General features: G+C 40.5%; 3 protein-coding genes, 1 long non-coding RNA gene and 4 pseudogenes across 5 annotated transcripts; 6 read left to right on the top strand and 2 right to left on the bottom strand.

Moving 5' to 3' along the window:
- The first annotated feature begins 6886 nt into the window (after positions 1 to 6886).
- On the top strand, positions 6887 to 7792 carry ORYCUNV1R1546 (vomeronasal 1 receptor oryCunV1R1546). Its single transcript, NM_001167345.1, has one exon. The coding sequence runs from the start codon at positions 6887 to 6889 to the stop codon at positions 7790 to 7792; it is 906 nt and encodes a 301-aa protein (NP_001160817.1).
- A 1052-nt stretch (positions 7793 to 8844) lies between these two features.
- Positions 8845 to 113086, bottom strand: LOC138846662 (uncharacterized). Of its 2 annotated transcripts, none has more exons than XR_011384198.1 (3): positions 112862 to 113086; positions 111052 to 111158; positions 8845 to 13506 (listed from the first exon to the last, which is right to left on the bottom strand). It is a non-coding gene; the product is annotated as an uncharacterized lncRNA (long non-coding RNA). The 2 variants fall into 2 exon arrangements; XR_011384197.1 differs by lacking the exon at positions 8845 to 13506 and adding an exon at positions 32892 to 33579.
- On the top strand, positions 31685 to 32603 carry ORYCUNV1R-PS1602 (vomeronasal 1 receptor oryCunV1R-ps1602 pseudogene; annotated as a pseudogene).
- ORYCUNV1R-PS1554 (vomeronasal 1 receptor oryCunV1R-ps1554 pseudogene) lies at positions 42298 to 43212 on the top strand (annotated as a pseudogene).
- ORYCUNV1R1620 (vomeronasal 1 receptor oryCunV1R1620) lies at positions 61298 to 62266 on the top strand. The gene is given in 1 exon segment (NM_001167307.1): positions 61298 to 62266. A coding segment is annotated over 1 exon segment (969 nt).
- Positions 69495 to 70424, top strand: ORYCUNV1R1627 (vomeronasal 1 receptor oryCunV1R1627). The gene is given in 1 exon segment (NM_001167313.1): positions 69495 to 70424. A coding segment is annotated over 1 exon segment (930 nt).
- ORYCUNV1R-PS1573 (vomeronasal 1 receptor oryCunV1R-ps1573 pseudogene) lies at positions 72246 to 102241 on the top strand (annotated as a pseudogene).
- On the bottom strand, positions 104613 to 106284 carry ORYCUNV1R-PS1577 (vomeronasal 1 receptor oryCunV1R-ps1577 pseudogene; annotated as a pseudogene).
- Positions 113087 to 126592: the final 13506 nt, after the last annotated feature.

Below are 126592 nucleotides of genomic sequence, written 5' to 3'. Positions count from 1 at the left end.
TATTAATATTATTTTTTTTATTTTTTGACAGGCAGAGTGGACAGTGAGAGAGAGAGACAGAGAGAAAGGTCTTCCTTTGCCGTTGGTTCACCCTCCAATGGCTGCCGCGGCCGGCAAGCTGCGGCCAGCACACCGCGCTGATCCAATGGCAGGAGCCCATGGGGTGCAGGGACCAAGCACTTGGGCCATCCACCACTGCACTCCCTGGCCACAGCAGAGAGCTGGCCTGGAAGAGGGGCAAGCGGGACAGAATCCAGCACCCCGACCGGGACTAGAACCCAGGGTGCCAGCGCCACAAGGTGAAGGATTAGCCTAGTGAGCCCTGGTGCCAGCCCCCTCATATTTTAACTATGCAAAAGATCATCAAAATTCTTGGAAAAACGAACTAAGTGAAAATGTTATTTTAGTGCAGAACATATTTAAAAGCCAAGAATGGTATTGTTATTCCATGTATTTTCCCTGACCTTTGTGAAAGTTTCTCATTGATTTCAAAGTTTCATCTTGGCAGTTGTATCTACAGAATCTTATTAGTTTGAAACCTGGAAAATTCAATGTTCTTTTCAAAGCTCATCACAGTGTAGTTATTTAATATATTTAACTCCTCCTGGGCAATAGGATGGTACTCCACCAATAATATACCAACATTCAATCAACTTTTTTATTTATTTATTTTTTAACTTTTATTTAATAAATATAAATTTCCAAAGTACAACTTTTGGATTACAGTGGCTTTTCCCCCATCATAACTTCACTCCCAGACACAATATCCCATCTCCTGCTCCCTCTCCCGTTCCATCCACATCAAGATTGATTTTCAATTATATTTATATACAGAAGATCGATTTAGTATATATATATTTTGCATATTTTTTATTTTTTATTTTTTTAACTTTTATTTAATGAATATAAATTTCCAAAGTACGATTTATGGATTACAATGGCTTCCCCCCCATACCGTCCCTCCCACCCACAACCCTCCCCTTTCCCACTCCCTCTCCCCTTCCATTCACATCAAGATTCATTTTCAATTATCTTAATATACAGAAGATCAGCTTAGTATACATTAAGTAAGGATTTCAACAGTTTGCTCCCACACAGAAACATAAAGTGAAAAATAATAGATGATTTTTTTTAAATGATGATGAAATCAGATCAGACCTATTGTCATGTTTAATCCCAGTGAGAGTCAAGTTGGGAATTGATAATTTCTTTTTTTTTTTACAGAAGATCAGTTTAGTATGCATTAAGTAAAGATTTCAACAGTTTGCACCCCCATAGAAACACAAAGTGAAATATATTGTTTGAGTACTCGTTATAGCATTAAATCTCAATGCACAGCACATTAAGGACAGAGATGCTACATGAGGAGTAAGTGCACAGTGACTCCTGTTGTAGACTTTACCAATTGACACTCCTGTCTATGGCATCAGTAATCTCCCTATGCTCCAGTCATGAGTTTCCAAGGCTATGGAAGCCCTCTGAGTTCTCTGACTCTTATCTTGTTTAGACAAGGTCATAGTCAAAATGGAGGTTCTCTCCTCCCTTCAGAGCAAGGTACCTCCTTCTTTGAAGACCTGTTCTTTCCACTGGGATCTCACTCACAGAGATCTTTTGCCAGAGTGTCTTGGCTTTCCATGCCTGAAATACTCTCATGAGCTTTTCAGCCAGATCCGAATGCCTTTAGGGCTGATTCTGAGGCCAGAGTGCTATTTAGGACATCTGCCATTCTATGAGTCTGCTGAGTATCTCACTTACCATGTTGGATCACTCTCCCCTTTATTTATTCTATCGGTTAGTGTTAGCAGGTACTAGACTTGTTTATGTGCTCCCTTTGACTCTTAGTCCTTTCATTATGATCACTTGTGAACTGAAATTGATCACTTGGAATAGTGAGATGGCATTGGTACATGCCACCTTGATGGGATTGAATTGGAATCCCCTGGTATGTTTCTAACTGTACCATTTGGGGCAAGTCAGCTTGAGCATGTCCCAAATTATACATCTCTTCACTCTCTTATTCCCACTCTTATGTTTTAGTATATATTAAGTAAAGCTTTTAACAGTTTGCTCCCACACAGAAACACAAAGTGTAAAGTACTGTTTGAGTACTAGTTATATAATAATTCAATTGTACAACACATTAAGGACAGAGGTCCTAAATGGGGAGTAAGTGCACAATGATTCCTGTTGTTGACTTTACAATTGACACTCTTGTTTATGGCATCAGCAATCACCCTAGGCTTTTGTCATGAGTTGCCAAGGCTATGGAAGCCTTTTGAGTTCACCAACTCCAATCTTATTTAGACTAGGTCGTAGTCAAAGTGGAAGTTCTCTCCTCCCTTCAGAGAAAGGCACCTCCTTTTTTGATGGCCCATTCTTTCTGCTGGAATCTCACTTGCAGAGATCTTTCATTTAGGTCTTTTTTTTTGCCAGAGTGTCTTGCCTTTCCATGCTTAAAATACTCTCATGGGCTCTTCAGCCTGATCTACATGCCTTAAGGGCTGATTCTGAGGCCAGAGTGCTGTTTAGGACATCTGCCATTCTATGAATCTGCTGTGTATCCCACTTCCCATGTTGGATAGTTCTCTCCTTTTTAATTCTATCAGTTAGTATTAGCAGACACTAGTCTTGTTTATGTGATCCCTTTGACTCTTAATCCTATCATTATGATCAATTGTGAACTGAAACTGATCACTTGGACTAGTAAGATGGCATTGGGACATGCTACCTTGATGGGATTGAATTGGAATCCTCTGGCACATTTTTAATTCTACCATTTGGGGCAAGTCAGGTTGAGCCTGTCCCAAACTGTACATCTCCTCCCTGTCTTATTCTCACTCTTATATTTAACAGAGATCACTTTTCAGTTAAATTTATACACCTAAGAATAATTGTGTGTTAAATACAGAGTTCAACCAATAGTATTAAGTAGTACAAAAAAGTACTAAAAGGGATAAATTATTAAGTTGGTCATAACAGTCAGTACAAGCACTGGTCAAGTCAATGCTTCTCATAGTGTCCATTTCACTTCAACAGGCTTCCTTTTTGGTACTCAGTTAGATGTCACCGATCAGGGAGAACATATGGTATTTGTCCCTTTGGGACTGGCTTATTTCACTCAGCATGAAGTTTTCCATGTTCCACCATTTTGTTGCAAATAACCAGATTTCATTGTTTTTCACTGCTGTATAGTACTCTATAGAGTACATATCCCATAATTTCTTTATCCATTCAACTGTTGATGGGCATTTAGGTTGATTCCAGGTCTTAGCTATTGTGAATTGAGCTGCAATAAACATTAAGCTGCAGACCGCTTTTTTGTTTGCCAATTTAATTTCCTTTGGGTAAATTCCAAAGAGTGGGGTGGCTGGGTTGTATGGTAGGGTTATATTCAGGTTTTTGAGGAATCTTTAGACTGACTTCCATAGTGGCTTTACCAGTTTGTCATGAGCTGCCAAGTCTATGGAAGCTTCTTGAGTTCACCAACTCAGATCTTATTTAGACAAAGCCATAGTCAAAGTGGAAGTTCTCTCTTCCCTTCAGAGAAAGGTACCTCCTTCTTTCAGATATCACATATTTCCTTGGATACACTTTCTTATATATTGTTGGTAGAAATGTATATTAATGCAACCACTGTGGGCAACAACACAGTTCAGAGATTTTTTAGAATATAGAAAGAGACTTGCCATATGATCCAGTGACTCAGCTTCTCAGCATGTACCTATTAGACAGGATTCACTGTACCAAAAAGACATTGGCACTACCATCATTATAGCAGCACTGTTCACAACAGCCAAAATATGTAATTGCCCAAGGAGTCCATCATAACATAAATGGATAAAGAGAATGTGGCAATGGAATACACAATTGAATATTATTCAGCTATAAAAAAGAACAAACTTCTACCATTTGCAACAAAATGCATGCAATTGCTGAACAGAATGCTGAGTAAATAAGGCAGACAGAGAATCACAGATACTGCCTGTTCTCCCTTGTATGTGGGAGATAAAGTTAAGACAACATTTTAACAGGAAATATCACAAAAAACAATTATCATGTCACATTTGGGGCATAAAATGTCTGAAGCTATGAAAAATCAAGCAGGGACTCAGAGCACCTTGTCCATCACTGAGCACATGGAGGAAGCACACCGTGCACTGTCCAGGGTCACGAATCTAAAGTCTCAGGAATTGATAGCTGTTAGATAACCACATAGGAAAAAGCAGTGGGTATTTTCTTCTAAAAACAAATGCATAATTTTGAACTTAAATGTTACCTTTTGTCATTAACCACACAATCAACCAAGACTGCCAACCGTTGAGCATAAAGAAAATCATGGGGAGAGAAAGCCATGATACACATTCCAATGTGCTGAATTGAGGAGGTAACATGGCTGATGTGGTAGTTAAGGTTATATTGAAACATGACTGCTACATCACAGCTTCTCTGATGAGCGCTCAAATACTTGCAAAGTCTATAGATGTTTTTTCCGTTAGCTTCCTGTATTCACTGGGGATTAGAAAGAAAGGAAAATACTGGTAAAGCATTTTTGCTATAAAACCCCCATGTTCTCTGTGATTTCAAACAGACTGTTTTGAGTGTCAAATCCAGTAGCTTCTCATGTAAGCTATGCCCATCACATTCTCCACTGCACCTGTGTCTCTGAAAAACTTTTTCAGGAGCATTCTCCCCATTGCTCTGCTCAGCACATAAATGATGTGCTTAGGGGTCTGAAGTTTGGGGAAGAACTCACCCTGCGATAGACAGAAATCTTCTGTGAATGCTGGGAGACACAGGAGCTTCCCTGTCAGTTCCTCTCATGTCAGATTCAGGGTTCCTGCTCCCTCCAGGTCAGCCCTTGTCTGCTCCAGGGAGCTGGGATCAGGAAGAGCCATTTTAAAAGACTTTCACAGCCTCTTTGGAGATTGTAACTACAGGTTGTAATTGTTTTAATTAATCAGCAAGAGGAAGAGTTTCTACAAATATCTTTAATATCCAACTTTTCTTTCATTGCAATTGCAAGGTGAAAAGATAATTGCAGTCCTGCAGGGAGGTGAGATCACAGGTACACTCCATTTCTAGTGCTCCAGCTGCCTCCAGCCCACCCAGTGCTAACTGTGGTGACCTTAACACCAGGCTTGTCCAGACAGCCAAGAGAAATTGGAGATTTTCTGTCAATGAGAAAGAGGGAGGCTTTAGGCAAGCAGGTGTACTTGGAGTCTGCGTGAGTGATCAGGTGAGAATGAGGATTCCTCTGTATTTGCACCTAGCTCTGTGACCCGGCCTCACAGGAAGCAGGAAGGATTCTGAGCAGGTACTGAACTAGGACAGGGATGTGGCTCCTACACCCTGCTCCAATCTCTGATGGCTCTTAAAGTAATTTGGTGACATCCACAATGATACTGATTTTTGCTGTTTAATCAAAAGTCATGAAATCTGCTGTCCATACTTAGGGACCGCAGTTCCAAAATAAATCTGGTGTTTAGCGCACCATGGGTGTCACAGACAAAAAATTTCATAATTTTTAGAAATGTATCTGTAGAACTGAATGTACTTGAGACCTAGACAAGTCAAGCCTACAAGATTATTCTTTCAATACTGGGCTGACACAGTGGGCCTAATTGGCAGCTGCTAGAATAGAAATGCTTTTTCTCACTCTGTTGTATGATCTGCTCAATGGAGACAGTTATTATTTCTTATAGAAAACATCCATGTTCCTAGACTATGGTAAGATAATTTTTTATCTTCAAGTAAGGAGAGCCTATTTAAGGAAAAAGCAGAGTTATGCTGTAATGTTGAGTTTCAAATGGCAACTTTGAGGTTCAAATGTACCTACTGGCATTTGCTATGGATTGAAATATTTTCATCTCATCAGCTAGTTCTACAATTTCAAGTGATAAAATACACAAGATTTCGTACTAGAGGCTGCTTGTGGCATATATGACCTATGCTTCCTTACCTTTCAATTATCTTGACCTATGGAAAATACCTTTATTTATTCATAGTAGACACAAGTATATTACAAGAAAAAAGTATGTTAGTTTCTATCTTACTTGATTTCACCACAGACTGGTGTCAATATTCCATCTTATAGGGCACACATGTTTTCACTAGTTGAGTGTCATTTTTCTTGGTACAAATACCAAATAATGTTTCTATTGTCTTCCCAATATACAGCCAATTTTGAGTTATCTAAGTAGAATTTTCAAGGAGAAAGGTTCCAGAAAATTATACTACAGTCATGTTCTCTTCATCTTAATATGATACCTAAATGCAAGTTATTATTGATGTGGGCTTATGGACCAACCCTTCATGCACAAAGGTAAGCTAATACACACCTAATGAAGAAACAAATACCAGCAGTATAAGATGGACAGACCAGGCATGAGAATAGCAAAGTATACATATGTCTCATTTGAAGAACACAGCTAAGCAGCTCTGTTAGAAGAACAAAGTGTTTAATGTGAAAGTGTTAGTACAAGCCCAGCCAGGTTCAACAGTCCATCAGCATATTAAAAAAAGTCAATTTAGACAAATCAGCAACATGAAGCTGCCTGCATGAACATTTTATTTCCAATGAAATGAAGCCTGCTGCCTTCTCATGTAGTTATCAAGAATACAGGAATTACTGCATGTGTCTCTCATGCCTGTAATTAGCATGGTACAAATAGCCTTAAAGATTATTTGGTAATGTGTTCAAAAAGTAATAACCAGTTATCACTAAGTATGAGCTGATGTAAATAAAGATTCATGTGAATAGAGAAAACTGAATTTTAGTTGATATTAATACATGGAGCTCATGCCCCACATTCCATAGAGGAATCTCAAGATGAGAGACAATAATCAGACACTGGGGGATGATGGGTCAGCCACTGGATACTTGATAATGGGGACAATCTTCTTATCACAAACTATTACAGGAATCCTGGGGAATTTCTCTCTTCTTTCCCATTATCTCTATCTCTACTTCACAGGATATAAGTTTAGACCCACAGATTTGATCATCAAACACCTGACTGTAGCCAACAGCTTAGCCATTCTCTTGAAAGCAGTCCCCCAAACCAAGACAGCTTTGGGTATGAAGCATTTTCTCAGTGATATTGGGTGCAAGCTTGTGTTCTATGTGCACAGAGTGAGCAAGGATGTGTCCACTGGCATCACCTGCCTCCTGAGTGTCTCACAGGCCATCACCATCAGTCCTAGTAAAAGTAGATGTGCCAAGTTCAAAGCAAAAGCTCCCAAGTACATTGGGTCCTGCAATATCCTCTGCTGGATGCTGAACCTGATACTAAATGTCATGGTGCCTGTGTATATGACTGGGAAACAGAAGGATAATAATATCACAGAGAATGTTGATCATGGATACTGTTATTCTGCAAATCCTGGAAAATCCACAGCATCCCTCTATGCAGCCCTGGTATGTTTTCAAAATATTTTCTTTGTGAGTCTCATGCTGTGGACTAGCAGCTACATGGTTTTCATTCTGTACAGACACAGGCAGCAGGTCCAATACATCCATGGGACCAATGTCAACTCCAGGTCCTCCCCAGAGTCCAGAGCCACCTACAGCATCCTTGTCCTGGTGAGCACATATGTGTCCTTGAGCACTCTCTCCTCCATCTTTCACATTTGCTTGACTGTTTTAAAGAATCCCAGTGTGTGGCTGGTGAACACTTCTGTACTAATCGCTGGGAGTTTCCCAGCTGTGAGCCCCTACATTCTCATGAGCCATGACTCCAGAGTACCCAATCTCTGCTGTGCCTGCACCAGGAATAACAAGTGCCCTACTTAGCATGAGCATGTAACCTGTATGCATGATCATATTTGGTATTCTTTAATACTTAAAAAATTTTATTTATTCCTTTATTTACTTGAGGGACAGAGATGGAGCTTGTTGTACTGTGATGCACCTCCCAAATGTGTATCCTGGACCTGGGTGGGGGTCAAAGATGGGAGCCATGAGCTCAATTGCTGGAGATATCTCCACTGCCTCCTTGGGTGAGTGTCAGCAGAACCTGCAGCTGGGGTCAGAGCTGGGTGTCAAACCCAGGCCCCCTGCTCCTGGAGAAAGTCATGGCATCTGCATGCTAACTGCTGGGCCCTACACCAGCCTCCACCTGTGAATTCTGGACTCCTTAATTCTTCTCAAAGTTTAAGTGTGTCTCTTAAAACAGTCCCCATACCACAGTGTGCTGGACAAACAGCTAGAATTTCTGTTCTAAAAAAAAAAAATGAAAGATCTCTGTGAGTGAGATCCCAGTGGAAAGAACGGCTCATCAAAGAAGGAGGTAACTTTCTCTGAAGGGAGGAGACAACTTCCACTTTGACCATGGCCTTGTCTAAATATGATCAAGGCTTCCATAGCCTTGGCATATCATAACAAGAGCCTAGGGTGATTACTGATGCCATAAACAAGAGTGTCAATTTGTTAAGTCAACAACAGGAGTCACTGTGCACTTACTCCTCATGTAGGATCTCTGTCCTTAGTGTGCTGTACATTGTGATTTAATGCTATAACTAGTACTCAAACAGTATTTTTCACTTTATGTTTCTGTGTGGGAGCAAACAGTTGAAATCTTTACTTAATGTATGCTAAATTGATCTTCTGTATATAAAGAGAATCGAAAATGAATCTTGATGTGAATGGAAGGAGAGAGGGAGTGGGAGAGGGGAGGGTTGCGAGTGGGAGGGACGTTATGGTGGGGGAAGCCATTGTAATCCATAAGCTGTACTTTGGAAATTTATATTCATTAAATAAAAGTTAAAAAAATAAAAAATAAATAAAAAAAGTAGACTACTTCAAATTTTTCTTGGAAAATGGGGTAAAAAGAACTTCCTTTTTTTTTTTTTTGACAGGCAGAGTGGACAGTGAGAGAGAGACACAGAGAGAAAGGTCTTCCTTTGCCATTGGTTCACCCTCCAGTGGCCACCGCGGCTGGCGCGCTGCGGCCGGCACACCGCGCTGATCCGATGGCAGGAGACAGGTACTTCTCCTGGTCTCCCATGGGGTGCAGGGCCCAAGCACTTGGGCCATCCTCCACTGCACTCCCAGGCCACAGCAGAGAGCTGGCCTGGAAGAGGGGCAACCTGGACAGAATCCAGCGCCCCGACCGGGACTAGAACCCGGTGTGCCGGCGGTGCAAGGCAGAGGATTAGCCTAGTGAGCCACAGCGCCGGCCCATTCCTTTTGATGCTAAACTTTTCTTAAATTCATGCCCCAAATTTTCTTGACACACATCCTTCTCAATCTTTCTGAAGCCCCTGTCGGCATGGTTTTGACAATTCTAAACTTGGTGGGAGGATCTTTACTATCTATCAATTTTTAATCTTGAAATTACAGGAGAATTTTCAAAGTTAATCATAGAGCAGTGACATAAAGTCTGCGACACCACCTGGACTGTAAGATGGCACTCCAACAAGACTGTTGTCATCTTATCAATGTTTTCTTGATCTGTATTAAATATTGTTAAAGTCAAGTGCATAGTTCTTACTCTGTACACAACAGTGGTTACTAAACCTGAATATCCCCAGCCTTCTCTCATGCCAGAAGTCACATTTCACACCCTACCCATTACCACCTCTGCTAGGTGACCATGACTCACATGAAAGGGAAGGCAGCTTGCAGCCCTCTATGTCATAATTGAAAAAACTTATCAAAAATCCATTAGGACTGGCCAGCACTGTGGCTCAATAGGCTAATCCTCTGCCTGCGGTGCTGGCACCTGGGTTCTAGTCCATGTCGGGGTGCTGGATTCTGTCCCGGTTGCTCCTCTTTCAGTCCAGCTCTCTGCTGTGGCCTGGGAGTGCAGTGGAGGATGGCCCAAGTGCTTGGGCCCTGCACCCGCATGGGAGACTAGGAGAAGCACCTGGCTCCTGGCTTCTGGTCAGTGCGGTGCACCGGCCACAGTGCACCAGATACAACAGCCCTTGTGTGGTGAACCAATGGAAAAGGAAGATCTTTCTCTCTCTCTCTCACTGTCCACTCTGCCTGTCAAAAAATACATTAGGACTGTGTTCATTCCTTATTTTATTTGTGAATTTATATATACCATTTCAGTTGTTGTAGAATATTAATTAGCATTGCTGTATAAGATTCCACTGTTGAAAGTTGACTTCTGTTCAATGTTTTTAAGTCAGATTCCATGAAACATTTCCAAAACAGTTTTCTTTCCTTTTCTATAGTTTTTTTTTAAACTTTTTGACAGGCAGAGTGGAAAATGAGAGAGACAGAAAGAAAGGTCTTCCTTTACCGTTGGTTCATCCTCCAATGGCTGCTGCAGTCGGCTATAAATCCCATACCTCCTATTTAAGATTTTTCAACCATTCATATAGAATCAACTGGCTGTGTCTTGGATAACATGTGATAATTTTATTTACTGAATAGTTTCAGTTATATGGAAAATGTCAGATTATGTTTTGTTATTTCTTACCTATGATTACGTTCCCAGGAGCATCACATCACCCTCAGAGCTGACTGTTCTTTGAAGACTTGTCACTCTCTACAGCTCTTCCTGATTCCTGAAGACTGCAGCAATACCTTGGGAATGGAACTCAGGGTCCAGGTATCTACAGTGGGTCTTTCAGCTCAGTCCTCTGTTGCTCTTGTGTTTTTAGGTCAGAAATCCACTCTGGTGGAGCTCATTTCCACATTAATCTCTCATCTTTCCCACTTCATTTATCAGCTTCTGTGTCATGGATCAAGGATTTTTGTGTAAAAAATGAACTAGAAAGATGTCAATAGTATCAAAATAGGAAAGAAAGGTCGATGTTTATGAACAACATATATAACAAAGCAAATGCATCCCACTTCATGGCACTACATTTCTCAGAAGGGAAAGGCAGACAAAGAGTTGGTAGGCACAAAATAGGGGGCCCTGAGAGAAATCTATCATACTTGATCCGTTAATTTGCAACAAAGTTAGCAAAAATACAATGTAGTAAGGAGAGTCCCTTCAATAAATGGTGCTGAGAAAACTGTACATCCCCATGTAAAATAATGCAGCTGTACCCATAAGACACACTACTGAAAAAATGTAAAATTATAAATATAAAACCTAAAAACCCATACAGGCAGGGAGGCAGCAAGCGAGGAGTAGCTGAGGTCATCAGGCCCTCCCTGCAGTCCTGCATGCACTGCCCAGCTCCTTCCCAGCCCATGCAGTAGAAAAGTATATCTCCTGCTAAATCAACTCTGACACCAGCATGGCTGCAGCCTCCAACCTGTGATCACTCTTAGCTCTCTATACAGTTGTTATAATAAATAACTGTAGATAGCAATGCAATCCAATCTTGCACTGAGCCGGGGCAAGGAACTGGGGAGTATTGTAGCCCTGCCCTGAGATTCCAGCCCAAGTGACTATTCAGTTAAACATGGCCACAGACACTGCCACCTATGATTCTAGGTCACATCAAGAAATGTAGAGTGCAGGCCACTCTAAAGTGTGCTGGAGTGTGTACTCTCACTTTCCATGCATAGCAATCTTCCTTTTCTACTACCTCTACCTATGTGTCATCCTCAAATTCATTCCTGTTAGAGATAAGAATCTGGATAAAGCTACCACATTGAAAAACCCAGGGGCAAAGGTCCCTGACCCTGGTCTTGGCAATGACTTTTGTTTTCTTGTTGAATATGACACCAAAAACACAGGAAACTAATACAAAATATGTGAGTAAGCACCAAAGTACAAAGGTGGGAATGTATATTAATGCAGCCACTGTGGAAAACAGTACAGTACACAGATTTCTTAGAATATAAAAAGATTTGCCATATGATCCAGCTAGCCCACTTCTCAGCATGTACCCAATAGACAGGATTCACTGTATCAAAAAGACAGTGGTGCTACCATCATTATAGCAGCACTGTTCACAACAGCCAAAATATGAAATTGCCCAAGGCATCCATCATAACATAAATGGATAAAGGGAATGTGGCAATGGAATACACAATTGAATATTATTCAGTTATAAAAAAGAACAAACTTCTACCATTTGCAACAAAATGCATGCAATTGCTGAACAGAATGCTAAGTAAATAAGGCAGACAGAGAATCACAGATACTGCCTGTTCTCCCTTGTATGTGGGAGATAAAGTTAAGACAACATTTTAACAGGAACTATCACAAAAAAAACTATCATGTCACATTTGGGGCATAAAATGTCTGAAGCTATGAAAAATCAAGCAGGGACTCAGAGCACCATGTCCATCACTGAGCACATGGAGGAAGCACACCGTGCACTGTCCAGGGTCACGGATCTAAAGTCTCACTCAGGAATTGGCAGCTAATAGTTAACAAGTTAGGAAAAAACAGTGGGTATTTTCTTCTAAAGACAAACACATAATTTTTTTTATTTTTGACAGGCAGAGTGGACAGTGAGAGAGAGAGAGGCAGAGAGAAAGGTTTTCCTTTGCCGTTGGTTCACCCTCCAATGGCCGCCACGGCCAGCGCGCTGCGGTAGGTGCACCACGCTGATCTGATGGCAGGAGCCACGTGCTTCTCCTGGTCTCCCATGGGGTGCAGGGCCCAAGCACTTGGGCCATCCTCCACTGCACTCCCTGGCCACAGCAGAGAGCTTGCCTGGAAGAGGGGCAACCGGGACAGAATCTGGCACCCTAACCGGGACTAGAACCCGGTGTGCCGGCACCGCAAGGCGGAGGATTAGCCTAGTGAGCCGCTGCGCCAGCGATGAACACATAAATTTGAACTCATATGATATCTCATTAACCATGTAATCAACCAAGACTGCTAAAAATCAAGCATAAAGAAAAACATGGGGAGATAAAATCATGATACACATTCAAATGGACTGAATTGGGGAGGTAACATATCTGATGTGGTAGTTAAGGGAAACATGAAACATGCCTGCTACATCACAGCTTCTCTGGGGAGGCTCATATATTTGTGAATGTCTATGGATGTTATTCTCTTTAGCTTCCTGTATTTACTGGAGAATAGAAAGAAAGGAAAATACTGGCAAAGCATTTTTGCTATAAAACCCCGATGTTCTCTGTGATTTCAAACAGACTGTTTTGAGTGTCAGACAAACCCAGTGGATTCTCATGTAAGCTATGCTCATCACTGCACCTGTATTCTTCACTGCACCTGTATCTCTGAAAACCTTTCTGAGGAGCATTCTCCCCATCACTCTGCTCATTACATGAATGATGCTGCACTTAGAAGTCTGAAGTTTGGGGAAGAACTCACCCTGCAGTAGAAAGACATCTTCCATGAATCCAGGGAGACACAGGAGCTTCCCTGTCAGTCCCTCTCATGTCAGACTCAGGATCTCTTGCTCCCTCCTCATCAGACCACCTACTCTACCTGAGAACAGGTAGAGCCACTTTAAGAAGAGACTTTTGGGGCCAGCGCCATGCCTCACTTGGTTAATCCTCTGCACACTGGCATCCCATACAGGCACCGGGTTCTTGTTCTGGTTGCTCCTCTTCCAGTCCAGCTCTCTGCTGTGTCCCAGAAAGGCAGTGGAGGATGGTGTTAAGTGCTTGGGCCCCTGCAACGGCATAGGAGACCAGTAAGAAGCACCTGACTTCTGGCTTCAGATCAGCGTAGCTCTGGCCATAGTGGCCATTTGGGGAGTGAACCAATGGAAAAGTCCTTTCCCTCTGTGTCTCTCTCACTGTCTATAACTCTACCTGTCCAAAAAAAAAGACTTTCACAGCCTTTCTGGAGATTGTTAACTACAGCTTGTAACATTATTTGATAATTAGCAAGAGGGAAATTTTTACAAATATCTTTAATATCCAACTTTTCTTTCAGTGCAGCTTAGGTGAAAAGATAATTGCAGATCTGCAGGGAGGGGAGGTCACAGGCACACTCCATTTCTAGTGCTCCAGCTGCCTCCAGCCCACCCAGTGCTGACTCTGGTGACCTTCCACCAAGGACTGTCTTGGCATTGGAGAGAAATTGGGGATTTTCTATGTCAGTGAGAAAGAGCGAGGCCTCAGGCAAGGAGGTGTGTCAGAAGTCTGGGTGAGTGATCAGGTGTGAAAGGGTATTGTCCTGTATTTGCTTCTGGGCCTGTGCCCCTGCCTCACAGGAAGCAGAAAGGATTTTAGTATGTATGGTGAGCTAGGACAGGGATATGGGGTCCTACACCCTGCTCCAGTTCCTTGTGGATCCTGATGTACTCTGGTGTCATGCATATTGATATTGATTCCTGGTGTTTAATGAAAATTATCATGCCATCTGGTAGTAATGTACTTAAGGACTATAGGTCTAATATATTCTCTGTTCAGTTTTCTGTACAGGACTCATAGACTCTACTTTCAGAATTAGAAAGGCTGTTGTGTAACCCAAGATGCTTATAATATAGACAAGGACAAACCTCAGAATCTTATAATCCTGGGATGAAAGAGTGGCTTTCAGTGGCAACTGCTGAAATAAAAGCATTTTCTCCAACCCTGTTATATGAATTGCTCAATGGAGATGACGATTATTTCCTGTTGAAAATCCCCATGATTCCCTGATTATGGTAAGATTATGTTTCTTGTTTAAGGGGAGCCTAAGAATATAGTAGTGTCATCCTGTAGTAATGAGTTCAGATAGCAGCTTTCAAGCACAAATGTTGTTTGCTCTGGGCTGAAATATTTTCATTTCAACCTTGAGCTCCACATTGTCATGTGATAAAATATATAAGATTTGACAATAGAGATTGTGTGTGTTATACAAAGCTTACACTTCAATACTTTTCAAAAACATGACTTGCAGGAAAATAGTTATACTTAACTATTAGTAAAGACATAAGTATATTATATGAACATGGTAATACATAGTTTCTACCATATTTGATTTCACCAGAATGGTGTTAATGTCACTTCATACAGGGCTCAATATATTTTCAGTACCTGAGTGTTAGTACCTGAAGTAAGATATAAGTAAAGAGATACGATGGTGTATCTAGGCATAAAAGGAATTTTAGAATCTGCCAGCTAAATCATGGTTTCACTTCTGAGGGCTCACAACCCTCCATATACCATTGATATTATTCTCTTTAGCTTCTGAGTCCACCTGAGATGAGAAAGAAGGATTCATACTCGTAGAGAATGCTTTTGCATACAATCCCCACATCCTCTGTAATTCCAAAGAAACTTCCATGGAGTAACAGAGAAATCCAGTGTTTGCTTTTGTTAGTGCCTATTAAGTGATTTATTTTTTCCAAGGGGCTGTACCAATTCTTTGTTTATAATTTTTTTTCATAGATGCAATTCCTTCCATCTTTCTTCCTTCCTTTATTTCTGCTTATCACTTTTTTATTTTTATTTATTTTTTATTTTTGACAGAGTGGACAGTGAGACAGAGAAAGGTCTTCCTTTTGCCGTTGGTTCACCCTCCAATGGCCTCTGCCGCCAGCGTGCTGTGGCTGGTGCACCACATTGATCCAAAGGCAGGAGCCAGGTACTTATCCTGGTCTTCCATGGGGTGCAGGGCCCAAGCACTTGGGTCATCCTCCACTGAACTCCCTGACCATAGCAGAGAGCTGGCCTGGAAGAGGGGCAACCGGGACAGAATCTGGCACCCCAACCAGGACTAGAACCCGGTGTGCCGACACCGCAAGGCAGAGGATTAGCCTGTTGAGCCACGGTGCCAGCCTGTTTATCACTTTTTCTATTAATATGAAAATAGCAATGTTTTCTTCCTCTTCTTTAAACATTATTTACTTATTTGAAAGGCAGGGCTACAGATAGAGGGAGAAATCACCTATCAGCATGTTCACACCCCCAAATAACCCCAATGGTGGGGGCTGTGCCAGGCCAAAGCCAGGAGCTACATGGGGGTTGCCCATGTGGGGTGGCAGGGGCCCAACCACTTGAGCCATCTTGTTACTATTCTCAGGCCATTAACAGGGAGCTGCATCTGAAGGGGAGCAGTAAAAGACAAAAACAGGCATCCATATAGGATGCAGCCACTGCAGGCAGTGGCCTTTTGCCAGCTATCCACAACACCAACCCAAAAGCAGTGTTTTTATGTAAACTATGGTTCTCACAATCTCAATTGCACCTGTGTCTCTGAAACCCTTTCTGAGGAGCAGGTTCCCCACTGCTCTGCTCATTACATAAATGATGCTGAGCTTAATGGTCTGAAGTTTGGGGAAGAACTCACTCTGGGGTAGACAGAAATCTTTTGTGAATCCTGGGAGAGGGAGACACAGGAACTTCACTGCCTGTACCTCCCATGTCAGACTCAAAATCCCCTGCTCCCTTCAGGTCAGACCCTGTCTGTTCAGGGGAGCTGAGAAAAGGAAGAGTCACTGTGAGAGTCTAACAGTCTCCTTTGTGGTAATAACTACAATGATGCACTGGTTCCTGATAGCAAGAGTGGAAAAATTTCACTGTATTCTCAGATACCTAATTTTACTGTCACTGCAGCTACAGATGAAAAGATAATTGCATTCTTCAGGGAGGTGAGATCACACACAAAAATGCATTTCTAGTGCTCCATCTGCCTCCAACCCACTCCACACAACTCTGGTGACCTTTGTGCCAACGCTTGTCCTGGAGGCTGAAAGAAACTGGGGATTTTCTATGTCATTGTGCATGAGAGAGCAGCTTTCAGCAAGGAGGAGTATCTGGAGTCTGGGTGAGTGATCAGCTGAAAAAGGGGATTCTCCTGTGCTTGCTGCTGTTTCTGTGCCCCAGCCTCATAGGCTCATAGGAAGCAGGAAGGATTCTGGGATGTGTGCTGAGCTAGGACAGGGAGATTGGATCCTGCACCCTACTCCAATCCTGGGGGCTCCTAATGTAATTCAGTGTCATCCACACATGACACTGGTTCCTGGTTTAAAAGAAATAACCCTTGGGGTAGGCACTGTAGCTCAGTAGGCTGACCCTCTGCCTGCACTGCCAGCATCCCATATGGACACTGGTTCTAGTCCTGGCTGCTCCACTTCCAATCCAGCTCTCTGCTAGGGCTGAGAAGGAGTGGAAGATGGCCCAAATCCTCGGGTCCCTGCACCCAGATGTGAAACCAGGAAGAAGCTCTTGGCTTCAGATTAGCCCAGCTCAAGTCATTGTGGCCACCTGGAAAATAATCCGGCAAATGGAAGACCTTTTTCTCTGCCTCTCCCTCTCAGTCTGGAACTCTACTTCTTAAGTAAAAAAAAAAAAAATCTAAAAAAAAGAAAACCCAAAATAATCCTGAGATCTGGTCCTAATGTATTTAAAGACTGTGGTTCCTGTAAATCGTCTGTTCCATCTACTGGATGAGAGTCATAGACTGAACTTTCAGAATTATCAGAGATGTACATCTATCTGTCATGTGCTTATGATAAAGACTTGGAAAACCTACAGGAATCTTCTAATACAAGGAAGTAACTGTTGATTCCAGGGGGCAGTGGCTGGAATAGCAAGGTTCTCCCTAACTCTGTTGTCTGAATCCTCAATGCAGTCAGTGACAGTTTCCTACTGAAAACATCCTTGGTACCATGGACATGGTAAGATTTTTTCCCATGTTTATGTAAGGGAAGACTGTTAAGCCACATGAAGGCATGTCCTGTAGAGATGGATGTCACTTGGCAACTGCCAAGTTCAAATGTGTCATCCAGCATTTGTTCTGAATTGGAAATATTTTCATGTCAATAACAAGCTCCACAGTTTCAAGTGACCAACTACACAGGATCAGACACCCTAGATATTCCAAGTGGTCTTCATTCCCTAGTACTGAGTAACCTTTAGAAATCCTTAACTATCGTTCACAATTTAAGTGCAGGATAGTAAAGCGGTAATACTCAGTTTCCACCATACATGACTTCATCACAGACAGTGTCTCCTGTCCCATAGTCTACAGCAGAACCTGTTACAAGCACTGAGGTATCAGTTTCCAGTACTAAAAGGCCAAGTACTATTTGTATTGCCTTCCTAATATATAACCAATTTGACTTATTAAATACAATTTGTCATGGAGAAGGGCATCAGAAAAAATATTACATATGTATATATGTATAAATATATATGTATAGATGTATATGTACTACACATCTTCAAAAGAAACTAAATCCTTAATCAATGCTTATGTTGGCTTCTGCTGCAATCTTTATGTATAGAGTAAAAGTTCCACTAAAAACTGAAAAAAATTACCACTAGCTTGCAACAAATTGACAGCATGATAAAATATGTATGAATCTGTGTTATTTGAAGAATGCAGCTAACTAGTTTTGTAAGAATAGCAAGATGGTTAACTAACCTACTCTCTTATGAGAGCATCCAGGTTCATTTCACCACATTACACATTAAGAAGTTTAAATTCAGACAAATAGCTGGCCTATAGCCCCCTAAAGGATAATTTTATTTCAAATGAAAGGAATACTGCTGCCTTTCATGGAGTTAGGAATACAAGGATTACTCTCAAGTCACCTCATATTTGTAAGTAGCCTTAGTGACATATTCAACTCTTTTGAAACATGATGTAAATAAACACTTAAAGCATCTATGGCTAAGTATCACACATTAGAGAGCCTTACAAACAGAATCAGTGAAACAGAAGAGTGAACATCAGACTTAGAAGACAGAGCACAGGAAAATATACAATCAAACCAAAGAAAAGAAGAGGACATTAGAAATCTAAAATGTATTGTTGGGAATCTACAGGATACTATTAAAAAACCCAACATTCGGGTTCTAGGAGTTCCTGAAGGCATGGAGAGGGAGAAAGGATTAGAAGGCCTTTTTAGTGAGATACTTGCAGAGAACATTCTGGGTTTGGAGAAGGACAGAGACATCCTAGCACAGGAAACTCATAGAACCCCTAATAAACATGACCAAAGGAGATTCTCACCACGACACGTTCCAATCACACTCACCACAGAAAACACCAAGAAAAGATTCTAAAATGTGCAAGAGAGAAATGTCAGATTACTCTCAGAGGATCTCCAATTAGACTCACAGCAGACTTCTCATCAGAAACCCTACAGGCTAGGAGGGAATGGCAAGACATAGGCCTAGAACTAAGAGACAAAAACTGCCAGCCCAGAATATTATAACCTGCAAAGCTCTCATTTGCGAATGAAGGTGAAATAAAGACCTTTCATAGCAAACAGAAATTGAAAGAATTTGTCGCCATTCGTCCAGCCCTGCAAAAGATGCTTAAAGATGTATTACACACAGAAACACAGAAACACGGTCATCAATATGAAAGAAGGTAAAGGAAGGAAACCGCACAGCAAAAGATCACAGGAAGTTCAAAGAATATATTAGAAAATATCTTTGGGAAATGGCTGGGCAAAGTTACCACTTATCAATAGTCACATTGAATGTTAATGGCCTGAACTGTCCAGTTAAAAGACACAGATTGGCTGATTGGGTTGAGGAACAAAACCCATCTACTTGCTGCTTACAAGAAACACATCTTTCAAACAAAGATGCATACAGACTGAAAGTGAAAGGCTGGAAAAAGATATACCATGCCAACAGAAATGAAAAAAGAGCGGGCGTAGCCATCTTAATATCAGACAACATAAAGTTTAACACAAAAAAGAATGGCTCACATTCAGAAATCTACCAACAATAGATACTGGAGAGGAAGTGAGGAAAAAGGGACACCAACCCACTGTTGGTGGGAATGCAAACTGGTTAAGCCACTATGGAAGTTAGTCTGGAGTTTCCTCAGAAACCTGAAGATAACCCTACCATACAACCTAGCCATCCCACTCCTTGGAATTTACCCAAAGGAAATTTAATTGGCAAACAAAAAAGTGGTCTGCAGCTTAATGTTTATTGCAGCTCAATTCACAATAGCTAAGACCTGGAACCAACCCAAATGCCCATCAACAGTAGACTGGATAAAGAAATTATGGGACATGTACTCTATAGAGTACTATACAGCAGTGAAAAACAATGAAATCTGGTTATTTGCAACAAGATGGAGGAATCTGGAAAACATTATGCCGAGTGAATTAAGCCAGTCCCAAAGGGACAAATATCATATGTTCTCCCTGATCGGCGACAACTAACTGAGCACCACAGGGGAAATCTGTTGAAGTGAAATGGACACTATGAGAAACAGTGCCTTGATCAGCCCTTGTCCTGACTATTGATGTGTAATGTGATACTTTATCCCTTTTTTTTGTTTGTTTGTTCTAGTACTATTGGTTGAACTGTGTAATTAACACACAATTATTCTTAGGGGTTTATTTTAACTGAAAAGTGTTCCCTGTTAAATATAAGAGTGGTAATTAGAGAGGGAGGAGATGTACAATTTGGGACATGCTCAATCGGACGTGCCCCAAATGGTGGAGTTAGAAATGTGCCAGGGGATTCCAATACAATCCCATCAAGGTGGCATGTACCAATGCCATCTCACTAGTCCAAGTGATCAATTTCAGTTCACAATTGATCACACTGATAGGTCTAAGAGTCATAGGGATCACAAAAACAAGACTAGTGTCTGTGAATACTAACTGATAGAATCAAAAAGGGAGAGAATGATCCAACATGGGAAGCGGGATACACAGCAGACTCACAGAATGGCAGATGTCCTAAATAGCACTCTGGCCTCAGAATCAGCCCTTAAGGCATTCGTATATGGCTGAAGAGCCCATGAGAGTATTTTAGACATGGAAAGCCAAGACACTCTGGAAAAAAAAAAGACCTAAATGAAAGATCTCTGCAAGTGAAATCCCAGTTGAAAGAATGGGGCCATCAAAGAAGGAGGTACCTTTCTCTGAAGGGAGGAGAGAACTTCCACTTTTACTATGACCCTGTCTGAATAAGATTGAAGTTGGCAAACTCAAAAGGATTCCATAGCCATTGGAACTCATGACTAGAGCCTAGGGAGATTACTGATGCCATAAACAAGAGTGTCACATTGTTAAGTCAACAACAGGAGTCACTGTGTACTTACTTCTCATGTGGGATTTGTCTTTCATGTGTTGTCCAATGTGAAGTAATGCTATAACTAGTACTGAAACAGTGAAACAGTTTGCACTTTGTGTTTCTATGTGGGTGCAAACTGATGAAATCTTTACTTAATATATACTAAATTGATCTTCTGTATATAAAAGATAATTGAGGCCAGCGCTGCAGCTGAATAGGCTAATCTTCCACATTGCAGCGGCAGCACACCGGGTTCTAGTCCTGGTCAGGGCGCCAGATTCTGTCATGGTTGCCCCTCTTCCAGGCCAGCTCTCTGCTATGGCCTGGGAAGTGCAGTGGAGGATGGCCCAGGTGCCTGGGACCTGTACCAGCAGGGGAGACCAGGATAAGCACCTGGCTCCTGCCTTCGGATCAGCGGGATGCGCTGGCCGCAGCGCGCTGTCCACGGCGGCCACTGGAGGGTGAACCAATGGCAAAAGGAAGACCTTTCTCTCTGTCTTTCTCTCCCACTGTCCACTCTGCCTTTTAAAATAAAGATAATTGAAAATTAATCTTGATGTGAATGGAATGGGAGAGGGAGCAGGAGATGGGAGGGGTGCAGGTGGGAGGGAAGTTATGGGGGGTAGCCATTGTAATCCATAAAGTGTACTTTGGAAAATTATATTTACTAAATAAAAGTTTAAAAAAAAAACAAAATAAAACAAGACAAAAAAGTGAATATTTTCCTTATTTTCATAAGATTTTCCTAAATCAGCAGATGAAAAGTTCATGGAATGTTTTTGCTCTTTTAGTCCACATATTTTAACTATCATAATGGTACCTCAAAAAGGTTTTTGGGAAGATGGAATTAAGTAATAAGTTTATTTTGGTGCAAAAGATTTTTGAAAGCCAAGGATGGTTGTTGTTACATGCATTTTCCAAAAAACTTTTGAAAACACTTCATCTGCATGCATTTCAGTTTTCACTTTGACAGTTCTATCTTCAGAATCTACCAGTTTGTATCCTGGAAAATACAAGAGTTAGTCACAGTGTAGCTACCTAATACCTTTAAGTGCCCCCATGGACTTCCTTATGACACTCCAGCAGTAATCAATCAACATCCTACCAATTTTTAATATCTTTTGTAGACAATTTAGTGTCACACACACAGGTCTGGAACTGACATCTCATTGAAATTCCACAGCTACATTTTTCTGGATCAAGAACTAGAAAGTGGCTGACCTCCACCACCCCAGGCACTGCATTTCTTTTTTTTTTTTTTTGAAGGTTTTCATTTAATGAATACAAATTTCATATGTATAGCTTTTAAGGGTATGGTGAGTCTTCTTCCCATTCCCACGCTCCCACCCTACTCCCATCCCACCTCCTACTCCCTCTACCATTCTTCATTAAGATTCATTTCTAATTGACATTATATACAGAAGACCAACACTATACTAAGAATTCTTTTTTTTAAACACTGAGGTCTTTTATTTAATAAATATAAATTTTGAAAGTACAAATTTTGGATTATAGCAGTTTTTACCCCATAACCACACTCCATCCACAAAAAAATCTCATCTCCCACTCCTTCTCCCATCCCATTCTTCATTGATTCATTTTTAATCATCTTTATATACAGAAGATCAATTTAGTATATACTAAGTAAAGGTTTCAACAGTTTGTACCCACACAGATACACAAAGTATAAAGTATTGTTTGAATACTAGTTTTACCATTAATTCGCATAGTACAACACATTAAGGACAGAGATTCTACATGGGGAGTAAGTGTACAGTGAATCCCATTGTTGATTTAACAACTGACACTCTTATTTATGACGTCAGTAATCACCCGAGGCTCTTGTCATGAGTTGCCAAGGTTATGGAAGCTTCTTGAGTTCACAAACTCTGACCTTATTTAAGCAAGGCCATAATCAAAGTGGAAGTTCTCTCCTCCCTTCAGAGAAAGCTACCTCCTTCTTTGATGGGCTGTTCTTCCTGCTGGGATCTCACTAACAGCGATCTTTCATTTAGGTCATTTTTTTGGCACAGTGTCTTGGCTTTCCATGTTGATCCTTTTTTTTTAAGATTTTATGTATGTGTTTGAAAGATTCAGCAATACAAGGGAAACACAGAGAGCAAGAGAAAGAGAAGGAGAGAGAGACTGGGATCAAGAAAAAAGTATACGGGGGTTGGTGTTGTGCTGAAGCGGGTTAATGTCCTGGCCTGAAGTGTTGGCATTGCATATGGGTGCCGGTTTGAGACATGACTGCTCCACTTCCAATTCAGCTCTCCGCTATGGCCTGGGAAAGCAGTAGAGGATACTGAAATCCTTGGGCCCCTGAACCCAGGTGGGAGACCCAGAAGAAGCACCTGGCTCCTGGCTCTGGATTGGCACAGCCGATGTTCTTCTTAAAAAAAATAAACAGGAAAAAATGTAACAAATCATCTCAAAATATATTAGTAGTTTAATAACCTGTAGTAAAGACAGACTGTACACAAGACCAATATAACAAACATAACACATCCCCCTTTGAGACCCAATAAGTTTCTAACAGTTTTGATAAAGTTAGGATACTGATAAGGATATGATGTTCTGCAAATGGGAATTATAAGGGCCCCTCATGGGACGGGTTAGGGAATGAAAGAATACTCCATGGCACACAGAGTAAATTTGTTTACCATGTGGGGGACAAGGAGGAATAACTTTACATTCCACTCTCCTATTCTTAAGGTATGAGAAATAGGATTGAAATAAGCAACCTGAAAATGCTTTGCTTGGTGTTCATTCTCTTCCTGGAGCAGAATGTTCACAAGCTGAGACCTTGAGAGATCTGAAAATGTGGCACCATTCTTTGATTGAGTTGAAAGCAGCCAGCAACCTGCTGGACACTAACCAAATGGGCCTGGCTTGTGCCATCCTTCCTAGCACAGAGTTGAACTCACACACTGTGTTCCCTGGTCACTTCCCTCTCTTCTCAGACTTTGGCAGCATTAAAGATTCATGGGAGTTTTCAGAAGGAGAAGAACTGACTTTTATAGCTCTCTTGGACACAAGTGACTCTCCTTCCTATCCTCTGTGGTTCAGTGGAAGAGGAGGTGATAGGTGAAAAACAGACTGAAAGTGCCCAGGTCTATGTGGCTTCCCATGGGTGCCTGCATGGGCAGCAAGAACATGAAGCTTAGGACTTGGCTGTCCCCACATTCTAGACAGTGCAAGAAAAGGGAGGCGCAGACTTAGGGGGGAAGAGATGAATGATAAAACCTCCCCACGGTCCTTGCTAGCCTCCAGCTCACTTCATCTGCAGAACTGAATTCTCCACACCCATGCCCAGGGGACAGTGTAACCTTGCTGCCACCTCCATATGGGAAAGGATTCGAAATGGCCTTGTGCCACTGAATATTCTAAGTGCAAATGCACCCCCCTTCAATCAGCTGTCACACAGCACATTCTCCTGCTCACTGAACTGAGTTCATGTTAAGTTGGCTTCATTGAAGATAATAATTACAGAATTCTTATTAGAAATGACATTTTAAACTTTATTGACATTTAAAAAATTAATATATAGAGAATAGATTAATGTAGTTCATGGGTAACAATTCCAAGAATATAATATGGCCTTCCTCCTCTATTCCTGCTTTCCTCCCTCTCTACCTCCTTCCCACCCACTTCCTTTTTTTTTTCTTTTGAATTTTTGTGATAACATACTTTTAAATCTTTTGCTCCCCCACTCACGGAGAAACAACACCGAACCCTGCGCTTTTCTTTTTCCTGGCCCTTCCCGGGTTTGCTGCTGGCCCCCCCACCTCTGTGGAGGGGCGTCACCCCCGCCGCTTTACCCGCTTCCACAGAGGAGCGGCACACCGCCAGCCGGCTCTCTCAGGGGTTGCTCAGATGTTCCTCAGATGTTCCTGGTGCATGTTGTCTCTCTCCTCCTTTATAGTCCTCTTCCACCAATCCCAACTCTGCTGCCCACACGCGAAGCCTGCTGCTCTTCTGCAATCAGGAGTAGGATCAGCACCTGCAGCTTATTAGTTGAATTGGTGAGGCAGCTGTGTAGAAGTTGTTTACTTTCTCTCAGCACCATATGATGGGAGAGCAGATGCATAGAATTAGTCTTAGCAGTTTCAGTAATTTAGTCTAGTCTTGGTTGCTCCCCACATAACTCCCTTTATATTCACTGGCCTAGTGCTTCACTGAATGAAGAGTTCGTCAAGTAAAAAGTTGAGTGACCATTTTTCAGCATGAATACAGACAAGGACTATAAAAAGAAATCAAATCTAAAAGATTCAATTTCACTCATAGACTTTAAAGAATTTTATGCGCTCTCTATATTAATTACCACAAATCAGAAAATGCATCTTATACTTGTCTCTTGGCTCTGGCTTATTTCACTAAGCCTAATGATTCTCAGTTGGGAAATTCAAGATTCCAAGGAATGAAAATTTGAAAACAGCCTATTTATCACCAACAGGAGACTTCTTTCTTCACTTCTGTGAACTTGCAATTTTTAAATTTTAAAGGAGAGAACAAATTACATGTATTTCATGAATACAGATTTAGGAGCACAGTGATACTTCCTACCCTACTTTCCCACCGACCTCCCTCCTCTCCTTTCTTATTCTGCCTTTAAATTTTTTCAAACATCTTTCAGTTTATGTGTTTTATGTTAAGGTCAAAATTTTCTTGAATATATGGTTTATGTGGGAAAACTCACAGGCTATACTTAAAATACAACAGCAATGCAAAATGAAATGCCTGATTTTAACTATGTATGTATAACTGTATTTCTGAATAACTGGAAGGTTATTATTAGGATCATTATGAGCACTAGTTCCTAGATAGGGGGATTGGTATTATGGGTTAGGAGTTGTAGGAGTTATGTTAGTTCTTATTCAGCAATATAATGGGTATTTTAAACTCTGTTATATAATTTGGAAAATGCTGTACTTCATAACAATCAGATAGAACCAGTACTTGGAATGTGCTAGTCTTCGACATAAGACAAAAGATCTCTCTTGCTTTCTCTATTATACTGGGAGGATTCCTGCTCTACCGAGAACTAGAGGAGAAACCTTTTAATATGTTACAGCCATTCAACTGGGTTGATAAGGTCACATTACACCATGAAACTCCTATCATTAGACATCTAGCTTGATGAAGTTATGATTCTTGCTAGGTGAAGTAGATGTGCTATCTGATTGGAAAGGTAAGCTCTCACATTAAAGGATCCACTTCAAAGCCTTGTTGTTCTGGTCCAGATAACTCTATCACATGGTTTCTCATAATGCATCTGTAGATGTCTGAAACATTCAGAAGGGAACTTTTTTTTTGTCAAAGAGAGTTTACAACTCTTCTTTTTCAGAACATTCAGGCTGCTCATGTGCATTGAACAGTATCATTTAGAAGTGCATTTTCTTCATCCTTACCAACATAAAGGCTGTTGTGTATCCAATAAGCCCTAAAAACAGCCCTGCTGTCCCTCCTCTCAACCTCTCAGGACATGACCCCAGCTCAGTGTCACAGACAACACCTCCTTCCTGGCTTTCACTTGCCTTTCCAGTGGTGGTCAAGAATCAGGCTGTAGTCATGAAAATATGGGCTGGACTGACCCACCCCAGTCAGTGCACACACAGCAGGCCATGTACTGCCTCAGTGGAACACAACCTGGTTCCAGTCCCCAGAAATGGGTCAGGAAATCACAATACTGAACACTGGAGGTTCTGTTCCACATTAGGTTCTCCTGGCCACTTTCTTAACGTTCCACCCTAGCTCCAGCCTCACAGGAGTTGACTGTCCCTCTGCAAAAACAGAAACCACCTGAACCAGCACAAAGGAAAGTGTGGGTCGAGACCGAGTTAGCTAAGCACTGCTGCCCAAAGATGTGGGGATCCCATTAAACACATCTGGTGTCCCCCAATGAGAAACTACCATATGGCCAAGCCAGGCTGGGATTTATCCACCTTGACCCTTTCCCAATGTCAGTGGTGATGAAGGTGTTGCAGCCTCCAGCCCACTTCCATGTGCTTCAAGCTAAAGAATGGCAGCCCCACCCCTCACACACCCATCAATCTCACAGCACTGCTTGTGCCCACTGAAGACTGTCCATCCCTCCCTCCTGGGAAGGCTGCACTCTTGTCTGGACTTCTGTAGGATGAGAGTTGGCTACAGAAGGCAGCTGTTTCAGAACCAATCTATAATTCATAAGCAACACACATCCTTTCATGAAAGTGAGTCTTTTTTTTGTAAAGATTTATTTGAAAGGCAGAGCGGCATACAAAAAGGTCTTCCAACTCCAGACTCATTCTCAAGAAGGCCAAAAGATTCTGGGCTGGGCTAGGCCAAACCAAGAGCCTGGAACTCCATCCAGGTCTTCCTCATAGGTGGCAGGGGTCCAAGGCCTTGGGCCATGTTCTGCAGTTCTCCCAGTGAGTCATGGATTAGAGAGAGGGATTAGAAGCAGAGCAGCTAAGACTCAAACCATTGCTCCAAGTGGGATGCTGGCCTCACAGTGAGGGGCTTAACTCACTCTATCATCATGCCAGCCTTTACAAAAGTGGCTCTGAGATTGTCCTCTATGCTTCCATATGCATGGATCTGTGTTTGCAACTCACAGGCATTATGTGGTCAAATCATTATGTGGTCACATGAATTATTGTGGTCAAATCCTGGATTGGGTGTGATGAGTCCCATCTTATATGTAGATGGTGGAATGGTGCATACCTTTTTTTAAAAGGCAGAATTTTGCTTCTGTAATGTATTTGATCACTTGGATTTTACTTATTCTGAACATGAGAAGATATCAAGTGATCTATAAAGATACAGGCCTTAATGGAGACCATGTTTTATTGAAAATTTCACCCAGGAAATTTTAAGTCCTTTCATGCCCTTTATTTATTACTGTGACTGGGTGTCAAGAAATAGTGATTCCCCAGGAGCAGGAGGAGCAGCCACCTTGATCTCTGTCATCCTCTGAGCTCCTCTGAGAAACAAAGATGGAGTTGAGGATGGAGACTGAGAGGAGGCAATTCCTAACTGATCAGTTACATTAGCGAGTACCTGCACTGGTCAAAATTGGTACCAACACTCAGAATAGAGGGAACAACTACAGTGAAGACTCAGGAAAAACTGGACTCTGGAGATAAAGGATGTAGGGCCAGCAGCACAAGGGAGGTCTCTAAGGACATTCTTCAAGGCCCATGAGGGAGCTGGGCTCTTTCGGCACCCTGTGCATTTCCAGTTTGCACAGTGGTTCTTGATGTCCAGTCCTAGGGCCTTGGTGCTGCCCAGAGGGCAACTTGGCAGAGGGGACTCTGGGTGCAGGTCACTGCATGTGCTTCTGCAATGAATTGGGAGAGAAGGGAGAGGATGAAAGGGAGGAGAGATGACCAAGGGTGCAAGGCAGCGACGGCTGGGCTTGGTTGAGTCATAGATTCTGCTCCTGTTACCCTACCATCTCCACCACCCTACCTGCATATCTCACAGCCTGATCCCATTTTGCCTCCCTGTGCTTGTGATCCCTGCTCAGCACCTGGGTTCCTAGCCGCCCCAACCTCTACCTCTGCCTTGGGCCACAGGTTGCCCCTAGGACCCACATGTGACACCTGTCAGTCTCTCTGTCATTATCCTTTTGCCTCTCATAGACAATAAGTCTCATGTGCCATTTACCTACTCTGAGATTGAGCTGGGGGCAAAAGTCCAATGCTTTTTAAGTGAAATCTCATCTTCTTCTTTTGCTTGTATCCCATTGAATATCCTCCTCAGAGGATGTGCTGTTATAATTGTCTGCTAACTGAAATGTTTCATCAGCTCAGTGGCATATGATTTGTGGAAAATGTACTTTGCAGTAGGAAAGATTCTCAGGTATCGCAAAACCCAGGACACATGAGCATGAGGAAGTCCATCTTGTCGCAGATCCCAGCAGGAGCTGCTCCCTCCCTGTGTGACCCGGTCTGTCTCCAGGCATGAGGGAAATGAAGGAGACTCTCAGAGACTGCCATTGTCTCTTGGCAGATGGTAACTAAAACCTCTGATTGGTTTTTGGTCACAAGGAACTGGGGAACATTTTTCACAAATATTCTCACTGTCCCAGGCCTGTCCTATGCTTGTAGGGACAGGTGATAAGATAATGGCTGCTCTGAGGGGAGGCAACATCACACATCATATCACACCATTTCCCAAGGTCTCCATCCCAACACAAGCACTGGTGCTGCGAACATCAGCCTGAGGCCTCAGTCTCCTTATCAGAGGAGACAGGTGAGTGTTTGCATTGTATCCTGAGACAGAGAGTCTAAAGCCAAGGTTTGCTAATCTGCAGCCAGGTAAGAGCTCCTATTAGAAGGGGGTTTGCATTTGGAACCCAGCCTGCTGCTACAGCCCCTCCAGGAAGCAGAGATCATTCTGAGGCCTGAGCAGAGCTTGTAGAGAGATGAGGGCCTAACCTGACAGCAGCCCTCAAAGGCAGTTGTGTCATTTACTATAAACCAAAACAACCTGTGTTGTGCTGCATATTTTCATGTATAAATCTTAATTTTTACATGTTTAACACTGAAAACATAAATAAATTTTGTTCTATGGTAAAATGAGGTCATAGGGATAGAGCCTTGCTCCTGTAACAACATGTTTCTATAACAGGCTTATAAAATTTTTTTCAAGTTAATGTTTTCTTCATTGTTTTTGAGATTACATTTTTAACTTACATTATAGTACAAGGCATAAAGTTCCACCACACAGAGTGTTCAGCAAATGAAAAATGCAAAGACCACAGTCCAGCAGGAATGTAGGCAAGGGCTGTGTCCAGTCATCCAGTGAGAAGATGCTCCTAATTTTCCATGAAACCCATCTCTGCTAAAATATAGGAGATGTTGAGGCTTTCTTTCTGTTCAATAATGCTTTTTACCATCAATGAAATTGAGTAACGTAACCATTTGAGGAAATTTATATTTTTTTAAATAAAATGGGTTGTAACAATAACATTGGGCTCTGACTACCAAAAAAGCTATCAAAATTGTCCTTATGGGTGGAATTTAATCAAATTAATAGTGAAACTTGCTTTGTAATATGCTTAAGGATTTCAGTTCCATATTAAATTGCTGTTCTGTCATCCCTATCATATTCACATAGTGTTTTCAGGATGACTGAATGTGAACTATCTTTTCTTTAATGATTTATTTGAAAGAGAGAGAGAGAGTAAGCAAGAGAGAGTGTGCACGCCAGTAGCCTGGAACTGCTTCCAAGTCTCCCATGTGGGTGGAAGGAGCTTAAGTACTTGGGCAGCTTTCATCTGCTTTCCAGGCAGAGTAGCAAAGAGCTGAATCAGAGGTGGAGCGGCCAGGACTTGAACCGGTGCTCAAATGAGAAGCTGACATCGTAGGAGGTGGTTAATGTGCTGCACCACAAAACCAGCCCCTCAAAAGTACACTCACAGTCCCAAGCTGGCAGCAGAGATGTGAACCCACAGGAACCATATATTGCTGTGCAGATCTGGTGTGTCCAGATGGCACCTGCTGGAGGAGACTCACCCTGCGATTCTGGGTGCTAGAATTATTTAAAGAGACAGTGGTTGTTTCCTTCTGAGAACATCCATGGTCTCCTGATATTGGGGAGAGTGTTCTCCATTCTTGGCTTAGGCAGGGAGCACGTGAGGAAGTGGTAACACTACACACGGGATTCCAGATAGCAGCTCTCAGGCACAAAAGTTTCCTGTGAAGTCTCTGATCTTAATATATTTCACATCAATTCCCAAATCTACAATTTCAACTTATAAAATATACAAAGCTTAACAGCTTTCATTTTGTCTTTACTGGATAGCTTATAATTTAGTATGTTTTAGAAATCTTACCTCATTTCTACTGATTTTACCCGTGTCAAGTATTTATCCATGTAATATATGATCTGAAATTAGTAACATTTAGTTTCTACTCTACAGTCTTTTATCATATTTATCATACTGTATATGGTATTTCATGTCACATAGTTTAGGGTGCAGCACAGTGTTCAGTTATTCCTGTGACAGGTGCCAATTCTATTTGGGCATAAAAGAAATCCTTGTCACTGGCACTGTGGAGTAGTGGGTTAAGCTGCCCTCTGCTGCACTGCCAACTCATTTGGACACGTTTGAGTATGTTTGCTCCACTTCCAGTCCATCCTGTTATTAATGTGCTTGGGAACGCGGCAGAGGAGAGCCAGAGTGCTTGGGCCCCTGAAACCTTTGTGGCAGATGGAAAAAATTCCTGGCTCCTGGCTTTGCCCTGGACCAGCCTCAGCCATTACAGCCAGAAAGTGAACCAGTGGATGGAATCAATCAATCAATCAATCTCTCTCTCTCTCTCTCTCTCATTGTTTCAAATAAGAAAGTAAACAAATCATTAAAAAAAAGAAATCCTAGTTGAAGGCCATCTCAATAAACAGGCAAGTATGTATTTTTAAACAGAATATTATATGGAATTGGTCCCTACAGAATTATTTCATAATTTTAAATCTGAATGTTAAGATATATAAATATTATCTATAGCTGGTATTAACATACAGCTTCAGTCCTTATACAGTCATGTAGGCATATAGACAAAGTAATGAAATCAGCTATCTAAGATAAAATCACCAGGTATGAGAATAACTGAATAGACATTGCATTATGTGAGGAACACAGCAAACAGGTCTGTAGTATCACCTTCAATTGCACTGCTTTGAACAGCCAGCCAATTCCAAGCCCCGTCTTGAGCCACAAATGTTGTTCAGATTAGACACATCATTAACTCTCCCTACTTAGCTTCTCCATATCTTTTCAATGAAACAAGAATACTGTGTGGTCACTGCCTCATATTCACTTGCAGGATTCTCTCTCACTCAGAAGATGAGCAGCAGAGGCTGGGAACTGACAGCATGGCCTTGAGGGACCTGGCCCTAGGAATGGTCTTTCTACTACAGACGCTGGCTGGGATTCTGGGGAATTCCTCTCTTCTCCATTATCTGATCCTTTATTTCACAGGATGCAAGTTTAGGCTCACGGATCTGATTCTCAAACACTTGACTGTAGCCAATGCCTTGGTCATTCTCTCGAAAGGAGTCCCCCAAACCATGGCAGCTTTGGGGATGATGCAATTCCTTGATGATACTGGATACAAACTTGTGTTCTATGTGCACAGAGTGAGCAGGGATGTGTCCATTGGCAGCACCTGCCTCCTGAGTGTCTTCCAGGCCATCACCATCAGTCCTACCTGCTCCAGGTGCATGACGCTTAAAGTAAAAGCTCCCAAGTATGTTAGCCCCTCCACTATTCTCTGCTGGATTCTGAACTTGATGTTTGATATTGTGGTATTTCTGCATATCACTGGCAAATGGCAAAACAGTAATATCACAAGTAAAATGGATTATATCTACTGTTCTGTTATGCCTCATGAGGAAATCACAGTCTCACTGCATATGGCACTGATGTTATTCCGTGATGTTGTGTTTGTAGGGCTCATGCTCTGGACCAGCAGCTTCATGGTTTTCATCCTGTACAGGCACAAGCAGCAGGTCCAATACATACACACTCTCTCCCACAGATCTTCCCCAGGGTCCAGGGCCACACAAAGCATCCTTGTCCTGGTGAGCACCTTCGTACTGCTGTGCAGTCTGTCCTCCATTTTTCACATTTGTTTAGTCTTTTTCAGTATTCACAAAATGTGGCTGGTGAAACTCCACACTGATTGCCGGGTGTTTCCCTGCCATCAGCCCCTACATTCTCATGAGTTATGACACCAGGGTACCCACACACTGCCTTCCCTGGATCATAGCAGCAAAGTCCTCTGTGCTCTGAGAAGTAAACTCTATGGGTATTCACAGTGGCTGACTGCATACTTTTTAATCCTCCTCAGATGGAAAGCCCATTTCAAGAAGCAGGCATTTTACAAGAACCTGGCCTATGAGACAGTTGAGCTCTGCTTGAAAATAAATTTAATTGAATAATAATTTTATTTTTGGAAGTTGTATTTATTTCTACAATTTAAGTTATACAAGCTGTATGCATTTCGTAAATACAGATATGGGAATACAGTGATTCTTCCCACCCTACCCTCCCTCCCACCAATCTTCCTCCTTCCTCTTCCACTGAATAGTATTTTTAAAGGAAAATGTGAGATATTATCACAGTAATACCTACCTACCTAACTGAAATTTTATTAATGGTTACAATGGAGGAACTAAGAGGTTATGTAGGGCTAAAACAACAGATTCCTCAGCGACACGGAGAAGTCCCTTGGAGTGTAACTTTCATCTGGCACAGTAAAATGTCCTGACATTAAGTGGCTGCAGAATGGCGAGAATGTTTCCATCAAATATGGACACAATTTCAGACATCATTCAGGATATTTAAGAAACAAAAACTCTCCCATGGAATCATGAATAGCATGGACTTTAACTGGAGGATAGTTCAGTTTCAGAGTATTAGTGTGTTGATATTCCTAGAGAAATAGCAGTCATTTGCATGTAAATGAATACAAACTGAACTGGATTTGCTCATTTATGTGGATGTTTTCAGAGTTTCCAGAGTTCAAGGGAATGTTGCCTCTTGAAAACACATATGGTCCAGAATGTAAATGGCACGGGCAGGGGTTCTGTACGTCCATTGTTTCTGTGATGTGAAGATGCCAGTTGGGCAGAGTGGCAGGAAGCAGGTCCCACGGTGCCCTCTCCTGTCTCTCAAGTCAGGAAATAATCCTGTGGTAAAGTAAGAGAGGGAGGAGCTTCTGGAAGGTGTAAGACATGAATCCATTGGTTCCTGTAGCATTTTTGGCCTGAACAGTTTCAAAAAATAAGGTGAATAGTTCTTCAATATGTGAGATATTTCATTAACACTTTCTCTGTCTTTATAGCATAAAGTTTTTAAAAGATATTAAAGATTCAAATATTTGAAAAGTAAAATCAATCTGGCCTAATGCATGTGTGTATAATCTTGTGCAACAAAAATAAAAACCACATGGTGTTAGCTCACATGAGAAACTTAGAAACAGCTGACACAGATATACAAGCAGTATATTTGTGTGTATATGTGTACATATTTGCATATACATATATTACTTCCAATTCACATATGTGTATACATGTATAATCACTTTATATTTGTTTTCCAATTAATGGTATTAGAAAATTATAAATGAAAACAAGAAATGAAAGATAATATGAATTAAAATAATAACAAATTGCTTTAACCTTAATGTCTATTTTATCTTTTATGTACCTCATCATGAAAAGTACTTAATTGGTTTAATTTACATGTGATGCATTTTCCCTGTTTATTACTTGTATTTAATCCACATACCTTGAAAACATTTACCTGACAGACTATTAGGATTATTTCTTCATGGTTGATATAAAATATATACATTTTAGATTGGAGTCATCCATTCCTTATAGACTGGATTGCACATGGTCAATTTCCTAACTCTACCTTAACTTATTCCAAGTTCATTTCTTAAACGCTTTTAGTATCTTATGCTTTTTGTTCATAGATTATATAATATGTTATATTATATGGTATATGTTTTTCTTTTTTCTGCCTTAACCCTTATTTTAAAAATTATTTATTTATATGAAAGTCAGAGTTAACCAGCTAAAGAAGGAGAGACAGAGTGAGAACTTTTGCTGATTCACTCCACAGATGGCTATGATGTCTGGTACTGGACCAGGATTTTCAACTATATATTTTGAAATTATTCCCATTAAATATAATTTAAAAAGTCTGACTTTCACAGGAGTAATTAATTTATTTACACTATCATCATGTCTATATTGATTATTAGATTTAGCAATTTATAGTGTTCTCTGCATGATACCTGCTGTAAGTTCTTGAGTTTTATACTTCAACTTCATCTGTATTAATACTTAAATAATTCTATAATTTATTCCTTTTATTTGGAGGTTATATATTTACTGCCTCTTAGTTTTAACACAGAATTACAGCATATTTTTAAACGAATCATAATATGGTTACTTAATAATTTTAATTTCAACCTGAATGATACAATTCCAATCCAATATTTACCTATTAACATTCTGCCAACTTATTTTTAATGTTGGCCTTTTTTTTCAAAATTTAATATCATAAATGCAGGGTGCCTAAAAGTTCACATGCAGAGCACACCTCTATAACAACATGTGGATCCTAAAAATCAAAATAATATCTGCTGCCTCTCTAGAGAAGCAAATTTCTCCTCCATTAGTGACTACCGCCACCAGGTAACCACTGTTCTGATATCTAACAAGATAGGTAACCTTCATCATATTTTAAAATTTTATATAGATAAAATTACATAGCATACTCTTATTTATCTTTCATTCCTTATGTTTTGCTACCTGTATTGTTTCTTTTCTTTCTTTCTTTTTTTTTTTTTTTTGGAAAGGCAGAGTGGACAGTGAGAGAGAGAGAGAGAGAAAGGTCTTCCTTTGCCATTGGTTCACCCTCCAATGGCCGCAGCAGCCAGTGCGCTGAGGCCAGCACACCGCGCTGATCCGACGTCAGGAGCCAGGTACTTCTCCTGGTCTCCCATGGGGTGCAGGGCCCAAGCACTTGGGCCATCCTCCACTGCACTCCCTGGCCACAGCAGAGAGCTGGCCTGGAAGAGGGGCAACCGGGACAGAATCCAGCACCCCGACCAGGACTAGAACCTGGTGTGCTGGCACCGCAAGGCAGAGGATTAGCCTAGAGAGCCGCAGTGCTGGCATCCTATATTGTTTCATGTGTTGTGGATCATTCAAGATCATTGCTGTAGGAGATTCCATTGTGTGAGCATCAAACAATTTCATCATAACACAACTGAAATTCGTGTAACATTTTCAAATAGGGGCTACTAGGAAATAACACTGGGATGCAAATATGGAACTCTTCTTTAGGTAAGCATGTATGAATATCTGACAGGTATACACATATATGTCCTGAGGAAATTGCAGGATCATACGTCTACATTGCTTCTACCTTGTAAGTTACTGCAAAATACTTCACAAAACCTGTTCTTACCAGCCCCTTCCTCCAGACGTCTGTAGGTTTTCTGGTTTATCCACATGTTGCCAACACTTGATAATTTCTGTAATTTTTACTTGTATATGTTAGTATGTGTTGGTTTCATGTACTGGTTTTATTTGCATTTGCTTGATTACTAAGGGAGTTCAGCATGTTTCACATGTCTAATAAATGTTAGATGGCCTTTCCTTCAAGAAATTAATATTGATTAATATTGATTAATTTCTCAAATTTTTATTCCATTCTCTTTTTAAATGTTATTTGTAAGAATATTATGTATTTGTTTTTAAATGATTTATTTATATTTGAGAGGCAGAGATGTGGACGTCCAAGTGGTGGCTGAATTTTACATGATAATTTATCATTTATTCTTTTAGATTTAACAATTTTTGTTCTCTTCCAGAGAACTCTTCCTATTATAAGACTACAGATATGTTCTCCTTTAATTTACATTAATCCATTAATCATCTTTAAATTTAAAAGTGATCTACTCAGAATCAATCTGTAGTCATATGAGTAGCAGCTCATATTATTTACCAATAAGATGAATAAATTTCCAGTTATTTAGAAAATGGCATATTATGGTTTCCTTTCTTTTGCTCTCAGGATTGCCTCAGCATGGTGATTTCACAGTCCTTGATCTGACCTTTCTGTGAAGTCTGTGGTCATCCTTTCCATGCGTAAGTATTTGCCAAGGATGTCAGTGATTCCACATCACAGAGAAAGATCTTGCTATGTAGAATCTTTCATAGAACCTTCTTCTCAGAGGGTCAGTTAGTTCCGTGCTCCAAAATAATATGACATTCATAGAATTTTTATACTCTTTAAAATAACTTCCACATATAAGAGGAAATGCAGTATTTTTCTTTCTGTGTCTTATTAATTTTGATGAGAATGTTTTTCATCATCAAGTTAGAAAAACAGCATTCAAAAAATAACATTTTGATAGTGAGTTTCAGATAGCAATGTTGAGCACAAATAAATTTCTTGATATATTCTCCAATTTTAAAGCATTCTCTTATCAATCCCAAATTCTGTAAATCCATTTATTGAATATACAATGTGTCACACTTTACAGATGCTCGTTTTCATAGGTGTTACATTTTAATGTGACGCTAATCTTACCTCATTTGCTAACATTGTTCTTAAGACAGGTATTGATGAATAGATAAGCACATGGCTTGAAATCAATAACACTGAATCATTACCCTATACCATTTCATCACATATTGGTGTCTCTACTCCCAAACCTCAGGGCAAGACCTAGTTAGTGTTCAATGATTCCCAGCATAGGCAACATTTTATTGCTGGCATAGAAGTAAATTTGAGTTCCTGTTGTTATCCAAATGTAGAGGCAATGGTGCATTTTATAATACAATTTGCTGTGGAGCGCATCCATATAGAATTTTGTATACTACCATCAGGACATTTCTGCTTTTTAAGATATACAAAACTGTACTCATTGATACTGACTTACGCAATACATCCTGACACATAGATGTCAACTTGCTGCAGCCAGAATTATACATTGCCATCAATCTAAGGTAAAACAAGGTATGCAAGTTACTAAATATGCATCAGTATAATTAGAAAAGCACGGGTACTCACACTGCTCAGTTAGCATAGGGTTTGCATGCCCTGCATTTTTAACACCCCTGCCAGGCTCTGGTTTTTGTTTTCCCATTAAAAACATTTGAATTCAGGCAAATCATTCACCTTAGCCTCCTTAATTTTTCCTCATGTTTCCAATGAAAAAAATAGTACTTACCAGCTAATAGAATTGTAACACTGTAAGATCGTCTTCATGTACAGCCTTCACACCCTTGGTCCTTACTTTGTGGTTAGTGCTTAAAGATACTTCATGATTTCTCAGTGGGAACTAATGATAAGTGGACAATATGGAATTGTAGTTGATGTGACACATTTGGCTCCTATCTCATGTTCTCATGCAGGAATCTCTGGCTCAAAAGACAGACAGCAGGCACTGGGAACTGTCAGAATGGCCATCCAGGATTTGGCAATAAGGTTAATCTCATTACAGACTATTGCTGGAATCCTGGGGTATTTCTGTCTTCTTGCTCATTATCTCTCTGTACTTCACAGGATGCAAGTTTATGCCCACAGATTTGATCAAACACTTGATTGTGGCCAACTGATTAGTCTTTCTTCTAAAGGAGTCCCCAAATCAAGGCATCTTTGAAGATGAAACATTCCTCAGCGATACAGGGTGCAAACTTGTGCTCTATGTGTGCTCAGTGAGCATGCATGTGTCCACACAGCACTTGCCTCCCAATGTTCATTTCCTTATTTCTGTGTAATGGTTGCAGTTAGTGTTTTTAGTTCTGTTTTTTGATGACTATGAAAGTCCAATACCTTTGACCATTGTCAGCCTTTTTCTTGAGATATATTTTAGGCTGTATTTTCCTTTCAACTGTGTTGTTATTACAGATTTGTTGGAGGACTATCCACGACCTGGATGCAGGGACATTCCTGGTTGTTTCCTCCACCCCTTTTACCACTCTGTTTTTTAACAAGGTTCTCTATTGATTTTCACAGAATCTATGCAGTGCAGAATCATGTGCATATAAAATGCTGGACTTCAGGTAATATTAATACACATGGTTTGTGTATCATGTTCCCATATAGGAATCTCTGGCTCAGAGACTTAATATTCCGTCATTGGGAGCTGACGCAATGGTCACCAGAGATTTGACAATGGGGATGATCTACTTAGCACAAACCACTGCAGTACCAGCAACAGTACCAAGCATGCACAACGGGGTAAGGAGAGTCCCTTCAGTAAAGGGTGCTGAGAAAACTAGAGATGTGCATGTAAAATGATGAACTGTACCCATAACATGCCATAACCATACCAGCTCAAAGTGAATTAGAAACTTAAGTTTAACACCTCAAATTAATGTTGGCAGAGAGGCAGCTAACGAGGAGGAGCTGAGGTCACCAGCCCCTCCCTGCAGCCTCTCATGTACTGTCCAGCTCCCCACCCCTTTCCATGTAGTGGCAAAGTGAAACCCCTGCAGAATCACTGTGGAGAACAGGTGGTAGCTAAAACTAATGAACATGACTGCAGGCTGCAGCCTGTGGTGCCCCCAGCTCTTTGCATGCTCACTGTAATACAATTCCCATGGCTGACCCTCCTACTCCCATTTATGTACCTGATGCATGACTTCTCCAAAATTCAAACAAAATCTTGCTTCTCTGATGATACACACTTAAGTTTTATGTTAGAATTCCTTCTACTGTCAGAGACAAAACCTAAAATTCCTAGATGAAAACTTGAGAAAAGCAATGGACAGAGGCACCAGGGTTCCCTGCCTGTTTTATATCTTGAGAGTGTTTAATGCCCAAATCTGGCATGATAACAAACCCTCATTATCTTAAACATTATTTCCGGAATATTGTATAAGTATTTATCTTAAATATCTACTATTTTATAAATATTAAATAACAGTAAACATTCAATATTTTATAAAAAGCATAATATTTTATATAAATATATTTACTCATCTGTTAATACACTAATATGTACTAGAGTATATATTATTTCTTAGGTATCATACTTGTCTTATTAGGAAAGAATTAAAAATAGCATTATGGAATTTAAAATTTCAGTCTTTGGCTTTCCCTTATCAACCTGAACAGAAATTAATGATGGCAACATTTTATGGGTATATCAACAATTTCATTTAAAACTTTTAATTTTCACTTATACTTCAGCAGTGTATATGGATTTCGTTCATCGGACATGTGGTTACACTACATTTTCACTTAGCCAGAGGGACATTCCAGCTGTAACTAGGCTGGCATCTATTTTTTATATAGCACTTTTCTGAGGTATGTTTATCATGAAGAATGCTTTTTAAACTTGATGCTTTTGAAAGTTTAAAATGGATTCATTGCAAAGTTTACATACCACTAGAATGCTGCACATATATAGTATATAGCTTGGACATAGATGTGTACCTGTGAAGCCATCAACCTATCCTTCACCCCCAGAGTTCCTTCCAGTCTCTTTAATTGTTGTTATTATTATAGAAGTTTATATTTTTTCTTGCAAATTATGAATTACATTCATAGTACCTGCCACCATCCTAGCCCTCAATGAATCTTAATACAGGAGCAGCATTCTACTTCATTACAGAGTTCCCTGACACCAGCATTCAGCTCATTCCAAAAAGCTCCCATCTTCACTAGTCTTACAGCACATTACATTGCCTCTGGCTTACACCTCTGTTTCCACCTGTGTATTTTCACAGAGGCCCAACACAGATTAGTTGAAATATCCACAAAACTGCTTTTTCAAAACAATTTATTGCATCATATTTGGTACCTTATGTTTCACAACAAAAAAGAAATAGCATCTGTAACTGCAGGAAAAAGAAGCTAGTCTGTTATTGGAAAAAAATCTTTGGCCCTTTAAAAAAAGTCTTGGGCTTGCTTGAAACAACTGAGCAAGAAATATATTCTTAGAAATATAGGGCTTCAAGTATTACAAACCTGTAACATTGCAGAAAAATTTCAGAGGTATCTAAACTGCAGCACTTTTTTTCCGCATATTGTGAACAAGGCCTGCTGAGATTTTTAACTATTAATCCTCTGGATTAGTCATAGAATGATAAGGATTTCTGCTCTTTAACTTCAAGTCATGATACATTTTCTTTTTTTCACTCTTGGGTGAAAAATTCATGCTTGCTAATTGGTTGGTGCCACATCACATTGCAATAAAATACAATTTTCAAGGAGTACATTAGAAAAATACTATAATCAGTTGATTTACATCTTCAAAAGACACAAAAATGCTTAATCAATACTTAGGTTGGCTTATGCTGTAAATTATTATGTATAGAGTTAAACTTGCATTGATTGATAAAGTAAATTAGTTCTAGTCCACAATAAATTGACAATGCAATGAAATATGCATGAGTATGTGTTATTTGAAGAACACAGCTAACTATTTTCATAAGAATAGGAAGATGGTTAAAGCACCTACATTTTTTACAAATCAACCATCATTAACTAACCACATTACACATTAGAATGTTAAAATTTAGAAAAATGGCTTCTACCTAAGTGATAATCTTATTTCAAATGAAATGGAGACTGCTGCCTCTCATGGAGTTATTAATACACCAATTACTGAAAATCCCATTTAATATAGCACATTTTGTAAGTAGCCCTAACAGTTACATACTTAATTCTTTTGAAACATGATACAAAGAAACATATTAAGTAGCTATTTCTAAGTGTGAAGTGATGTAATGGAGAATACTGTGAATAGAGACTGCTGAATTTGGTGGATATTTTTTTTAATTTTTTTAGCTTTTATTTAATGAATATAAATTTCCAAAGTACAGCTTATGGATTACAATGGCTTCCCACCCATAACGTCCCTCCCACCCGCATCCCTCCCCTTTCCCACTACCTCTCCCCTTCCATTCACATGAGGATTCATTTTCAATTCTCTTTATATACAGAAGATTAGTTTAGCATACATTAAGTAAAGATTTCAACAGTTTGCTCCCACACAAACATAAAGTGAAAAATAATAGATGATTTTTTTTAAATGATGATGAAATCAGATCAGACCTATTGTCATGTTTAATCCCAGTGAGAGTCAAGTTGGGAATTGATAATTTCTTCTTTTTTTTAACAGAAGATCATTTTTGTATACATTAAGTAAAGATTTCAACAGTTTGCACCCCCATAGAAACACAAAGTGAAATATACTGTTTGAGTACTCGTTATAGTATTAAGTCTCAATGTACAGCACATTAAGGACAGAGATCCTACATGAGGAGTAAGTGCACAGTGACTCCTGTTGTTGACTTTACAAATTGACACTCCTGTTTATGGCATCAGTAATCTCCCTATGCACCAGTCATGAGTTTCCAAGGCTATGGAAGCCCCTTGAGTTCTCTGACTCTTATCTTGTTTAGACAAGGTCATAGTCAAAGTGGAGGTGCTCTCCTCCCTTCAGAGAAAGGTACCTCCTTCTTTGAAGACCTGTTCTTTCCACTGGGATCTCACTCACAGAGATTTTTCATTTAGGGTTTGTTTGTTTGTTTGTTTGTTTTGCCAGAGTGTCTTGGCTTTCCATGCCTGAAATACTCTCATGGGCTTTTCAGCCAGATCCGAATGCCTTTAGGGCTGATTCTGAGGCCAGAGTGCTGTTTAGGACATCCGCCATTCTATGAGTCTGCTGAGTATCTCGCTTCCCATGTTGGATCACTCTCCCCTTTATTTATTCTATCGGTTAGTATTAGCAGGTACTAGACTTGTTTATGTGCTTCCTTTGACTCTTAGTCCTTTCATTATGATCAATTGTGAACTGAAATTGATCACTTGGACTAGTGAGATGGCATTGGTACATGCCACCTTGATGGGTGAATTTGGTGGATATTAATACATGTAACTCTTCCTTCATTTCCCATACAGGGATCTCATGCTTCGAGACAATTGGGCACTGGGAGCTGATGGGATGGCCACCAGAGACTGGACAACAGGGACGATCTACTTATCACAGACCATTCTGGGAATCCTGGGGAATTTCTCTCTTCTTTCCCATTATCCCTATCTCTACTTCACAGGATGCAAGTTTAGGTCCACGGATTTGATTATCAAACACCTGAATGTATCCAACTGCTTGGTCATTCTCTGTAGAGGAGTTCCCCAAACCATGGCAGCTTTGGGGATGAAGCATTTCCTCAGTGATATTGGGTGCAAAATTGTGTTCTGTGGGCAGGGATGTGTCCATTAGCATCGCCTGACTCCTGAGTATCTCCCAGGCTATCACCATCAATCCCAGGAACACAGGGTGGGCTGAGCTCAAAGCAAAGGTTCAAAAGTACATTGGCTCTTCCATTAAACTCTTTTAAATGGTCAACCTGATACTAAATGTCATGATGCCCATGTTTGTGACTTCCAGGAACAGGAGTGACAAAAACATCACAAAGAACACTGATTATGGATACTGTTATTCTTTCAAAAGAGACAGATCCTCAGGGTCCCTGTATGTTGCACTGCTGTTATTCCAAGATATTTTGTTTGTTGCACTCATGGTATGGTCAAGTAGCTCCATGGTTTTCACTCTGTACAGGCAGAAGCAGCAGGTCCAATACATCCATGCGACCAATGTCATCTCCAGATCCTCCCCAGAGTCCAGAGCCACTCACAGCCTCCTCGTCCTGGTGAGCACCTTTGTGTCTTTGAGCACTCTCTCTTCTTTCACATTTGATTGACTGTTTTAAGCAATCCCATTGTGAGGGTGGTAAACGCCTCTGCACTAATTGCTGGCAGTTTCCCCGCTGTGAGCCCCTATGTTCTCATGAGCCATGACTCCAGGGTACACAGGCTCTGCTATGTCCAAACAAGGAATATAGAATGCCCTACTTAGCAAAAGAGCACATTAATGAATATTCACAGTAGATTGTTCTAAGTAAGATTTTCATTTCATTAATTCACTAATTAATTTACTTTGTACACAATGGAATGGGAGACAGAGATAGAGCTCAATATCCCATGATTTACACCCAAATGCCTGTATTAGCTGATCTCAGGCACAAACACTGGGAGCAAGAAACTCTATTGGGGCTACTGAAATTAGTGTGCTGTTGTCCCTGCCTCCCATGTCTCTATCAGTAGCAAGGCTAAGTCAGAAGCAGAGGTAGGTATTATGCCCTGGTAACTCTGATGTTTGATGTGGCAATTTTATCTGGGATCTGAACCAACAGGCCAAATACCTGCCATTGCAAGGATAAGTGCTCCATGCACTATTCCATCCAGGAGTGTAAACACATTTCTGAAGTCATCCCAATACCATAGTGTGGGTAACAAGACAGCATTGTGGCATGGTGGTAACTTTCATATTGGTGCCAGTTCATATACAGACAGCTGTACTTCTGACCCAGCTCCCTGCTAATGGGCTGGGAAGCAGAGGTTGATGGCCAGAGCGCTTGTGTCCCTGTCACCCATATAGGAGACCTGGATGAAGAGCTGGCTCCTGGCTTCACCTAGTCTTAGCCCTGGACATGGAATCTTTTGGGAAGTAAACCAGCAGATGGAATCAATCAATCAATCAATCTCTCTCTCTCTCTCTCCTCTCAATTTTACACCTTACCCCTAATAACTCTGCCTTTCAAATAAATACATGTTTTAATTTTAAAATAAAGAATTTTCTTTTAAGTAATAAATGTGAATTACTATGCAATTGTCACATTAATTCCTATATTATGGAAATGTTATTAATGTTCCTTGCTCCAAAGAAATGTGGAGATTATGGAGAGCCATTGGTGTCCCCTAAATCTGATGTAATGAATTTGGCCGAAATGAGCAAGTTATGAGAACATAATAAAAACTCCTTAAATAAAGAAATGGTAACAAGCATTGGCAGAATTTGGAGAAAAGTGAATATAAATTGGATGGAACCATTTGGAAAACAGCATGTCAGCAGATCAGTAATTAAAAATGGGACTATCATATGACCCTGTGACCCCCACTTGTGCCTATGTAGCCAGCGGATTTGAAATGAAATATTTAATACATCATCTAACTCGTGTTTGTTACTGCATTGTTCATGATATCCATTATATGTACTGACAAGTGAGTGGATAAAGATACTGTGCTATATAATAGTGGAATATTATCTAGGCTTAAAAAAGAGGAAATGTTAGCATTGCACCAATGTGGATGGACATGAAGGGCACTGTGTAAGTGAAGTGAATCAGACACAAGAAGATAGTCACTACATGATCTCACTTATATAGAACACAGAAAATAGTAGATTCAGCAGCTGCATGTGGCACAACGGGCGAAGCTGCTACCCATGATGCTGTCACCTTATCTTAGAGCTCTTGTTCAAGTCCCAGCTGGCCTGTTTCCAATCCAGCACCCAGCTAAAGCACCTGGTAAAGCAGGGGAAGATGGCCCTAGTACTATGTCCCTGCACCCAGGTATGAGATCCAGATGGACTTCCTGGAACCTGGCATCATCCTGGCCTAGCACTTGCCATTGTGGCCTTTGTGGGGAGTCAATCAGTGGATTCTCTCTTTCTCTATCTAACTCTACCTTTCAAAAAATTTAAAAAATAATAAATTCAAAGAAGCGGAGAGTACAATGGTGGTTGCAGGGCTCCAGAGAGAAGACGTTGGAAGCATGATTCACAACATGAGAAGTTATAAGTTTGCAAACCAAAGAAGGCCCAGAACTCTGTCATGCAGCACAATGACTGTGGCTGACAGTGCTGCTCAGTGTAGTGAAAATCCTCTACAAGGATGACCCTAATATTAAGTGTCTTTTTTATAGACAGCGATAATAACAAAATGACAATAATAAATCACAAAGAGGGAATGTAGTTTAGGAAATGATGAACATATTTTTCAATGCTATTTTCATGGGTGTGTGTTTCTCTCGAAGTCTGTCAGGCTGTATCTGCTTTATGTGAACAGCAATCTGTATGTTTGTTCAATTTTAATGTGTCAACTTAAGAAGTTGTGAACTGAAATTGATCACAGGGACTAGTGAAATGGCATTGGTACATGCCACTCAACATGGATTAAAGACTTAAATCTACAACCTGACACCATCAAATTATTAGAGAGCATTGGAAAAACCTTGCAAGATATAGGTACCGGCAATGACTTCTTGGAAAACACCCCAGAAGCACAGGCAGGGAAAGCCAAAATTAACATTTGGGATTGCATCAAATTGAGAAGTTTCTGTACTGCAAAAGAAACAGTCAGGAAAGTGAAGAGGCAACTGACAGAATGGGAAAATATATTTGCAAACTATGCAACAGATAAAAGGGTTGATAACCAGAATCTACAAAGAAATCAAGAAACTCCACAACATCAAAACAAACAACACACTTAAGAGATGGGCCAAGGACCTCAATAGACATTTTTCAAAAGAGGAAATCCAAATGGCCAACAGACACATGAAAAAATGTTCAAGATCACTAGCAATCAGGGAAATGCAAATCAAAACCACAATGAGTTTCCACCTCACCCCAGTTAGAATTGCTCACATTCAGAAATCGACCAACAACAGAGGCTGGAGAGGATGTGGGGAAAAAGGCACACTAACCCACTGTTGGTGGGAATGCAAATTGTTTAAGCCACTGTGGAAGTCAGTCTGGAGATTCCTCAGAAACCTGAATAAAACCCTACCATTCAACCCAGCCATCCCACTCTTTGGAATTTACCCAAAGGAAATGAAATTGGCAAACAAACAATCTGTCTGCACATTAATGTTTATTACAGCTCAATTCACAATAGCTAAGACCTGGAACCAACCCAAATGTCCATCAACAGTAGACTGGATAAAGAAATTATGGGACATGTACTCTATAGAATACTATACAGCAGTCAAAAACAACGAAACCCGATCATTTGCAACAAGATTGAGGAATTTGGAAAACATCATGCTGAGTGAATTAAGCCAGTCCCAAAGGGACAAATATCATATGTTCTCCCTGATCGGCGATAACTAACTGAGCACCAAAGGGGAAACTTGTTGAAATGAAATAGACACTGTTGAAATGAAATGGACACTATGAGAAACAGTGACTTGATCAGCTCTTGTACTAACGGTTGATGTACAATGCAATACTTTATCCATTTTAGTATTTTTCTTGTTCTAGTACCATTGGTTGAACTCTGTAATTAATACACAATTATTCTTAGGTGTTTAAATTTTAACTGAAAAGTGATCCCTGTTAGGAATTTGCAAAACATTATGCTGAGTGAATTAAGCCAATCCCAAAGGGACAAATACTATATGTTCTCCTTGATAGGTGACAACTAACTGAGCACCAAAAAGGAAACCTGTTAAAGTGAAATGAACACTATGAGAAACGGTGACTTGATCAGCCCTCACCCTGACTGTTGATGAGCAACTTGATATGTTATCCCTCTTAGTATTTTTTTTTGTTTGTTCTACTTTATACTTTTGGTTGAATACAGTAATCAATACACAATTCTTCTTACGTGCTGAAACTTAACTGAAAAGTGATCGCTGTTAAATGTAAGAGTGGGAATAAGAGAGGGAAGAGATGTGCAATTCAGGACATGCTCAAGCTGACTTACCTCAAATGGTAGAGATAGAAACATACCAGAGGATTCCAATTCAATCCCATCAAGGTGGCATGTACCAATGCCATCTCACTACCTTTCTCTGAAGGGAGAGAACTTCCACTCTGATTATGACCTTGTCTAAATATGATCAGAGTCGGTGAACTCAAAAGGCTGCCATAGCCTTGGCAGCTCATGACAAGAGCCTAGGGAGATTACTGATGCCATAAACAATAATGTCAATTTGTTAAGTCAACAACAGGAGTCAATGTGTATTTACTCCTCATGTAGGAACTCTCCTTAATGTGCTGTACATTGTGATTTAATGCTAAAACTAGTATTCAAACAGTATTTTTCACTTTGTGTTTCTATGTGGGTGCAAACTGTTGGAATCTTTACTTAATATATACTAAACTGATCTTCTGTATATAAAGAGAATTGAAAATGAATCTTGATGTGAATGGGAGAGGGAGCGGGAAAGGGGAGGGTAGCGGGTTGGAGGGAAGTTATGGGGGGAAAGCCATTGTAATCCATAAGCTGTACTTTGGAAATTTATATTCATTAAATAAAAGTTAAAAAAAAAAAGAAAAGAGTATTAAAATTTTAACATCTACAATTCTATGCTTGATTCTCTTCAAAGAAATTATTGTTTACTTAATATAAAAATCTGCTATTTTTATCATGTCAGATTTGGGGTAGAAAAAGGTCCCAGACATATGAGAAATCTAGCAGAGAATCCCGGCAGCTCTGTCCATCACTGAGCACATAGTATCAACCAACAGTCTGTGGGCTGTCCAATACCACAACTCTAAAGTCTGACTAAATTAGATAGTGGACTTGGGAAAATAGTGCATTTCTTTGTACTAAATTTCTTTTTTTATTTTTAATTTTTCTTTTTTTAATCTTTTATTTATTGAAAGCATTTTTCATAGGTTCAACTATAGTGGTTCTTTCCCCCATATCCACCTTCCTACCCTGATTTCCTCATTAATCACAAAGTCAATCAATATTAGAAGCAATAAACAAATATTGGAAAGCAGAAAATAATGGTTACTCTTCAGGTCTCCAGTTCAGTTCTCATCTCAGAAGATGACTTATGTAGTAATTAAGGGAATATTAGATGCTGTCTGCTAAATCAGGGTTTCACTTCTGAGGATCATAACCTTCTGTGTATCCACTGATGTGATTCTCTTTAGCTTCTGAGTCCACTGGAGATGAGAAACAAGGGTGCAAACTCGTAAGGAATGCTTTCGTATAAAATCCCCACATCCTCTGTAATTCCAAAGAAATTTTCATGGAGCACCAGACAAACCCAGTGTTTGCTTTCTTTAGGGGCTATTACATTATTTATTTCATTGCAGGTGCTGTACCATTTCGTGATTTTTAAAAATAATTTTTGTCATAAACTTGCCTGCATCTTCCTTCCTTCTTTTCCTTTTTATCACTTTTTTATCAGTATAAACAGAATATTGGTTTCTTCATTTCTTAAACATTTATTTATTTATTTGAAAGGAAGAGTTGAAGAGAATGAGAGAGATCTCCCATCAGCATGTTCACTCTACAAACAACCACAATGGCTGGGGCTGGGCCAGGCAAAAGCCAGGGCATCACTGGGGTCTCCCATGTGGAAGGAGGGGGTTAACACATGAGCCATCTTCTGTTACTATTCCCAGGCTGTAAGGACAGTGCTGGATCAGAAGTGGAAAAACAGGGAAATGAACAGGTGTCCATATAAGATGCTGGAGTTGCAGGCAATGGCTTTTACCAGATAGCCACAATGCTGTTCCCCCAAAAGGGGTTTCTAATGTAAACAATGACTATTGTGTATTCCACTGGACCTGTGTCTCTGAAAACCTTTCTCAGGAGCATTCTCCCCACTGCTCTGCTCATTACTTGAATGATGCTGAGCTTAGTGGTCTAAAGTTTGGGAAGGAACTCACTGTGGAGTAGATAGAAATCTTCTGTGCATCCAGAGGACACAAGAGCTTCACTGCCCATCCTGCCAACGTCAGACTCAGGATCTCCTGCTCCCTCCTAGTCTGACCCCATCTGCTCTGGGGAGTTAACAAAAGACAGAATCAGTGTGAGAGTCTAACAGTCTCATTTGAGATCATAACTACAATGCTGTAATGATTCCTGGTAAGTAGCAAGGATGTCTCTGTCCTTCTCCAAACCCGGGAAGTTCTCTGCAAGTATCTCATTAAAAAGCCTTCTAATCCTTTCTCTCTCCCCATGCCTTCAGGAACTCCTAGAACCCTAAAGTTGGTTTTTATAATAGTATCCTGTAGATTCCCAACAATATTTTTTAGATTTCTAATGTCCTCTTTTCTTTGGTTTGACTGTATTCTTCCCTGTGCTCTGTATTCTATCTCCGATATTCTCTCTTCTGCTTCACTGACTCTGTTTTTAAGGCTCTCTAATGTGTTTGTCATTTGATCTATTGAGTTCTTCATTTCATAACAAAAACTCCTTAAATAAAGGGATGGTAACAGGTATTAGGAAGAATGTGGAGAAAGTGAATTCTTGTATGCTGCTAATAGGAATGCAAATTGGATGGAGCCATTAAGGAAAATGGAATGGCAGTGTCTCAAAAATTAAAAATGGGACTTCATATTACCCCATGACCCCACTTGTGCCTATGGAACCAGAGGACAGTAAATGAGATCTTTACTATATCTTGAACTCATGTTTGTCTCTACAATGCTCATGATATCTATGGCATGAAAGCAACCAAAGTATGTATCAAAGGTAAGTGATTAAAGATATTGTGCTATGTAGAAATGGAATATTATCTAGTCTTAAGAAGGAAATGTAAGCAATGCACCAACATGGATGGACATGAAGGACAATGTAAGTATGTAACTGAAATGAGTCAGACACAAAAAGACAATCTCTACATGAACTCACTTATATGAGGAATCAAAAATAGTAAATTCAGGTGTGTGCTGTGGCACAATAGGTGAAGCTGCTGCCTATGATGTCATCACATCAGAGCTCTTGTTCAAGTTCTAGCTGTCCTGCTTCCAATCCAGCTCCTTGCTGAAGTGCTGGGAAAGCAGCACACATTCGCCCTAACACTTGGGTCCTAACACCCACATGATAAACCCAGGTGCAGCTAGAAGAATTCCCAAGAGACAAAGAGCAGGCCTGCTCTCTGGATTTACATATCAATGGGGGAGAGCTAAGGAACTGAGTCACTACAATTCAGTAGCCTAGGCAACCCAGTGGGAGTCCAGAGGAGCCAAAGACTGGAAGCTAAATACCATCAATTCTGCACAGCCGTGCCCTGCGGTGTTACTTACCCCCTGAATAAATAAAATAAATAAATAAATAAAAAGAGAGAGATTTACCACGCATAACCTGAGGGTGTCACCTTTGCACACCCTTAACCTGGAAGAACCAGGCAGAGCTCTCAGGCCGCACGCATCTCAAGCCTCCAAGGCTCCTCCAACAGCAGGCAGTCCACTTAACACGGACACAGTCTAAAAAAAAAAAAAAAAAAGAAAAAAAAAAACGCACAGTGACGCAAGAAGAATTAACTATGCCGAGTAACAAACACAGAAATAGAGGGAGCAAGATCAACGATGACACTATGATGCCTCCAAACAAGCAAAATACCCCAAGCCAAGAGTATGAAGATGATGAGATAGAAGAAATGCAAGATACGGATTTCAAAAAATTTATGATAAGAACATTTAGAAGTTTTCAAAAGCAAATCCTTGAACTACAGAAATCCTTAATGGACAAGATTGAAAATCTCTCTCGTGAAAACGAAATTTTAAGGAAGAGTCAAAATGAAACTCAGAAACTAGTAGAACAGGAAAGTGTTATAGTGAAGAGAAATCAAAATGAAATGAAGAGCTCAATAGATCAAATGACAAACACATTAGAAAGCCTTAAAAACAGAATGGGTGAAGCAGAAGAGAGAATATCGGACTTAGAAGATAGAGCACAGGAAAACATACAGTCAAACCAAAGAAAAGAAGAGGAAATTAGAAACCTAAAAAATATTGTTGGGAATCTACAGGATACTATTAAAAAAAACCAACATTCGAGTTCTAGGAGTTCCTGAAAGCATGGAGAGAGAGAAAGGATTGGAAGGCCTTTTTAGTGAGATACTAGCAGAGAACTTTCCAGGTTTGGAGAAGGACAGAGATATCCTAGTACAGGAAGCTCATAGAACCCCCAATAAACATGACCAAAAGAGATCCTCACCACGACACGTGGTAATTAAACTTACCACAGTGAAACATAAAGAAAATATCCTAAAATGTGCAAGAGAGAAACGTCAGATTACTCTCAGAGGATCTCCAATCAGACTCACAGCTGACTTCTCATCAGAAACCCTACAAGCTAGGAGGGAATGGCGAGACATAGCACAGGTGCTAAGAGAGAAAAATTGCCAGCCCAGAATATTATATCCTGCCAAGCTCTCATTTGTGAATGAAGGTGAAATAAAGACCTTTCATAGCAAACAGAAATTGAAAGACTTTGTGGCCACTCGTCCGGCCCTGCAAAAGATACTTAAAGATGTGCTACACTCAGAAACACAGAAACACGGCCATCAATATGAAAGAAGGGAAAGGAAGAACACCTACCAGTAAAAGAGCATGGGAAGCTCAAAGCATATACTAGAAAATATTTCCGGGAAAATGGCAGGGCAAAGTCACTACGTATCAATAGTCAAATTGAACATTAATGGTCTGAATTCTTCAGTTAAAAGACACCATTTAGCTGACTGGCTCACAGAACACAACCCAACTATTTGTTGCCTACAAGAAACACATCTCTCTAACAAAGAGGCATGCAGACTGAAAGTGAAAGGTTGGAAAAAGATATTCCATGCCAACAGAAACCAAAAAGAAGCAGGTGTAGCCATATTAATATCAGACAAAATAAACTTTAATACAAAAACTGTTAAGAGAGACAAAGAGGGACACTATATAATGATTAAGGGTTCAATTCAACAGGAAGATGTAACTATTATAAATGTATATGCACCTAATTACAGGGCACCGGTCTATTTAAAAGATATGTTAAGGGACTTAAAGGGAGATTTAGATTCCAATACAATAGTACTGGGGGACTTCAATACTCCACTCTCAGAAATAGATCATCCGGACAGAAGATCAACAAGGAAACAGCAGATTTAATTGACACTATTGCCCAAATGGATCTAACAGATATCTACAGAACTTTCAACCCTACATCTACAGACTTCACATTCTTCTCAGCAGCGCATGGAACCTTCTCTAGGATTGACCACATACTAGGCCATAAAGCAAGTCTCAGCAAATTTAAAAGAATTAGAATCATACCATGCAGCTTCTCAGACCACAGCGGGATGAAGTTGGAAATTAGCAACTCAGGAAACCCCAGAAAGTATGCAAACACATGGAGACTGAACAACATGCTCCTGAATGAACACTGGGTCATTCAAGAAATCAAAAGAGAAATCAAAAACTTTCTGGAAGTAAATGAAGACAACAACACAACATATCAAAACTTATGGGATACAGCAAAAGCAGTATTGAGAGGCAAATTTATAGCAATAGGTGCCTATACCAAGAAATTGGAAAGGTACCAAATAAATGAGCTTTCAGCGCACCTCAAGGACCTAGAAAAACTGCAGAAAACCAGACCCAAATCTAGTGGGAAAAGAGAAATAATTAAAATCAGAGAAGAAATTAACAGGATTGAATCCAAAAAAAAGACTACAAAAAATCAGCCAAGAGAGAAGCTGGTTTTTTGAAAAAATAAACAAAATTGACACCCCATTGGCCCAACTAACTAAAAAAAGAAGAGAAAAGACCCAAATCAATAAAATCAGAGATGAAAAAGGAAACGTAAGAACAGACACCACAGAAATAAAAAGAATCATCAGAAATTACTACAAGGACCTGTATGCCAGCAAACAGGAAAACCTATCAGAAATGGATAGATTCCTGGACACATGCAATCTACCAAAATTGAACCATGAAGACATCGAAAACCTAAATAGACCCATAACTGAAACAGAAATTGAAACAGTAATAAAGGCCCTCCCAACAAAGAAAAGCCCAGGACCAGATGGATTCACTGCTGAATTCTACCAGACATTTAAAGAAGAACTAATCCCATTTCTTCTCAAACTATTCAGAACAACTGAAAAAGAGGGAATCCTCCCAAATTCTTTCTATGAAGCCAGCATCACCTTAATCCCTAAGCCAGAGAAAGATGCAGCACTGAAAGAAAATTACAGACCAATATCCCTGATGAACATAGACGCAAAAATCCTCAATAAAATTCTGGCCAATAGAATACAACAACACATCAGGAAAATCATCCACCAAGTGGGATTCATCCCTGGTATGCAGGGATGGTTCAACATTCGCAAATCAATCAATGTGATTCACCACATTAACAGACTGCAGAAGAAAAACCATATGATTATCTCAATTGATGCAGAGAAAGCATTTGATAAAATTCAACACCCTTTCATGATGAAAACTCTAAGCAAATTGGGTATAGAAGGAACATTCCTCAATATAATCAAAGCAATTTATAAAAAACCCACAGCCAGCATCCTATTGAATGGGGAAAAGTTGGAAGCATTTCCACTCAAATCTGGCACCAGGCAGGGATGCCCACTCTCACCACTGCTATTTAACATAGTTCTGGAAGTTTTAGCCAGAGCCATCAGACAAGAAAAAGAAATCAAAGGAATACAAATCAAGAAGGAAGAAGTCAAACTATCCCTCTTTGCAGACGATATGATTATGTACTTAGAGGATCCAAAGAACTCTACTAAGAGACTATTGGAACTCATAGAGGAGTTTGGCAAAGTGGCAGGATATAAAATCAATGCACAAAAATCAACAGCCTTTGTATACACAAGCAATGCCATGACTGAGAAAGAGCTGCTAAGATCAATCCCATTCACAATAGCTACAAAAACAATCAGATACCTTGGAATAAACTTAACCAAGGACGTTAAAGATCTCTACGATGAAAACTACAAAACCTTAAAGAAAGAAATAGAAGAGGATACCAAAAAATGGAAAAATCTTCCATGCTCATGGATTGGAAGAATCAACATCATCAAAATGTCCATTCTCCCAAAAGCAATTTATAGATTCAATGCAATCCCAATCAAGATACCAAAGACATTCTTCGCAGATCTAGAAAAAATGATGCTGAAATTCATATGGAGGCACAAGAGACCTCGAATAGCTAAAGCAATCTTGTACAACAAAAACAAAGCCGGAGGCATCACAATACCAGACTTCAGGACATACTACAGGGCAGTTGTAATCAAAACAACATGGTACTGGTACAGAAACAGATGGATAGACCAATGGAACAGAATTGAAACACCAGAAATCAACCCAAACATCTACAGCCAACTTATATTTGATCAAGGAGCTAAAACTAATTCCTGGAGCAAGGACAGTCTATTCAATAAATGGTGCTGGGAAAACTGGATTTCCACGTGCAGAAGCATGAAGCAAGACCCCTACCTTACACCTTACACAAAAATCCACTCAACGTGGATTAAAGACCTAAATCTACGTCCTGACACCATTAAGTTATTAGAGAACATTGGAGAAACCCTTCAAGATATTGGCACAGGCAAAGAATTTCTGGAAAAGACCGGGAGGCACAGACAGTCAAAGCCAAAATCAACTATTGGGATTGCATCAAATTGAGAAGTTTCTGTACTGCAAAAGAAACAGTCAGGAGAGTGAAGAGACAACCGACAGAATGGGAAAAAATATTTGCAAACTATGCAACAGATAAAGGGTTAATAACCAGAATCTACAAAGAGATCAAGAAACTCCACAAAAACAAAACCAACAACCCACTTAAGAGATGGGCCAAGGACATCAATAGACATTTTTCAAAAGAGGAAATCCAAATGGCCAACAGGCACATGAAAAAATGTTCAAGGTCACTAGCAATCAGGGAAATGCAAATCAAAAGCACAATGAGGTTTCACCTCACCCCGGTTAGAATGGCTCACATTCAGAAATCTACCAACAACAGATGCTGGCGAGGATGTGGGGAAAAAGGGACACTAACCCACTGTTGGTGGGAATGCAAACTGGTCAAGCCACTATGGAAATCAGAATGGAGATTCCTCAGAAACCTGAATATAACCCTACCGTTCGACCCAGCCATCCCACTCCTTGGAATTTACCCAAAGGAGTTTAAATTGATAAACAAAAAAGCGGTCTGCACCCTAATGTTTATTGCAGCACAATTCACAATAGCCAAGACCTGGAACCAACCTAAATGCCCATCAACGGTAGACTGGATAAAGAAATTATGGGATATGTATTCTTTAGAGTACTATACCGCAGTAAGAAACAACGAAATCCAGTCATTTGCAACAAAATGGAGGAATCTGGAACACATCATGCTGAGTGAAGTAAGCCAGTCCCAAAGGGACAAATACCATATGTTCTCCCTGATCGGTGACAACTGACTGAACACCAAAAAGGAAACCTCCTGAAGTGAAATGGACACTATGAGAAATGGTGACTTGATCAGCATAGCCCTGACTGCTAATGGACAACTTAATACATTATCCCTCATAGTATTTTTTTTTTGTCTGTTCTACTTAATATGACTGGTTTAATTCTGTAATTATCACACAGTTATTCTTAAGTGTTGAAAATTAACTGAAATGTGATCCCTGTTAAACATAAGAGTGGGAATAAGAGAGGGAAGAGATGTATAATTTGGGACATGCTCGGGCTGACTTGCCCCAATTGGTAGAGTTGGAAACATACCAGGGAATTCCAATTCAATCCCATCAAGGTGGCATGTGCCAATGCCATCTCACTACTCCAAGTGATCAATTTCAGTTCACAATTGATCATAATGAAAGGACTAAGAGTCAAAGGGAGCACATAAACAAGTCTAGTATCTGCTAACACCAACCGATAGAATAAATAAAGGGGAGAGTGATCCAACATGGGAAGTGAGATACTCAGCAGACTCATAGAATGGCGGATGTCCTAAATAGCACTCTGGCCTCAGAATCAGCCCTAAAGGCACTCGGATCTGGCTGAAAAGCCCATGAGAGTATTTCAGGCATGGAAAGCCAAGACACTCTGGCAAAAAGATCTCTGTGAGTGAGATCCCAGTGGAAAGAACAGGTCTTCAAAGAGGGAGGTGCCTTTCTCTGAAGGGAGGAGAGAACCTCCACTTTGACTATGACCGTGTCTAAACAAGATAAGAGTCGGAGAACTCAAGGGGCTTCCATAGCCTTGGAAACTCATAACTGGTGCATAGGGAGATTACTGATGCCATAAACAGGAGTGTCAATTGGTAAAGTCAACAACAGGAGTCACTGTGCACTTACTCCTCATGTAGGATCTCTGTCCTTAACGTGCTGTACACTGAGGCTTAATGCTATAATGAGTACTCAAACAGTATATTTCACTTTGTGTTTCTATGGGGGTGCAAACGACTGAAATCTTTGCTTAATGTACACTAAACTGATCTTCTGTAAAAAAAAAAAATAGAAAGAAATTATCAATTCCCAACTTGACTCTCACTGGGATTAAACATGACAATAGGTCTGATCTGATTTCATCATCATTTAAAAAAAATCATCTATTACTTCTCACTTTATGTTTCTGTGTGGGAGCAAACTGTTGAAATACTTACTTAAGGTATACTAAGCTGATCTTCTGTATATTAAGATAATCGAAAATGAATCTTGATGTGAATGGAAGGAGAGAGGGAGTGGGAAAGGGGAGGGTTGTGGGTGGGAGGGACGGTATGGGGGGGGAAGCCATTGTAACACATGAGTCGTACTTTGGAAATTTATATTCATTAAATAAAAGATAAAAAAAAAAAACACCCAGGTGCAGTTCCTGGCTCCTGGCTTCAACCTGACCCAGTCCAGACATTTGTGGCCTTTTGTGGAGTGAGGCAGTGAGTGGAAGATTCATTCTCTCTCTCTCCCTCCCTCCCTTTCTGCCTCTCCATTTAAGTCTGCTTTTCAAATATCTAATAGAAATCTTAAAAAATAAAAAAAATAGTAAACCCAAAGCAGAGAATATAAAGGTGGTTACAGGGATGGAGAGATAAGAAATTGGAGACACGAATCAGAACATGAGAAGTTTAATCTTATAAAGCAAAGAAGGCCTAGAATTCTGCCATGCAGCACAGTTACTGTGGCTAACTGTGCTAGAACATGTAGTAAAAATCCTCTAAGAGTATAGATCCCATGACAAGTGTCCTTTTTAGAGATAGCAATAATAACAATAAATCACAAAGGTGGACTGAGCTCTTGGAGATGATGGACATGTCAATGACTGTTGTGGTGTGTTCATGGGTGTGGTTTTCTCTCCAGGTTTGTCAAGTTGTAATCCCCCTGTGTGTACAGCTTTCCTGTGTATGTTTCATTTTAATGTATCAATTGAAGAAATTTAGAAGATTTAAAATTACAATGCTCTCTTCATGTCACACATTCCTTTAGTTGGATATGTGGCAGAGCAAGTACAGCTGTCTGTGATGCTGGCATCACTTATGGGGCCAGCTCATGTCCCAGCTGCTCTAATTATGACGTAGTTTTTCACTAATAGCCCAGGAACAACACCATCCCATACTGAAAAGCTTAGGTCTCTGCATCCATGTGGAGCTCCTGGAATGGGCTCCTAGCTCCTGTCTTCTGTCTTGCGCAGCCCTAGATGTTATGGCCATTTGGGAAGTGAAACAGCAGATGGAAGATGTGTCTGTCTCTGTGTCTTCCTTTCTCTCTGTTACTCTGCCTTTCATACAGATAAAATATCTTTTACAAAATTCTAGAACTGATTCTTTGTTAAGGAAATAGGTGTAACAATCATTACATCAGCAATGTTCCTTTTGCTAAGGAATGTTATATACGGATGAAATAATACTCAAGGGAAAATAATATGCATACTGTCATAAAACTAGTGAACTATTTCAATGAAACAAATTTGTATTTAAAATCCTCAAAATATCCATAAAATAATACCATCTTTATTTTTATAACATTGCTGATAAAGAAAAAGAAAATATCTATACCTTAAATTCTGCAATGCTGTGTTCAATTCTCTTGATAAAGCAGGTTACTATTTATTAAATAACAAAATCTGGCATTTTATCATGTCATATTTGGGGCAACAAAAGTCCTCAGGCATATATGAAATCAAGTAGGGAATCTTGGCAGCTTTGTCCATCACTGAGCACAGGGCACCAACCAACAGTCTGTGGGCTGTCCAATACCACAACTCTAAAGTCTGACTTGGAAGTTGAGGTACATTAGGTTAAGAACGTGGGAAAAATAGTGCATTTCCTTGAATTAAATTTCAAAGAATGAATTTCAACTCATGTTATATTTCCTCCTTAATTACACAATCAAGACTACAATCAATAAGCAAAAAAGGGGTGGGGACAAAAATCATGGTAACCATTCAATTCACTTGCATTCAGGAAGTAATACAGCTTATCTACTAATTAAGGGAAATTTAGAATCTGCCTGTTACACCATGGTTTCACTTCTGAGGGTTCACAACCTTCTGTGTATCCACTTATACTATTCTCTTCAAGTTCTTGTGTCCACCTGAGATGAGAAAGGCAGGTAAAAACTGGAAAAGAATGCTTTGGTGTAAAATCCTCACATCCTCAATCTTCTAAAAAATGTTTCATGGAGTATCTGAGCACTCTAGTGCTTTCTTTCCTTAGTGGATACTAAGAGATTTATTTCCTCCAAGAAGCTGTATCAATTCTTTTTTAAATTTTTTTTTCATAGATACAATTCAATTCTCTCCATCTTCCTTCCTTCCTCCAGTTTTATTTTTCTTTTAATTATTTTTATTAATATAAAGAGAACAATGGCTTCTTCTTCTTTTTTAAACATCAATTATTTAAAAGGTAGAGTTGCATTGAGACGGAGAGCTCACATCATCAGGTTCACTCCCCAAATGAACACAATGGCTGGGGTTGGACTATGCCAAAGCCAGGAATTCATTGTGGCCTCCATTATGGGTACCAGGGGCCCAAAACTGGGCCATCTTCTGATGCATTTCTAGTCCATAAGCAGAGAAATAGACAGGAAATTGAACAGCCAGGAAAATAGCAGGTGTTCCTACAGGATGCTGACTTCACAGGCAGTGGCTTTTACCAGCTAGCACAATGCAGAACCAAAGAGCACTGGTTTCTAATGTAAACTATGGTCATCATGTTCTTCATTGCACCTGTTGTCTTTGAAAACTTTTCTCAGGAGCATTGTTCAAAGAGCTGTGCTCATTACATAAATGATGTTGAGCTTACTGGTCTGAAGTTTGGGAAAGAATTCTCTCAGGGGTAGACAAGGATTCTGTGCAGCCAAGGATATTCAAGAGCTTCACTGCTTGTCCCTACCATGTCAGGCTCAGGATCTCCTGCTCCCTCTAGGGCAGACTATGTCTGCTCCAGGGAATTGAGAAAGGAAGAGTCACTGTGAGAGATGAACAGTCTCCTTTGAGATATTAACTACTATGATTCAATGGATCCTGGCAGTTACCAAGAGTGAAAAAAGTTTCACAGTATTCTCAGATCCCCAATTTTCAATTCACTGCAGCTACAGATGAAAAGATAATTGCAGTTCAGCAGGGAGGTGAGGTCACAGACACAAATGTATTTCTAGTGCTCCAGCTGCCTCCATCCCTCTCAATACAACTGTGGTGACCTTTATGCCAACGCTTGTCCTGGAGGCGAAAGAAAGGGTATTTTCCATGTCAGTGGGAAAGAAAGAAGCTTTCAGCAAGGAGGCATCTCTGGAGTCTGGGTGAGTGATCAGGTGAGAAAGGGGATTCTCCTGTGCTTGCTCCTGGTCCTGTGACCCAGCCTCACAGGAAGGAGGAAGGATTCTGAGATGTGTGCTGATATAGGACAGGGAAATGGGGTCCTGTACCCTACTCCAATCCTGGGGGCTCCTAATGTAATTCAGTGTCATGTACAATGACACTGGTTCTTGGTCTTAATGAAATTAACCCTGATATATGATGCTGATGTATTTAAGGTAGTTCTTACAAATCTATTGTTCCATCTACTGGATGGGAGTCACAGACTCCACTTTCAGAATTACCAGAGATACACATCTATCTATCACATGCTTATGATAAAGTCTTGGAAAACCCTACAAGAATCTTCTGTTCCTGAAAGAAACTCTGGATTCCAGGAGCAGATGTTGGAATAGCAAGTTTTTCTCTAACCCTGTTGTTTGAATCCTCAATTCAGTCAGTGATTGTTTCCTACTAAAAACATCCTTGGTAACTTGGAGATGGTAAGATTATTTTGGTCTTTAAATAAGGAAAGGCTTTTTAAGCCACATAAGGCTTGTCCAGTAGAGATGCATGTCACCTGACAACTGCCATGTACAAATGTATCTTCCAGCATTTGTTCTGAATGGAAAATATTTTCATGTAAATCACATATGCCACAGTTTCAAATGATAAACTACCCAGGATTGAACACCATAGATATTCCATGGGGTTTAAATACTTTACTACTCAGTAACCTTTAAAAATATTTATTAAAATTATTAAGTGTTAGACACAATTTAATCTTATAATATTACAGTGGAAATATTTAGTTTCCACGATACATGATTTCATCATGGATGGTCTCTCCTGTCATATGGTCTATAGCAGACCCTATGACCAGCACTTATTTCCAGTAGTAAAACAGAAATATATTGTTTGTATTACCTTCCTAACCAATAACCAATTTGATATAATAAAATACTGTATTTCAAAGAGAAGGACATTAGAAAAAATACTATAACCACAGGATTTACATCTTAAAAATTTACCTAAATGCTTAGTCAATAATTATGTAGGCTTATGTGGTGAAAATTTATATGCTTAGAATTAAACTTTCATTAAAAATTGATAAAGTAAATTCCCATTAGTCTAATAAATTGACATCATAAGAAAATAAATATGCACATATGTAATTTGAAGTACACATCTAACCAGTTTTTAGATTAGCAAGATGATTAAGTTACCTGCTTCCAGTTAAATTCCAGGTTCAAATCACCACTTTATGCATTAAAAAATTTTAAATTTAGAAAATTTAGAAAATGGCTGCCCAAGTGATAATTTCATTTCAAATGAAATGGATACTTCTGCCTTTCAAGGAGTTATGCATACATGAATTACTCAAAAGTCTCCACATGTTTGTAAATCAAATTTTGTAGGTAGCCTTAAGACTTAAATATGCATATTACACAGCTTTCTCTAAGTTGTTAACTGATGTAAGTGGACAATACTGTGTATTGAGAGATTTAAATCTGGTTGATATTGACACATGTAACTCTTGCCTCATTTTCCATACAGGAATCTCAGGATCAGAGAAAATAATCAGGCATTGGGAGATGACGGATTGGTCACTAGAGACTGGAAAACTGGGATGATCTACTTGTTACAAACTATTATAGGAATCCTAGGGAATTTCTCTCTTATTTCCTGTTATCTCTATCTCTACTTCACAGGATGCAAGTTTAGGCCCACAGATTTGATCATCAAACACCTGACTGTAGCCAACTGCTTAGTCATTCTCTCTAGAGGAGTTCCCCAAACCACAAATGCTTTGGGGATGAGGCATTTCCTCAGTGACATAGGGTGCAAGCTCATGTTCTATGTGCACAGAGTGGGCAGGGATGTGTCCATTAGCAGCACCTGCATTTTGAGTATCTCCCAGGTCATTATCATCAGTCCTAGGAACACTATGTGGGCCAGGCTCAAAGCAAAAGCTACCAAGCACATTGGCCACTACATTTTACTCTTCTGGATGGTGAACTTGATACTAAATGCCATAGTACCAGCACGTGTGACTTGGAACAGGAGTGACAAAAACATCACAAGTAAAACTGACCTTAGCTACTGCTATTCAATCAATAGTGACAGAATCACAAAGTACGCAGCACTGTATGCAGCACTCGTGTTATCGCGAGATATTTTCTTTGTTGGGCTCATGTTGTGGGCCAGCAGCTCCATGATTGTCACTCTGTGCAGTCACAAGCAGCAGGTCCAATACATCCATGGGAACAGTGTTTCTTCCAAGTCCTCCCCAGAATCCAGAGCCACCCAAAGCATCCTTGTCCTTGTGAGCACCTTTGTGACTTTGTTCACTCTCTCCTCCTTCTTTCATATTAGAGTAACTGTATTAAGCAACCCCAGTTTGTGGCTGGTGAACACCTCTGCAGTACTTGCTTCGAGTTTTCCTGCTGTGAGCCCCTACATTCTCATGAGCCAGGACTCCAGAGTCCATAGGCTCTGCTGTGCCTGCACCAGGAATACACAAAACCCTACACAGCAAGACCATGCAAAGTATAGAAATATTCACAGAGTTTTTTCTCAATGTATCAAAACACATTAATTTACTAATTAATTTATTTTCTACATGAGAAGGGGGGGGAAACATAGAGCTAACCACCCATGATTCACACCCAAATGCCTGTAATAGCTTGTCCCAAACACAAATCCTGCAAGCAAGGGACTCTATTTGAGTTCCCCACAATTACTTGACCCATTATCCCTGCCTCCCAGGTCTGCATCAGCAGCAAGACTGGGAAGGGAGTAGAGCTGGGGATCAAACCCTGGTAACTCTGATGTTTGATGTGGCAATTTGATCTGGGATCTGAACCAACTGGCCAAACACCTGCCATTACAATGGTAAGCTCTTCATGCACTAATCCATCTGGAAGTGTAAGCATATTTCTGGATCTGTTCTAACCAGAGTGTGGTTAATAAGACAGCATGAATTTCTGCTTTAAAAAAAGAACATTGGGATGGCACTGTGGCATAGGGGGTTAATCTGAAATTGCACCAATTCATATATAGGCTGCTGCACTTCTGATCCACCTCCCTATATTGGCCTGAGACAACAGAGGAAAATGATCTGAAGCTGGGTCCCTATCATCCATATGAGAGACCTGGATGAAGATCCTGGCTCATTGCTTCAGTTTGGCTCTACTCTGTGCACTGAAGCCATTCAGGTAGTAAACCAGAGGATGGAACATCTCTCTCTGTCTCTCTTCTTCTCTCCCTCTCTCTCAATACCTCTTCCATTCAAATAAATAAATGTCTTAATTTTTAAAATAAAGAATATGATTTAAAGAAATAAAAGTGAATTACTATGTAATTGTCACGTTAATTCCTATGGAAATGTTATTAATGTTCCTTGCTCCAAAGAAATGGAGAACCACGTGTTACCCCTGAATCTGATGTAATGAATTTGGCTGAAAGGAGCTGGTTATGGAAACCTAGCAAAGTCCTTAAATACAGAAAATGTAACAAATGTTGGGAGAATGTGCAAAAAAGTAAATTCTTGTGTATTTTGATAGGAATATAAATTTCCATTATGGAAAATGGCATGGTAGGGCCTCAATAATTAAAAATGAGTCTATCATATGACCCTGTGACCCCACTTGTGCATATGTAATCAGAGGAAATGAAATGAGATCGTGAATACATCATCTAACTCATGTTCATTACTACATTGTTCATGATATCCATGATATGGAAGCAACCTAAGTATGTACTGAGAGGTGAGTGAATAAAGATGCTGTGCTATATAAACATGGACTATTATCTATTCTTAAAAAAAGAGAGAAATTCTAGCATTGCACCAATATGGATGGGCATGAAGGACATTAAGTAAGTGAAGTGAGTCAGACACAGAAAGCCAATCACTACATGATCTCATTTATATGATAGAAATACAAAATACTAAGTTCAGGGGCCACGTGTTAGCACAGTGGGTAAAGCTGCTACCTGTGATACTGTCATCATATATCAGAGCTCTTCCTCAAGTTCCAGCTGGGCTGCTTCCAATCCAGGATGCTGCTAAAGGACCTGGTAAAGCAGCAGAAGATGGCCCTAGTACTTGGGTCCCTGCACCCCGATGTGAGATCCAAATGGAGTTCTTGGCACCTGGCATCAGCCTGGCCCAGCCCTGGCCATTGTGCCCTTTTTAGGGGAGTGACTCAGTGCATTCTCTCCCTTAACTCTTCTTTTAAAAAATTAAAATACAGTAAATTCAGTTAAGCAGAGAGTATAATAGTGGTTGCAGGGTTGCACAGAAAACGGAATCATGAATCACAACATAAGAAGTTTTAAGTTTGCAAAATGAAAAAGGCCCAGAATTCTGTCATGTAGCACAGTGTGGTTAACACTGCTATATCATGTACTGAAAATTCTCTAAAAGTGTAGCTGTTAAGTGGCCATTTTATAGACAGTAATAATAAAATAATAAATCAGAAGGTGTAATGAAGTTTTAGAAAAGATGGATATATTTATGTCAATGATTGTGATGGTGTGTTCATGGGTGTGTGTTTCTCTCCAAGTTTGTCTAATTCTATTTGCTATATGAGCACAGCATTTTGTATATTTGTTCAATTTTAATATATCATCTTAAGAATTTTTAAAGAGTCAAAATGAAAAAACTTCATCATGTCAAATGTTCCTGGGGCCGGTTTTATTGCTTAACAGGTAAAGCTGCCTATAGCACCAGCATCCCACATGGGCTCCAGTTCGAAAACTGGCTTCTCCACTTCTGACCCAACTGCTTGCAAATAGCCTGGAAAAGCATAGAAGGAGCTCAAGTGCTAGGGTCCAGCACCCACGTGGAAGATCCAGAGACAGCTCCTGGCTCCTGGCTTCAGGCTTCAGTCTGGCCCAGCTCTGGCAGCAGCAGCCATTGGGGAGTGAACCATCAGATGGAAGACTTTGCTCTCTGTCTCTCCCTCAGTCTCTGTAATTTTTTCAAATAAAATAAATCTTCTCAAAAATTTTAGAAAAAGGAAATAGCAGTAACCATAATTACATCAGCAATGTTCTTTTTGCTGGGTAATATTACATATTGCTGAAGTAACACCCAAGGGAAAATATGCATAGTGTTAGGAAAATAGTGATTTATTTATCATAAGGCTGGTGATAAGGAGAAACAAGAGTATTAAAATTTAAAATTTTCAATCCTATGTTTGATGCTCTTCATACACAAGTTACTATATATTTAATCTCAAAATATGGGGATTTTTATCATGTCAGATTTGGGGGAGAAAAAGGCTCGATACATGTGAGAATTTCAGCAGGGAATTCTGGCATCTCTGCCCATCACTGAGCACAGGATACCAATCAACAGTCTCTGGGCTATCCAATACCAGGACTCTAAAGTCTGACCTGGAAATCGAGGTGTATCAGAGAGTGGGCTTGGTAAACTAGTGCATTTCCCTGAACTAAATTTCAAAGAATGAATTTCTTTTATTTATTTGAAAGGGTTACACAGAGAGAGGAGAGGCAGAGAGAGAGAGGTCTTCAACCCCATGGTTCACTCCCCAACTGACCGCAACAGCTGGAACTGCGCCTATCCAAAGCCAGGAGCTTTTCTGGGTCTCCCAAATGGGTGCAGGAGACCAAAGAGCTGGGCCATCTTATATGCCTTCCCAGGCCAAAGCAGACAGCTGGATTGGAAGTGGAGCAGCCAGGTCTCGAAACAGCACCCATATGGGATGCCAGAACTTCAGGTCAGGGCATTAATCCACTGCACCACAGCGCCAGCCCCCAAGAATGAATTTCTACCCATGAATTATCTCCTTATTAATTAGAAAGTCAATCAAGACTACAAACAATAAGCAAAAAGGGGATGGGGCCAGAAAATCATGGTAACCATTCAATTATCTTGAATTGAGGGGTAAGATTACTTATCTAGTAATTGAGATAATTTTAGAATCGCCTGCTAAATTATTTCATTTTTCAGTGCTCATAAGCTTCTGTATATCCACTGTTGTTATTTTCTTTAGCTTCTTGTGTTCACTGAAGATGAGAAAGAAGGTGCAAACTGGGAAAGAATACTTTGGGGGACCAGTTCTGTGGCGTAATGGGTAAAGCAGTGCCGGCATCTCATATGGGTGTCGGTTCAAGTCCTGGTTGTTCCACTTCTGATCCAGCTCTCTGTTATGGCCTGGGAAAGCAGTGGATGATGACCCAAGTCCTTGGGCTCCTGAACCCAGATGGGAGACCTGGATACAAAGACTCCTGGCTTTGTATCAGCTCACCTCCTGTTGTTGCAGCCATTTGGGGTGTGAACCAATGGATGGAAGACCTCTCTCTCTCTCTTCATCTCCTTCTCTCTCTGTGCAACTGTGACTCTCAGGGAAAATAAATAAATCTTTAAAAAGGAAAATACTTTGGTGTAAAATCCCCACATCCTCCTTAATTCCAAAAAGTTTTTCATGGAGAACCAGGCGAATCTAGTGCTTTCTTTCTTTAGTGGATAATGAGTGACTTATTTCCTCCAAGAGGATGTAACAAATATTCTTGATACTGTTTTTTTCATAGATACAATTCCCTTCATCTTCATTCCTTCTGTTTATTTCTTCTTTTAATCACTTTTTCATTAATATATTAAAGAAAAATGGGGGCAGACACTGTGGCATGGGGATAAAGCTGCTGCTTGCAGTGCTGGCATCCCATATGGGTGCCAGTTCGAGTCCTGGCTGCTCCACTTCCAATTCAGCTCTCTGCTATGGGCTGAGAAAGAAGCAGAAGACGGCCCAAGACCTTGGAACCCTGCACTTGCATTTGAGACCCAGAGGAGGCTCTTGGCTCCTGGCTTCCGATTGGCCAAGCTCTAGCCATTGCAGCCATTTGAGGAATAAACCTGTAGATAGAAGACTCCTCTCTCTCTCCCTCTCTCTCTCTCTGCCTCTGATTCTCTGTAAGTCTGCCTTTCAAATAAATAATTTTTTTAACAAAAGAGAACAATGGTTTATTTCTCTTTTTTTAAACATTAATTATTCAAAAGGCAGAATTATATATAGAGATCTCAAACCAGCAGGTTCACTCCCTAAATGAACACAATGCCTGGAGCTGGGCCAGGCCAAAGCCAGGACTAAATGGGGTCTACCATGTGGGTGCCAGCAACCCAACACCTAGGCCATCATCTGTGCTTTACCCTGCCATTAGCAGCAAGCTGGATGCAATGTGGAACAGGGGTCCACATAGGATGCTGGCATTACAGGGAGTGGCTGTTACCAGCTAGCACAATGCAGAACCAAAGAGCACTGGTTTCTAATGTAAACTAAGGTCATCATGTTCTCTCTTGCACCTGTGTTTCTGAAAACCTTTCTCAGGAGCATTGTTCAAATGGCTCTACTCATTACATAAATGATGTTCAGCTTACTGGTCTGAAGTTTGGGAAGGAACTCACTGTGGGGTAGAAAGAAATCTGCCGTGCATCCAGGGAGACACAGGCATTTCACTGCCTGTCCCTCCCATGTCAGGCTCAGGATCTCCTGCTCCCTCTAGGGCAGACTCTGTCTGCTCCAGGGAATTGAGAAAGGAAGAGTCACTGTGAGAGATGAACAGTCTCCTTTGAGATATTAACAACTATGATTCAATGGATCCTGGCAGTTACCAAGAGTGAAAAAAGTTTCACAGTATTCTCAGATCCCCAATTTTCAATTCACTGCAGCTACAGATGAAAAGATAATTGCAGTTCAGCAGGGAGGTGAGGTCACAGACACAAATGCATTTCTAGTGCTCCAGCTGCCTCCATCCCTCTCAATACAACTGTGGTGACCTTTATGCCAACGCTTGTCCTGGAGGCGAAAGAAAGGGTATTTTCCATGTCAGTGGGAAAGAAAGAAGCTTTCAGCAAGGAGGCATCTCTGGAGTCTGGGTGAGTGATCAGGTGAGAAAGGGGATTCTCCTGTGCTTGCTCCTGGTCCTGTGACCCAGCCTCACAGGAAGGAGGAAGGATTCTGGGATGTGTGCTGAGATAGGACAGGGAGATGGGATCCTACACCCTACTCCAATCCTGGGGGCTCCTAATGTAATTCAGTGTTATCCTCAATGACATATGTTCATGGTTTCAAAGAAATAATCCTGAAATCTGGTGTTGATGTATTTAAGGTCTGTGGCACCTGTAAATCTGCTATTCCATCCTACTGGATGGGAATCATAGACTCCACTTTCAGAATTATCAGAGATGCACATCTATCTATCACGTGCTTATGATAGAGACTTGGAAATCCTACAAGTATCTTCTGCTCCTGGAAGAAACTATGGATTCCTGGAGCAGTTGCTGGAACAGCAAGGTTTTCTGTAACTCTGTTGTCTGAATCCTCAAGCAGTCAGTGTTGTTCCTACTGAAAACATCCTTTGTACCATGGACATGGTAAGATTAGTTTTGGCCTTTACATAAGGGAAGATTTTTAAGCCACATGAAAGCATGTCCTGTAGAGATGGACATCACCTGGAAGCTTCCATGTACGAATGTGTCTTCCAGCATTTGTTCTGAACTGGAAATATTTTCATGTCATTCATAAGTTCCACAGTTTCAAGTAATAAGCTACAAAGGATTGGGCAACCTAGCTATTCCATGTGGTTTACATGCTCTAGGACTCAATAACCTTTAAAAATCATCAAATGGAAAACTTAATCATTAATTAACCATGAGTCACAGTCAAAGCATATGACAGTAAAGTGGTTATACTTAGTTTCCAGCATACATGACTTCATCACAGTGTTTCCTATCCCATAGTCTATAGCATAACATGTGACCAGCACTTAGGTATCTGTTTCTCATACTAAAAAAAGCCAACTACTGTTTGAATTGCTTTCCTAATATGCAACCCACTTGTCAATAAAATATAATTTTAAAGGAGAAGGATATTAGAAAAAATACTATAATCAGTTATTTACATCGTCAAAAGATGCCTAAATGCTTAATCAATACTGAAGTTGATAGTGAAGTAAATCTTTATGTTTAAACATGCACTAAAAATTAATAAAAAGATACTAGTCTATAATAAATTTAAATCATAATAAAATATATATGATTATGTTATTTGAAGAACACCGATAACTAGTTTGGTAAAAGATATCAATAGTCATATAATTTTATAAGACCATGCAGATTCAACTCACCAAATTACACAATTAAAACTTAAAATTTAGGCAAATGGCTATACTATTGCTGCCTAAGTGATAATCTTAATTCAACAAATGGATACTGCTCATTTCAGAATTTATGAATACAAGAATTACTCAAATTCACCACATATTCGTTAGTCATATTTTGTAAATACCTTAATATTTTTATGGATTTATTTTATTTATTTTAAAGACATAGAGAGAGAGGTAGAGACAGAGAGAGAGAAGCCTTCCATCCATTGGTTCCCTCCCCAGATGGCCAAAATAGCCAGAGCTGTGCCGATACAAAGCCAGGAGCCAGGAGCTTATTCCAGGTCTCCCACATGGATGCAGGGGCCCAAGGACTTGGACCATCTTTTACTGCTTTCCCAGGCCATAGCAGAGAGTTGCATGAGAAGAGAAGCAGCTGGGACTAGAACCGGCCCCCACATGGGTTGCCAGTGCTTTAGGCTTTAACCTGCTGCGCCACAGCACCAGCACCTAAACACTTTTTAAATAAGACATAAACATTTTAAGAGCTACCTCTAAGTGTGAATGGATTTAAGTAGACGATATTGTGAATAGAGAGTGTTGACTTTGGTTGATATTAATGCACATAATTCTTGTCCCATTTCCCATACAGGAATCTTAGGTTCAGAGAAAATAATCAGGCATTGGGAGATTACGGTATGGTCACCAAAGACTGGACAACGGGGACCATCTTCTTATCACAGACCATTACAGGAGTCCTTGGGAATTTCTCTCTTCTTTCTCATTATCTCTATCTCTACTTCACAGGACGCAAGTTTAGGCCCACAGATCTGATCATCAAACACCTGACTGTAGCCAACTGTTTAGTCATTCTCTCTAGAGGAGTTCCCCAAACCATGACTGCTTTGGGGATGAAGCATTTCCTCAGTGACACAGCATGTAAGCTTGTGTTCTATGTGCACAGAGTGGGCAGGGATGTGTCCATTAGCAGCACCTGCCTCTTGAGCATTTTCCAGGCCATCACTGTCAGTCCCAGGAACACTCTGTGGGCCAAGCTCAAAGCAAAGGTTCCCAAGTACATTGGCCCTTCTGTTATCCTCTTCTGGATGGTGAACATGATACAAAATATCCTGGTACCTATTGGTGTGAGTGCAAATTGGAGTGAAAAAAATATCACAAAGAAAACTGATTATGGCTACTGCTATTCAATCACTGACAAAATTATAAAGTATGGAAAACTCTATGCGGCACTGGTGTTATTCTGAGATGTTTTCTTTGTGGCCCTCTTACTGTGGTCCAGCAGCTCCATGGTTGTCACACTGTATAGGCACAAGCAGCAGGTCCAATACATCCATGGGACCAATGTCTCCTCCAGGTCCTCCCCAGAGTCCAGAGCCACCCAAAGCATCCTCGTCTTGGTGAGCTCCTTTGTGTCTTTATTCACTCTATCCTCCATCTTCCATATTTGCTTGACTGCTTTAAGAAATCCCACTTTGTGGCTGGTGAACACCTCTGCAGTACTTGCTGGGAGTTTTCCAGCTGTGAGCCCCTACATTCTCATGAGCCATGAATCCAGAGTGCCCAGGCTCTGCTGTGCCTGCACCAGGAATACAGAATTCTGTACTTAGCAAGACAGTGCAAAGGGCATGACTATACACAATGGTTTGATCTCAGTATGATTTTCACTTTTTTTAAGTCACTAATTAATTTACCTTGTACATGACAGGGCGATGGAGATAGAGCTCAACATCCCATGATTCACCCCCAAATGCATGTATTACTGAGCCATTGTCCATTCCTCCCAGGTCTGCGTCAGCAGAAAACTTGGGTCAGGGACAGAGCTGGGTCAGAACCTTGGTAACTCTGATGTTTGGTGCAGTAGTTTTATTTGGGATCTTAACCAATAGGCCAAACATCTGCCATTACAGTGGTGAGTTCTTCATGCACTAGTCCATCTGGGAATACACAACTGGAGCCAGGAGCCAAGAACTTCCAGGTGCAAGGGCCCAAGGACTTGGGCCATCCTCCACTGCTACCCCAGGCCATAGCAGAGAAATGGATCAGAAGAGGGGCAGCTGGGACTTGAACTGGTGCCCTTATGAAATGCCAGTGCTTCAGGCCAGGGCTTTAATCTTCTGTGCCACAGTGCTGGCCCCAACACTCTTATTTTTGTCAGTGACCACCTGAAGCTCTTGATGTGAGCTGTCAAGGCTCTGGAAGCTTTTTGAGTCCACAATATCCATCAGTATTTAGACAGGGCCATATGAAAGTGGACGTTCTCTCCTCCCTTTAGAGAAAAAATACATCATTCATTGATCGCCCCTTCTTTCTACTGGGTTCTCACTCACAGAGATCCTTCATGGATAATATTTTTGCCACTAAGTCTTGGCTTTCCATGCCTGAAATTCTCTCATGGGATTTTCAGACAGATCTGAATGCCTTAGGGGCTGATTGTGAGGTCAGAGTGCTGCTTAGGGCATTTGTCATTCTATGAGTCTGCTGCGTGGACTGCTTCCCATGCAGAAACTTTCCTTTTTCATTCTGTTGTTATTAGCACACACTTGGTCTTACTTATGTGATCATTTGACACTTACTCCTATCTTTATGATCACTTAAACTATGCATTTAAATGCACTTAAAATCACTCTTACTAGTAAGATGGCATTAGTACCTGCCACCTGAATGGGATTTGGAGTCCATGGCAAGTTTTTAGTTTTACCCTTAGGTGTAAGCCCATGAGAAAGTGTACTGAACTGTACATCTCATTCCCATTCTTATTTTTAACTGGGATCTATTTTCTTTTTTTTTATTTTTTTCTTTTGACAGGCAGAGTGGACAGTGAGAGAGAGACAGAGAGAAAGATCTTCCTTTTGCTGTTGGTTCACCCTCCAATGGCCGCCACGGCTGGCATGCTACGTCCAGCGAACTGCACCTATCCAAAGGCAGGAGCCAGGTGCTTATCCTGGTCTCCCATGGGGTGCAGGGCCCAAGCACTTGGGCCATCCTCCACTGTACTCTCTGGCCACAGCAGAGAGCTGGCTTGGAAGAGGGGCAACCAGGACAGAATCCAGTGCCCCAACTGGGACTAGAACCTGGTGTGCCGGCGCTGCTAGGCGGAGGATTAGCCTATTGAGCCATGGCACCGGCCAAGGGATCTATTTTCAATTGACTTAATACACCTATGATTAATTCTATGTTAAGTAAAGAGTTCAACCAATGGTATTAAGTAGAAAAAAAGAATAAATCACAAAATAAAATAAACTGGGGTGCGGAGCCAAAATGGTGGAATAGTGAGGGTGTGCACCGATAGTCCGGGAAAAGATAGTTTAATAAAAGTGGAGTTACGGTAGCCTCAGGAAAAGGATCAGGGAAAAATTGCAGAGAAAACTCTTCTGGATTTCGTGGCTGTGACTCGGAGGACCTACAGGGAGAGAAAGGTTGCCCACCACATGGAAGCCGAGCCGCCGGAGCCACTGGAGCCACGGGAGCCGCCGGACCCGCCGGAGCTGCAGAGTCTGCGCGCCAGTGCTGGAAGGGGAGGTGAGACAAAAAACCTCTCGGTAACCGAGACATTGGCAGGGAAAGGCAGAAAGAGACTGCAGAGAATGAGGCCTGAAACCCCATTGGGGAAAGTTCACCAGGCTGGCTAGAGGAGAGAAAAAAATCAAATAAATAAGGGGAACCGGCACTGACATTTAGCTTCTCTCTCCACTCACCTTACAAAGCTGAGCAAGACAAAGGGAAGGCGCCATTTTGCATATGTAAAGCGGGTGCCCCTTATTAGCCAAGCAGAAAAACCTGACTGTGGTAAGCAAACCAATACACACAGGGGCCAGATTTCATACATCAACTATTTTCAATTCCATTCAGCTGTGTGGAATTACTTCCCAACTGAGTCAAAAAAAAAAAAAAGAGAGAAAGAGCGAGAGCGAGAGCAAAGAACAATCAGTGTGAATCACCTTTGGCACACCCTTAACCCTGTAGAACCAGAGCTCTCTGGCCACACCCATCACAGCCTCTAAGGATCCATCAAAAGCAGACAGTCCTCTTAATCTAGAGACACAGTATAACGAGAAAAAAACAAAGAATATCTCCAATATGCCAAACAAATGCAAAAGCCGGGGTAACAAGAACAAGGAAGACACTATAACGCCCCCAAATGAAATAGACACCCCAATTCAAGAATATGAAGATAAAGAGATGGAAGAAATGCAAGAAGCAGATCTCAAAAAATTGATAAAAACATTAAGAAGTTCTCAAAAAAAATTCTTGAACTACAAAAATCCTTAATGGATAAGATAGAAAATCTCTCTCATGAAAATGAAATATTGAGGAATCAAAATGAAATGAAACAACTAGTAGAAAATGAAACTGTGATAGTGACGAGAAATCATAATGAAATGAAGAATTCAATAGATCAAATGACAAACACATTAGAGAGCCTTAAAAACAGAATGGGTGAAGCAGAAGAGAGAATATCAAACTTAGAAGACAGAGCACAGGAAAATATACAATCAAACCAAAGAAAAGGAGGAAATTAGAAATATAAAACATATTGTCAGGAATCTTGAGGATACTATTAAAAAACCCAACATTCGGGTTCTAGGAGTTCCTGAAGGCATGGAGAGAGAGAAAGGATTAGAAGGCCTTTTTTAGTGAGATACTAGCAGAGAACTTTCCAGGTTTGGAGAAGGACAGAGACATCCTAGCACAGGAAGCTCATAGAACCCCTAATAAACATGACCAAAAGAGATCCTCACACGACACGTTGTAATCAAGATCACCACAATGAAACATAAAGAAAAGATCCTAAAATGTGCAAGAGAGAAATGTCAGATTACTCCCAGAGGATCTCCAATCAGACTCACAGCTGACTTCTCATCAGAAACCCTTCAAGCTAGGAGGGAATGGCGAGATATAGCCCAGGAACTAAGAGAGAAAAACTGCCAGCCCAGAATATTATATCCTGCTAAGCTCTCATTTGTGAATGAAGGCGAAATAAAGTCCTTTCAAAACAAACAGAAATTGAATGAATTTGTCGTCACTCGTCCAGCCCTGCAAAAGATGCTTAAAGATGTGTTACACACAGAAACACAGAAACACAGACATCAATATGAAAGAAGGTAAATGAAGGAAATCTCACACCAAAAGATCACAGGAAGTTCAAAACATATATCAGAAAATATCTTTGTCAAATGGCAGGGCAAAGCTACTACTTATCAATAGTCACATTGAATGTTAATGGCCTGAACTGCCCAGTTAAAAGACACCGATTGGCTGACTGGGTAATGGAAGAAAATCCATCTATCGGCTGCTTACAAGAAACACATCTTTCCAACAAAGATCCATACAGACTGAAAGTGAAAGGCTGGAAAAAGATATACCATGCCAACAGAAATGAAAAAAGAGCAGGCGTAGCCATCTTAATATCAGACAACATAAACTTTGCCACAAAAACTGTTAAGAGAGACAAAGGGGGCACTATATAATGATTAAGGGATCAATTCAACAGAAAGATATAATGATTATCAATTATATGCACTTAATTACAGGGCACCGGTATCTTTAAAATATATTTTAAGAGACTTAAAGGGAGACTTAGACTCCAATACAATAGTACTGGGCGACTTCAATACCCTACTCTCAGAAATAGATCAACAGGACAGAAGATCAACAAGGATACAGTAGATTTAAGAGACACTATAGCCGAAATGGATCTAACAGCTATCTACAGAACTTTTCATCCTACACAGAAAGCATTTACATTCTTCTCAGCAGTACATGGAAACTTCTCTAGGATTGACCACATACTAGGCCATAAAGCAAGTCTCAGTAAATTTAAAACAATTAGAATCATACCATGCAGCTTCTCAGACCATAAAGGAATGAAGTTGGAAATTAGCAACTCAGGAATCCCTAAAGCATATGCAAATGCATGGAGATTGAACAATTAATAATGTATATGCACCTAACTACAGGGCACCGGTTTATCTAAAAGATTTGTTAACGGACTTAAAGGGAGACTTAGACTCCAATACAATAATACTGGGTGACTTCAATACCCCACTCTCAGAAATAGACAGATCAATAGGACAGAAGATCAACAAGGATACAGTAGATTTAAACGACACTATAGCCCAAATGGATCTAACAGATATATACAGAACTTTCAATCCTACAGCTAAAGATTTTACATTCTTCTCAGCAGTACATGGAACCTTCTCTAGGATTGATCACATACTAGGCCATAAAGCAAGTCTCAGCAAATTCAAAAGAATTAGAATCATACCATGCAGCTTCTCAGACCATAAAGGAATGAAGTTGGAAATTAGCAACTCAGGAATCCCTAGAGCATATGCAAACACATGGAGATTGAACAACATGCTCCTGAATGAACAATGGGTCATAGAAGAAATCAAAAGAGAAATCAAAAACTTTCTGGAAGTAAATGAGGATAACAGCACAACATACCAAAACTTATGGGATACAGCAAAAGCAGTGTTAAGAGGAAAGTTTATATCAATAGGTGCCTACATCAAGAAATTGGAAAGGCACCAAATAGATGAGCTTTCAATTCACCTCAAGGATCTAGAAAACCTACCGAAATCTAGCAAACCAGACCCAAATCTAGTAGGAGAAGAGAAATAATTAAAATCAGAGAAGAAATCAACAGGATTGAATCAAGAAAAAAATTACAAAAAATCAGCCAAACGAGGAGCTGATTTTTTGAAAAAATAAACAAAATTGACACCCCATTGGCCCAACTAACTAAAAAAAGAAGAGAAAAGACCCAAATCAATAAAATCAGAGATGAAAAAGGAAATGTAACAACAGACACCACAGAAATAAAAAGAATCATCAGAAATTACTACAAGGACTTGTATGCCAGCAAACAGGGAAACCTATCAGAAATGGATAGATTCCTGGACACATGCAACCTACCTAAATTGAACCAGGAAGACATAGAAAACCTAAACAGACCCATAACTGAGAAAGAAATTGAAACAGTAATAAAGGCCCTCCCAACAAAGAAAAGCCCAGGACCAGATGGATTCACTGCTGAATTCTACCAGACATTTAAAGAAGAACTAACTCCAATTCTTCTCAAACTATTCAGAACAATCGAAGAAGAGGGAAACCTCCCAAATTCTTTCTATGAAGCCAGCATCACCTTAATTCCTAAGCCGGAAAAAGATGCAGCATTGAAAGAGAATTACAGACCAATATCCCTGATGAACATAGATGCAAACATCCTCAATAAAATTCTCGCCAATAGAATGCAACAACACATCAGAAAGATCATACATCCAGACCAAGTGGGATTTATCCCTGGTATGCAGGGATGGTTTAATGTGCACAAGACAATCAATGTGATACACCACATTAATAGACTGCAGAAGAAAAACCATATGATTATCTCAATAGATGCAGAGAAAGCATTTGATAAAATACAACACCCTTTCATGATGAAAACTCTAAGCAAACTGGGTTTGGAAGGAACATTCCTCAATACAATCAAAGCAATCTATGAAAAACCCACAGCCAACATCCTATTGAATGGGGGAAAGTTGGAAGCATTTCCCTGAGATCTGGTACCAGACAGGGATGCCCACTCTCACCACTGCTATTCAATATAGTTCTGGAGGTTCTAGCCAGAGCTATTAGGCAAGAAAAAGAAATTAAAGGGATACAAATTGGGAAGGAAGAACTCAAACTATCCCTCTTTGCAGATGACATGATTCTTTATTTAGGGGACCCCAAGAACTCTACTAAGAGACTATTGGAACTCATAGAAGAGTTTGGCAAAGTAGCAGGGTATAAAATCAATGCACAAAAATCAACAGCCTTTGTATACACAGACAACGCCATGGCTGAGGAAGAACTTCTAAGATCAATCCCATTTGCAATAGCTACAAAAACAATGAAATACCTTGGAATAAACTCAACCAAGGACGTTAAAGATCTGTACGATGAAAATTACAAAACCTTAAAGAAGGAAATAGAAGAGGATACCAAGAAATGGAAAAATCTTCCATGCTCATGGATTGGAAGAATCAATATCATCAAAATGTCCATTCTCCCAAAAGCAATTTACAGATTCAATGCAATACCAATCAAGATACCGAAGACCTTCTTCTCAGATCTGGAAAAAATGGTGCTGAAATTTATATGGAGGCACAAGAGACCTCGAATAGCTAAAGCAATCTTGTACAACAAAAACAAAGCCGGAGGCATCACAATACCAGATTTCAGGACATCCTACAGGGCAGTTGTAATCAAAACAGCATGGTACTGGTACAGAAACAGATGGATAGACCAATGGAACAGAATTGAAACACCAGAAATCAACCCAAACATCTACAGCCAACTTATATTTGATCAAGGAGCTAAAACTAATTCCTGGAGCAAGGACAGTCTATTCAATAAATGGTGCTGGGAAAATTGGATTTCCACGTGCAGAAGCATGAAGCAAGACCCCTACCTTACACCTTACACAAAAATCCACTCAACATGGATTAAAGACCTAAATCTACGACCTGACACCATCAAGTTACTAGAGAACATTGGAGAAACCCTTCAAGATATTGGCACAGGCAAAGAATTTCTGGAAAAGACCCGGGAGGCACAGGCAGTCAAAGCCAAAATCAACTATTGGGATTGCATCAAATTGAGAAGTTTCTGTACTGCAAAAGAAACAGTCAGGAGAGTGAAGAGACAACCGACAGAATGGGAAAAAATATTTGCAAACTATGCAACAGATAAAGGGTTAATAACCAGAATCTACAAAGAGATCAAGAAACTCCACAAAAACGAAACCAACAACCCACTTAAGAGATGGGCCGAGGACCTCAACAGACATTTTTCAAAAGAGGAAATCCGAGCCGGCGCCGTGGCTCAATAGGCTAATCCTCCACCTTGCGGCGCCGGCACACCGGGTTCTAGTCCCGGTTGGGGCGCCGGATTCTGTCCCGGTTGCCCCTCTTCCAGGCCAGCTCTCTGCTATGGCCAGGGAGTGCAGTGGAGGATGGCCCAGGTGCTTGGGCCCTGCACCCCATGGGAGACCAGGAAAAGCACCTGGCTCCTGGCTCCTGCCAGGATCAGCGCGGTGCGCCGGCTGCAGCGGCGGCCATTGGAGGGTGAACCAGCGGCAAAGGAAGACCTTTCTCTCTCTGTCTCTCTCTCTCACTGTCCACTCTGCCTGTCAAAAAAAAAAAAAAAAAAAAAAAAAAAAAAAAAAAAAGAGGAAATCCAAAGGGCCAACAGGCACATGAAAAAATGTTCAAGGTCATTAGCAATCAGGGAAATGCAAATCAAAACCACAATGAGGTTGCACCTCACCCCGGTTAGAATGGCTCACATGCAGAAATCTACCAACAAGAGATGCTGGCGAGAATGTGGGGAAAAAGGGACACTAACCCACTGTTGGTGGGAATGCAAACTGGTCAAGCCACTATGGAATTCAGAATGGAGATTCCTCAGAAACCTGAAGATAACCCTACCGTTCGACCCAGCCATCCCACTCCTTGGAATTTACCCAAAGGAATTTAAATTGGCAAACAAAAAAGTGGTCTGCACCCTAATGTTTATTGCAGCTCAATTCACAATAGCTAAGACCTGGAACCAACCTAAATGCCCATCAACGGTAGACTGGATAAAAAATTATGGGATATCTATTCTTTAGAATACTATAGCGCAGTAAGAAACAACGAAATCCAGTCATTTGCAACAAAATGGAGGAATCTGGAACACATCATGCTGAGTGAAATAAGCCAGTCCCAAAGGGACAAATACCATATGTTCTCCCTGATCGGTGACAACTGACTGAACACCAAAATGGAAACCTGTTGAAGTGAAATGGACACTATGGGAAATGGTGACTTGATCAGCATAGCCCTGACTGTTAATGAACAACTTAATACATTATCCCTCTTAGTAGTTTTTTTGTCTGTTCTACTTAATATGACTCGTTTAATTCTGTAATTATCACACAGTTATTCTTAAGTGTTGAAAATTAACTGAAATGTGATCCCTGTTAAACATAAGAGTGGGAATAAGAGAGGGAAGAGATGTATAATTTGGGACATGCTCAAGCTGACTTGCCCCATATGGTAGAGTTAGAAACATACCACGGGATTCCAATTCAATCCCATCAAGGTGGCATGTACCAATGCCATCTCACTAGTCCAAGTGATCAATTTCAGTTCACAATTGATCATAATGAAAGGACTAAGAGTCAATGGGAGCACATAAACAAGTCTAGTACCTGCTAATACTAACCGATAGAATAAATAAAGGGGAGAGTGATCCAACATGGGAAGTGAGATACTCAGCAGACTCATAGAATGGCGGATGTCCTAAATAGCACTCTGGCCTCAGAATCAGCCCTAAAGGCATTCGGATCTGGCTGAAAAGACCATGAGAGTATTTCAGGCATGGAAAGCCAAGACACTCTGGCAAATGATCTCTGTGAGTGAGATCCCAGTGGAAAGAACAGGTCTTCAAAGAAGGAGGTACCTTTCTCTGAAGGGAGGAGAGAACCTCAACTTTGACTATGACCTTGTCTAAACAAGATAAGAATCGGAGAACTCAGAGGGCTTCCATAGCCTTGGAAACTCATGACTGGAGCATAGGGAGATTACTAATGCCATAGACAGGAGTGTCAATTGGTAAAGTCAACAACAGGAGTCACTGTGCACTTACTCCTCATGTAGGATCTCTGTCCTTAATGTGCTGTGCATTGAGATTTAATGCTATAACGAGTACTCAAACAATATATTTCACTTTGTGTTTCTATGGGGGTGCAAACTGTTGAAATCTTTACATAATGCATACTGATCCTCTGTAAAAAAAAAAAGAAATTGTCAACTCCCAACTTGACTCTCACTGGGATTAAACATGACAATAGTTCTGATCTGATTTCACCATCATTTAAAAAATCATCTATTATTTTTCACTTTATGTTTCTGTGTGGGAGCAAACTGTTGAAATCCTTACTTAATGTATACTAAGCTTAGCTTCTGTATATTAAGATAATCGAAAATGAATCCTCATGTGAATGGAAGGGGAGAGGGAGTGGGAAAGGGGAGTTTTGTGGGTGGGATGGACGGTATGGGGGGGAAGCCATTGTAATCCATAAATCGTACTTTGGAAATTTATATTCATTAAATAAAAGTTAAAAAAAAATTTTCTGGAAGTAAATGAGGATAACAGCACAACATACCAAAACTTATGGGATACAGCAAAAGCAGTGTTAAGAGGAAAGTTTATATCAATAGGTGCCTACATCAAGAAATTGGAAAGGCACCAAATAAATGAGCTTTCACTGCATCTCAAAGATCTAGAAAGTCTGCAGCAAACCAGACCCAAATCTAGTGGGAAAAGAGAAATAATTAAAATCAGAGAAGAAATCAACAGGATTGAATCCAAAAAAAACATTCCAAAAAATCAGCCAAACGAGGAGCTGATTTTTTGAAAAAATAAACAAAATTGACACCCCATTGGCCCAACTAACTAAAAAAATGAGAAGACCCAAATCAATAAAATCAGAGACGAAAAAGGAAACGTAACAACAGACACCACAGAAATAAAAAGAATCATCAGAAATTACTACAAGGACCTGTATGCCAGCAAACAGGGAAATCTATCAGAAATGGATAGATTCCTGGACACATACGTCCTACCTACATTGAACCAGGAAGATATAGAAACCTAAACAGACCCATAACTGAGATAGAAATTGATACAGTAATAAAGGCCCTCCCAACAATGAAAAGCCCAGGACCAGATGGATTCACTGCTGAATTCTACCAGACATTTAAAGAAGAACTGACTCCAATACTTCTCAAACTATTCAGAACAATCGAAGAAGAGGGAGTCCTCCCAAATTCTTTCTATGAAGCCAGCATCACCTTAATTCCTAAGCCAGAAAAAGATGCAGCATTGAAAGAGAATTACAGACCAATATCCCTGATGAACATAGATGCAAACATCCTCAATAAAATTCTCGCCAATAGAATGCAACAACACATCAGAAAGATCATACATCCAGACCAAGTGGGATTTATCCCTGGTATGCAGGGATGGTTCAACATTCGCAAATCAATCAATGTGATACACCACATTAATAGACTGCAGAAGAAAAACCATATGATTATCTCAATAGACGCCAAGAAAGCATTTGATAAAATACAACACCCTTTCATGATGAAAACTCTAAGCAAATTGGGTTTGGAAGGAGCATTCCTCAATACAATCAAAGCAATTTATGAAAAACCCACGGCCAACATCCTACTGAATGGGGAAAAGTTGGAAGCATTTCCACTGAGATCTGGTACCAGACAGGGATGCCCACTCTCACCACTGCTATTCAATATAGTTCAGGAAGTTCTAGCCAAAGCTATAGGAAAGAAAAAGAAATTAAAGGGATACAAATTGGGAAGGAAGAACTCAAACTATCCCTCTTTGCAGATGACATGATTCTTTACTTAGGGGACACAAAGAATGCTTATAAGAGACTATTGGAACTCATAGAAGAGTTTGGCAAAGTAGCAGGGTATAAAATCAATGAACAAAAATCAACAGCCTTTGTATACACAAGCAAAGCCACAGCTGAGAAAGAACTTCTAAGATCAATCCCATTCACAATAGCTACAAAAACAATGAAATACCTTGGAATAAACTTAACCAAGGACGTTAAAGATCTCTACGATGAAAATTACAAAACCTTAAAGAAGGAAATAGAAGAGGATACCAAGAAATGGAAAAATCTTCCATGCTCATGGATTGGAAGAATCAATATCATCAAAATGTCCATTCTCCCAAAAGCAATTTATACATTCAATGCAATACCAATCAAAATACCGAAGACCTTTTTCTCAGATCAGGAAAAAATGATGCTGAAATTCATATGGAGACACAGGAGACCTCAAATAGCTAAAGCAATTTTGTACAACAAAAACAAAGCCGGAGGCATCACAATACCAGATTTCAGGACATACTACAGGGAAGTTGTAATCAAAACAGCATGGTACTGGTACAGAAACAGATGGATAGACCAATGGAATAGAATTGAAACACCAGAATTCAATCCAAACATCTACAGCCAACTCATATTTGATCAAGGATCCAAAACCAATCCCTGGAGTAAGGACAGTCTATTCAATAAATGGTGCTGGGAAAACTGGATTTCCACGTGCAGAATCATGAAGGAAGACTCCTACCTTTCACTTTACACAAAAATTCACTCAACATGGATTAAAGAGTTAAATCAACAACCCAACACCATCAAATTACTAGAGAGCATTGGAAAAACCTGCAAAATATAGGTACCGGCAAAGACTTCTTGGAAAATACCCCAGAAGCACAGGCAGGGAAAGCCAAAATTAACATTTGGGATTGCATCAAATTGAGAAGTTTCTGTACTGCAAAAGAAACAGTCAGGAAAGTGAAGAGGCAACCAACAGAATGGGAAAACATATTTGCAAACTATGCAGCTGATAAAGGGTTGATCACCAGAATCTACAAAGAAATCAAGAAACTCCACAACATCAAAACAAACAACCTACTTAAGAGATGGGCCAAGGACCTCAATAGACATTTTTCAAAAGAGGAAATCCAAATGGCCAACAGACACATGAAAAAATGTTCAAGGGAAATGCAAATCAAAACCACAATGAGGTTTCACCTCACCCCAGTTAGAATGGCTGACATTCAGAAATCTACCAACAATAGATGCTGGAGAGGATGTGGGGCAAAAGGGACACTAACCCACTCTTGGTGGGAATGCAAACTGGTTAAGCCACTATGGAAGTCAGTCTGGAGATTCCTCAGAAACCTGAAGATAACCCTACCGTTCAACCCAGCCATCCCACTCCTTGGAATTTACTCAAAGGAAATTAAATTGGCAAACAAAAAAGCTGTCTACACCTTAATGTTTATTACAGCTCAATTCAGAATAGCTAAGACCTGGAACCAACCCAAATGCCCATCAACAGTAGACTGGATAAAGAAATTATGGGACATGTACTCTATCGAATTCTATACAGCAGTCAAAAACAATGAAACCCAGTTATTTGCAACAAGATTGAGGAATTCGGAAAACATCATGCTGAATGAAGTAAGCCAGTTCCAAAGGGACAAATATCATATGTTCTCCCTGATTGGCAACAACTAACTGAGCACCAAAGGGGAAACTTGTTGAAGTGAAATGGACACTATGAGAAACAGTGACTTGATCATCTCTTGTCCTGTTGATGTACCATGTAATACTTTATAACTTTCAGTATTTTTTTTTGTTCTAGTACTGTTGGTTGAACTCTGTAATTAACATACCATTATTCTTAGGTGTTTAAATTTTAACTGAAAAGTGATCCCGATTAGGAATTTGGAAAGCATTATGCTGAGTGAAATAAGTCAGTCCCAAAGGGACAAATACCATATGTTCTCCCTGATCAGTGACAACTGAGCACCAAAAAGGAAATCTGTTAAAGTAAAAGGAACACTATGAGAAACATTGACTTGATCAGCCCATACTCTGACTGTTAATGAACAACTTAGTACGTTATCCCTCTTAGTATTTTTTTTGTTTGTTCTACTTAATACTTTTGGTTGAATACTGTAATCAATACACAGTTATTCGCAAATGTTGAAACTTAACTGAAAAGTGATCGCTGTTACATATAAGAGTGGGAATAAGAGAGGGAAGAGATGTGCAATTCGGGACAAGCTCAAGCTGACTTACCTAAAACGGTAGAGTTAGAAACATACCAGGGGATTCCAATTCAATCCCATCAAGGTGGCATGTACCAATGCCATCTCACTAGTCCTGGTGGTCAATTTCTGTTCACAATTGATCATAATGATAGGACTAAGAGCCAAAGGGAGCACATAAACAAGACTAGTGTCTGCAAATACTAGCTGATAGAATAAAAAATGGAGAGAATGATCCATCGTGGGAAGCGGGATACACAGCAGACCCATAGAATGACAGATGTCCTAAACAGCACTCTGGCCTCAGAATCAGCCCTTAAGGCATGCGGATCTGGCTGAAAAGCCCATGAGAGTATTACAGGCATGGAAAGACAAAAAACTCTGGCAAAAAAAAAAAAAAAAAATGAAAGATCTCCGCGAGCGAGATCCCAGTGAAAAGAACAGGTCACTAAAGAAGGAGGTACTTTTCTCTGAAGGGAGGAGAGAACTTCCACTTTGACTACGACCTTGTCTAAATATGATCAGAGTCGCTGAACTCAAAAGGCTCCCATAGCCTTGGCAACTCATGACAAGAGCCTAGGGTGATTACTGATGCCATAAACAAGAGTGTCAATTTTAAGTCAACAACAGGAGTCACTGTGCACTTACTCCTCATGTAGGATCTCTGTCCTTAATGTGCTGTATGTTGTGATTTAATGGTATAACATTAACAGTATTTTTCACATTGTTTTACTATGTGGGTGCAAACTGCTGAAATCTTTACTTAATATATGCTAAACTGATCTTCTGTATATAAAGAGAACTGAAAATGAATCTTGATGTGAATGGAACGGGGAGGGAGAGGGAAAGGGGAGGGTTGCGGGTGGGAGGGATGTTATTGGGGGGGGCATTGTAATCCATAAGCCGTACTTTGGAAATTTATATTCATTAAATAAAAGTTAAAAAAATAAAATAAAATAAACTGTTCTTTGACAGTCAAGACAAGTAATTGCTTCTCGAAGTGTCAGTTTCACTACTACAGGTTACCTTTTAGGTGCTCTGTTATCACAGATCAAGGAGAACATATGGTATTTGTTTTTTGGGACTGGATTATTTCAGTAAGTATGATGTTTTCCAGATTCATCCACTTTGTTGCAAAACACGGATTTCATTCTTAAATTGCTGTGTATTATTCCATAGAACACATATCCCACAGTTTCTTTATCCAATCTTTGTTGATGGGCATTTAAGTTGTTTCCATGTCTTAGCTATTGTGAATTGAGTTGCGATAAACATGGAAGTGCAGATGAATCTTTTATTTGGTTCTTTCATTAACTTTGGGTAAATTCCAAGGATTGTGATGGCTGGGTCATGCGTTAGGACTATAATCAGTTTTCTGAGGTATCTCCAAACTGTCTTCCAAAGTGGTTTTACCAGTTTGCATTCCCACCAACAGTGAATTAGGGTACCTTTTCCCCCTTAACCTCACCTGCATTTGTTGTTTGTTGATTTCTGTTTCAAAGCCATTCTAACAGGGGTGAGGTGAAACCTCAATGTGGTATTGATTTGCATCTCCCTGATGGCTAGTGACCCTGAGCATTTTTTCATGAGTCTGTAGGCCATTTAGATTTCCTCTTTTGAGAAATGTCTGTTTAAGTCCTTTGGCCACTTCTTGACTGGGTTTCTCCCTTTGCTGCTGTTGAGTTTCTTTATCACATTAGATTTTCAAGTTATTAATCCTTTATCAGTTGCCTGGTTCAGAAATAATTTCTACCATTCTTTACCATTCTGTTTGTTGCCTTTTACTTTCTTGTTTCTTTTGCTTTACAGAAGCTTCTCAATTTTATGTAATCCCACTTGCTATTCTTGTTTTTTATTGCCTGTTCTTCTGGGGTCTTTTCCAGGAACTCTTTGTCTATGCTGATGTCTTATAGAATTGCCCCGATGCGTTCCAGTAATTTGATGATATTGGGACATAGATTTAGGTTTTTAATTCATGTTGAATGGATTTTTATGTAAGGTGTAAGGTAGGGGTGCTGCAAGTGAAAATGCATTTTCCCCAGTACCATTTGTTGAAGAGACTGTCCATGCTCCAGGAATTGGTTTTAGCTCCTTGGTTGAATATAAGTTGGTTGTAGATACTTTGATTTCTGGCATTTCTCTTCTGTTCTATTGGTCTATCCATCTGTTTTTGTACCAATACCAGGCTGTTTTGATTATAACTGCTTTGCAGTATGTCTTTTTTTTAACTGTAGTATATCTCATCATTTATTACTATTATTTTTAAAAATTTATTAGAAAAGCTGAGTGAAAGAGTATTTTTCCATCTGATGGTTCACTCCCCAAACAGTCACAACAGCCCATAGCATTGGGACATGCTTAAGCCAGATAACAGGGACTCCAGGTGGCAGGGGCCCATGTCATTGGGCCATTGTCCCCTGTCTTACTATGTGCAATAGCAGGAAGCTAGATTCTCATGTGGGATGCTGGCTTTGAGAGCAGTGGCTTAATGGGATGTGACACAGCACTGGCCTCCACTCATTATTTTTACAATTAAGACAGCAGTAGAAATGAAAAGCTATTCACCAATGTTTCAAAGTGAAAACTGCTGCAATGGTAGGATTTTCTTGGACTATCTGTCTTTACCCCTCTACCAACAGAATCATGCCAACTATCTGACCTAACTCAACTATTTTCATTTAGCATTATGTTCTATCACTCTTTGATCAGAGCTTTCCGAAGGTTATAAATATTGTGTTGATGGGTTTTTATTTGGACTCACAGGGCTTGATATAAGGTAAGCCACAGTTACTATAATACTGAAAAATAAGTCATCAATATAACACACCACAGGATTGCCAACAATTAATATGGGGAAAGAATTGGGCGCCATCTTTCTGACCCTTGCTCCACTTAATATTTTACACATGCTCAGAACAATAATGTCCAAATTGGGTCAAGTTACTTTTGACAAATCACCTCCTTAAGCACTACAACCCTTGGAAGTAGGGCATATTCTGTGCATGACCCAGGGACAATGATGGGAGAGGCCTGGCAGCATGGCCAAGGAAATAGGAGCAGGTCTTGGGCGGTGCTTCTAGAAACATTATTTGTTTCTCTAGACTCACCTCCACATCCCCTTCCCTAACATTTACCTTTACAAACTCAAACTGTCAAAAAGGCAGGTGGCAAGCCAAGAGCTCATCACCCAAGCTACCACAGTCTACCCCCAAATTAGCAGGGCTCAGGGCACACCCTGAGTTGCAGATCCTGTGTGCCAGCCCCACACTAACCTGACCAGGTTGGTAATGCAGGAGCCCACCACTACCATGGTGGCGGCGTCCACCTGGCACTGACTCCTGGGTTCCCCAGATGCTGCGATTGCTAAAAGGTGCAAGTGGGACACTGACCTTTACACTTTGCCCAGTATGTCTTGAAACCTGGTATTGTGATGCCTCTGGCTTTGTTTTTGTTGATTAATTTTGCTTTAGCTATCCGAGGTCTCTTGTGTTTCCAAGTGAATTTCAGCATCATTTTTTCTAGATCTGAGAAGAATGTCTTTGATATTTTAATTGGTATCTCATTGAATCTGTAAATAATTTTCAGAAGAATGGACATTTTGATGATATTGATTCTTCCAATTCATGAACATGGAAGGTTTTTTTTTCCAATTTTTTTGTGTCTTCTTATATTTCATTCTTTGAAGTTTTGTAATTCTTTTGAATTTTTTGGACAGGCAGAGTTAGTGAGAGAGACAGAGAGAAAGGTCTTCCTTCCATTGGTTCACCCCGCAAATGGCTGTTATGGCTGGCGTACTGCACTGATTCAAAGCCAGGAGCCAGGTGCTTCCTCCTGGTCTCCCATAGGGGTGCAGGGCCCAAGCAGTTGGGCCATCCTCCACTGCCTTCTCGGGCCACAGCAGAGAGCTGGACTGGAAGAGGAGCAACCAGGACAGAATCCGGTGCCCCAACCAGAACTAGAACCCAGGGTGCCAGCACTGCAGGTGGAAGATTAGCTAAGTGAGCTGTTGCACTGGCATAAAGTTTTGTAATTCTTGTCATAGAGATCTTTGACCTCTTGGGTTAAATTTATTCCAAGGAATTTAATTTTTTTGTAGCTATTGTGAATGGGATTGACCTTAGAAGTTCTTTCTCAGTGACAGCATTGTCTGTGTATACAAAGGCTGTTGTTTTTTGTGTGTAGACTTTATATCCTGCTATTTTACCAAATTCTTATTAAGAGTCCCAGTAGAGTCCCTTATATTATAATCATATCATCTGTAAATAAGGATAGCTTGACTTCATCCTTACAGATTTGAATCCCTTTCATTTATTTTCTTTCCTGATGCTTCTGGCTAAAACTTCCAGGACTATATTGAATAGCAGCAGTGGAGTGGGCATCCTTGTCTGGTTCCAGATCTCAGTTGAAATGTTTCCAACTTTTATCCATTCAATAGGTTGCTAACTGTGCGTTTGTCAAAAATTGCCTTGATTATGTTAAGGAATATTCCTTCTAGACCCAATTTGCTGAGAATTTCCATGAAAGGTATCATATTTTAACAAATGCTTTCTCTGCATCTATTGTGATAATCACATAGTTTTGTTCTTCAATGTGTTAACGTGATGCATCACATTGATTGATTTACAAATATTGAACAAACTTTGGACACAACAGATAAATCCCACTTGGTCTGGGTGAGTGATCTTCCGATGTTTTGTTGAATTTGATGGGCCAGAATTTTGTGGAAAATTTTTGCATCTATGTTCATCAGGGAAATTGGTCTGTAATTTTCTTTCTCTATTGCATCTTTTCTGAATTTAGGAATTAAGGTGATTCATTCCTTTCAATTGTTTTGAATAGCTTGAGAATAACTGTAGTTAGTTCTTCTTTAAATGTCTGGTAATCAGGCAGAGAAGCCATCCTTTCCTGGGCTTTTCTTTGTTGGGAGGGGCTTTATTACTGATTCCATATCCATCTTGGTTATGAGTCTGTTTATGTTTTCTGTGTCTTCATGGCTCAATTTAGGTAGGTTGTATCTGTCCAGAAATCTGTCCATTTCTTCTAGGTTCCCAGTTTGTTAGCATACAACTCTTTATAGTAATTTCTGGTGATTCTTTTCATTTCTGTGGTGCCTGTTGTTATATTTCTGTTTTCATTTCTAATTTTAATGATTTGGGTGTTCTCTCTCCTTTTTTGGTTTTGGACCAATGGTGTGTCAATTTTCGTTATTTTTTTCAAAAAAGCAGCTCTTCATTTTGCTCATCTTTTGTATTTTGTTGTTTCAATATTGCCCATTTCACCCCTAATTTTAATTATTTCTTTCCTACTATTGGTTTTGGGTTTGGTTTGCTATTCTTTTCTAGATGCTAGAGGTGCATAGATTATTTATTTTATTTTATGTTTTAAAGATTTATTTATTTATTTGAAATCAGAATTACACAGAGAGAGGAGAGGCAGGGGAAGGGAGGGAGGGAGGGAGGGAGGGAGAGAGAGGTGTCTTCCGTCCACTGGTTCACTCCCAAATTGGCCACAATGGCCCAAGCTGCACTGATCCAAAGCCAGGAGTCAGGAGCTTCTTCCTGGTCTCTCACGTGGGTGCAGGGACCCAAGGACTTGAGCCATCTTCCACTGCTTTCCCAGGCCATCACCGATAGCTGGATAGGAAGTGGAGCAGCTGGGTTTAAAACCGGCACCCATATGGGATGCCAGTGCTTCAGGCCAGGGTGTTAGCCAACTGCACACAGCGCTGGCCCCAATTTATTTGGTGACGTTCCCATTTTTTGCTATAGCTACCAACTGTTATAAACTTTCTTCTTAACACTGCTTTTGCTGTCTCTCACAAATTTCCGAATGTTTTATTGTCATCTTTATTTCTTTCAAATTTTTTTTATTTCTCTTTTGATGTCTTCTATGCCCCACTGTTCATTCAGTAACACGTTGTTCATCCTCCATGTGTTTTCATACGATGTAGAGATTCTTGAATTGTTGATTTCCAGCTTCACTACGTTGTGGTCCAAAAAGATGCATGGTATGATGTCAATTTTGCTGAGACTTGCTTTATGGCCTAACATTGGTCAATCCTAGAGAGAGTTCCATGAACTAGAGAGAAATATGTGTACTCTGCCTGTAGGGTGGAAGGCTCCATAGATATCTGATAGGTCTATTTGGTCAATGGTATTGATTAAAACTGTTGTTTCCTTGTTGAATTTTTGTCTGGTTGATCTTTTGCTGAAGTGGGGTACTGAAGTCCCCTGTTACTACTATATTTGAGTCTATATCTCCCTCACTCTCCCTCCTTTACTCTTTCTTTTAAAGAGCCAGGTTCTCTGTACTTAGGTGCATATTCATTTATAGTAGTCATATCTTCCTGCTGAATGGATCCTTTGATCATTATATAGTGTCCTTCTTTTTCTTTCTTGATGGATTTTGTGTTAAAGTCTATTCTGTCTGATGTTAGGAAGGCCAAACCAGCTCTTTTTTGGTTTCTGTTAGCATGAATTATCTTTTTCCAACCTTTCACTTTCAATCTGCAAGCATCTTTGTTGGTAAAATGCATTTGTTGTAAGCAGCAAATAGATGGCTTTTCTTTTTTAATCCATTCAGCAAGTCTGGGTCTTCTAACTGGGGAGTTGAGACCACTTACATTCAATGCTACTATTGTTAAGTACCAACTTTGCCCTGGCATGTTTCTGTAAATAGTTCTGTTTATGTACTTTGGTTTTCATTTAACCTTTTGCTGGGTAATTATCTACTTTTGTAGTGACATTCCTGTTTCTGTGTTTGTGTAGCACATCTTTGAGCATGTTTCATATGACTGGGTGAGTAGTTACAAATTCTTTCAAGATCCTCATTGCTCCTTCATTCATAAATATGAGTTTTGCAGGGCACAGTAATCTGGGTTGACAATTATTGTCTCTTAGGACTTCAAGTTTGTCTTGTCATTCTCTCCTTGCCTGTAGGGTTTGTGATGAGAAGTCTGGGTTGAGTTTAATCGTGTTTCCTCTGAACGTGATTTAGTGTTTCATGCACATTTTAGGATCTATTCTTTATGTGTTATTGAGGAGAGCTTTGCCACTCTGCCAAGGTGAGATTCTTTTCTACTCGTGTCTATTGGGAGTTCTCTGCACTTCCTGAACTTGGATGTCTCTTTCTCCAGAAGTGTAAGTTCTCTGTTATTTTTTTCACTAAGAAGGCCTTCTAATCCTTTCTCTGTTATGATGCCTTCTGGAATTCCTAGGATCCATATGTTGGATCATCTGTAAAAATCTTGTATATCTCCAAGTGTGTTTTACAATTTCTTGATTTCTTTTTGTGTTTGGTCTGTGTTATTTCTAGAATTTGTCTTCTAGTTCTGATATTCTTCTGTTTCATTTATTCTATCATTGAGACTTTCCACTGTATTTTTTATTTGCTCTATTAAATTCTTCATATCTAGTATTTCATTCTGCCTTCTCTTCCGTATCTCAATTTCCTGGGAACACTTTTCATTTACTTCATGAATTTGTTCCTGATTGCCTCTAAGTAATCTGACAATTAATATTCTCAATTCCGTTTCTGGCATATCCTCAATCTCTTCTTCCACTTCTATTATTGAAGAGGAGATGTAGTGTTCCTTTCTGGGGCTCATACTGTCTTACTTAGTCTTACTAAAGTTTTTCCCCTTGTTCTTCAGCATTTCTGGTTCCTTTTGTCACTAATATGTGTCTTGGTGCTTGTGGTGAGATTTCCCTCTGCTATGAGCTGCTATGTGTCTGTGCATTGCCAGTGGAAGCACACAGTCCTGCCTCTGTTAGTCCTGCTCACTTCTGGATGGTGAAGGGGGCAGACAGGAGAGCTCTGGAGCTCTAAGCCTTGACTACTTGGGTCAGGCTCTGGTGTGTGAAACAAGTTAGGGATTTTAATGTTTAGAACTTTTCCCCATTGTACAGCTTGTGTGGTGGTGGGATGAAATTACTCTGTAATGTTGTGATCCTTGTTCCTGGGTTGGGGGCATGTGGTGGAGTGGTCCCCACAATTGATGGGTTGTGCACAGGAGGCATATGTGGTCACATCCTGTTTACATTCAGAGATGTAAACAGACAATGTGGTTTCTCCCATCTGACTGGGTTCCTATTGGGGGGAGGGTGAGACTTGGATGGGGAGAGGTGTGCCCAAGACCCCCGTGTACTCCCCTATTCTTCCCACTTGGAACTTCAAACACAATTCACCTGGTTCTCCTGCCCACTGCGAAATGCAGCTCCATGAAATTGCAACCTTGAGTCTCATCTGGTATGCCCAGGAAGAGGGAGGGTGTGGCATCAGTCTCCCCATTTGGCTTCTCCTCTGCACCTCTGCCATGCCCCCGTGACTATTTGTTCCCTCTGTGTGGGCCTGCTCAGTCTCTTTTGGACTCCTGGGCTTCTCTGCATGAAACTCTTGCAGCTCTGTTGCCAGCCTGCATCCCCTTTCCTTATTAAATATCTATTTTCTCCCAGTGACTCAGAACATCCTGTTGCTATACTGCAATCTTGGCTCTGTCCCTCAGTAATCACCATATTTTAAAAAGTTTTATAATATTGATGAGGAAAAAGAAAATATCTAAATCTTAAATTCTGCAAAGCTGTATTTGGTTCTACTCATAAAGCAGAATAGTATTTATTAAATATCAAAATCTGAGGATTTTTATAGCAGATTTGGGGAGAAAAAGGCTCCAGACATGAGAAATCTAGCAGGGAATCCTGCCATCTCTGAGCACTGGAGGTGGCGGCTCCACCCTGTAAACCACAGTGTCGGCCTCTTGTTGCACTTCTGACCCAACTTCCTGTTAATTACCTGAGAGAAGCAGAGGATGATAGCTCGAGTGCTTGGGTCCATGGCAGCCATATAGGAAACTTGGATGAAGCTCCTGGCTCCTGTCCTGTCTTCACCTTAGCTCAGTCCTGGACACTGAACCCATTTATATAGTAAACCAGTGGATGGAACATTCTCTCTCTCTCTCTCACTCTCTCCCTGTGTCGGTCTCTCTTTAGTCTATCTTTCAAATAAATAAATGCTTTAACTTAAAAATATACTTTGAGTAATAATCATGAATTACTATATAATTATCACATTAATTCCTATATCATGGGACTATTTCAATGTTCCTCAATCCAAAAAGAAATGTGGAGACTGTGGAAAAGTCCCAGGTGCTCCCTTAATCTGACATAATGAAGGTGGCACAAATTAGCAAGTAAGGGGAACATAACAAAGCTCCTCAAATAAAGAAATGGCAACAAGTGTCAGGAGAACATGGAGAAAAGTGAATTTTTGTACACTGTTGATAGGAATGTAAATTGGATGGAGACATTATGGAAAACAGCATAGCAGTGGCTCAGAAATTAAAAATGGGACAATCATATGACCCTGTGGCCCCACCTGTGCCTATGTAAACAAAAGAAATGAGACCTTCAATAAGTCATTGAACTCATGTTTGTTACTACATTGTTCATGTGATCCTTGACATGGAAGCCATCTAAATAGGTACTGAAAGGTGAATGGACAAAAATATGCTGTATATAACAGTGGAATAATATCTAGCCTTAAAAAGAGGGAAATGCCAGTATTGTACCAACATGGATGGGCATGAAGGACATTGTGCAAGTGAAATAAGACACTGAAAGATAATCACTACATGATCTCACTTACAGGAGGAGTAGAAAATAGTAAGTTCTGGGGTGCATTGTGGCACAGTGGGTAAAGCTGCTGTTCATGATGCTACCATATCTCAGAGCTCTTGTTCAAGTTTCAGTTGGGCTACTTCTAATCCAGCACCCTGTTGTAGTGCCTAGGAAAGCAGTGGAAGGTGTCCCTAGTCGTTGAGTTCATGCACCCATGTGGGAGATCAAAATGGAGTTAGTGGTTCATGGATTCAGCTTTGCCTAGCCCTGGCTTTTCTGGCCCTTTGGAGAGTGAACCAATTGATGGAAGATTTTCTCTCTGTAACTATGACTTTCGAATACTTATCATCTTTCACATTTTCCTGACTCTTTATAACAATCCAAGTTGGTGGCTGGTGAACATTTCTTTGTTTTCAAAGATTTATTTATGTGTAAGAATTACAAGTAGAGAGTAGGGGCAGAAAGAGAAAGAGAGAGACAGACAGGCAGACAGAGAGGGAGGGAGAGACAGAGATAGAAGCCTTCCATATGCCGGTTTACTCCAAAAATGGCTGGAATAGCTGAGTTACGATGATCCAAAGCCAGGAGCCAGGAGTGTCTTCCATTCTACATGCAGGTACAGAGGACCAAAGACTTTGGCCATATTCTACTGCTTTGCCAGGCCATGGCAGAGTGCTGGATTGGAAGTGCAACAACCAGGACTTGAATAGCTGCCAATACAGGATGCCTGCACTGCAGGCTGCGGCTTTACATGCTATGCCAGATCACCAGCCCTGGTGAACATTTCAGCACTGCTTGCTGGGAGATTCCCCATTGTGAGCCCCCATATTCTCATGAGCCACAACTCAAGAACACACAGCCTCTGCTGTGCCTGTACCAGGAATACACAATCCCCTGCTTAGCAAGACAGTGCAAGTGCATTACCACTCATACTGATTTGTTTTCAATATGTTCCAAATTTCATTAATATTAATTTATTTTTTACATGAAAACAGGAAAGACAGACATAGACCTCAAATTTCCATGATTCACATGCGAATGCCTGTAATAGCTGGTCTCAGATGGCAGGACTGGGAGCAAGGTAGTCTATTCAGGCCTCATGCAGTTACTTGAGATATTATTCATGACTCCCAGGTCTGCATCAGCAGCAGGCTTGGGTTGGGAGAACTGGGTATGCAACCCTGGTAACTGATGTCTGATGTGGCAATTTATCCGGGATCTTAAGCAACAGGCCAAACATCTGTCATTACAATGTGAGTTTTTCATGTGCTAATCCATCTGGGAGTGTAAGCATATTTCTGTAAGCATATTCTGTCCCAGTACCAGAATATGGTTAACAAGGCAGCATGTATTTCTGCTTTGAAATAAGAACATGGGGCTGGCATTGTGGTATGGGGGTTAATCCCATATGGACTCAAGTTCCTAGACATACTGCAACACTTTTGATCCACCTAACTGCTCATGGTCTGAAAAAGCAAAGGATCATGGTCAAGCACTTGGGTCCCTGTCACCCATATAGGAGACCTGGATGAAGTTCCTGTGTAGGGGACACAGGCTCTTCCAAAGCCTTCTCAGTGAAAGCACTCCTGCTGGACATAGAGTGTGGCAGCAAGTACTGATTAAGAATAATAAATGAACTACTAATAAGAAGAGCACTGAGCCATGTGGAAATGTTGGAACTCACAGGGACATGCAGTTGTTTTCCCAGACCTTCTTCGGGTGTGTCAGTAGTACAACCCATGCTTCAGGAAGCTAAAGAGTGGGAAGTTACCAATGCTAACTGTGTGTCCTGGTGTTTGACCTCAAAATGCACCTCCCCAGCATGAACATCTTCCCTATAATGTTTATAAAGAGTTAATAAAGATAATTACAGAATATGGGTTGCAAAGTTCTTATACAGTGGGCATGTTAGAGAGAATTGAGGGAAGATATGAAATGGTGCCATGGGATTAGAAAACTTTAGCTAAAATTTTGATTTCCCCAGCTCAGTACACTGGCCTCAGAAATATATAGATTTCTATTCCATACAAGCCTTAGGTAACATAAATAACAAGGTTCCTATCAATCTGGAACAGTTGTTAGGAAAGGGATCCTATTCTGACCAAAGTCAACAACTTGCTTATCCATGAAGGGTGGCTTATGTGCAAATCTCTATCATTGAATTAAAGGCTTGGAAATGATTCTTGATGCTAAAGACTCCTCCACCTCCTTTTCTGCAGTTCACCAGGGACCAACTGAGGGCTACATACCCTTTGTGGACAGGCTGGAGAAAGCTATTGCATGTTAGGAGGAGCATCAAGAAGTGACAAAGGTATTGTTAAAAGAAATGAATTGTGAACATGCTAACCAAGACTGCAATATACAGTCTACACTAAGCCTGAAACTACCATGGCAGAAATGATCAAATCATGTCAAACAGTGAGAACTAAAACTCTCAAAAAAATTTACTGGCTGCTGTCTTTAATGCTCCTGATAAAACATGATTTGGCTGTGGGAAGCAGGGTCATTTTAAGAGAGACTGCAGCTCACTGCCAAATTCATATTTTTTTTTTACTTTGACAGGTAGAGTTAGACAGTGAGAGAGAGAGACCAAGAGAAAGGTTTTCCTTCCGTTGGTTAACCCCCCAAAGAGCTGCCACAGCCAGTGTTCTGCACCAATCTGAAGCCAGAAGCCAGGTTCTTCCTCCTCTTCTCCCACGGGGCCTTTCCAGGCCACAGCAGAGAGCTGGACTGGAAACAGAGCAACCGGGACTAGAACCCAGAGCCCATATGGGATGCCAGCACCAAAGGCAGATGATTAACCAAGTGAGCCATGGCGCCAACCCCAAATTCAGACTCTTGACCTTCAACAAAGTGTCCACAATGCCATAAGGGATATCTGGGCTAATCAGTGTCACTCTGCTCCTTCAGGAAACTTGGAGTCAGGCCAGCCCTTCGCCCAGGCCCAACAGAGGGTGTTGACTGCCCAGCAGGCCAGTCCCTACCCATGACCTTCCAACGATCCTTTCATGCTACTGTCGCTAGTGCCAGGATGGATTTATAGACGGGAAAGCCAATTTCTCTTGAATTCCCCATACAATAACAGGCCCTTTATATAAAGTCGGTGGGACTAGTTTTGCCAAGGCCCCATGCCAATACAACAGACATTTTTTTGTTATTTCCAGAGTAATAGATGCTAATTATACAGGGATTCAATTCAATTGTAGTCAAACTTACCTCAAGAACTTCCCTCGCTAACTTCTGTGGCTCAGCTACTTTTCCTCCATATGTTTCTGCCTCTAGTAAAGATGCTTTAGAGAACCCAGGGCTTTGGATCTACATTTGTGACTGCCATTACTCAAGTTTCTAATAATCATGCTTGAATGACTATATAGATTGACTCTTAGTTTTCAAGGTTAACTGATACTGGTGCTGACGTCTCTGATACTGCTTTAAAACAGTGGTCTGCCTCATGGCCTTCAATTTCTGCTGACCCCTTGTGGGGAATAGGCAGTAACTCCTAAGCCCCACAGAGTCATAAGTGGATGACTTGTTGCAATCCAACTGCTCATCGTCTTGTTGCTCATATGCATCCTTGTATTCTTCCTATCTGTAACAACTTCAAACCACAATTAATACAAATTTATAGTAAGAGACTCCACTGGGAAAGCAGTGGAAGATGGCCTTAGTACTATGTCCTTGCATTCATGTGGGAGATCCAGATGGAGTTCCTGGTTCCTGGCTTTTGTGGCTTTTTGGAGAGTGAACCAGTAGATGGAAGATTCTCTCTCTCTACCTCTGTCTATATAGCCTTGCCTTTCAAAAGCTAACATAAATCTTAACTAATATAAACGATAGTAAATTCAAAGAAGCAGAGAATGTAAGGAACATTGCAGGGCTGCAAACAGAAAAAAACTGGAAGCATGATCACAACATGAGAAGCTTTAAGTTTGCAAAGAAGAAAGACTAGAATTCTGCCATGCAGCACAGTGACTGTGGCTAACAGTGCTAGATCACGTAGTGAAAATCTCTAACAGGGTAGAGCCTATGTTAAGTATCCTTTTTATAGACCACAACAAAAATAATAATAAATCACAAGGGTGGACTGAGCTTCCAGAGATCATGGACATATTCATGTCGATGACTGCAGTGTTCTGTTCATGGGTATATGATTCTCCAGGTTTATCAATTTGTAATCCCTCTATCTGTACAACTTTCTGTATGTAAGTTTCATTTTAATGTGGCACTTGAATAAATTTAATAGTTTAAAAATTGAAAAATTTTTCACATCATACAATCCTTGGGGTCAGTTTCGTGACAGTGGGTAAAGCCGCCTATGATGCTGGTATCACTTATGGGGGCCATGTCAAGTTCCAGCTGCTCCATGTCTAACCCAGGCCCCTGTTAATGGCCTGGGAAAACAGCAGAAGATACCAAGTGCTTGGCCTCCTGAATCCATGTTGGACTCCTGGATTGGGCTCCTGGCTCATGGCTTGCCCAGCTCTGGATGGTGTGTGCATTTAGGAAGTGAACCGGCATATGGAAGACAAATCTATATCTCTCCCTCCTCTCTCAGTAACTCTGCCTTTCATATAGATAAAAAAAAATCTTTCAATAAATTCCTGAAATAATTTTTAAAGAAACAGGTGTAACCATAATTACATCAGCAATGTTCCTTTTGTTAGGGAATGTTATACATGCATGAAATAACACTCAACAGAAAGTATGTATAGTGTAATGAAACTAATGAATTATTTCAATAAAAAATGTTTCATTTAAAATTGTCAAAATATCCATAAAATCTACAACCTTTATTTTTGTAAGGTTGAAAGAAAAACAAGAGATTAAAATTTCAATTTCTGCAATGATATATTTGATTAACCTCATAAATTATTTAGTATCAAAATTTGGGGATTTTTGTCATCTCAGATTTGGGGCAGAAAAAGGCTCCAGACATATGAGAAATTCAGCAGGGAATCCTGGCAGCTCTGTCCATCACTGAGCACAGGATACCAACCAACATGCTGTCAGCTGTCCAATGCCACAAGCCTAACATCTGGTTTGGAAGCTATCTAATGCACCTCAATTTCCAAGTCTAACGTCTGACTTAGAAATTGAAGTGCATTAGATAGCTGACTTCAGAAACCAGTGAATTTCCTTGTAATAACTATCAAATAATGAATTTCAACGCATGTTATATTTCCTCATTAATTACAAAGTCAATCAAGACTACAAGCAATAAATAAGGGGATGGGGCGAAAAAAATGGTAATTCAATTCTCTTGAAATGAGGAGGAAAGAAGACTCATCTAGTAATTGAGGGAATTTTAGAATCTGGCTTCTAAAATATTTCAGTTCTCAGGACTTATAAACTTTTGTGTATGCAATGATATTGTTCTTTTAGCTTCTGTGTCTACTGGAGATGAGAAAGAAAGGGCATAATTTGTAAGGAATGCTTCACAATAGAATCCCCAAATCTTCTGTAATTCCAAAGAATTCTTAAGGGAGGACCAGACAAATGCAGTGTTTTCTTTTTTTATTAGCTATTACATTATTTATTTCCTCCAAGGGGCTGTACAAGTTCATTTTTCTTTATATTTTTTTCATAGATACAACTCCCTCCATCTATCATCCCTCCTTCCTTTTCTTTTTAATTTTTTATCACATTTTTCTTACTATAAATAGAAAAATGGTTTCTCCTGTTTTATACATTTATGTATTTATTTGAATGACACAGTTACAGAGAGAGGGAAAGATCTCCCGCCAGCACCTTCACATCCCAAATAACAACGGCTGGGATGGGCAAGGTCAAAGCCAGAAGCTTCACTGGGGTCTCTCATTTGGGTGGCAGGAGCCCAAGCACTTTTGCCATCTTTTGCTAGTATTCTCAGGCCCTTAGAAGGGGTCCTGCATCTGAAGTGGAACAGTTGGGGACACAAACAGGTGCCTATATGGGATGCTGGCACTGCAGACAGTGGCTTTTACCACCTAGCCACGACACCAACCCAAAGAACAGCAGTTTCTAGTGTAAACTCTGGTCATCAAATTCTCAATTGCACCTGGGTCTCTGAAAACCTTTCTTAGGAGCATTCCTCACACTGCTATGCTCATTACATGAATGAGGCTGAGCTTAGTGGTCTGAAGTTTGGGGAGGAACTCACTCTGGTGTAGACAGAAATCTATGAATGCTGGGAGACATAGGAATTTCACTTCTCATGCCTCTCACATCAGACTCAGGATCCCTTGATCCCTCCAGGTCAGACTCTGTCTGCACCAGTGAGTTAAGAAAAGGGAGAGTCAGTGTAAGATTCTAACGATCTCCTTTGAGATAACAACTATAGGATCATAATGGTTCCTCGTAATGAGCAAGAGGGAAAAAGTTTTCACAAATATCCTCAGTACCCCAACTTCACTTTCAGTGCAGCTGCACGTGAAAAGATAATCGCAGCTTTGCAGGGAGGTGAGGTCACAGGCACACACCATTTCTAGTGCTCCAGCTGCCTCCAGTCCACCCAGTGCTGACTGGTGACCTGCACACTGAGGCTTTTCCTGGCAGCTGAGAGAAATTTGGGATTTTCTATATCAGTTAAAATGAGTGAGGCTACAGATTAGGAAGCAATCAGGATCTGGGTGAGTGATCAGGTGACAAAGGGGATTCTTCTGTGCTTTCTCCTTGCCCTGTGTCCCAGTCTCACAGGAAGGAAGAAAGATTCTGAGATGTGCTGAGCTTGAACAGGGAGATTGGATCCTACACCCTACTCAAATCCTGGGGTCTCCTAATGTACTTCAGTGTCATCCACAATAACATTGGCTCCTGGTATCTAATTAAAATAATCTTGAGATCTGTTGTTGATATATTTAAGGACTGTGGTTCCCAGTAATTCTTCTGTTCCATCTACTGGATGTAAGTCATAGACTCCTACTTTCAGAATCATGAGGTGCATATGTGTCTCTCATGTTCTTATGATAAAGAGTAGGAAAACCCTACAACAATCTTCTATTCCAGGAAAAAAATGTGATTCCAGGGGTGGTGGCTGTAATAACAAGGTTTTCTCTAATTCTGTTGTCTTAATCCTCAACAGAATTGGTAATAGTTTCTCATAGAAAACATCCTTGGTATTGTGGAGATGGTAAGATTATTTCCCATCTTTACATAGCAGATGATTTAAAACCACATCAAGGCATGTCCTTTGGAAATGGGTGTCACCTAGCAGCTGCCACGTATGAATGTGTCTTCCAGCATTTGCTCCGAACTGGAAATATTTTCACATAAATCTCAAGCTCCATAGTTTCAAGTGGCAAACTACACAGGATTGGGTACCCTAGATATTCCATGTGGCTAAGAACTATTACTATTCAGTACCCTTTAAATATCTTTATTATGAAAACTTAATAATTATGAGTCACAATAAAAGCATAGATACAAAGGGGTAATACTTAGCTTCTACCACGTAAGATTTCATCTCAGATGGTATCTCCTGTCATTTCGTCTGCATTAGAACATATGACCAGCACTTGGGTATCAGTTTCTAGTGGTAAAAAGCTAATGACTGTTTGCATGGCCTTCCCAGTGAAATACCGATTTGCTATAATAAAATGCAATTTTTCATGGCAAAGCACATCAGAAAAAAATTGTATCATCAGTGGCTTTAAATCTTCACATCTAAAGGCTTCATCAAGACATATATTGACATAGGCTATAAATCTTTATGTAAAGAGTTACAATTGCTTTAAATGGATAAATTAACACTAGCCCTCCATAAATTGACTTTATAAGAAAATAAGTATGCAGATGTGTTATATGAAGAAACCAGCTTACTACTTTTCTAAGAATAGCAAAGTGGTTAATTAACCTACATTTTTATAAGATCAATCCAGTACAACTGACAACATTACACATTAAAAAGTTTAAATTTAGACAAATGGCTGAACCACAGCTGCCTAAATAATTTTATTTCAAAAGAAATGAATACTGCTGTCTTTCATGGAGTTGTGAGTACAAGAATTACTCTCAAGTCACTATTTTTATGTAAATCATACTTTGTAAGTTGCCTTCACAGTTACATATTCAACTCTTTAGAAACCTGACATAAACAGACATATGAAGCAGCTATCTCTAAGTATGAATTGATGTTAAATGGACACTCTTGAATTTGATGACAATAATACATGTATCTCATGCCTAATTTCCCACACAGGAATCTCAGGCTCAGAGACAATAATAAGGCATTCAGAGCTGATGGGATGATCACCAGACTTATCACAGACCATAACAGGAATCCTGGGGAATTTCTCTCTTCTTTCCCATTATCTCTATCTCTAATTCACAGGATGCAAGTTTAGGCCCACAGATTTGATCATCAAACACCTGACTGTAGCCAACTGCTTAGTCATTCTCTCGAAAGGATTTCCCCAAACCATGGCAGCTTTGGGGATGAAGCATTTCCTCAGTGATATTGGGTGCAAGCTTGTGTTCTATGTGCACAGAGTGAGCAGGGATGTGTCTATTTGCAGCACCTGACTCCTGAGTGTCTTCCAGGCTATCACCATCAGTTCCAGGAACACCAGATGGGCAGACCTTAAAGCAATAGCTTCCAAGCACATGGGCCTATTCAATATCCTCTGCTGGATACTGAACATAATTCTAAATGCTATGGTACTTATGCATATGACTGGGAAAAAGAGTGAGAAAAACATAACAAAGAAAACTGATTATGCCTACTGCTATTCTGTGAGTCACAGCAAATTCACACAGTTCCTTTATGCAGCCATAACATTTTCCAAAATACTCTCTTTGTGTCACTCATGCTGTGGGTCATCAGCTCCATGGTTTTAACCCTGTACAGACACAGGAAGCAGGTCCAATACATCCATAGGAGCAACATCACTGCCAGGTCCTCCCCAGAGTTCAGAGCCACCGACAGCATCCTCGTCCTGGTGAGCACCTTTGTGTCTTTGTGTACTCTCTTCTCCATCTTTCACATTTGCTTGACTGTTTTAAACAATCCCAGTTTGTGGCTGGTTAACACCTCTACACTAATCACTGGCAGTTTCCCAACTGTGAGCCCCTACATTCTCATGAGACATGACTCCAGGGTGTCCAGGCTCTGCTGTGCCTACACAAGGAATACTTTATCATCTTAGCATTAGTATGTAAACTGTATGACTTGTATGTATATTCACAATACTTTGTTCTCAGTAACATGTTTAAATTAATTAATTTTATGTAAGAGGCAAAGAGAGAGAACCCAACCTCCTCTTTTTCACTTCCACATTCCATAAAAGCCACATATAAAGGGCCAAAGTTGGGTGCTGGGAACTCAGTTGAGGTCTCCCTTGTGGGTGGCACAATACTTGTTATCTGAGTCATTAGCAACACCTCCCAGGTTTGCAGAAGGTGGAAGCTTAGGTCGTGTGCAGAACTGGGGTTCAATCCTCAGTATCTCTGACACTGGATGCAGCATTCTTGTTTGGCATTTGATTCCCTAGTCCAAATGTCTGCCTTGACAATGGGGAGTTCTTGATTCATTAATTCATGCTGGTGTGTAGCCATAATTGTGATGCAGTCCCAGTAACAGAGTATGGTAAACAATAGAGCATGAAATTCTGCTCTAAAATAAGGAATAAACTGATAGGTGATTATACATGAATTACTATGTAGCTCTCACATCAATTCTTGTGTAATAGAAATGTTATTCATGTCTCTAGCACCACCAAGATATGTGGAGTTTATGGAGAAGTCTTGGGGGTCACTAGAATGTGACAATATATTTGTCAGAATTTAAAGTCTTGGGAATGCAACAAAAACTCCATAAAGTAGGTGAAACTTCTCAAGGGGGGATCAACATACAGAAAATGAATAAAGCCTCTGAGGATCTCAGTGGAGGAAAACTCAGCTTCCCAGAGTAGCAGCCTTGAGGACCCCAGAGGAGTCCTGTGCCCCTCATTCTTCAAGGGCAGCACCATCTGAAGTAGGTGTTATTAAGGAGATCAGTTACTGCAAGCATTTCCATGTACAACTGAAGAGTCTTTCCTGGTGTGGGCACAGGAGCTCATAAAAGTGTTTTCTACTGCTTATAAAGGACACTGAGGCCTTCTTCCCCACATTATGAGCAGCACAATACCCTCATCACATTAGCTGCTCCATCTCACACTTCCAGCCTCAGAACTCTGAGCTAAATAGTCCACTATCCCTCATGAATATAGGTACAAAAATCCTCAGCAGAATACAAGCAAACAATTCTGTGGCTTAAAAAAGGATAATACATTATGAAGAAGTGGAATTTATCTGAGGAAGCCAAAGGTGATTCAACATAAAAATGAACCATTAAACTACATTAACGGAATTATAAAGGAAAACACATGTATCATCACAGCTGCTGCAAAGTGAGGGCCCAGCAGGTTAAGCCATGGCCCACAACTCTGACATTCCATATTAGCACCAGCTTGAGTCCCAGTTGCTCCACTCTGATCTGGCAACCTACTAATGTGCCTTGGAAAGGAATGCAATAAGGGCCCAGTGGCTTGGCTCACCACCGTTCAGTGCTACCACTTGTGGAGTTAACCATGAGATGTAAGATCCCCCTGCCCACACACTGTGACTGACTTTCTAATAAAAATAAATTTTTAAAAATAAGAAAAAATATTGACAAAATTCAACAGCTTTTTATGATGAAGACACTCAACACCTAAGGAAAAAAAACTTCATGACATGACAAACAGCATTTTTGAAAAGTTATGCTTAATGTTGTACTCAAAGATGTGGCAGGGAGTCTTTCCCACTGCTGTGCATGATATCTCAACCAGGGCTGTGTCTGAGCGCCTGATGAGGGCCCCAATACTGGTGCCCAAGCCCTTCAACCTCCCCTGCTCCAGCCCCAGTTGGGGGGATCTGCCTGTGAGGGATCAAGCTCTATGTGTTTCAGCACTCTCTCTGAGGAAAACACACAAAGTGATTCTTTTCCCTCACTGGACTTGTGAGAAAAGTAACAGGAAATGAGGATTTCTGTTACAAATTATGGTATCTTGCATCCAATAAACTGGGAGATTTCCAACTTCTGTTAAAGAAGAGTCCTCATTGTGAATATATTTATAGTTATGGGATAGGGATTATTCAGATGTCATTTATAGAGCTATAATTTACATGAAGGAAGATGCACACCTTTTGGGTGTATAGTTCTGTTAGTTTCCACCACCATGGTATAGGAAGATAAGATTTTCCATCCCCACAGAGGGTGCCCCCCTGCATGTCTGAAGCCACTATTTCCCCCCTACTCACAGCCTTGGAACCTCTGATCTGGTTGCTGTCATTATACTGTTAGATTTCCAAGCTAAACTGCTTAACCTTAACCTTAGGTATTGTGGGATCATTAAATGGAAATATACACTATGTGACTTCTGACACTGGTTTCACTTTCTCTGCATAATGCTTCTGATAATCAACCATGTGGTCCTGTGTATCATCTTCAACCTTCTCCATCACTGTGATTTCACTGTATGGAAGCATCATGACTTGTTATCCACCCATGATGGAAGAGAGGGCATTAAGAGGCAAAGGTGCTCACCAAGACAAGGATGCTATGGGTAGCTCTGGTCTTGGGTCAAGATCGACGTGAGATGTTGTTCCTATGAATGTGTCTGACTTGGTGCTTGCGCCTATACAGAAGGAAAACCATGGCACCACTGGCCCACATCATGAGTCCCAAACACAAAACATCAGGAGTGGATATGAAAGCTGAATATAGGAAGTCTCTGTCCCTGTCACGATGGCTAGAGGAACAGTACCCAAAATCTATGGTTGCTGTGCTATTTTCTTCACTTCCTTTTTCAGTCACAAACATAGGAACTATGGTGTTTATCAGCACATACAGGATTCAACAGAAGACACTGGAGGGGCCCATGTGCCTGACAGCTTTAACTTTAAGCTCTGCCCACCTGGAGTTCATGGGGCTAATTGTGATGGCCTGAAAGACACTCAAGAGGCAAGTGTTGCTGATGGATGCACTCCTGCTCACTCTATGAACACAGAAAACAAGTCTGCATCCACCATCATTAAGAAAATGTTTCAACCCAGAAGCTGCCATAGTCTCTGGGATTCCTTTTGAGAGAATGACCAAGGAGTTGGCCACTGTCAAGTGCCTGAGGATCAAATCTGTGGACCTTGACCTGAGTCCTCTGATGTAGAGAAATAAGTAGTGACTTAGGAGGGAGAAATTCCTAAGGCTTCTAATGACAGCCTGAGCCAGGAAGATAATCCCAGTGTTTAAACCCATAGAGATCATTCTATTATGTTTTTCAGTTACAACAGTTACATTCACAAATACAAAATTCTGCATGGAAATATGAGTTGAGGACCTTTTTTATTATGGAAAATTAAAAATCTCCTTGTACTATTACTTCATCTTGAGGATATATTTAAATATAAATTTCCTTTAGCTAAAATGTTTATAAAATCTTCTAAATGTATTAATATTGGAGTTAAAATGCCTGAGTCACCTTTATTAGTGCTTATTTAATATTGGTAATTATGAGTTATGACCTAACATTATTCTCCTTTATCAAAGAAGTGAATTTAGATAAAAAGAGGTTGAAAGATTATCTGGATGCAATGACATTGGTCTTTATCACTGTGCTCTTATATAGGTGCTTTGCTTGTTAAATATTCATTATCATATTTCAATCTTGTTTTTATTTATAAGTTTAATTGTGCTAACTAATGATCTCATCTAAACATTTATCACTTTAAAATTTATTAATTTATTCATCATAAATTCACAATAATAATAAACAACCAAAAGTTTTCATAAAATGCTTACTAGAAATAATTATTTATTATCAAACTGGATTTACAGAATATGGGTCAATATGAGTATTGAGGTAACAAGTTAATGATTCATATTATTTAGTTTTCTAAGTATATCTAACACATAATTTTTGAAATGATTCCATGTGCCCTACACAGTGGACTTGAAATTTAAATAATGAACAAAATGCTTTTAGAGTAGAAACTAACTTGGTCTTTATTTTTGACAAAAATTAAAAACTATTAAGCCAAATGGAACATTAATCATGAAAACCAGTACATAAATTTAATTAAGAGAAACATAAGAAATATCATGAAAGTGACACTACAATTTTATAAACCAGAGAAAATATCTCAATAATTTTAACTTACATATTTTAACCTGAATATATTCTTGGGAATGTATTTTAAATATAAATATCCTTTAGTTAAAATGTTTATAAAATCTGATAAATGTATTAATATTGGAGTTAAAATGTCTGAGTCACCTTTATTAATGCTTATTTAATATTGGTAATTATGAGTTATGACCTAACATTATTCTCCTTTGTCAAAGGAAGTGAATTTAGATAAAGGAGGGTCCCACCTTCTCCTATATAGTTCCTCAAATCATCTTTTCCAAACTTGAATGAAGAAAACAGCTCTAGCAAGGTCAACAGAACACAGCTATTTTCAGGGAGACTATTAGCATCTCATTTAGGCACAGAAAACATAACTGAGAGAAAAAGGATGACACACTAGAACATCTACCCAGTCACATTGCTCATGCAGAGAAGTGGGTGATTCAAAGAGCTTCAGGAGCCAGCAGTGTGGCACAGTAGGTAGTCACCACCTGCAGCACTGGCATATCATATGGGCATTGATTAGAGTCCTGGCTGCTCCACTTTCTATCCAGCTCTCTGCTATGGCCTGGGAAATCAGTAGATTGCCCAAGTCCTTGGGCCCCTGCATCCACTTGGGGGATCTGGAAGAAGCTCCTGGCTCCTGGCTTTGGATCGGTACAACTCTGGCCATTGTTGCCAATTGGGGAGTAAACCAACAGATGGAACACCTCTCTCTCTCTGCCTCTCCTCTCTCTGCTTAACCCTGATTTATAAATAAATAATTATTTAAAAAAAAGCTTACCAAACCCTATCACATTCAGAAAAATTTTACATAAATAATCATTTTAACTATGAAAACATTGCAATTTCTATAGAGAAACTCAGATATAAGATTGATTTCTGAATTACAACCTTAATGATCATAAAATCAGACTTCGTGACTGCCTGGGGCAAATTTCAACAATCACTATCTCTGAGGATTTTATTAACAAAGATCAGGAATATTAGAGATCGGTGTAGGTTCTAGGACCCCTCTTCACTGCTCAGCCATTTCTCAGGACTTGTTCTTCCTTGCTCTGTAGGCTTGTGCTGAACCAATCTCTAACCCAGAAATTCACTTTCCCAAACATGAACACTTACCCAGAACCTGATTCACCTCTTTCTAATCTTTCAGAATCAGATTTTACAAACTCAGCCAAGCTTCTCTGTTCTACTGCCAAAGTGGTGAGTCCAGTGTGAGAAGAATCAGCAAGGTGTGTATGAAGGAGGCAGCCAGAACCCAGGATACGTGCTTCTCAGGACTCTGTGACCTCATCTCCCCACAGAACTTCAATCATCAATTCCCTGTAGTTTTAATGACACTGAACAGCAGAGAGCTTCAGACTTCTCTTAAACACAAAACAAACTTTCTCCCAGCTCTCAATTCCCAAGTAGGGCTACATGTTTCTAGTGTGTATCCCCAAACAGACAGGATGAGCACTTGGGAGTAGCTCTCCTTTCTCCATGACACCTTGATCAGCATGTGGTGAAGTAAAGAACACTCAGATGTGACAGATAAGGGACTGTCCGTGAAGAACGGGTATTCAACCAGATCCCATGCTTGTCCAGGAAGTCCACTGTCCTCAACATGTACTTATTTGTTTATGCTCAGCCCCAGGACTGCAAAATCTGAAAGATTATGTGCATAGACAGGGATGGACACAAAGGATCTGAGCAGGACTTCTCAAGTTGAGAGAAAGGAGAATATGGTACAAGGACTACAGACTAGAAACCACTAGGGGTGACTCAGCAGAAACAGAAAAGGCCATCTGACATGGATATTTTCTAGGAATATGTCTTTTACTAATATTTACTCCAAAAGAAATCAAATGCTGAACTAAACAATGTCCAACAGTATTTATGAAAGGGTTCCCTCTCAAAGACAGCACTAAGTGATATGGTTTATCTTACAGCCTCTTCATTGGTAACTCTTCCAACTTAGGCCACTCAAAGTACTGAAAAGTAATAGCTCACCAAAATCTTGCAAAAACTTCTATATACAAAACAATCTCCTGTATATCTAGCAGTCCAATTTATGAAATACAATACTTGCAAAATCTTACAAAAATGATTACTGGATGATCAATTGCAGCTTATACCAGGAATGCCACAGTTCTTTGGTAAGAAACTTCAATTAATAACTAATCTTATTTAAAAGTTAGGGAAAAGAAACATATTATCATGTTGACTGATGAAGAGATTTGGCAGAATCTGAAGTGATAATGATAAAAATAAATAAAAAATGTCTTAATGACATCAACTTGATAAAACAATGTCACTCAGGTTGAAATGATTCTTACCTATATAAAAATACTAGATCAATTCCCACTAATGTCAGAAAGAACATGATGTAGCCCATAACACATCAAATGTTAGATCACCTTGGGGCATTAGAGAAGGCAATTAATCATTGTGAATAAAGGAGTAAATCCAACACAGTTCACAAGGATATGAAAAGCTCAAAGTATTAATTAAACAACAAAAAACCTAACAGAAAGGAATTAACATTAAGTACACAAGTCTCTGTATCCATCCATCCATCCATCCATCCATCAAGCATCTAAATATTCTTAAGTAGTTACAACCTATTAAAGCAGACAGGAATAAGTCTAGTAAGACAAGTGTACGATTAACAAGTGTCCTGAATTTTAACAATAAAGCCAATTCCTATAACACATTTTTTCCTGGAAGTAGAAATTTTATTGAATAAGCAAAATGTTACATTCAGGAAAACCCTGAAAAATCATTGAGGTTAGTTTTACAAGATATGAAGTCATATCACAAAGACTCTAAAAAGCAAAATGCTGCAATACATTTATGTTGAGTAAACTTTGAACTCCCAATGAAAGCTCTGCGACACTCATTACCTCTGTAAGGTTTCTCTCCAGGATGAATCCTTTCAGGACTCCAAAGATGTGAACACGTGGAAAAATCCCTACCATATTAATTATATTTGTCAGGTTTCTCTCCAGTAAGTGTTCTCTTATATTGAGAAAAGTTGAAAAGCTCAGAAAATGTTTGCCACCCTCAGTACATTTGTAAGGTTTATCTCCAGTATGAATTCTCAGACATCAAAGGTGTGGACTTCACAAATTCTTACCACACACAAGACATGCCCAAGGTTTCTTGACAGTGTGGATTCTCTGACGCCTTGTAAGTTTCGAGTCCCTCTTAAAGAACTTGCCACACTCATTACATGTGTAAAGTCTCTGCTCAGAATGAATTCTTTGATGATTAGCTATGACTGAGCATTGGTCAAAAGCCTTCCCACAGTCATTATGTAAGGTTTTTCTAAAATGTGTTTCTTGATGTGTAAACTGTGAAGAGTGTAGAAAATTATTCCCACACTTGCTACAGATATTGGTTTTGAAACAAAGTTCAGTAATATATGGCTGAACACTTAATCCAGACCATTTTCCAAATATTTCATTTACCTGGTTTCCTGAATAACCCATTTTCTTGTTCCTTATTCCTCACACATGTCATGTTAGTAATACTGATATATGCTGCTTTTTACAGATGCATTTTGCTTTAAAGAGAAATTATTCCAGATTGTGCTATTTCACTGATCTATTCTATCAGAGTTTCTTTTACAGGTTGCAGTCATTTCTTCATCATTTCAAAATACATGTACCCACTGACTCTCAAACTCGTGGGAGTATCTTGCTGGACTTCCCTGAAATAAAATTCATCAATATCATGATTTTCTTGAACTTGTTTTCAAGTAATGCTTAGTAGTCTAAAGTGCTACATAATAATGTTTATATCATACACTTCACTTTTATCTCATCACTTAGGCATTATATTATCACATACCACCACTAGGAGAATGGTGAGTACAGTATAACAGAGTATTTTGAGAGATGCCATATTTCCTTAACTCTACTACAGGATATTACTTGTTCTATTTTATTATAAGTTATTGTTGGTAATCTCTGACTGTGCCTAACATAAATTAAATTTTTATTATAGGTATATATGTTTAAGAAAAATATAGTGTGTGCATATATGTATATATATATATAGGATTCGGTATTATCCAAGGTTTTAGGTATCCTCTGAGAGTTCTGGAACATTTTCTCTGTGGATAATGGAAAGCCACAGTAGCCTAATATTATTTGTTATGTTTCTATTCTGCTACAATATATTTAAAACAGAGGGGGTCCGGTGTTGTGGCTCAGCGGGTTAATGTACTGGCCTGAAGCACCAGCATCCCATAGGGGTGCTGGTTCGAGACCCAGCTGCTCCTCTTCTGATCCAGCTCTCTGCTATGGCCTGGGAAAGCAGTAGAGGATGATTCAAGTCCTTGGGCCCCTGCACCCACATGGAGACCTGGAAGAAACTCCTGGCTCCTGGCTTCAGATCAGTGCAGCTCCAGCCGTTGCAGCCAATTGGGGAGTGAACCAGTGGGTGGAAGACCTCTCTGTCTCTGCCTCTCCTCTCTCTGTGTGTAATTCTGACTTTCAAATAAAATAAATAAATAAATAAATACTAAAACAGAAGACAAACTGGAAATTGAAAAATTCGAATGACTTCCAGGATTACAGTTTTAAAAAAAGTTTAGACGATTTCATTTCAGAGAATGGCATGAGCTGGTATATGTCACCAAAGCTTACTTCAGAAGTCAATTATTTCCAGAAAAGCAGAAATTCAATATACAATGATTAATCTCAATATGCATGAAAAAGAAGTGTGAGTTGAAGGTAAGAAAACTAGAAATCAAAGAGTGAATGTTGAAACATAACAAAAATATGAGACTTTTGAAAGACACCACGCAGTGGCAGACTCACCCATTTCTTGATCCATTTCACTTCCCAGCAAAAGGGGAAAAGGGAACCCTCACTGACTGACAGTCTCTTATCTTCCAGCTTGCTAGCGGCTGCAGAGCAGTTAACTTCTGATGAAAACAATTATAAGATGTACAAGTCTTAGAGAAAGATATGCTGCATTCTTAGTCTCATCTGTATAAAAATTAAGGCAATTTTAAATGAGGCAGAGTATAAACCAACAAATCACATTACACAATGTGTGCTTGCATCAATTCAACACAGAATACTCCAAAAATAAGTAAATTTTTATGTCAAGAATTTAAAAAGCCACAAACCAATACACAACAACTTCTATCATCCATATCTAACCAACATGTCATTCCTGAGGATTTTTATTCCCAGTCTTCTCCACTATTTATTTACACCTATTTATGTCTTTTCCACGCTTCTCTTTTCGATTTCTACTTTTCTGTGCATTCCATCTCTCAGGTTTGAGTTACTTTCCCCTGCTGTTTCTCCTGACATCCATGCTGCTCGTTCTCAAAATATCTGATCTACTGCACTCCCCTCAATCGTTGATTGTCGCTCATCGCCACACATTTCTTCCTCTCTCGACACCATTTCTGTGCTCTCTCTTGTCTCCCTGGCACACCCTGTCATTCTCCCCTTGTGTGGCACCCCCAGCAGAATAAGCTGCTTTTGCTCTTCCAGTCCTCCCTGGCTCACCCACTCTCATCTCCTTCACTCGGTCTGAAGCATCTTACCCTCTCTTGGCTCCACCTCTGTTGAAAGTTTAACTAAAGCTTAACTTACATGCTTTGTGTTACAACGGACTAGTGAGGATAAACAGCTGAAAATAGCAGTTCTCAAAAACTGGACTTTGGAAGGGCTGCATCTTTGTTTCAGCTAAACAAGGGGCTGTCCAGTAGTTACAAGAAACAGTTTTTAGCAGAGTCTCCCTATTTTTGCCCCCATTCATCTCTCTGGAGACCTCCACTTTTTCCTCTATTATTTCTGTTTTCTCTTCCTGTTACTCTCCTCAGGTCTTTTCTCTTTACTATTATATATAAATATAATATATATGTAAAGTTTATTTATTTGATGGGCAGCGACAGAGGGAGACACAGGGAGAGAGGGTGCCCAGAGCTTCATCTGGGTCCCGCACAAGGGTGCCAGGGCCAAGCACTTCGAGGTGTCCCAGGCCCGGTAGTAGGCAGCTGGATGGGCAGTGCAGCCCGGGCTCCATCAGCGCCCATGCAGGCCGTGGGTAACACAAGGCCACGGTGCCGGACGGCTTACTGATTTTTCCAGGGAGCCCCTTGTACTCTGTTCTTTCACCTTTCATGGACCCCGCACTGCCCGCTCCCGCTTCCCAGCGTTGCCGTCCCCCTCACTTTCTCCCAGTCCCTCTGTCCTCTCACCACACTGACCGCGATGCGGGAGCCCAGAGAGGCGCACGTCTTGGGGTGGCGTGGGGGGGGTGCAGGGTCAGCCGCCAAGGGACAGGACAGACAGGGGCAGGGGCTGCCCAGGGAAAGCAGAGGAGGGCGAAGGGCGCGGCCAGCAGAACCCCGGGGTGCACGCGGCGAGGCGCTGCCCAGCGCGTGCCCTGGGCCTCGGGGGACCGGGCCTCGCGGGAAGGGGGCCGCCACCTCACACAGCCATTGCCCGAGACCTTCAACGGCGCGGGGTGGACAGTGAGGCGGCACGCGAGGCCCACGCGGCGCGACCACCAAGACCGAGGCGGGAACCAGGCTCGCGGAGGCTGCGGCCGGAAGCCTTCCTGGACTCCTGCCAGGCGGCGAAGACAGACAGCGACTCCGGGACTTACCGCGGGCGCGGGCGCGGGCGCGGGCACGGACACCGGGATTCTCACGTCCGCGGCGACTTCTCAGAGCCCCGTGAGGAAAGAACGGAGGCCTGAGGAGGCGGGGGAAGCGGCAAAGCCGAACCCAAGGCAGGTCGGTGCCACCTCAGCTCCCTGCTCTCTGCCTCAGGGTCTGAGGGAAACTGCGCCTGCGCACACGGAAATGGCCGGCGCTGTGGGCAGGGCCTGGTGGGGGCGGAGTCACTCTGGGCTCGAGATTCTGTTGGCGTCGTCTCCATTGTTCCCTATTTTTCCCGCGGTTTGAAGTGGATGAAGTTGACTCGAGTCCAGTGGACAAACATTGCTCCATACCTACTTTAAGTTAATGTTTCAATCGCTCAAGCTATGTAGGGTAAAAACTTAAGAGTTCCTTGGGTTATTAATGTTTTTTTTTAAGATTTTATTTATTTATTTGAGAGGTAGAGTCTCAGACATTGCTAATGAGAAAGGTCTTCCATCTGTTGGTTCACTCCCCCAACGGTCACAATGGCCAGAGCTGTGCCAATCTAACGCCAGGACCCAGGAGCACCTTCCGGGTCTCCCACGCAGGTACAGGGGCCCAAGGACTTGGGCCATCTTCTATTGCTTTCCCAGGCCACAGCAGAGAGCTGGATCAGAAGTGGAGCAGCCGGGACTGGAATCGGTGGCCATATGGGATGTCAGTGCCGCAGGCAGAGGATTAACCTACTGCACCACAGCGCTGGGCCCTATTAATGGTCTTAATAATGTATATATATATATATATATATATATATATAATATATAGGGTTGCATATTCAGGTCCTCCTGCTGAGGCAATTGGTCTGGGAACAGGGACCTCAGAATAGGTGCGGTGTCTGTGAGGAGCAATGTTTAGGTCTTGCAAAGTCAACTCCCAGTTAGAAATTAAGCATTTAATTAAGAGGATGCTGTTCCACCTGCAGAGGATACAAGCTTGAATGTGAATTGTGACAGCTATCTGTAGGGAGTGAGCTGTTGCATACTGATTTCCATCAGCACGTCATTTCTATTTGTATCCTCCATTCTCCTTGAGACAGAGACTCAATCTTATGTGCAGTTCCAGAGTCTTCCATAGGAAAAAGGCCTGGGGCGTGGTAGTGGTTGGATGATGCATGTGATAATTTAAGGAAACCTTTTACCCTGAAGTCAGCCTACTCTTAGGAAGGGCTTAAGAATAAGGCAAGATTCAGTGTTTTGGAGGGGAAGAGGAGCTTATCTGAAGTTTAATGTTACAAATATTTTGTTCTGATTGACTAGTGGAGGTAAAGAGTTAAGCTATTTAGGACAAAAATGGGAATTTGGAGCATTTCCATCTGTCTTTGTTCTAGATAAACAAGGAGTGTGCACATCGGTCTTATCTAAGAAATATAAGATGGATTTTGGCATTAAACACTTTCCTGTTAGAAAGTCTGTATGTGACCCTCTATCCCTGGATTGTAAGACCTCAGGTAGAATACAGTATTGTTGCTACATCTTGTGACACCAGACAGCATTCAAAAAAACTAATATATTTGACAAAGCATTGAAAAACTTTATATTCATAATAGTAACAAGGAATTTACTAGGAACCTCAATGATTATGTCTTTAAATGGCATTAAAGGGCTCTGCATCTTCATTGTGGCTGTGTTGTGCCTGGTCTTATCACATACAAGCGATATGAGTGTTGAACGATTTTGCCCCGGTGCTGGCATCATGCACAGTGATTAGCAGCTGCTTGGAATGCCCTCATGCAATACTGGAATACTGTTTTAAGTCCTAGATACTCTACTTCTATTCCATCCTGTATCCCATATTGGAATGCTGTTCGAGTCCTAACTACTTCCACTTCGGATCTAGCTTCTTGCTAATGCATCTGAAAAGCAGTGGACGATGGCTCAAGTTCTTGGGTCCCTGCTGTCTGTGTGACACTGGGATGAACTACCTGGATAGTGCAGGGACAAGTGGCCATCTTGAGAATATTTTACCTTTCAGTGGTGATATGCTGAAAATTAGGAATCTTAGTTTCCCGTCAGGAAGCATGAGGAATATGTGTGGAACCCTGGAAGGTTTGAAGGGAGCACACTTTAGGGAGCAAAAAATTCTTCCAATTTCCTTGAGGTGAGTAAAAGGGGGACGGTAGTCTCTCCTAAGAGATCACAGGCCTATTTTTATGCTACTTCCTCACCAAATTGAATGCATCCAGCCCTCAGCTGCCTTTAAAACTGACCTCCAAATTGTGTCTAGTTTATGGCAAGTTTGCTCAACTTGCTAGGCTCCTTGCTGTCCATGGCTTAGACCCACTAGTATAGATTATTTTCATTCTGGTCCAGGGCTTGAGCCAAGAATCCCCTGTGTCACTTAGTCCAACCTGTACATGCAGGAATGGATGAGAGGTGGAAGATGGGGAAGGACTGGAGGGGAGTTTTTATGGTTCCCTGGGAAGGACCCAGTTGAGTGGACCTCTACATGAGCTCAGTGAATTCATGGTGCAACTGCCACATGAGCGCTGGATGAAGGCTCATGGATTCCTGGGGAAAGGCTGAGGCAGTGGGGCAATAGAATTAGGTTATGGGTGGTGATGAGCTCCATACATCATAGTGGAGTTTCTCAGTGTCTTAGGATGTGTTTACCAGCACTCCTATTGAGATCAAGATTTTTCATGCAAGAGTAATGCAGCCATTTCAAGAATCTCAAATAACTGAGTAAAATATTTTAAAAAGTGAAAATAACAGGATCCTTCCACATGTTTCCCTGACAGCAATTACAGATCATGATTTGATCTTTGCAATCTTTATAGAATTTAATTTAAAACATCCTTGAGAATGAGAGGCTATTTCCTCTAGCATGTATTCTCTGATGTGTAGCCTGCTGTGAAAGGTTGGTATATTCTTGTTTATACTTATTACACTTGTAAGGATTCTTTACAGTAGAAATTAGTTGTTGAGACCTGAGGTCAGACTGTTGTCTAAAGGCCTTACTGAAATACATATATTTATATATTTTCTCTTTAAAATGAGTTCTCATGACTGAAAATTATGAACACTTGAGGAAAACTTACCACATTAATTTTTTTAAGTTTTTTTTTTTTATTTTTGACAGGCAGAGTGGACAGTGAGAGAGAGAGACAGAGAGAAAGGTCTTCCTTTGCCGTTGGTTCACCCTCCAATGGCCCCTACGGCTGGCGCACCGCACTGATCTGATGGCAGGAACCAGGTACTTATCCTGTTCCCCCATGGGGTGCAGGGCCCAAGGACTTGGGCCATCCTCCACTGCACTCCCTGGCCACAGCAGAGAGCTGGCCTGGAAGAGGGGCAACCGGGACAGAATCTGGCGCCCCGACTGGGACTAGAACCCAGAGTGCCTGTGCTGCAAGGCGGAGGATTAGCCTAGTGAGCTGCGGCGCCGGCCACCACACTGATTTCATTTGCAAGATTTCTCACTCTAATGCATTACAAGGGTGGACCTTTGGATAAAAGCCTTACCATACATAGTGCATTTATCTGGTTTCTCTCAAGGTATGCATTTTGATGTTTAGTTCAATCTGAGCTCTGGTTAAAGGCTTTGTCAGATACATAAATTTCATATGGTATCTGTACAGTATGATTTTGTGATGTTGAGTAAGGCTCAAACACATATTAAAGCTTTTGCTACACTCTTCACACTTGTAAGGTTTCTCTCCACTATGAATTTCTGACAATTGTCAACACATGATCTTGTATTGTTACACATATTTGCTTTACAATGTTCCCATTCAGAATGCATTTTCTGATATCTACTTAAAATTTGCAGGTCGAGTGAAGGCTTTACTACACTCATTACATTTCTAAGGCTTCTCTCCAGTATGGATTCTTGGATGTCCCTTAAGGTTTGATCACACATTAAAGGCTTTGCCACATTCTTTACATTTGTAAGGCTTCTCCCCAGTATGAATGATCTGATGTATGACAAGCTTAGAGGACTGGCTTAAGGCTTTACCACATTCTTTACATCTCTAAGGCTTCTCTCCACAATGGATTCTCTTGGGTCAGGCTTAACCACTCTTTGAAGGCTTCACCACGCTCATTGCATGTGTAGGGTTTCTATCCTGTATGAATTCTCTGATGAATGACATGATTTGAATTTTGGCTACAGATTTTGCTGGTTTTCCCCAATATGAATTCTCTGGTGTCTATTGAACTCTGAAATGCAGTTGAAGGATTTATCACATAGATTATATTTACATGGTTTCTGGCTAGAATGAGTTCTCTGGTGATTAGTGATATTTGAGCTTCATCTAAAAGGCTTCCCAAATTCATTACATTTGTAACATTTCTCTCCAGTATGGATACTTTTGAGTAAGGCTTGAGTGCTCAGAAAAGGCTTTGCCAATCTCATTACTTTATAAGGTTTTTCTCCAGTGTGAATTTTCTAGTGATTTATAAGATTTGAATTTTGACTACAGCATTTACCACAAATATTACATTTATAGGGTTTCTCCCTGGTGTGGATTCTCTGATGTTTAATTAGATTTGCAAACCACATAAAGGCCTTGCTACGCTCATTACATTTATTAGGTTTCTGCCCAGAATGAATTCTCTGATGAATAGTGAGGATTGAACTTCCTTTAAAAGCCTTCCCACAGTCATTACATCTATGAGATTTTCTCTAATATGTGTTTTCTGATGCTTTGTAAGCAATGAAGAATGCACAAAAATCTCCTCATCTTTATTAAAAGTGCTGTTGATGTTAGGAGGAATTCTTTGAAGATGAGAAGCACAGTAACAATGATTTTGAAAAGTTTCTCAACTTAATTACATTCATAATTTTTTTTTTGCTTTTTTAAAAAATTATTTTATTTAATTAAAACACAGAGTTACAGAGAGAGGCAGAGACAGAGAGAGAGGTCTTCTATCCACTGGTTCACTCCCCAGATGGTGCAAGGGCTGGAGCTGCACTGATCTGAAGCCAGGAGCCAGGAGCTTCTTCTGGGTCTCCCACATGGGTGCAGGGGCCCAAGGACTTGGGCCATCTTCTGCAGCTTTCCTAGGCTATAGCAGAGATCTGGATTGGAAGAGGAACATCTGGGACTAGAACTGGCAACCATATGGGATGCTGGCGCTTCATGCCAGGGCTTTAACCTGCTGTGCCACAGCACCAGCCTCCAGCCATGTCTATTTTTTAAAAAAAAGATTTTTATTTTATTTATTTGAAGGCCAAGTTAGAGAGAGAGAGAGAGAGAGAGAGAGAGAGAGAGAATATTTCACCAGCTAGTTTCCTCCCAAATGGCTACAACAGCCTGGGCTGGGCCAGGCTGAGCCAAGAGCCAAGTTCTTCCTGGTCTCCTTCATGGGTGCAGAGGCCCAAGCACTTGGGCCATCCTACACTGCATTGCCAGCTACATTAGCAGAGAGCTAGAATGGAAGTGGACCAGTGCAAATATGGGATTCCAGTGTCGCAAGCAGCAGCTTAACCTACTACACCACAATGCTAGCACGACCATCCCCTAGTATATTTTCATAAAATGAAATTAACTCCAAGACACACATGTAGAATCAAACATCACTATGGAACATTCATTGAAATATTTTAACTGAAATCACTTAGGAGGTAAATGAATGGGGCTGGTGCTGTGGTGTAGAAGGATAAGTCACTGCCTGCAGTGCCAGCATCCCATATGGGCATGCTCCACTTCCAATCCTCCTCTATGCTATGGCCTGGGAAAGTAGTAGAAGATGGCCCAAGTCCTTGGGCCCCTGCACCCAGAAGGGAGACCCAGAAAAAGCTCCTGAATCCTGGCTTTGGATTGACACAGCTCTGGCTATTGCGGCCAGTTGAGGAGTGAACCAGCAGATGGATGACCAACCAACCTTTCCGTCTCTCCTTTTATCCCTCTCTCCCTCTCTCCCTCTCTCTGCCTCTCTGTAAATTTTCCTTTCAAATGAATAAATAAACCCTAAAAAAAGAGGTAAATGCATTTTTACAAGGCCTGCACTTACTCTTACTGCAGAACTGAGGACAGTGATTCTGAAGACAGTGAGTGATGATGGAGACTGTGACAGCGAAGGGGATGTTTTACTTGTTAGTCTCTAATCTGCGAAACTGTTTGGAGTTCTACCACAAATCAAAGATACATCACAGATACTTCAAATTAAAAAAGTGTATTGGCAGAACCAGAATTTGGCTTTAGCCTGAGTGACAAAGATAAAGTTCTCTGTTCTTATATCTTGTTTGAATTATAAACATTTTTTTTTTGACAGGAAGAGTTAGACAGTGAGAGAGAGAGAGAGAGAGAGGGAAAGGTCTTCCTTCCATTGGTTCATCCCCCCAAAACAGCCGCTACAGCCGGTGCACTGCACCGATCTAAAGCCAGGAGCCAGGTACTTCCTCCTGGTCTCCCATGTGCGTGCAGTGCCCAAGCACTTGGGCCATCCTACACTGCCTTCCCGGGCCACAGCAGAGAGCTGACTGGAAGAGGAGCAACCAGGACAGAACCAGCGCTCCAACCGGGACTAGAACACGCGGTGCCGACACCGCAGGCAGTGGATTATCCTAGTGAGCCACGGTGCTGACTCTGAATTATAAACATTTTTATCTAAAATACTTGCTGCATTAGAGTCCCTGAATAAACACCAGGGTCTTTAAAAGACAAATGGGCTGTAAACGATTTTAAGAACCTCTTCCTCTCAAAATTACTCAACAAAACACCCTGCGTTGCTAACATCTGTCTCTGAACTTTCCATGCTTGTCCTAATCATTAATATATTGGGCCAGAGAAACATCCATTCACTTGTTTATCTTATTATTTATTTATTTTTTGACAGGCAGAGTGGACAGTGAGAGAGAGAGACAGAGAAAAAGGTTTTCCTTTTGCCATTGGTTCACCCTCCAATGGCCGCTGGGGCCAGCGCGCTGTGGCCTGCGCACCATGCTGATCCAATGACAGGAGCCAGGTGCTTATCCTGGTCTCCTATTGGGTGCAGGGCCCAAGTACTTGGGCCATCCTCCACTGCACTCCCTGGCCACAGCAGAGAGCTGGCCTGGAAGAGGGGCAACCGGGATGGAATCCGGCACCCCGACCGGGACTAGAACCCGGTATGCCCGCACCGCTAGGTGGAGGATTAGCCTAGTGAGCCCTGGGGCCTGCCCATTCACTTGTTGAGATTCAAACGCAATGCAGAATAAGGGAAAGCGGGCGCCTCCTTTTCAACATGCTCTGGATGTTTCTCAAAGTTGGTCCAGCACACCAAGGTGCTCCTATTCTGAACGTTCGCCTACAGCGAGCTGACACCACAGGCACAGGCAAGCCCTTGGTCCAACCTCAGTGGCACCGTGAGACGCTGCCAGTCTCTGATCCATGCCTGAGTCTGAAGCCCTTCCCAGGATGATCCTCTTTGCAAGTTCAAGGCCACGGATCTCGGGGAAGCGGGATCTGAGGGAAACGGAGGTGCTGTGAGAAGGCGGGGCAGCGGACCATGCATCTGGTGGGACTTGTCACAGCGGATTATCCAGGCCGAACACAGCCTCTTTTGGGAAAGAGACAATCGCCAATCGAGAATGTGACTTCACCTGAGGAGCGGTCACTTCCCACTGCTCTGAAGGCAATGGCCAGAGGCAGGCACTGACGCTGGACTCACCTCAACCCAAAGCCGGCGTGGAGTCACCATGACACGGACCGTCTCCCGGCGGTGCTGGCCCTCACACAGACAGCGAGGCGGCTGCAGTGATTTTAACGTCTGACGACTCCAGCGTCTCTCGCGTGGAGAACTGGGGCTGCGAGGATACTAAGGAAAACTCGAATCCCACTCACTCCAGCGCCAGGGTCGCTCAACTCGATTCAATTCTGGTCCGGCTGGTGCTCTGGGTGGCACTGCATTATTGAAGACTCAGTAGTTTGCTCTCGGTGTCCACGAGTCACCTACTTCATCCATTAACCATAGAGACCTATTGTACAGGAGAATTTGCTGACACCAGCATAACAGCGCCGAATATGTCATTACTTGAAGGACTAATCTCCTTTTGCCCACCAGCTATCCCATCAGCTTCCATCATCATCTTAATTTGTCAGACTTTTGCCTTTGGGGCTTCAAGATGAGGGTTCTTCTTACTGTATTTGCTTTCTAGCTTTTAGTTTGAGTTTAAGTTAACTGTTTCTCATGATGGTGAAGTTCTCGACAACTACATAGTGTCTTATGGCTTTCAGCTTCCTCACCTTTCTACGTGTCTGCACAATGTTTCAGTTGCAAACAGACAGAGTCTTACTGAACTCAGCACCAACAATTACTGTCCCTGCCGCCCTTACCCTTAGGCTTTCTCCCTAGGAAGATCATCTGTATGTATGGCTAGCCCTTGGTGCCTCCACCTTTCTTTCTCCATCTATTTGTTCCCCATGGCCTGGGTTTCCCACATAATGTAGAACAAAAATTGGCATCTAAACAAGAGCAGCTTTGGCTGTTTTCTGATAGAGGAGATTTCTGCTTCCTGAATAGATGTTGAAACATACCATAGTGTCAGAGCACTCAGTGTGTTCCCTCATGAGTTTTTGTCAGTTGGGACATTGCTGGAGTAGGTAAAGCTTTTCTCACTTGTGGCTTGCACCCTAACTCTGTTGTTGGAGAAAGGTCTTATATCATTTTATTAATTCCATCCATGGATCAGTTCACTGATGATATATAAGTTGCTCACTTGCCCCATTCCCACAGAAAGTAAAAGTCTGTGAATGGTCCAGGGAGGCAGGTATGGTGGGAACCATCTGTCAGTTTGTCATTGAGCCTGCGTTTGTTTTCTCTGGTGGAAGAGCTCTTAAGGACTCTGCCTCTCCAATTCAGCCTTCATTTCCTGTCACACCATCTACCAAGCTTCACACACCTAACGATAATGCATCTTTTTCACTATTTCTTGGCTAGCATTCTTTTTAACACCTAATTCTAGGAATGAGTTGTTTATTCTACTTTTCATGTGTGGAATTGAAGGATCACAAGGGGAGAGAAAGAGAGGAGAAAAGAGAAAACATTTGTAGAGTGTTTGAAAATGGAGAAAGTAAGAGAAAAGACAAAGCAGATAAGAGGTACTGGGAAGTAGGGGAACGACAGGTTGTTCCTCCATGTGGGTGCAGGGGTCCAAGGACTTGAGCCATCTTCCACTGCTTTCCCGGGCCATTTGCAGAGATCTGAGTCAGAAGAGGCACAGATGGGACACAAACTGAAACCCACATGGATGCTGAAACTGCAGGCAGTGGTTTAGTCTACTCTACTAGAGTGCCAGCCCCAGATTTTTCTTTACCGATAGTAATTAATGATAAGGAAAATGTACAATGTCATCTAATATGTCCTCGAATTCTGCCCTCCAGCACAGTGACTGTGTCTAACAGTGCCATATCCTTCCTGAAGTAATTAAGAAGAGGGTTAAGCATCCTTTCACAAGCAGCATGATAATAAGAATACATTAAGAGATGGAAGGAATTTTTTCAGGTGATGGGTGATTATGGCATTGATGGTGAGAGTGATTATGATATATATATATATATATTCCATCAGGTTGTATACACTATATATATATATATATATACATACATACATATATATACTTTCTGTATGTACACTCATTTTTCTCTCTCTTTTTAAAGATTTATTTATTTGAAAGGCAGAGTTACAGAGAAGCAGAGGCAGAGAGAGGGGTCTTCTATTAACTGGTTCTTTTCCCAAATGGCTGGACTGATCCAAGCCAAGAGCCAGAAGCTTCTTCTGGGTCTCCCATGTGGGTTCAGCGACCCAAGGATTTGGGCCATCCCTTACTGTTTTCCCAGGCTTTAGCAGAGGGCTGGAACAGAAGTGGAGCTGCCAGGACAAAAACCAGTGCCCATATGGATGCCAGTGTTAGGTAGCAGCTTTTACATGCTACTCCACAGGACCAGCCCCATATATCAATTTATAATGTGCCTATTAAAATGTTTAGAAGAATAAAATTTTGGGGCCAGCACCATGGAGTAGTAGGCTAACCCCTGCTTACAGCCTGCCATCCCATGTGTGTGCTGGTCCATGTCCCAGTTGCTCCTGTTCTGCTCCAGCTCTCGGCTGATGGCCTGAGAAAGCAGGAGAAAATGGTCCAAGTGCTTGGGCCCCTGCACCCATGTGGGAGATATGGATGAAACTCCTGGCTGATGTTTCTTAAGTGTTCTAAATGGTTTATTAAGAGAATGACACATAGTGTTGCAGAATTCAAAATTTCCAAATCTTTTCCTTTTCTCTTTTTTTAATCCTTCCAGAATTAAAAGATATACTCTATTGGGATATATTGACAATTAATTTAAATTTATTTTTATTAAGATAATACATTGGTTTCACAATTTGTGCAGATTTCTTTCTTTGGGCGTTACTTCTTGGTAACAGGAAGGTAATAGCCTGGAGCACCCCGGCCATTTTGGACATCTGGGGAATGAACCAGCAGATGGAAGATCTCTTTCTTTCTGCCTGTCCCTTTCTCTCTCTGTAAATCTCACTTTCAAAATAAAAAAAATCCTTTAAAAGAGAATAAAATATATAGTGCTTTCTTAATGTCAATCATAACTCAGTAAAGTTTTTTTTTTAAAAAACTAGATAGAGCCTTAATTACATTACCAAGGTCTCTTTTTCTATGTAATGAAATGCATTCCTGGAAGTAACACCCAATTTTCAGGGGTTTGTAAAATCTGCCTGTTAAATCATGGCTTCACTTATGAGGGCTCATAAAGTTCCCTATATCTATGGATATTGTCTTTACCTTCCTCTACTAGAGAAAGAAATTCAACACAGTAATAAATGCTTTGCTTTAAAACTCCAATATCTTCTGTAATTCCAAACAGATTGTCATTCAGTGTCAGACAAAGCCAGTGCCTTTTCATGTAAAGTATGTTCATCCTGTTCTCCATTGCACCTGGGTCTCTGAAAACCTTTTCATGTAAAGTATGTTCATCCTGTTCTCCATTGCACCTGGGTCTCTGAAAACCTTTCCATAGAACATTCCTCCCACTGCTCTGCTCGTCACATAAGTGATGCTGAGCTTAGTGGTCTGAAGTTTGGGGGAGAATTCACTCTGGGGTAGACAGAAATCTTTTGTGAATCCAGGGAGACACAGGAGCTTCACTGCCTGTCCCTCCCAAGTCAGACTCAAGATCTCCTGCTCCCTCCAGGTCAGACCCTGTCTGACTCACTGAACAAGGAAAACAAAATGTTTATTTAAAAGACTTTAACAGTCTCCTTAGACATAATGACTACAGGTTGTAATGGTTTTTGGTAATTACCAAGAGAAAAAGTTTGCACAAATATCCTCCAAAACTCACCTGTGGTTTCACTGCCACTGAAGCTGAAAATATAATTACAGTTCTGTAGGGAGGGGAGGGCACACAGTCACAAGCCCATTACTAATGCTCCGGCTTCCTTCAGCCCACACATTGCTGACTGTGGTGACCTTCATGACAACGAAGCTACCACAATGAAAAACACAAAAGCGAACCTCCCAGACAATGGTCTTGGCAATGACTTTTTTCTTGTTGGAAATGACACCAAAAGCACAAGAAAACCCAAAATAGCTCAGATAAAATCAAAATACAAAGGTTCAGCACAACTAAGAAAATATACTGTAAATGCAACTATGGAATTGGAGACAATCTTTGTGAACTATAATTACAGGGGCTGGTGCTGTGGCGTGGTGAGTAAAGACATAAGGGTGCCAGTTCAAGTCTTGTCTGCTGCACTTCTGATCCAGCGCTTAGCTATGGCCTGGGAAAGCAGTAGAAGATGGCCCAAGTCCTTGGGCCCCTGCACACACATGGGAGACCTGGGAGAAGATCCTGGCCCCTGGCTTCCAATCGGTATAGCTCTGGCCATTGCAATCAGCTGGGGAGTGCACTAACAGATGGAAGACCTCTCCCTCTCTTTGTTTCTGCCTCTCCCTCTCTCTCTGTGTAACTCTGAATTTCAAATAAAAGTAAAAAAATTATAAAGAAAATTATACTTATGATAAGGGATTATATCCAAGACATACAAGGAATGCCTACATCTCCATGGTAAACTAACAAATATCCTAATGAAAAAATGTGCAAAGAATCTGAATTTACATTTTTCCAAAGAAAATATCCAAATGATCAACAGGTCTAGGAAAAGGTGCTCACAATTACTAATTTTCAGGGACATGCAAATTAAAATCATGAGTGAGATATCACCTCATACTTTTCTTGAATAGCTATTATCAAGAGATGGGAGAAATTATGGAGAGAAGAAAGAAAATATAGTAAATCTTATTGCTGAAAAGCTAGATACTAGAAAATTCTCATTTATATTTTCATGGGAATGTAAATTGGGTGAAGTCATTACAGAGAACAGTAGGCAGTTCCTCAAAAACTAAAAATGGAATGATCACATGACTCAGTAATCCCACCTGGGTACACATCCCAAGCAACAAAACCAGAACCATGAAGAAAGATGTGTATGCATGGTCATAACAGCCTTTTCACAATACCCAAGACAAGGGAGCCATCTGAATAACCATTGTCAGATAATTGGTAAAAACACTGTGATCTATAACAATGCAATATTGTTGAGACTTTAAAAAGAGGGAAATCTTGGCATTCACAACAACATGGACAAACATGAAGGGAATTATGTTAGTGAAATAAGCCAGCCATCCGGGAACCATCACTATGTGACCAGATTTAAATTAGGAAGCTAAAATAGCAAATTCCAAGAAGTGAGAGAATATTAGTGGTTTTCAGGAGCTGTGCAGAGAGGGAAATGGGAAGCATCAATCACACTATTAAATGTTCTGAGTTTGCAAGATAAAGAAGGCCTAATTCTGCCATCCAGCACAGGGACTGTGGCCAACAATGTGCTATTATACACTGGGGTAGAGCTTCTATGAGATGTCCTTGGCACAAATAGCAGCAATAATAACAATAAATAAAAATGGTGGCAGGAAAGTTGGGAGGTGAGGATGTTTCAGGCATTGACTGTGGTGATGTTTACTTGCTATGTATTTCCAGTTTCATCAAGTGTGTACAGTACATAAGGGCAGCACTCTCTACACATGTTCAATTTATCATGTGTCAATTTAACATTTTTCAAAGACTAAAAGTAAATATGTTTCTTCACATCAAGCATATCTCATGAAGTGGTTTATAAACAAACAGCTGTAATATTAATTACACTGAGAATGTCCCTTTTGCTATGTAATGTAATGTATCCACGGGAGTAACAGTTGAGGAAAGAAATCTGCATACAACATTATGGAACCAGTGAATTATTTCAGTGAAAACTATATTTTTAAATAAACTGATCAAAATATCCACAAAGTATTTCTACTTTTAGTTTCTGTAAAGATTAGGAAAAAGCAAGACTACTCACATTTTATATTTGGCAATGCTATGTATAAGTATCTTAATAAAGCATGTGTAATTCAATGCAACCCTATCAAAATATCAAAGAAATTCTGCACAGAATTAGAAAAACAATCCTTAAATTCATATGGAGTCACAAAAGACCCAGAATTGCCATACTGAACCTGAGCACCCCCTCCCCCCAAAATCAATCTGGAGGCATCACAACACCTGACTCCAAAGTGAACTACAAAGCTATAGGAACTAAGCTGCTTGCTACTGGCATGAAAACTGATACATAGATCAGTGGAGCACAACAGACAGTCCAGAAATTAACCCACATATATCCAGCCAACTGATTTTTAACATAAGTGCTCAGACCATACATTGG

Source organism: Oryctolagus cuniculus, chromosome 18 (assembly GCF_964237555.1).
Source record: "Oryctolagus cuniculus chromosome 18, mOryCun1.1, whole genome shotgun sequence".
Lineage (NCBI taxonomy): Eukaryota > Metazoa > Chordata > Mammalia > Lagomorpha > Leporidae > Oryctolagus > Oryctolagus cuniculus.
Note: the sequence above shows the minus strand (reverse complement) of the source record. Positions and strands in the feature narration are given on the sequence as shown.

Coding starts and splice junctions, on each gene's coding strand:
- ORYCUNV1R1546 (NM_001167345.1), top strand. CDS start 6,887: ATGGGGACAATCTTCTTATCACAAACTATTACAGGAATCCTGGGGAAT.